Source organism: Oryza glaberrima, chromosome 6 (genome assembly GCF_000147395.1).
Source record: "Oryza glaberrima chromosome 6, OglaRS2, whole genome shotgun sequence".
NCBI lineage: Eukaryota > Viridiplantae > Streptophyta > Magnoliopsida > Poales > Poaceae > Oryza > Oryza glaberrima.
The window spans coordinates 24,874,901-25,016,204 of record NC_068331.1 but is presented as its reverse complement, the minus strand read 5'-3'; the positions used below and the strand labels follow the sequence as shown (position 1 = coordinate 25,016,204).

Genomic DNA, 141,304 nt, shown 5'->3' with positions numbered 1-141,304 from the left:
TAAAATAAAATTGCAAATATCAGGTTAGCCACTGTTATTACAAATTTAGGAATGGATTATTATGTGAAATTTCGTAAACTTTGACATGAGTGCTTTTATTTATACTTATATATTATTTATGTGGTGTACCGGTAAATGGCAAAGATATGGCTAATATGATGTACATTTGTGTGTTTATAATGATAAGTGTGTATATGTACATACGAGCGTATGTTTTTATGCTACGGTTCAGGGGGGAAAAAGAAGTGGAATGGCATGTACTATGAATTTCCATACAGCATATGCACCTCCATTTTTCCTAACCATGCGTAGGGAAAGCGCTAGTTTTATGTGCATAATGTACACGGAGAAAAACAAAAGGGGGTCAAATCAATTGCAGAAAGATGAAAGAACACATGCTTCGGCGCTGATCCGATCGATCGATTGATCGATCGGTCTGGGGGATTGGGATGGATCATGGATATATGCATGAACAAGGGACCCCGATGGGTGTTTGCGGCGGTTTAGCTGGACAGGATCTCGGCTTGCCGGGAAGATCGATAAAATACAAGAGGGAGAGGATTGCAACTAGTGCAACAACCAACGTAGATCAATTGGACGACTGCTTCGTTGCGAGTCGCGAGACTGGATCTCGGCCTCTCCATTCGTTCCCGACCCTACTGATCTACTCACTGCTAGTACTACTACTATGGCGTCGTCGAGATTGGAGGGCAAAGTGTACGACCCACGTCGCCGTGGAGATCAGTGAGCAAAGTGTAGAGACCTATTTGGTTTGTTGTGTTCTAGAGGGGTCACATGTTTTCCCTACAGCGTATATGTCCATGCTAAAATTTAGGAATAGATCTTTAAAACTTGAATTTAAAATCGATTTTAAGGTTTTAATCATAGTTCTTTTTCAATATTGATATTGAAACCATTAAGAACAAATATATAAAAATCATTTTATCGTTAATAGATCGTTTGTGGTATTATCGGCAATTAGCCCACTGATCGATGACAGCCGGAGATTCTTTTCGGCTAACTGTTGTGCGTGATGGCGCACGCGTCGTGCACATACGCGTTCCATGCCCGATTCGGGGAGCGAAATCGACCGCCGCTTCAGTCACGACGGGCGCGCCGCGTCCACCGAATTTGCCATCACGCGTCGCCGTCAGTCACCACATGGCCAATCCGTCATCTACACCCTCTGTACGTGCCGCGCCAACAGAGAGATGAAGTCCACAGCGCAAACAGTATCCAGATGATCCACAAGACGACAACCATGGCAGATTCAGGTAACGAATAAATCGCAACCATGAATCCAGAAACAACCATGGCGGATTCTAGGTAACGAGAGATTGTTGCCACGAATCCAAAACCAGCTCTTTCTTCTAATATTTCTAATATTTTGACGTGCAATCTTTTCGCGTGTTCGCGAAAGGAAATATCCAAAACCAGCTCATTTCAAGCATAGAAGCAGCGGCAAAACTCTGGCAAGAGAGCAATAAATCTCTGCAACAATAGTCTTATAACTATCTTCAGCAAAACTGCAACACATCATACATGATGACTTGTGACTGTTACAAGAGTACTTAACAAATCGGTATATCTCACAAACCACAAAAAAGAAAAACAGACATCTTATTACAAGCAAGGACCTCACTCTGTGTTCCAAGACTTGCAAAGACCAACCAAGCTTAATTACCCTTCAACATCAGTTTACATTCAGACCGACCGACCGATTGACTCTCAAATAACTCAATTATTACCCAGGAAAAGGGGGAGAAAAAGAAAAAAGGAAAACATATTGGGCTCCCTATAACTGACTCTAGACTAATAACTTATTAAACGCACCTCTAAGCAAAAGGTATAAATGAAAGAATATGGATCTGAGACCGTCCATTGCGATGCTTCTAGACACACGGCTGGTAACTTTTTTTGATTACAAGATATGAAACAATGAAGAGGTATGAACAGATAGATCCTAGGGACATAAATGAAGGCATATTTATATCAGTGCTGAATTCCTAAATACGCGATCTGGCAGTAGAGAACTTGTCCACCGATGCCCCAGAAGTTTGTTGCCGGCCATTCTGTTACAATATCCCATCCCAGGTTGTTCACCTCAGGGTTGCACCTTATGGGATGCAGCCATGGAGCGTAACCTACCAGCAATCTCCGTAAAGGTTGGCCGTTCTGATGGTTCTGTCGACCAACATTGCTCCATTAGTGATCTCCACTCTGGATCACAAGAGTCAGGTACTGCTGGTCGTAGAGTGTTGCTCACAATGCCACCTGCCAAGAGTAGAAAATTTTACATCAAGCTTGGCAATCAAATCATCTTTGTCCATCTATATTGCACGTATAATTCCTACGACAGTATCAGATAAGGATCATGTAAAATCTGAAATGGGAAATCAAGACCAACCTATAATAACACCATAATGCAGATCTGCGTATGGTTCTTCTCCTGTTAAGAGTTCCCAGAGAACAATCCCAAAGGAGAACACATCAACCTGAGGCACCAAGGCAACGTTAATGTTAGTTTAATATGGACATGAATGTAGCAGGTCAAATGATAATATGACACAATCAATATGTAGACCTTTTCGGAGACCAAGCTGCTACTTCCATTCAGAAGTTCTGGAGCCATCCATGGAAGAGTCCCCCTCACACCACCAGAGATGAGGGTCTGACATTTTACTTTTGAAAGTCCAAGATCACCAACCTACATCATCGAAGAAAATTATTACAAAATAGCTAAATATATAGGGGAAAGGACACCAGTCACCTAATTATATTTTCAAAAGGTCACTTTGTTGGCACAAGTAAAATGAAATTTGCTGGAAGTTTGCATCAGCAATATATCAGTCCAGCCACATTTACAAATGCCTGGTGACATTTCAAGGTGTTAAAAGCAAATGCTGCTAAGTGTTTCATAGAAAATTCAACAAAGAACGCTAGTCGATCAACTAAAAGAATACTCCCTCCGTCCCAATATAAGTGCAAACCTAGTACTGATGTGACATATCCTAGGGCTAGGAATCTGGATAGACAATGATGTGACATATCCTACGATTACGAATCTGGACAGTTGCCTATCCAGATTCCTAGTCATAGGGTATGTCGCATCCGTACTAGGTTGCACTTATATTGGGACGGAGGGAGTACAAACTAAGATGACAAACAAGCAGGCTCAAGAATTTGTACAGAGAGGTCTTTGCTAGAAAGCAGATGTTTATAATCTCAAGTTATATCAAGTAGTTAAACTTTTAGAAACTTCCTCTTATCAGATCGTGTACCCATGCCACCATTTGTGTCTTACTAACATATAATAAAACAAATATCAGAGCTGCTCCATCATCCTATCATACATATGTCATGCTCCATGAAGCTGCAGCGGAAGATGCCCAAGCGGCAGCAGGTTCCAACCAAGCAGATATAATCATTCAGTACTAACAGCAATTCTGTACCAGGCAAACTAGATATCTATCTGGATCAGAACAGCGGACACCATATGCTCCTAAGAAGTAAATTTACAAGAATGTGGGATAATAATGCTAAAAATTACCATGAGTACCCAGTTTAAAAGGACAATATAGGACATACTGCCTAAATTACCTAATATCAAGTACCACAAATATTACAGATAAGGGAAATCATAATAATTTAGCAACACGATGTAGCAATCTAATAAAAACAAATGGAGCCTGCTGCTTACCTTGCATATTGGACGCTGAGGATCCCTTAAATTAACAAGCAAATTGTCACTTTTCAGGTCAAAGTGCACTATGTTTTTGTTATGCAAATACTCCATTCCGAAAGCAGTATCCATGGCAATTATCAATCTCTTACGCTTATCCAGGGTCCTGCACAGATAATTTGATTCAATCAACACCATGCAAGACCACCAATTTTATGTGCATTAGACATTAGGATGTAACAGATCAAAGCAGAAGATAACTCTGGGTGTAAAGGGACATACTTGGCATTCTTCAGCAAAGCTGTTCTGAGTGAACCATTAACCATGTATTCAGTAACAGTGGCAATTGATCCCCCAGGTCCATCAAGAACAACACCATAAAAGGCCACGACATTTGGGTGGTGTAGATCAGCAAGTTTAGATGCTTCATTCCAAAAGTCATTCCGCTGCAGTAATCCAGGATATATCAATGCAAAGACAGCATAGCCAAACATAACAATCCGAAGTGTGAGAACTAACCATCTTGTCTTGCTCTGATGGCTTCCCAGCAAAACATCTGTCATTGATTCTTTTAATAGCAACATCAGATCCCCTCCATTTACCATGATATACGGTTCCAAAAGTTCCGGAACCAAGTTCTTGGAGCTCTTCAAGGTCATTATTCTTTATAATCTGCAACATAAACATTTGATTGGTAACAGAACTAACTATCAAAGATTTGCACGATTAAAAAGCTATAGTTCACGAAAGTAACCTGCAGACGTCCAAGATCATCAGTAGCTGGAAAACCTGAAATCCAATCTGCTGGTCTGCTCTTGTTAACCTGCATGATTCTCTAGCTTAGCATTAAGGATGACATGAATAAGGACACATCTGAGAAAGTAAGAAATTATATATTAACCTCATTGGCGTGTGCTTCAGCATCTACTTTACCAGTGACAGCACCAACTCCATCATTCACCACAGGAGGCTGAGGCTCTGATGACTTTGTATTAGATGTAGGTAAACTGTCCTCGACACTTACCAAATCTGGGCTGGTCATATCATCACCTGGATTGATGCGATATGCAGAAATAAGATTCACAACTTACAAGTACATATATTGACAAGGTTTTATCAGGAAATATGGTTAAGCAGACAACCTTTGATGAATCGACCATGCTCTGTATGGGCGTCCTTGTGATCTGATTGTTGGTGGAGAGCAACATCTTCAGCCGGAATATTCAGATCTGGCCCTTTGCAATTTAATAAAGAGTTGTGAGAATGTGGATCCTTCGGGCTGATGTTTTCCCTGCTTGCTACCCTCTTAGGTCTCGGTGGCAAAGCATGTGTATTTGTTACTACTTTCCAGGGGTCGTCATTGCCAAATTGCTGGCCTTGTAAGCCAGACTCTTGGATTTGGTCCACATTGGGAGCATGATTTACCAATGCTGCTGCAGGTACCTGAGCATTAGCATTTGGAGCTACTTCATGTGGAACATCCTTGCGCTCACTTAATGGATTTACAGCAGAATTTGCATAGACAAGATCAACACCATAAGCCGATGGAGGCACTCCACCAGGCCCAACCGTAGCTACAACATAACTCGAGTAGGGACCCCCGATGCTCATCATATGTGGCATATGGCTCACATTGGTGTGCTGAACATTGTGCAAATAAGAGCTGGCAATGGAAGGTGATGGTGCTGGTTCAGTTGGAAGGACTACCTTAGGTTCACTGACATCAAAAAAGGTGTTGGTGTTGCTCTGACTAACTTCTCTTGCTCGAGTATCTGGGAACCCCTGAGAGTGTTCTGGTATGGCATTCTGGGGTACACCATTCTCAGGAGGCATCACTGGCTTTCTTTGTTCAGTAGAGGCAGAACTGGCCTCACTAGGGCTCAAGCGGAGCGAATCCATCATCCTGTCCACATTAGCCATATAAGTCGGCACAGCAGCAGGTGCCACTGGGGACACATTATCACGGCGCGTCAGTCCATCCTCACGATGCCTTGCATTGCCACTTAGGCTACCCTCACCTGTAAGCTGATTGTTTGGACTATTTTGCTTGACGGGATATTGTGCCATTCCTTGGCCTGAAGGCAATTGCTGCTGCTGCGGTGGCGGCGGCTGCTGCATAATGTGTTGATGAGAGCTTGAGATATCAGAATGAGCCGAACCTGGAGAAACTACTCTGTCCTTCTCATTTGGAATCACAGGGATCTGGTTAAATCCATAGGTTGAAGGCAACTGCTGTGGTGGAACTTGCTGCTGCTGATGAACATACACATGCTGATGCAAGCCAGATGGGTCAATGAGCACTGTGTTCGGAATCCCTTCAACCTGCTGTGCATACATCATCTCCCTCTCATGCGGCACGGGATGCATATGGGTGTACCCATAAGCCCCCATCGGAACTGGCACCGCCCTCTCCGGCATCATAATCCTTGCCACGTCTTCTGGCCGCAGGCTCATGTATACCGGAACCGTCTCGGGGCCAGGCCCTCCATGCATATCGCTACCGTAGTCATTCACCACTGGATCTGAGTGAGCATGAGGAAGTGCCTTCAAGCACATATTGCAGTCTTCCAGCCTTCCCCCATTTCCTGGCATCGCCTGATTCAGACCCTGCATGGCCTCCCTATGATCGTTCATGAACACAGGCGGCAACGGTGGTAGCTGCGACAGCGGCTGCCGGTACCTCGCTGCTTCCGGCTGTGGATTCGCCTGCGGTGGAGCCCTCACTTCAGCAGCAATCTCCTGTGGCTTCACAGGGACAGGAGCCGGGGCAGCGGCATTGCTGAACACATCGACAAGCGGTGGCGGCGCCGCCACACCAAACGCCGATCTCGCGGCATCATTCGAGCAAGTAGAGGTGGGGGAGAGCGCGGTCGGAGAACCGCCGCCGCCGCCGCCACCACCCGAAGTCGGCGCCGGCGGAGGCGGCCCGCCATCGGAGTTCTGCGTCGACGAGAGGCTCGCGACGCTGTCCTTGCGCACAATACCGTTCACCGCCTCCAGATACCGGAGCCCGGCATCGAATCCCCCGCCCTCCGCCTCCTCCCCGCCGCCACCGCCCGCCGCGTCGGAGATGGGGAAGATGAACACCCTCAGCTTGGGGCTCGCGCCGGCCAGCTTGTCATACTCCTCGATCATGTTGTCGAGATCCTCCGGCGAGGACACGGAGATGAGCGCGTCGAGGCCCTCGTCGGGGAGCTGGTACTTCACCGCGAAGCTCGCCCCCGTGGCGCCCCCGTACGCCTCGGCGAGCCTCCCGAACAGCTCCCCGAGCGCCACCCCGCGCGGCACCGACACGATCCGGGTGTCGCCGCCGGCGTACCGCAGCGTCCCGTCGCCCGGGCGCGGGAGGATGCGGCCGCCGAGGCTGCACAGCAGCTTCATCCTCTCCCCCGCGCCGCCGCCCGCGTCCTCGGCGGCCATCGGCGGCGGGCGCGGGGCCGTCCAGTCCGTCCCACCACCACCACCTCCTCCCCCTCCTCCTCCTCCTCCTCGGGCTGGATCTAGCCTAGGGTTTTGGAGGGGGCGAATCGGGGGAGGGAGAAGCCCACGCGATTGCGGGCGCGCGGATCCGAGAGGGGGGAGGGGAGCGAGCTGCTCGATGCTCTCCTCCTCCTCCTCGGCGGAGTCGCTGCTGCTGCTTGCGAGGTTAGGGAATTTTTTTGCGTAGTAGTATTTGTGTTGCGGAGGTGGAGGGGAAGGGGGGAGAGGAGCGGAGGGAGGGAGGGAAGGGGGAAGGGGAGGGGAGGAGTAGACTAGACTGGGGGACGGTGCGTTTGTACTCAAAAACCCTTGGCTCGCTTCGGTTGCTCGTTTTCTTTGTTATATTATTTTATTATTTTTGGAAAAAAAAAGGGTTGTCACTTATCGGCGTCGGTTTTTCTTAGGTTAATTTGGAGGTTTCTATTTGGTTGTTTGGGGGTTTTCTTAGCTTGGTTTTTTGCTTTTGGATGGCTGGAGAAGATTGGTTTTTCGTTTAAAAGTTGGGAAAATTTTGTGTGTATGGGTTATGGGTTATTGTAGAAGAAGGTATGGGTTACGGTTGGTATTTGGGTTAAAACAGATATGTGCTACAACAGAGAGCTTTATGTTTCCGGTCAAAAAAACAGAGAGCTTTATGTGGTAAGATAGTAATAGAGATCTTTATCTGGCAAGATGTTATTGTATATCGTCAATGCCTCAATAGCGATTTAATGTTATGCAATATCTTAGTAATGGCGTAATAAACATATCTACAAGATATGGTTTATGTGTGTACTCGAAAAGATAAGCATCCAATGCATATCGTAGAGATAGAATCGACGGATACGGCCAAGACTATAAGTCAATGTTTCTACGCACTAAACCATGATATGAGCGTCAAAGATACCTGACGTCAACAAGATTGTTGTGAGATAATAGCTCTTCTCGGGAATATCGAAAGATATAGCATCATGATCTGTGTATTCTATACTTTCGGTTGGTTTTTACATGCTAATGATTTGAATCTATTCTTCATTAATATTTAAGATCAGTGACAGACAATTAGGCATTCATGGGTAAGAAAAATATTTTTACTACCATAAAGAGAGACCTAAGATGAGCCACTTCGTCGCCTCTTTTGAAGTCTTGAAATTATTGTGTTTGTCATATAAGAAAAAAAAGTACACCATCTATTTTGGTGGGATGAAATTTTAATGGCCTAGCTTACTGCAAATACATATGGACAACAGTTGTATATTTATAAATAGACATAGAGTTGTATGGTGAATATAACTCAATTTCAAATAACTTGTTGAATTGCATGTGATATTTGATCTATTTATTTGGGGGAAAAAAACTGTACCCTTGAGGGAAGAAGTCCATCATAATCATGAATGCGTCTATCTAAACCTATTATGGCCAGAGTATTTAGCATCGTCATGTAAAGATAAAATTGATAACAACTTATAAGTCTTCCTTTTAGGCAACTTTGCTTGTCTCAATGTGTTTCCAACTTGTACATTTTTATTGTTTCCTTTTCCACAATATATTTCAGTGGAGTGCATGGACAACCCATCACCACTTCCATGCTGGTAGTATTATCAGATTCTTGCATTGCTTATGCATTTGCTCAAACACAGTCCCATGCATTCTTACACACAAAGCCACTACTTAATAGTTTGGCACCACTACACCCAACATTTACCAAGGTTGAAAGTTAAAAACTCTAGAAAATCAGAGTGGTGTTGCTAAAAACACAAAGAGAGGAACTATACATGATTATACATATATTATTGTTTTTTACTGGCATACAGGTATTATTTTACTCAGCCATAGTGGTGGCTGCCTGTCTATAACAAAAACCACAGATCTACTCCAGTCACACAAGAACAAAATTGAAGAGCCTTGACCTGACCTTAGGTGGCATACATTTACTGGCACCCCCTCATTAAAAGGACAACTGGGCCTACAGGAATGCACCCCAGCAGAATCTTAAAGTAGTTCAGTTCATTAATAGGATGCTTTAGGTTGTAATTGGAGCACCTGATCCCTCCTAGTACCATGACAGAAGGGGGAGTGCTTTGCTTTAGCCTTTAGCATCATCCTCCTGCAGAAGTAGCATCCTAGGAGAGTATGCCATCCTCTTTTCATCCATAGAACACATGATTCTCCAAGCTTTCCATAGAAGTGGAACTATTTCTTACTAACATTTATGCATTTTGCGACTAAAATGAAAAAGGAAAACGAACATGAAATACTTATAAGTTCATTATAAAAATGACCGCGTCTTCGCTCTTATAGGTATTTCTTTTATATGCTAAAACTAAGTGTTTTTTTTATGTGAAAAAAAGGCAGTTCCAAGCATGATGGTGGATTAATCTTGCTGGTCCCGACAGAAGAAGGATGAAACCTAAGAAACTGTCCAACTAGGACGGCAAAGCGAGTGTTAAACAAAATGGAAGAAGATGGGAGAAGGACGTCGCCATGGGTGGCACAGCGTGGGGCCTCCGGAGCTCGTGTCCCCAATCAGGGGTGTTGGTGTCCGCCCCAACATCTCCATTGGGCAAGAGGATACTCCACTTTATCAAGTCCTTTGCCAGCTTCCTCACAGGTGGTGTAATCATCAGCATTGATCATCTTTAACCACCACCTAGTAGCCAATACTCAAATACAGTACCTGCTATCTATGTGGAGAGATGGGTGAGTGGTAGTAGGAGAAATTTGAGCAAGCTGCAGTTAGATGTAGGACAGAGTACAGTAGCTATCTACTATGTGGACAGATGAATGAGAGTAGTAGGAGAAATTTGAGGAATAAGCGGTTATCTATAGTATTTGTCATGAATTTCCTTTGATTAACATGTAATACGAAAAAAATCAGCTGAAAATGACGGAGGCAGTAAAATTTTAGAGTTCAAATAAATCTAACTATGGTGATGATTTAATATGAAAATTCTATTTTGAATCTCCATGATTTCAATAAAATTGTACCGTAGGTTTTCCAAAGAACCTGAACAATTGCCCGGGTTGCTGTACTATAAATCCCATGCTGGTCATTTTAATCTATCCATAGTTTATAACAAGATGATTGAGTTAAGCTCCGATGGAATCTCCTTTGTTTTAGAGTTGTTTGCATACATATCTCGATTAATTAGAAATGAATCTTGTAACTTAACGTAAGGTAAGGTCATTCTACGTACAGGGAAGATTGTCACCGGGTGATTCCAAGTAATCTACTCCCTCCGTCCCATAATATAAGGGATTTTAAGTTTTTTTGCATTGCTTGACCACTCGTCTTATTTAAAAATTTTTAGAATTATTATTTTTTTACTTACTTTATTATCCAAAGTACTTTAAATATAACTTTTCGTATTTTATATTAGCACAAATTTTTTGAATAAGACGAGTGGTCAAACAATGCAGACCGGTCATCTTACATGTCGTGAACTGTGATCTGACATCTATTTCAAAGAGGACAATAATTTCCATGTTCTAGGTATGGGCCAAGAAAAAAAACACGCACACTTTTGATTACTGAATAATTAAACCACCTCGCAAGTGAGATATTTTAGCTTTATGAGATACTAGTTTGCTGTCGTGCATGGAATAAAGAGGGATGTGATTGTGAAAGAGTGAAGCGAGGATTTCGTCCCCACGTTGAACCCTTAATCAAAGGCAAGAGGGTGTCCAAATTAGTTGATGATCTGATCCCGGGGAAAAGTTCATCCTTAAACCGTGATTATTTTAGCATGGTTTAAGACTTTAAGCTAATTGGAGACGAATGCTGATGAAAAGAAAAGAAATACTATACCTAAGCGTCTTGATGCATTCAGTTTTGGATGCACCCTGTACTTCTTTTTTTTTTTTTTACTCGTCTCCGACGCACACGGCAAGCTGTTTCTGCGTATTCTTCTTGTCACATAGCCTGGGATTTGCGGTGACCAGGAGGGAGCATAGTCACCACCAGCCAGCCTCACTGTCACACACTGTTTTGCTTAAGATTCCTTGTACCCTGCACTTTATTGGAATCCAGGTCCAGTTAAGTGACAGTCAAAATGGTAACAGTGTTGAGCTGCCTGACCACCTGCCAGCAAACACACCTTGATCCTGTCACGCAGCAAAACGGCTTCCGAAGAGGCATCCTTTGTAGGATTCCAATCGTACATAAAACAAATTATTTGACATTTCGAAACAGAGGATTGGAGCTTTCTACATTTCGAAACAGAAAATTCTTTAGAAATGGCTTAATGCATGTATATCTTAGAAAAAAAATCAGTAGAAAACATATCCTATGTAGAGTGTATCGTGCATATCAGTAACAAATATCACCAAAACTTTTAGACAAAAAATTCCAATAATATTTTACCTACATGTATGTAAAGTTTTAACTTTAAATTCATTATATTTTAGTAGCACCTCAAAATTTACAGTTGTAATAGTATAAATCTATTAGAATTTTATTTTTTATCTCTCTATGTATAAATTTGAAGGCGAGACTTTATACATAGACATAACATGATTTGAAGTACATGTTCACTTTTTCTTTACTATTTCGGTAATATTTGTTAGTTAGTTTGAACGGTATGCATACGAAAGCTTATGTGCATGACATAAGTTCCTAAGTTAGTAAGAGCTAGCTCTAACCTCTAAAGAGTTTCTCTAACTCTATCTCTCCTCTCATACAAATTTTTATGTTTCTTCTATTGTCTGTCTAAATGATTATTTTCGTGTTTTAAGATATTTTATGTTACACAAGTACTTTTATTAAAATCCTATAATTTTTTTTTCATTTTTCTGTGTTTTTCACCATTCCATTATTTAAAAGGGATCTCAGTGTGCTCTTCGATTCTTCGAGAAACGTCCATGGGTCTTCCGGCTAGCTCCACAAGGTGGTGGGCTAGACGACCTGGTTTCGAAGCCTCATCCCTTCTAATTATTGATTAGGTCCTTCCGTGATGTACGTGTTTTCTGTGCTCTTCGATTCTTCTGTTATCCCATTTACCACTTTCGGTCGTCTGAATTTACACCCTCAATTGTTTTCAGTGGGTATGTCGTCGTAAAAGATCGTGTTAATCTAGGGGAAAAAACATCTTTCACGCATAATGTCACACCCTAAAAATTTCAAATATATAAATTGTTGTTTAATTGGAATTATTAGAATTGATTTTAAAAGCCTAGAAGAGAAGATCTAATTTTAAATAATAAATTCCAATATAAAATGGGGCTAGATAAAATTTTATTAAATATTTTGCTTAATTCTATAATTCCTAGATTTTTCTGGGATTTATTTGAGCTAAGGAAGTATTTTTAATAAATGGAATTGCATTTCATGAATAATTTAAATGGAAAAAGGTTTTTAAAAGTCTCTTTTGGCTTTGGGCCGAAAGTCGGCCCAAAACCTTCTCTCTCTCCTCCTCGGCCCAAGTCGGCCCAGTCCGCAGCCGCAGCTGTCGCTCGCGCGCGCGTCCGCCCGCTGACAGGTGGGGCCCGCCTGTCAGGGTCGTCGTCTTCCTCGCGCCGCCGCCGCCCGAAACCCTAGCGCCGCGCCGCCGCCGTCTCTTTCCAAATCCGGCCGATCCTTTCCGTTTCCGGTGAAATCAATAGAGGGGAAATGATCTTCTCGATCTCCTCTACCTTTTCCCTTTTGGAACTTCGGCTAAAATCGTTTGGAAAGCGGAGGATTCGATCTCGAATCGGATCGGTCTCTCTCCTCCGAACCCTAGACTTTCCTTCTCGTCGCCGGCCACCGTGGGCCTTCGCCGCCGTGTTCTCGCCCCTATAAAAGGATCCCCGGTGTCTCCGCTACCCGTCGCCACCCTCGCCTTCGCCTCTCGTCGTCCGTAGAGCCCTAGCGCCGTGAGTCCTCGCGCCGCCGTCGTCGCCGCCGCTCCAGCCGTGCGCCGCCGTCGCTCCAGTCGTCGCCGTCGCTCGGGAAGGCCGCCGTCGTGGTCGCCGTCGCGTCGCCGTCCTCGTCCGCCCCTTCGCCGTCGCTGTCGACCGCCGGAACATCGTCGCCGTCGTCAAGCCGGAGGTCGCCGCCGTTTCTTCCTCGTCGCCGACGTCGTCCGGTCATCGTCCGCCGTCGCTTTGGTCGTCGGTGAGTTCGCCGTGCCGTCCGCTACCCGTAGGTGCTCTCCGTTCGCGCCGCCACGCCGTCGTTCGCCGGCGAGCTCGCGCGGTTCGGTCGCCGCCGGAGATGACGTCATCGCCGACGTCATTGATGCCGTCCGCCGTGGTCCGGCCGTGGACCGGTCGATCTCGGCCGTTCGTTTTGGATGGATCGATCTCGGCCGTCCAATCTTGTGAACCGTCGTCGTGCACCCGGTCCACCGCTAACCCTAGCCGCTGACGCAATAAATCCTCTTTTCCTTTTCAAAAATAATTCATTATTGCGTCATAATTCAATTAAAATCCATATAAGTGTTTTAATCCGATTTAATCTTTAAAAATTCATAACTAATTCATCTTAGCTCGGATTTAGTTGGTTCAAGTCTCTAAATTTTTCTAAAATTGAGATCTACATGTTAAAAATATCCACATGTACTGTTCATGCTTGTTTATGTGCTGTTTTGGTGTTTTGCTCTTTTCTGTTTAGATTCCGACGTTTCCGGAGAGTCCGTTTTCGCAGGAGAAGAATTTGAAGAGTTCCAAGGCCAGCAAGGCAAGTCACACAGATCCCAAATAACCCTTTGAACATGTTGATCCCGTTTAAAGCTATTGTTTCTATTCAACTATTGCATTTATTTTCGAATGTCATTGGGTGGAATTAACCTATTGTTTGTTATAGCCCTTTTGTTCTTGATTACTTTATTCCTTGATACCTTGGGTTCTTATAAATTGACTAGTTGAGCTTTATATATTGGTTCAGCTAGATATTAGATGTGATTGCTTAGCCATGCTTAGAAACATTAGCACACTATTGGGATAACTTATGACTCCCTATTATTTAATGATGGCTTAATGATAACTCATGATGGTTAATCATGATTGGTTAATTAATTAATTTGCCAACTAAAACCTGTTAATGGTGGGTTGTGAGCACATGGTTTTGATGGTCGTGCTCATGACAATTAAGGACCGGTTCACGAGTTTCGGTTGTGAAACATTAACCGTGCCAACCACAAGCCAGCATGGGCAACGGCTTTACCTTTTGTATAGCATAGTTCATTGCGGGGCACCAGACTGAGAAGTGGCGGAGATAAGCCCACGGGGGTCGCTGGGGACTCCATGCCTTGTTTATAAGGGGGTGATTATGATCCAGGAACGGTGCGCTGTGGTGGATTGTGTTGTGCGAGGGGTACTGTCACAGCTCCTTTCTGAGGTACCGTGGTGGTATCAAGGCGCATGGTGACATGTCGTGGGGCTGTGTCTTGTGGGTACAGTGGTACACCTCTGGTCAGAGTAAAACTATTCGAATAGCCGTGCCCGCGGTTATGGGCGGGTTTAACAATGTCTTTCGTGATTAGTCTCATACCTCTCATCATAATAAAAGATACTATGACTGGTAATAATTTGATTAGCTCCTGGTTTGGAATGGTATATTCCTGGTTTGGAGATAGAACTGTGCAGCCGGGATTGGTTGTTCAGAATGGTTGGGCCTATGCAACAGGGTACGTTGTATAGCGTTGGAATAATATTGTTTAATTATTACTCAACTGTTTTACTAAATTCTGAAATGTTTATTAAATGCTGTTTATGCAAATGAAACCCTATTATGCCATCCTTTGTTATCCTGTGCACTTGCATATTTGCTGCGTGGCTTGCTGAGTATGTCATATACTCACCTTGCAATCATTCATCAGAGGAGGAGTTCTACAGTGATGCTGATGGTGTGGAGGATTAGGTGTAGCCCTGGTCAAGCTGCCTGTGGAGTGGAATCGTCTGCGCCGTTTATCTTATTTTCCGCTGCTTAGATCTTTATTGATTGAGAGGAACTATCTACCTCTGTAATGACATTTTATTCGCTTATTAATTAGAGTAATAATTGTACTCTATTATCAATTTGTTATTGTGTGCCTCGGCTGATTCCTGGACGAGGGTTCGCGCACATGTAAGCGTTTGGAATTTTGGATAGAAATTCCGGGCGTGACACGTAACCTACTAATAAAGAAGATTAGTAGTAGTAAAGAAGATTACTGGTTCACTCCCAAAGCACATGGCCCCAAATCCCCAGCCTGTGGCGAAGCAAGAGGGCACAGATCTCCTCAAGCTCAGTCACAGGATCACAGACAGACTCACAGTGTTAGCCTCCTCTCCGTAGCAGGACGATAGGACTAGCAGTAGCTAGTGCAGGTGGTGTTTGGTTCTCGGAGAAGGTGGGTGGGATGCAGGGGGCGAGACCACTCCCTAGTTTGATTCATGGGTGGGATGATCCTAGTTTTTATTTGGTGCAAGGGATAAGGAAGAAAAGGGTTGGATGTTGCCTGCAGCCATCGTCAACCCATCGTCAAAGTGCTTGACACACCCCATACATCGAACAAAATAATGATATAACCGTGAATTCATAACTGGTAGTAGGTTATTATATTTAGGATAATATGAGTATTTTAGCGGTAAAAATCACCTTTTATAAGTACTAGTATTAGATTAGTATATTTAGGATAACTTATTCTATTTTGGAACAAATGCTTAAGAGCTTACGATGCATGCCCATTATAATAACATACTATCTTCGTCTCAAAATAAGTTTATTTTTCACGCATCTCATACATACTAATACAAAACCAGAATACTAGAATACTGTCACGCCCTGAAGTTCCCCTCTTTGCTTTAAAATTCATAAAATAAATCGTCCAAAGAAATTATTTAATTTAACCTAGAGATAAATCCCTAAATTAATAAATGCAAATAATAATCGGAATCGGTATGTGGAATTTTTCTTGAGTTCTACATGTCGAAATATGCTAACAAGATTTTTAGTGGAATTTTCAGAGCTCTAGAAATAATTTTAACCAATTAAAATCGAGCACAAGCAATATTTAAATCCCTAGAAAATCCCCTTTTTCCTTTTCTCTTCTTTTTCTTCCTTTTCCCTTCCTTTTTTTCTTCCTCTTATTGGGCTGTCGGCCCACTTCCTCCCGCGCCCTTCCTCCTTGCTGGGCCGGCCCACTCCCTCCCTCCTCTCTCCGGGTCACCGACAGGTGGGGCCCACCTGTCGGCCCCTTCTTCCACCTCCAGCCGACGGTGGCAACCACCGCCGAAACCGCCGCGCCACCGCCGCTTTCCCCGCTCCTCCTGCGCCCACTCCGTGCCCCACGCCCCTCCCCACGTCGTCGCGACGCCGCCCTCGCCTTTCCGCCCGCGCCGCGCGCCCACAAGGGGCGGATTCAAATTTTGAATCCCCCCCAGCTCTCTCTCCCCACTCCCCCACGTCGGTGAGAAATCTGGCCGCCTCCCGGCCTCGTCCGCCCCTCCCGAGCCCATATAAACCATCCTCGCATTCTCCTTCTCATTTTTCCTTTTTCCATCGGCCGCTCCCGAGCTCTCCACCGCGCCCTCACCGTGCGCCCACCCGCCGCCGCCATCTCCACTGCTCCGGCCGCCTCTAGCAGCCGCTAGGGCGCCGCCGCACCACACCGCCGCTGTCGTCGGGTTCGCGCGGCCGAGGTCCGCCTCGTCCACCCCTCATCCGTTGCAATCCGTCGCCGGAGATCGCCGTCCACCTCGCGCCGGTGAGCACCACCACTACCGCCGCCTTCGTCCAAGGTTTCCGCTCGCCGTGGACTCCCTCTCTCCCTCTAACCTCTCTCTTTTCCTCTCTTAGGGTGTCCCGGAGCTCGGCCGCCGTTCGCCGTCGCCCTCCGGTCACTCGCCGTTGCCGTTCGTCGTCGCCTCCTCCTGCGCCGGCCGAACCCCGGTGAGGCACCCCTCCCCCGTTTTTCCCCTTCCTTTCCCTCCTAGCGCCGAGCCGCGCCGCCGTCGCTGTCCGGCGCTTCGCCGTCGCGCCGCCGCGTCGCCGGTCGCCGCCGTCGGTGGTCGCTTGCCGCCGCCAGCTCCGCGCGTGCCGCCGCCCCTCCATGGCCAGCCGGCTTGGAGCCAAGCCGAGCCCGGCAGACGCCACCCCCCCTTTGGAGCCGCTGCCGGTGGGGTCCGCCTGCCAGCCACCCCCTCTCTCGCTCTCCCATTGAGTCACTGACCCGTGGGTCCCGCTTGTCGGCGCCGCCCCACCCCCTTCGATGATGTCAGCAGGGACCTTTATTGCGCAATAAAATCCATTAAGGCCTTTTCTTTTATAGTAAAAACACATTTAATCTTTTAAAATTCATATCTAATTCATCCGAGCTCCGTTTAAGTCCATTCAAGTCTCAGTAAATTCATAAAAATGCATAGTAGAATCCATTAAAAATAGTTTTGTTTCCTGTTTTAGTAGTCTTATAGCATGTTTTGCTTGTGTGCTTTGTTTGTCGCGTAGATCTCGGCCGTTTCGTCGCTCTGCGGTTTCTCGAAGACGTTGTTGTGGTCTCATCAGTGCGAGAACAAGGCAAGTCATGCATTACAATTGATCATATTGTACCCAATTTACAAATGTCCCGCATTTCTATTAAATGTTGCATTCTTTTACAATATCATGTGGGATGGGTCCTACTACTCAGCCATATATTATTTACTTCCTCCGGTTCCATATTAATTGATGTTTTGGAGAAGGTTGAGGTCAAACTTTTATAAATTTGACCATCAATAACTTTAAAAATATTTAGTTTGAAGGAACTAGAACAACATATATAGATTTGTCTTTTAAAGTACTATAATAAAATAAAACATGCATTTATTTATTATATATATTATAATAGAAAAATAAGATCAAAGATGTATCTTGTAGACCGTGTCATTGTCCAAAACGTCAATTAAAATGGAACCGAGGGAGTATCATCTATTTTCATCAACTCCGATGTAATAAGTGTGCGTGTATTATGAGTGTGTATTTTGATTGTGTTTTAAAATAATTCTTAAAAATAAATTTATTTTAAATAAACAAGAGGAGAAAATGATTTTATTATTGTGAGACGGAGGGAATAACCGCGAGAAATTCAGGTGTTTAATCCAGTTGGAAGCGAGAGGGAGAGAGAGGCCACATGGGCCACATGCCCAGGAATCCAGCTAGCCGGACACCCAGGTGGCTTGCACCCTCTTGCAGTCGCGCGGCCTTCTGCTTCTTGACAGGTTTTGCCGGTAGTCGCGCGCGCCCCGGAACTCGCGTCGCGTCGCGTCGCCCACCACTTCTTCCCCCCGTCTCGCCTCGCGGCGCGTCACCACCTCGCCACCACCACCGCGTCGGGTCGCGTACTACTCGCGTGGCGCGCCTCTTATTCTATGCGTATAAGAGCAAGTATTAGTACAGTGGACTACTCGTAGCAAGTTTAATAGTATAGCCCACTACTAACTCTAAATCATTTATAGACAATATAATAGTTAATTCATGCAATAGTTGCTTATTATACTATTAATATCTAGTCCCACCTGTCATACGCACATTACGTCTTGCAGCCCGTGCTACAGATGGCTACAGATATGTAAATTGCTGCTTTTCTCTCTTCCTTTATCTCTTTAAAATATGTTTATAGTTGGCTTATAGCCTGCTATTGTACCTGCTCTAACTTCAAATCATCTATAGCCAAGTTAATAGTTGATTCATATAATATATAATAGTTACATATAAATATATATTACACTATTAATATATAGTCCCACCTTTTTATACACATAAAACATTTTGAAATCCATGTTGCAGTTAGCTACAAATTTGTAACCTAATTTCCTTCTTACTCTTCTCTAAGGCCCTGTTATTGTACTCGCTCTTATCACATTCACTTGTATTTATAGCTAACTTGTAGTCTGTTATTGTACTCGTTCTAAGGCCATGTTTAGATCCCACTCTAAATTTTTTCACCCTGTCACATCGAACATTTAAACACCTGCATGAAGTATTAATTATAGGCTAAAAAAATAATTGCACATATTGCGACTAATTTGCGAGACGGATCTTTTAAACCTAATTGCTCCATCATTTGACAATATGGTGCTACAGTAAACATTTGCTAATGACAGATTAATTAGACTTAATAAATTCGTCTCGCGGTTTACTGACGGATTATATAGAATTAGTTTTTTTATTAGTGTCCGAACACCCCATACGATACGCTATATAATATCTAATATGACACGTTAAAACTTTTACACCTGATCTAAACACCCCCTAAATCACCTCACCTATGTACCACTGTACTATCCACCGCTCCCATGTCGGCATTCCGTTCTTTCAGCTGCGATTTCCTCTCTCTCTTTTTGTTATCTTCTCCGTGGGTTTCTCCGCTCTTCTCACATGGATCTTTGACCGGGGAAAAGTGATGGATGGATGCTGTGCATTTTGTTTGGTCACTTGTCCATTCAGGTTTTGTTTGGATCTAGTCTTAGATCGTGGAGATCATCCAGTGGCAGTACTAGTACTTTGTTACTGTATGTATTATTCAGGATGGATTGCACATTTGATTAGTATTTGCATGGGCAGAAGGAATCAGGCAACAGTTTAAGAACACAGGATGCAATCACATTTGGCAAAGGCTTTTTAGCTGAAGATTGGATACTCCTCTCAATCTGTCGCCTCAAACAAGCAGCAATGTATGCATCGCACGTGAGGTCAATGGGAGGGGAGATTGATGTCACGTGGCAAGCCAGAAAAGAAAGGGGCATGTTCACTTTGATTCCATTTTCAACCTTATCAAATTTTAATAAAGTTGCTAAAAAAGTGACTACATTTAGTTTGCTGCCAAATTTTAGTAACTATATAAGAAATTTTGGCAAACTATGTTAAAATTTTGGTAATGCCAAAATTTAGTAAGTTTTTTTTTTTTTTGCAACAAATTGAACAGGTCCAAAGAAAACGTCATGTTAGGGTTCGTACATTTCGCTTGGTCGACATGGCGAGCACAGGAGCGAAACTTCAGTAAATTCATTATCCATCATAGCACAAGTATCAATAAAAAAATAACTAAAATAACTTTTTTTTATCAAATTCCAGTGTAGATATTACTTATTTTTTCTACTTTTAATGTACTTGTTTCATACTGCCACAAACTTCAATATAATAATTATTTAAAAATAAATTTACTTTAGAACAAATCAGAGAAGAAAAATGGTGTTATTTTAGGACCAAGTACGTCCGATGTGGTTAGGCAGCTGTGACACATACGGATGTTTCTAGCTGCAACCATGACTGTATTTAATTGGACCAGTGGCTCAGTACTCCTCCCATACCTGCCACACCAGACATTTCCGCACCTAATTTGCTTTTGGTTACTAGGGCTACATTTGCTGCAACCTTTTCTTCAATCTTGTCTCTTTGCTTGCCTTGCGTACTTGGCTAGTAGTTGGTCGTCTTCTGTTTTTTTATGGGAGAAAAGAGGCCCATGAATGTTCTTGGATCACGATAGGCCGTTCTAAGTCTACAAGCCTGGTAGTGAGGCTGGTAGGCCCAATAAATTCGGCCCATTGAATGGCCCAATCCTGACATGAAGGCGAGAATCAGTGGGCTCCGTGTGCAGGTAATCAGATTCTAGAAGTGAGCCTCACTATCAAAGGCCGTGTGTCTGTGGCCCTTTTAAGCTGTTGCTGGTTTGCGACGGGAAAAAGTCCACTTAGACTCCCTTAACTGTTCACCGAATCTAATTCATGAGCCTTAACTGAAAAAACGGGTAGAACTACTCCCCGAATTATAGAAACGAGTGTATTTTCACTACTCCAGAGGTTTTGGAGGGCGGTTTTTACTGATGTGGTGGTGCTAACCTGGTTTGACGTGGTGGTGCTAACCCGGTTTTTATTACGTGTGGCGCTTATGTGGCATTAGAATTTAAAAAATATCCGTGGGACCCATATATCATTCAAACACAAAATATATTGTGGGACCCACCGACATGTGGGGCCCACATGTAATCCTTTCTCCTTCCTTTCTTCCTCCTCCCTTCCTCTCCCTTCTCTCTCTTTTCTCTCCCCCTTTTTTTCTTCCCCCTTCGAATGAGCAGCAGCAGGTTCAGCCCACCACCACCCACCACATTACCCGCAATGTCTCCTGCCGCGCCCGCCCCAGCGAGCTCCTCGCCATCGTCGACCCCAGCGGCGCCGCCAAAGTCCACCCTTCTCGAGATCCTCACCGGCCGCCTCCACCCCTCCCCGCCTCCCGACCTGCTCCTCCTCAACGGCGTCCCCGCCACCACCGCCAACCACCGCCCCCGTCACCCGGCGCGACGTCCTCTTCCCGCTCCTCACCATCCGCGACACGCTCTGCTTCAGCTCCAGCACCCGCCTCTCCCCCAAGCACATCGACGCCTGCGTCGACACTGGAGCTGACATGGGTGGAGGCGGAGGAGAAAGAGGCGCACTCGCCTCGACACCGTGCCGCCTCGGCGTCGTCCGCCGTGCGCCGCCGCTCGGTCGTGCTGCCCCTTCCGCCGCCGCTGCACGCAGTCGTGTGCCGTCGTCGGCCTTTCTCCCTCAAATCCCGTCGCCGTCGCCCTTCCCGTGTCCCTAGCGACCGCCCCGAGTCGCCGCCCTAGCCGCTCGTGCCTTCTTCCCCCCTTTCACCGCACCGCTTCTTCCGCCGCGCTACCGTCGCCGGTGACTCTCGGTCTTCACGCCGTCGCGTGTGCGTCGCAGTGGTGGAGTGGCTCGACCAAACCAACCGTGCGAGCCGCGTATCGCTCCTTGCGCGCAGCCATGTCGGCACTCCGGCGAGCTTCGCCGCCGCCGCCGGTCGCCATCGTGTCTCCTCTCCCCAATCCAAGCCGGTGAATGGATTGCCCATCTTCTCCTCTACCCTCCAGTGCCAGCACTTTCCCCCGGATCGCCGCCGTGAGCCGTCCGATCCGGCGCCCCCTCCTTCTCTCCTCTCGTCTTGCCACCGTGGCTGCCCACGTGGCGTTGACCGACCCCGCCCATGCCCAGTCAGCCGGTCAGCCCTCCTCTCTCTCTCTCCCGTGCTTGTGGGCTCTCCACGTAAGCGGCACGTCGACGACACATGGGACGAAAATCGGGTCAACACCACCACGTAACTGTCACGTCAGCCAAAACCGCTTGCAAAACCACCCAGTAAGTTAAATTGCACCCGTTTTAATAGTTCAGGGAATCATCTTATCTGGTTTTCTGGTTAAGGGTACAAATTAGATTCGCTCGATATTTAAGGGAGTCAATTGGACTTTTTTCCTTTGCGACGCTACTAGGCCCGTAAGGCTATACGACATCAAAAGTTACAGTACGCATTGCGCTTTAGGACTTTCTTTCTTCATCTTAAAAATCGAATTATTGACATATATTATATGTTTCATGCTTCGAAACATATATTTTCTTAAAGAAAATTTTTCTACTACATTACCACATTAACTATCACTATTGCCTCTTTCTCCTAGTAGTTGTAAGTAGTAGTGCTAGTTATTTTTGGCTATTATCTAAAAAAAAGTTATTTTTGGCTGCCCCTGGCGGCCTGTTTTTTCTTTCCTGTTTTGTTCCAGAACATGAACAATGTTAGTTAGATCATGTTTTGTCAGTTGAAAGCTTCCGATAGCTGGAGTTATATATTACTTCCTCCATTTCACAATGTAAAACTTTCTAGCGTTGCTTATATTAATATAGATATTAATGAATCTAGATATATATAGTGTTTAGATTTATTAATATCTATATAAATATAGACAATGCTAGAAAGTCTTACATTATGAAATGGAGGGAGTATATCAGAAGCTTTTCAAATATAACTAGTGTCTACGTACCCACAAATCCATTGGTCATACTCGTGACAAAATGCAGAATGCAATCTTTTATTGATCGGTGGAGCTGAAGAAGCAAAGCAAACACCTTGTGACGAGTTAGATGGGATCAAATTACACACGGACCGCACCGGGTACTTCGGGTACTTCTATAGTTAGGACTTGTTCTTTCCTCCAATAAAAGTTGGACACAAATTTAGATATCCGTGACACGTTTCATGTGAAACTTTCTATATAAAAATTACTCTAAAATATCAGATAAATATATGTTTCAAGTTTGTAATAGTTAAAACTCAATTAACTCTATGCTAATAGCATATCGTTTTATGTAAAATACTTAATCTCCATCTACATGAGTTTCAAAAACCACCTTAGTCCAATGTAGCAGCAGCAGCTCGCGCACACGTGCACGCGCCAATTCGAGTGGCGAGTACTGCGCATTTGACCGTCCAAAAGCGTCCGCTAGCTTGATCCACGCACAACAGTCACGTTACAAAAGGGGTGGCACTCGTAGACTGGACAGTGCAAGTGTGGACCAGACCGTGTGGTGGCAATGGCATATTGGCATCTGCAACGGGCAAGACGGCGAGGCAAACGGCTACCTCCACTCAACTCGCCTCCTCGCCTTCCCCATCGCATCGGATCCACCAAATCCTTCTCGGTTTGACCCAGCACGCGCATCCGGTCCAAGTCCAACCAACTGGCTGCGCAGCCTGCAACGCAGCAACGTCCATTTCTTTCTCTTTTTTTCTCATAAATCCCCTTAATTTTTCCCCTTTCTCCAAAGGCGCCAAATTTTGCAGAAAAATCCAAACCCCGGCTCTATCCCCAAATTTCGTCGTCATATCCTCCGGCGAAAAAGACCAATGCGCACGCGGGAATGGGAGTACACTCCTACTGCGCCACCAAACTCGCCTCGCACACGCGCGGGCCCACATGTCATTCACCGATTCACGAGTCCAAAACTACCGCGGTAAAAGGAGGGAGAGATTTTTTTTCAAGACTAAAATCGCCCCAATTCTGGGATACATCACCAATTTTTCACAAACATCTCGATATGTATCGAATTACATAGGAAACCATGTGTCGAAACCATGGGAACATTTCCTCTAAGCTAATAGTGTAGTAATAATCTCACAATTTTTGATGCTGTATTTTAATCATGAGTACACAGTTTAATCTCTCTATAGTGAAGAAGAGTTAGGGCGTGGAGGAGGAGACAGGTGGGGTACAGTTCATGAGATGGCGATGGCCGTCGACCGCCGCGCCGGCGCCGCCACCGGCGAGGGCGGGAGCCGGGAGGAGAAGTTCTTGTACCGGAAGGCCGCGGCGGCGTCGTCTGCGGCATCGTCGTCGCCGTCGCCATCGTCGAAGTTGAGCGCGTAGCTGAGCGGGTCGTACCCGAACTCCCCCGCGGCCACCCGCCGCCTCCACCTCAGCTTCTCCCCGCTCCGCCGGTCCCCCGGCGAGCCGAAGCAGCAGCACACCGTCGTCCTCAGTCTGTGCCTTAGCGACGACGGCGACGTCGGCGGCGATGCCTCCATCGAGCTAGCTCTCGCCGTAGTAGTGGATTGGGATCACTGGTGATTTTTTGAGATGAATTTTCCGACGATGAGATGGTGGTTTTGGTTTGGGTGGAGAGACGAAGGGTGCGGCTAAATAGGGACGGGCCTCTGACGGCGTGAACGGGGAAGTGACGGCGGCTAGCTACTACTCCTCCGTCCTAAAATAAGTGTAGTTTTATACTATTCACGTTTAACATTTGACCGTTCGTCTTATTTGAAAATTTTTTATGATTAATATTTTTGTTGCTATTAAATGATAAACATGAATAGTACTTTATGCGTGACTAAATATTTTTAATTTTTTTATAAATGTTTTAAATAAGACAGATGGTCAAATGTTAGGCACGGATATCTACAGCTACACTTGGTTTGGGACGGAGGTAGTACGGAGTACGCGGTGGGGGAAGCGCCGTTACGCGTGCGGTTAGACGTGGGGGCCGTTTGGGGATTTTGCTTAGCGTAGGCGGGTTGCGGATGACGACGTGGGGCCCACGGCTCAGCGGGACCAGCAACGGATCAATGATGATTGATGATAACGGTCGGTCGTGCAGGCAGCCTGTCGCGGATGACAGGTCAGGGCTGATACGATCATTATGCTGTTGCAGATTAGCATGAGCACATATGTGATGGACTATTAGGGCACCCAGAATGGTTATCTATAGACTCTCTATAATATATCTATGTCAGTATATTTTCCTAATTGGAAGAGATTAAATGAAGAGGGAGAGTAAAGCTATCTACTAATCTGTAGATAGTCTATAGAAAAAACAAGGCAATGGATTAGAGAGCACATTATTATCCATGTAGACATACCATTGAAGTGGTTTACTATTAATCTAGTCTATTGCTGAGATGTACATGTTTTATAGATAGCACATTATTTAACTGTTGCGGGTGCTCTTAACGATTCTACAAATCTGCAAATACAGTGAACTGATTGTGAAAATTCAGGCTACTTCTAAGATGTGGAGAAGATTGTACTAGCCAACTGCTATTAATTACTCTCTCCATTTCAAAAGAAATTAATCTAAGATGAGCCACATTTTTATATAGGTTGATTTTGATTTTTTTTTGAACGAAACAAGTAAACTTCTTTTTTCCATTGGCAGTCACACCAGTTTGCAATCTTGGTCTCCTCCTGGGCTACGCAGTCGCGTCAAACGTATTAGACTCCGTACCACCTTAATTAAGACCCCTTCCCCAAGTAGGAGTATAATAATACCCCAACTAATCATCGCCATATCTCCATGCAAAACCGGATAAGAATTCCACACAGCCGAAAGAGCAAAAAAAGCTCACATGGCGGCCGATGGCGTGCGTTCGTCCAGCTCCTCCAAAGACCCACAGATACGCATAGAACGCGACAGCCGACTGATTAAGATTCTTTTCAGTCAAATGCACAAATGCACAGTAACTTTGTCATGTGAACTTAAAAATTATCGGGATTATATATCAATAATAAAGTCGCGTGACTTCGATCGTAGAGGATCCTCATCCTAAGCGACACCCCGAAAGCAGCCCCCTCCGTCCGGGCCGCGTTAAGGCGAAAAAAAAGCAAGCAAAAAAGAGATTAGAAAAACGTTTATGAACGCGAGGCGAACCCGATACTAGCCCGAAGATATCGGCGGGCGGCGGCAGCACGGGCGGACGAGAAGGCGAGGGGATCAAAGGGGAAAAGCCTGGATAGCCTCTCCACGTCTGCTTTTCGCGACGGCGACCGCCGCCAGCTCGAGTGGTAGCTAGTGGTCGGCTCGGACGAAAGGATCGGAATCAGCTGCTGCTTTGTTGGCTGTTTGCTCGTCAAGTGGCCTCGCTGAGGTGCGGGGTGCAGTGGATCGGAGTGGATAGGGCGAAATGTCCTGCGGTTACTGTCGGTTTTGGTCCCCGCGATGCAGGGATGCAGGCTGTTTCGAGCGCACGTAGCACACCGGATTTGTATGGCTGCAACGGATGGTCTTTGGATTAGGTAGAGGGAAAAAAGCAAACCGAGTCCCTTTGTAGTGTTTTGTGTAATTAAATTTCTCGATCGATATGTTCATGATTGTAACATTGTTGACGAGTAATCCAATAGAGCTCGTTTATATGCTTATATGTTAAATTTTATAAATTTTAATTTTATAGTTGATTTTGTGGATTTTCATTATGGTTTATTTTACAATAATCGCTAATAACATGTATATACTAATTTTACTAAATTAATTTTAACTTACTAATAAACGGTGGTTTATGTAAGCATAAATATAAGGGAAACAATAAAGCCGATATTTTTATTTGGGTGCAGCCGTGGAGGCATCTTTGATAATCGGACCGATGAATGGCCAAATGAACAATTGAAGATACCTCTGAGAACGACCAAATAGGTTATGATCCCGTCAGCTCTCCATGAAATGAGAGCTCTGACTGCAGAGTCTTAACGAAAATAATAATGCTACTAATTCGCAGATGGAGTAAAGCCTGACGCCTAAGGGGGAGTTTGGATGGGTTAATCCGTGTTTGATATTAATTATAAGTATTAAACGTAAACTAATGATAAAATCTATTTTATAACCCTGAACTAATTCGCAAGATAGATCTATTGAGCCTAATTAATTCATGATTAGTCTATGTGATGCTACAGTAAACATTATCTAATTATAGATTAATTAGACTTAAAACATTTGTCTCGTGGATTAGCTCTTATTTATTATGCAATTAGTTTTGTAAGTAGTTTATGTTTAATAATCTAAATTAGTGTCCAAACATTCAATGTGACATAGACTAAAGTTTGGTCCGTGAATCAAAACACCCCTCTAAGATAGTGTCATAGTGCACTAGTGCTACATGACCGAATTATCTACTACGAAGTACAAGCGAGAGATAAAGATCAAATTCACAATCAATCACTTTTCTCCTGCGAGATAAGCTACTATAAGTTGCGCCACATCTCGATGCCAAAACGAACGGTGGATGATGTCGTAGCTACGCATGCTATATGAATGGATAGATATATACCTTCCCTTCCTCCCGCAGGAAAGAACTAGCATCACTGGTTCACTGTCTCACTCATCAAAAGCTTAATTATGTAACACTCAAAAGTGCCCATTCGAGAAATACACGTAATCAAACGATTTGTTTAACCTGACGATTTTCTCCTTGACCCATGAGGACATGAGTCACGTCGCACCATTAAGCTCCAAAAAATATGAGACAAAATTGCTGACAGGATCACAGGATTGGGTTCAGTCTCGATTTGCCGATCGAACCCTTGGAAGCTGTGGGCTAATCACAGGTGCATGTGGCACACAGTAAATTGCACTAAAACAGAGGGCTAACTTGTCACGTATCGCAACTTGCAACGTACAATACCCTTTTGTCGCAAAAAGTTAACCTAAATTTAGATGCGATGTAAACTAATACAATAATCTAAATATATATTTTTAAAAATTCATTTACTCTAATGTGTCATAACAAATTCTAGTTTATTTGTTTTTCCTTTTTGCGCAGGAAGTAAGTTCTCAGAGCAAGTTTAACGGATGAACTCACTATCACTTATCAGTCTATCTTAGAGATTATATATATATATATATATATATATATATATATATATATATATATAATAGATTAAGTTACCTTTAAATTTTCTTCTCTTCACTATTTCTCTTACTTATGCATTCAATGTATTTATCCTAAAACACACGTATAGAGTTAACTCTTACTATACGAGAGCTAACGCATTTTTTATCTTTTTTAAGATAAGTTTATAGCTGATTTATCCTTGTTCTCATGGGACGCCATATGGTTGTCAGACTATCACACAGTAACCGATACGATTAGGCATCTCCCTTTCACGAGAAAAAGGCATTCGCCCATTTCACGAGTAGCACTAGCAGTACAGTGACTGCAAAGTATCAACGGCCAGGCGATAATTACGATAAGTTGATGGCTGCAAGCAGTTGGCCTGCTGCCGGATTGCTTTCGATCAATGTCGCTAGACGCTGCACCTAATTAAGGGCATTCCTAACTCAATTACTAAGATAATGTCTATAGCATTAAATAAGTTATCACCTAGAAAAAAAAATGATGTGGCAAGTGAATAAATGAGGAAAGAACAGGAAACCATGTCTTACATAAGACATGGTTTCTACATAACATCCAAGATATCACGTGAGATAAGTAGCATTAAATTGAAGTATGGAATAGTGGTGTTTGCATTGGAAGGTAGTGTCTAGTACTAGTTTCTTTATGATGTGGAGTTTATAGAAACCATGTCTAATGTTATGGGTTGGGACTGCTCTAATGACGTGTATAAACGAAATCTCCGAAAGCAAATGTATCATGACAGTTATAAATATGAGAGTTTTCTTGCAAAATCATGTAAAGTTATAAATCCTGCGAAATTTTCCTCAACTATTAACAACTGCCATACGTTGCAACAAACTTATCATCTTCGTTTCAAAATAAACTTACAGTACTAATAAAAATGTGACACAATCTAGTACAACGAATCTGAACAACTCTCTATCCCCATACAATGTTAGCTATAACTATAAGAGGAGGACCAAGACAACGAAGAGAGATCCCATATCAAAACTTCAACTCCATATCCAGTTGAATTAGCCAGAGAAAAGCTTTCCCAAATCTTGTAACTTTGCAAATAAGAGATCCAAAGATGAACACGACAGGAGTAGAATGTTACATTTCCGAGCGATCGATCTAAACCTATATGAACCACATGTTTCATTATTTTTCTTCCAACCACGGACTCACATCTGTACACATGCTCCCTGGCTGAATCCAGAAAGGGGTTGGACATTTCTATGCTATTGGAAGTTTGGAACTCAGGCTCCGATTGCTCGATCTCATCGTCGTGGGCAATCAACGATGTTTCTCTGTCAGACATATAGAAGAGAAAGCTCTCATTTTTGCATGCACATTTCTCAAGCGACCAGACATCATGTTTTTTTAAAAAATATAAAAAACATTTTAAAATACATCAATTTATATTAAAATTTAAAATAGTAAAATACTTCACTAATCATATGTTACACTGTAAACTTAGCCAGGTATCGTAAGCGCATGGTAATTGGAGTTGAGACCTGAGATGTGGCATCTGGCACACGAATGAGTCACGTAAATAGGACTTGTTTAGTTGGGGAAAATTTTTAGGTTTGGTTATCACATCGGATATACGGACATATATTTGAAGTATTAAATGTAGTCTAATAACAAAACAAATTACAGATTCCGCTAGAAAACCGTGAGATGAATTTATTAAGCCTAATCATTTCGGTCATTAGCAAATGTTTACTGTGGCATCACATTGTCAAATCATGACACAATTAGATTTAAAAGATTCGTCTTGCAATTTACACGTAATTTATATATTTTTTTCCTATATTTAATCCTCTATGCATTTGTTCAAACGTTCGATGTTGCAGCGTGAAATTTTTTATTTTGGAAACTTAAACAGGGCCATACGAGAAGGAAAAGAAAAATCCGCGACCCATCGGAGCAAAAACCGCACCGGCACCGGCACCGCGCGAACGGCCGCGGCTCGCGCCACGCCGACGCTCTCCCGCCACAACCGCGGGATTCCCCCCCACCGAACTTACCTAAGCGTCGCCTCTCGTCTTTTTTCCCGTGCAACGTTGCAAGTGAAATCATCAATCGTGCGTGCGCTGCGCCCGACCATGGAGCTCGCGGTCAGAGCAGCCGCCGCGGCCTCCTGCTCCTCCGGCGCCTCGCTCCAGCTCCCGCGGGCCCGAGCCCCGCTCCGCCTCCTCGGCCACCGCCGCCTCCCCGCTCGCCGGGTGGCTGTCGAGGCCGCCGCGATCGCCGTCGAGCCGGTGAGTTTTAAGTCATTTGATGTTGCCGCCCCTTTGCCTGACAGGTGTTCGGCGTTATGCGGACCTGGCAGCAGGTCAGCTACTAGGTGGTCTGGAGCTAGTGGAAATCTCGCAGCGATTCTTTTTTTTTTCTTGCGCACTGAGGCGATTTCTTGCCTCTGCTGTAAATGGTTAGCTGTTTCTATCTCTTCTTTGCTACAAGTGCATAGGAGGCCATATATCTGCAAAGAAGCTTCGTAGAATACTGACAAGATACATTATCTGTGGATGATCAGCTGAGAAGTTACATGGACTTATGGACCTATAAGTTTTTTGAGACTTGAGACTAGTGACCACTTGGGTAAATTGGGTTTCGGGTACATGCTGATGATGACTAGCAGTAACGGGGCACCTACATATACCATGGTGGTTTTGACTTCTGCTTATTCAAGGTGCCCATGTATGCTGGGGCAGAGATGGGCTTGTCAATAATCACATTGCGTCTGAATGTCTGATGTTTCTCATTAGACCCTGCCCTGCTGTTTGTGTGTTATATCTTGGACTTTTGGAGTTCCAACCTGACAATAACGATAGCCTTTTTCGTTCTGTGTGAAACTAAAGAATTTGGCTGTAGCTTCTTTGAAGCAAAGGCTGGAATGAATTCCATTATTAAAAAAAAAACTGAAGAATTGATTGTCTCTGTGTTTTACACTTAATAGGAAAACAAAGTACCGCAGAGTAACAATTCAGAAGCCGAGGTGTTTGCATGCCCTGTTTGCTATGAGCCATTGATAAGGAAAGGCCCATCGGGCATAAACTTGTACGTACAATTTCATTTCTACATTATGTTTTGCATGTTTTGTTAGATTGGCATTTATGATATGTTCCTTTTATGCATGCTCCAGGCCATCAATTTATAGGTCTGGGTTCAAATGTTCAAAGTGCAACAAGTCATTCACCAGCAAAGATATCTTCTTGGATCTCACTGTCACTTCTGGAACAAAAGAATATAGTGAATTGAAGCCAGCTAGAACTGAGCTGTTCAGGAGCCCACTCGTCTCATTTCTTTATGAAAGAGGGTGGCGTCAAAATTTCAATCGAAGTGGATTCCCTGGACTTGACGAAGAGGTTCATTTCTAGGACATTCCCTTCGTTGTTTGATATCTCGGCGTTACTAAATAACAAAGTCTAGCCAACATGACCTGTGGTGTAATATATTTCTGTTTCAATAAGTAAAGAAGCAATGTTAATTCACCAAGTGTTTACTATAGAACATAATCATTTCTTATGTATGTTTTTCTGATCTGTTGTTGGTTTCATCAGTTTCAAATGGCTCAAGATTATTTCCAATCAGTTGCTGGTGGTGTACTTCTTGATGTAAGCTGTGGCAGTGGCTTGTTCACAAGAAAATTTGCAAAATCTGGATCGTACTCAGCTGTGATTGCTTTGGACTTCTCCGAGAATATGCTTTGCCAGTGTTATGAATTTATTCAGCAAGATGATACTCTTGTAAACACGTGAGCTCTCTTCTTCATGTCTCTGAATTTCGTTAATATCCTTTCTGCTTTTCGTGTGAGTACAAAAAATTACAGCATATGTCACACAAATGAAACAAGACATAACCTTAACCACTTCTAACATAAATATATTATCAATTAAGCATTTTGCAGAGCATCACTCTGTCTGTTTGAAGCTACTAGTTTATGTAGTTTAATTTAATCTATGCATCAATTACCAGGCAATACAAAAATTACGTGATTAACATCCAAATGAACTGCAATTGACACAGAATTCTATTTTCTCCATCTGGTGCTTTTTAAGACAAATACTCCAATCTTTATTTAGTTCATGCCAGGTGCACAACTAACTGTTTTCCTCTTATGCTTACACAGAAATCTTGCTCTTGTAAGGGCAGATATTTCGAGACTCCCTTTTGCTTCATCTTCAATTGATGCCATTCATGCTGGAGCTGCTATCCACTGCTGGCCCTCCCCTTCGAATGCGGTTAGTATCTGTCCAATTTGCTCTCATGATTAAGGTGACTAATTTGATCTGTATAGCAGTATTGGAGTCTCCAGATTTATGATAATGAATTGTTCTGTAAAACTGTCATCACTTTAAACTGCTTTCACCTGAATCTCTGTTCTTCTGCTCCTGTTTAATTATCAGGTGGCTGAAATAAGTCGAGTCCTGAGGCCTGGTGGTGTCTTTGTAGCAACAACCTTCTTGTCTTCTCCCAGGAACAATCCCTTCTCTGTTGAAGCGTTGCGGCCACTGAGACAGGTAACTTTTTCTACTTATTTTCTGCTTATCTAACCCTATGAGCTTATGCAGTCATACTCACATTGCTGCTTTATATACTGCAGATTGTTGGACCAGTTAACACCAGCTACAATTACTTCACCGAAGGAGAGCTCGAAGACTTGTGCAAATCCTGCGGTCTTGTTAATTACAGCAGCAAGGTCCAGAGGTCGTTCATCATGTTTTCTGGGCAGAAGCCGTAGCCTAAAATTACATCAAAACCTTTGTAGCCAAAGTATAGCTGTCAATTCTACAAAAGTCTTTGTAAAATGCCATTCACCGATACCTGCATAGATTAGACCCAGCAGAAGTTTTTGCTGGGAATTCCTCTCCCTGTTATGAAGATATAGTTGTCACATGTATACTGTGCTTCAGTACAGTGATGTACCACAGCCAGGGTGTATTTCACACCTGGAAGAAAAAAAAAAACGTTCTAGTACTATTTTCCCAACTTGTATAGGGCCTCTTTTGGAATGGAGGATTTTTTCAGGAATTGAACTATAATTCCTGTGGAATTCCTATAAGATTCCTACGTTCGAAAGGGCCTTAAATGATTTATTTAGGCCCATAAACTTTCAATCTAGGGTTTATAAGTTTGCAAAATTTATATTAGTACTACCTCCGTCCCAAAATAAGTGCAGCCATGAGTTTCCGCGTCCAACTTTGATCGTCTGTCTTATTTGAAATTTTTTTATAATTAACAATTTTGTTGTTATAAGATGCTAAAATATGAATAGTACTTTACTCGTGACTTATGTTTTTATTTTTTTTTCAAAATTTTTTCAAATAAGACGAATGGTCAAAGTTGGACGCTGAAAATTATGGCTACACTTATTTTGGGACGGAGGGAGTAGTTCACTACAAGTCCAATCTGCCAAAAGGTTACATCAACATGTTATGTGTGAATAGCGACCGGAGTTGAGTTGTGGGACTGGGGGCAATCAGAAAACGGGGCGTCTAAGTGTCTACTCCCTCCGTTCCTACAATATAAGGGATTTTGAGTTTTTGCTTGTAACGTTTGACCATTCATCTTATTCTATTTTTTTTTCAAATATAAAAAACGAAAAGTTGTGCTTAAAGTACTGTGGATAATAAAGTAAGTCACAAATAAAATAAATAATAATTTCAAAAATTTTTGAATAAAACGAATGGTCAAACGTTACAAGCAAAAAAAAACTTAAAATCCCTTATATTATGGGACGGAGGGAGTAACTATTAGCCATGTTTAGATTTGGTGTTTAACTATTAGTCACTCATATGTAAATAACAGCTCTCATGTGTCTTTGACATAGGGGTCTAGTGACAAGTGACAGATAGTTAATTATCACAAAGTGGTAAATATTTAAATCTCTCCCAGAAAAGGGCTGGAGAGAGGTGATCCGTCCGCCCATGGGCTGTTATAAAAAGAGTGACGGCCCATCTAGTGGGAAGATTGGGCCCACCAATCTAACGTCGGTTCCCACCGCGTAAACGGCCCAGATCTCGCGCCAGCCCGGCCCGCCTGCGCCCGCACCCCCCACCCGCGCCGCCCCCGATCCGCACCCCGCATTCGGCAACCGAGCCCTCTCCTCTCACCGATACCTCCGCCGCTCTCGCGATCCCCCTCCCCCCCCCCCACCCTTCCTCCCCGCCCCTCCGCCGCCACCCTCCTCGCCGCCGCCGCCGCCTTCGTGCAGGACCCCGGCGCCGCCGTCGACGCGGACGACGCTGTCCCCGCCGCCATCGCGCTTTGAGATTCGTGCGACTGACGTTGGAGGCCCATACGTGGCGCGGATCGAGGGGAATCGCCCCCCCCCCCCCCCCCCCGGGTCCCTGGCTGGACTCCACCTCTCCGCGACGCGCTCCTCTCCTGGCGAATTTTTTGTTTATTTATATTTGGGAGTAATTCGCTGCGCTCAGCTCCGGTCCAGCGCCCGGCGAATTCCACCGGAAGCGTCGCTAGGGTTTCGGTGGCCTGCGCGCCCGGCGGTGGGGGGGTCTGGCGGTCTAGGGTTTGCGGCCGCGGCTTGCGCCGTCGCGGCGCGGAGGCGTCATCGTCGTTGTTGTTGGTGGGGCGGTGGCGGAAGCCATGGGCGACGGCGAGCGCCGCGAGGACGAGAACCCGACCACCAGTGCCGCAGGTGAGCTCGATTCCACGGAGCTTGTTGCCTTTTGGTTTGGTTTCTGTGGTCCCGCGACGCGAGCTTCGATCCCCGGGTGGGACTGTCTAGGATTGTGAATTGCTGCGACGAGGAGGCAGGGTTTTGATGCGATTCGGTCCGCGCGCTTGTGTACTTTTATGTTTTTTCTGTGGCCAGGCTTACACATTACGCTGTAAATTCGGTGCCTGGTAATGAAGGTTGGATTTGATGAGCTGCAGATATGCTGTCTGGTGTCCTATATATATATGATTAGATAATCATTTTTTTTGAAAGTTTAGGAGGGGTTTGGACAAAAGCTGTTTCTTTCAGCAAGCTCCCCGTGCTGTCTTATCAATTGTCATGAACTTTCTAAGCCCTGAAGGAATACCAGCATGCTAGTATCTTTTACTATATAAATAGTTATGTATTCTTTCCGTTTTGAATTGTGACTGGATAGCCAACCAATCTGGGTAAAACGAGATGCCCAAGATCATGCAACTATTGCCACAACTGATTACTATATATATATATATATATATATTCATTTTAGAGAGCAGAATTCCATGTCCAGTTGTACTCCAGTTTCCTCATCTAAATATGGAATTCATAATACATATAGTAATGATGAATTAAAAAAGATCCTTTAGCTGGATAAGGGCATACTTTAGCCAAGTGAATTTTCAATGCAGCATGCATGGTGCTCATTCCTGCGTCTGCTAGGGAAGTGAAGCTGTAGAATGAAACAACGGACTGTCTAAGATTCTCAATTGCCAAAAGATCACATGAACCTCTGAGAATCGTTTATGGCTGCAAAGCAACATTCTTCTGTTTATACATGTTGCATTACAAGAGTTTAGCATCATTCTGCGAGCCTTTTTTATCAGTCTTTCTAAGTTCCGAATTTGACTTTGTTGATGAGATGTCAATTCTTTAAAATCTGAATTCATAATAACACCATCTGTTTTTGTGGACAATAATTTTAGGATGTGAGTTGCAGTGTGGGGATGGACAAAATTGCTTTTAAGTTTTAATTGTTTTGTGCTTTTCTTCTACAATCTGGATTATTGATTTGCCATAATAATTGATGAGTGTTGATTAGACTTGATCAATTAGTACTGAGTTAATTGATCCAACCAGTTATGCTGTTGCTATTTTTGTTATCCTTTGCAGATGACGATGATGATGAGGATTATGATGAACCTGGTGGAGGGAATCACTTCTTGGGCTTCATGTTCGGCAATGTTGATGATTCTGGTGACTTGGATGCTGACTATCTCGACGAGGTAGTTGAACAATTTTTGAAATGGTGGAATATCCTTTTTTTGTTACATGTTTTTTTAATAAGAAAATATCATGCTGCCTCTAGCAGATATACTGCAGAATATGCATGTTAGTTAGCATTTCTGTGTGGATACCCTGTGATTTCTCCTAGATGATATAGTCCAGTAAAGAACTTGTTAGGTGGGAGGCAATTTTTTATTTGCCACTGAATGATTCACACAATTCCTTTACACTGAGATGTGGACAGAGTGTGCAAATTAAAGGATTGGGTAAATTTACAGCAGTGTAGGAGGAATATATGCAAAATAAAAAGTTTGCTCAATGTAATATTGATGTACTCCCTCCGTCCCAAATTATAAGGCCTATATTTTTTTACACGGTCTACAATGACATACTCTGACCATTAATTTATTTCATATTATGTTATCAAACAACTATAAAATAAGTATCACAATAAAGTATTTTAAAATACAAATATAATGATATAACATGCATAATACTTAGCATAGATATTGCTAGTGTAATTATTAGTCAAAATTTATTGAGTTTGATTTTCCTTGATACAAGGACGCCCTATAATTTGGGACGTAGGGATTATTGTTTTGGCAGTATGGATGTAGTCCTTTCATCTCACCACTCACCATCATAAGTTAATTTCTTGGCACTACAGCAGCATGGACCTACCTCTAATGGCGGTCCATTCACTACATTTTATTTAACACGAGTCCTTTATTTTTTTCCCTGAACATTTAACTTTTATATATTTTTCTAATTAGAGTTACCAATTTCTTGATAGGATCCAACATAAGCACTGAGCATCTTATACCCCACAAACTAATAATGTGTCAGTATTGATTTTGTTACCACACGTCCACACCATTGGATAGAGTTAGTATTGTATACAATGAAATAAGTTATAGCCGCATTCTGTTGTATCACTTCTATTTTCCTTGATTTACCAGGATGCAAAGGAGCACCTTTTTGCACTGGCGGACAAGCTTGGCCCATCTTTGAAAGACATTGATGTATGCTATCTTATAATCATTGTTAAGTTAATTTGACTTATCTTTTCCTTGTCAAACAAGTTAATACTGTCGTTTGCTTATATAGCTGATCAAGCCTTCTGCAGCACCAACTGATCCTTCTGAGCAAGGTAAATCGCAAGTTCGTAACTCTATAATGCATATTTTTATTGTTTCTTCGCCTAACCCTGTTTATAACAATTCATTATTTTCTGCCCTTTCTGTCAGCTCCAGTTTCTGTTCTATACCAAATCATATAAAATAATTGATGCCTGATCCTTTTACTGTCCTGTAGACTATGATGCAAAAGCAGAAGATGCTGTTGATTATGAAGATATTGATGAAGAATATGATGGACCTGAAGTTGAAGCAGCTACAGAGGAGGACCATTTGCTATCCAAAAAAGATTACTTCTCTTCAAATGCAGTTTATGCTTCGGTCAATAGTAAAGTTTCAGTGTTTGATGAGGAGAACTACGATGAGGATGAAGAACCACCAAATGATAATGATTTGCCTAGTGATAATATTGTGCAAAACTGCACTTCAGGTAATAATGGAGTGCATCCCTAACTGTACTTTACCTTCATTGTTCTGGTATTAGAACTTGTTCCACTTCTTCTCTCTCCTTTCACTGACACTTCTCTCCCTTTATCTATTTAATTGTAGCTTCAGCTGAGCAACTGGATATGGCACCGTCAAATGACAACCTTGCTGTTGAAAAGATGTCTAGTTCGTTATCAGAACCAGAAGAAAGTTTTGAAAGTGAAGCTTTTCAGGTATTTTTGCTGTTTTTTCTTTTTGTAGAACTGTTTCCATCCCTCTTGAACAAAACTGGATAGCCGCATGGCATGTATAGTTGGAATTATTGTCAAACCAGAATTTAGTTCATGGTTAATTGTTTTGGAGTATCTCTCCTCCTGTCACATAAAAAAATCAGTTTAGGTTTGGGAAATGTTTGATGAGACAGGAGTTTTCTGTGGACCTTGATTACACTCATTTTGGGAAAATTATCATGGGTTCTGTAAAATATTTTTATTGCTAGAAGACATTGGAAGTGTGCTGATGGATGGGGCTGAGTTTAAATTTTCAGTCATACACCAGTCCCTTGCATTTGCAAATTACTCACACTTATTTCTATTCATAATCCTATAGTTGTTTCAAATGATCTCTTAGCCTTATCTGCCTACTTTTCTATTGAAGCAGAAAGAAATGGTTGCTGAAGAGCAACTTGAGTCTAAAACTGCAACTTCCCTCCCAGTTTTATGCATAGAGGATGGGAGTGTTATATTGAAGTTCTCTGAAATTTTTGGAGCCCAGGAGCCTGTAAGAAAAGCCAAAATGGACCGCCATAAGCGCCCAGTGAATAAAGGTATTCTTCATACTGATCATGAGATAAATAATCTACAGAAGACCCTCATGAATATCAAGGCCCATCGTAAGATGTGGCAGTCGTATCTTGTGGGTGATTTGAGGGACATCACCTAACAATCTAAAATTACTTAATTTGCCCAGTGAATAAAGGTATTCTTTGTACTGATCATGAGATAAAAAATCTACAGAAGATCCCCATGAATACCAAGGCCCATCATACGATGTGGCAGTCGTATCTTGTGGGTGATTTGAGGGACATCACCTGACAATCTAAAATTACTTAATGTTCAACCTATTTCTATTGTTTGATATGAAATTAATTTAGTTTTTACCAACCATATGGATTGTATATATCTGTCTGTATGGTCTATAATCTAGATAATTTTATGTGACATAGAGTCTCTAATTTAATGATAAGCTAGTTCTGAAACAATGGCATTTCTGACCAGTTATAGGGCTTAATAGCTTTTGTGGCCATTGCTCCTGGACAATACATTTCAGAGCTCCAGATTACTAATATATCTATAGTCTTATCATGCTTCTTTTGTTTGTTGATAATTACTTTCAGAGCTCCAGATTACAAATTTCACAGATATTGTTGAAGAAGACGAGGAGGTATTTCTACGCAGCACTATTCAAAATTTGTCAGCTTTGAAGCATATCAAGACGAACGATAATTTTGTTGAGAGTGACAGTGATGAGTCAACTTCAGATGTTGCCTTAAGACTGAAAGACTCGTGCCTTTCCGAACAACCGATGAAAGATAAAGATATTCCTACTGCTGTACAATCTCCAGTTTTCCCTGATTTTTATCCACTCGAGCATGAAAATTGGGAAAATGATATTGTTTGGGGCAATTCACCAACAACCGCAATTCAGCCTTGCTTAACAAGCTGTGCAATATCCAAAGAAAGCTTGGATGACCACAATGAAGACCAGGCCGAGGGTTATGTCTCTGGGTGTTGGGATGTACAGAATAAATTTCATAGTTCTTCAGTAATGGCAGATCCTTTTGGGCATACAGAAATACCTGATTCAACTAGTTACCATTCCCCTGAGAACAGCTATTCTCCATTAAGAAAGGAGACTGCTCAGGAGAATAACAGCTTAGATGAACCAAATAACATAACTCAACCGGTTAAAATCGACACCACACGGCATTTAAACAAGTTCTCTTTACTGAACAAGGAGTTGTTAGAAGGATCTTGGTTGGATAACATAGTTTGGGATCCCAGTGAGGATGTACCAAAGCCCAAGCTAATCTTTGACCTTAAAGATGATCACATGCTTTTTGAAATATTAGATGAAAAGAATGGGGATCACCTCCGCTCTCATGCTCGTGCCATGATTGTTACTCGGCCAATGAAAACTTCAGCAGTGGAAAATGTTGACCATAACAATCAAGCAATTGCATTGAGTGGGAGATTCAACATTTCCAACGACAAATTTTATTCTAACAGGAAAATGTCACAGCAAGCTAGATCTCATGCTAAAAAGCGTGCTACAATGGGCTTAAAGTTGGTACATTCTGTTCCTGCTCAGAAGCTCCAGACCATGAAGCCAAAGTTGAGCATGTAAGTTTTTCTTCCTCTGCATGACTCTATGAATCTTGCATTCATTTTCAGTTATTTTATTGAAGTGATAATATTGTAAATCTGAGCGTTATTCAGGTGCCTGCATAGCCAAAATATTTTTTTCACGTATTATTCTTCAATAACAGAACTGTGGTAATCTGTCTTTGATTAAACATACTTGCTTGAGAGAACAACTGCCAGTCCTGTTGTCTTGAGGAAATGTTTTCGTAGACATGGAACTGGCATCTGGCTATGTTCGTGAAGATAACCTTTTTTGCCTTGGATTTTCGGTTATTGTAATTGGCGCAGCTGTACACTGTCATGATCGATCATCAGAGAGCATAAGATACATTTTCTTGATTATAGTTGAATATATGTTCCTTTTAGGACCAATTGTTGGATACTATTGGGGAAAAAAGATTGCTTTAGAACTTCAAAGTTCAGCCAGGTTATAGTTCTGGGAACATGCATTTTTTACCAAAGAAAATGCACAAGTTTTCCAGTGGAAAGCTTTGTGTTCAATATTGATTGACTTTGTCTACATTTACTGCACTGCAGATTTCTATGCTCTGGTAGCATCAGCTATTCAAAGCTTTTTGGTCTTAATCGTATTCAACTAGTTGTATTTGGGGTTTTTAGTTGTCGTGTACTTCAACTACTGAACTTTGTTTTTGTTCTGTTCTTTGTTGACTTTAAGTCGTTAAATTTTGTCTTTTGATCAACTTTTGTGCAGCAAAGAAATCGCAAACTTCCATAGACCAAAAGCTAAGTGGTATCCACATGAAAATAAACTTACTGCTAGATTTCAAGGAGATGAGTGCAGTCATGGGCCAATGACTGCTATTGTGATGACTTTGGGAGGAAAAGGAGTCAAATTTCTGGTCAATGCAGAGGAAACTCCACTTTCTGTAAAATCAAAAGCTTCCAAAAAGCTTGGTGCGTCATGGTCCCACTGTTCATTACTTTCCTTTAATGTGAACATCCTTGCTATACTTATATTTACTTGCAGATCAGTTGCCTGCCAATACCGCTGGGCAATTTGAAGTCCCAGAAGAGATGAACAAATGATGAACGCTTCTTTTAATAGTTACTTATAATGGTATAACTGTTCTATGCAGAATTTAAACCTTCTGAGAAGATCAAATTGTTCTGTTCTGGAAAAGAGCTTCAGGATGACATCTCCTTGGCTATGCAAAATGTGCGACCAAACTCTATTCTGCATGTTGTTCGCACTGAAATACATTTATGGCCAAAAGCACAGAGATTGCCTGGTGAGAATAAGCCTCTACGTCCTCCTGGTGCATTCAGGAAAAAATCTGACTTGTCTGTTAAGGATGGACATGTATTTTTGATGGAGTAAGTACTTTTACTTTTTCTCATATCATGGGAGTATAATAGTTATCGTAAACTTATCCACATGCAAATTCTAAATGTTGCAGTTTTCTTTAAAAAGCACTGCTAGTTTAGCCAAGTAGTGAATACTGTGTTTCTTTGTTAGCACGTGCAACTTTGCTATTGATTATATGAAGTTGGTTTATAATCTACTTTTAATTATTTGGATAATTTATTTCTTTTGTTCATTAGTGGTACCACATGCATTATTATTTATTCCTTCCAATGCAGATACTGTGAGGAGAGGCCTTTGCTTCTTGCAAATGCAGGAATGGCTGCACGACTGTGCACGTATTACCAGAAGACTTCACCTTCTGACCAAACAGCTACATCCCTGCGAAGCAACAGTGATGGACTGGGTACAATGCTTGCTATTGATCCCGCTGACAAATCTCCTTTTCTGGGGAACATTCGTTCTGGCTCCCACCAATCATGTCTTGAGACAAATATGTACAGAGCACCTGTATTTCCTCATAAGGTTGCGACGACAGATTATCTTTTAGTTCGTTCACCCAAAGGGATGCTTTCTCTTCGTCGCATTGACAAGTTGTATGCTGTTGGCCAACAGGTAAGGTCTGATGGTGAAGCATTGCAATCTATATATGTACTTGCAATGTTACTTTTTTCTTAACCAGTGTTTGCCCTAAGATATTCTATGGAAAATCTTTCAAGATGCATTTGCTGGAAGCGCTGTTATTCTTAAATATTTGTTGTATTACCTTGAATTTAATGTAGGTGAAAAAGTCAGTCTCCTGGATTTATCACAGATTGACTAGAAGGGCAACTAATTTCAAAGTACTTTAGTGGGGTAATTATGTTCATTTATTGGGTTGGACATGTAAAATGCTGGAAACTTTCTCCACCATTAGTTTTATTTTATTTTAGTTTATTCATTTAATTTTTTGGTGAATTGCATTTGTGCAAAGAGAGGACTGTAGTTTATGTAGGTATTGAAGAGAGGAGCCTGTTTGTACTTCCTTTTGGAAAATAGCTGTGCAGATTATGTTATGTTGGTAGGAACATGTGCTGATAAATATTATTTTTAGTTTTTGTATGGATATTCATCTTATTATTTGAAATCTTATCTAAAGTTCAGTCTTTATACTGTTGTTTTACTCTTCTTTTTTTTAATAGATTGTTTCAGTTCTTGGATTAGCATATTTTAGCTTTAGCTTCACTGTCATGTGTTGCACTTTCTGAAAATATTGCAATTCTTGCAGTGTTGCATTATCTTCATTTGTTTCTTTAATTCTTCTCTTTCTTGCTAGTTTGTACGATCTATTATTTCTATGTAACATGACTTGAAAAATCACATTTTGTTTTTTTGCAGAATATAATTTGAAAATAAGCTGTTTTCTATTGTATTTACTTTCTCAATGACTGGAATGTGAATCACAATTTTCATTGCCCCTTTATATCTGTCATAGCTATAGTATTACACTAAAAAAACATATTCGCACGTTTTCTCTTGCATGGCATCATTTCAGCATATCTGTTTGTAGTGACTTTTAACTTGTCATCCATAAAATAACAGATTTTATTCTCCTGGCAGGAACCTCATATGGAAGTATTTTCACCTGGGACAAAAAATATGCAGAATTATATTCTGAATCGGATTCTTGTGTATGTATATCGTGAGTTCCGTGCTAGGGAGAAGCCTGGTATTATTCCTCAGATTCGAGCTGATGAATTACCTATTCAGCCTCCTATAACAGAGGCTATTGTGAGGAAACGGTTAAAGCATTGCGCGGATTTAAGGGTTAAAATCTATCACTCATGTTATTATTACTCTTGTAGCTCCTTCTGTTTCTCTGGTGCTTTGACTTTCGATGTTGGGTGTTTGGTTTAACCAAAATTAATGCTGTCCTTCATTGATTTTTACAGAAAGGACCAAAGGGACATTTGTTCTATATTCAGAGACCTGATTTTCGGATTCCATCGGAGGAAGAACTGAGAAGATTATTGACACCTGAAAATGTGAGTTTCCCAAAATTACTTCCATCACTTGTATCGATAATGCCTTGTATGTTACATTTGTGACTTTTGATGCATTAATCAGTCATCACATTGCATTGGCCGTATGACAGTTGCCAGCATGTGAAATACTTGCTTCAAATTTTAATATCATGCTATACCACTGTGCAAATTGTTTGTGCATGTAGGTTATTAAATTTTGTTCATTTTTAGTTTAATAATTGTTTAATAGTCATAATGTTGCAATCTTAGACTACTGCCATGGCTTCCTACCGAGTTTATTTTGTCTTGAACCCTTCACCAGGTCTGCTGTTATGAGAGTATGCAAGCTGGCCAGTATCGTCTCAAGCACTTAGGAATTGAGAAGCTTACTCAGCCTGTGGGACTTGCATCTGCCATGAATCAGCTTCCTGATGAAGCTATTGAGCTTGCTGCTGCAGCTCATATTGAGAGGGAATTGCAAATCACTAGCTGGAATCTTACCAGCAATTTTGTTGCTTGTACAAACCAGGTACTGACCTATATTCTTTCAATGATCACATTGATCCATCATGTCTTGTTTTCTCTGTGACAATTTATATACCTAAAACCAGCTATTGTCGATGTGAACTAAAGAGTAAAAATTGATGTATTCTAGACAGACTTAGGATAACCTTCATCATCACTCTTTACTGAATTAACATTGTAGAGAAAGGGACTCAGGGTACCATCTTGTAGTACCTGTGGGATATATATTCTATCTTTGTGGAAATTAATTAAATTTGTATGTGTATTTCACATTCTCTGATTTTGACTGTGTAAGATTGATAAAGTGGTTTGACTGGTTTCTAAATTTGATGTACATCGCTCTATTTGAGTTGCATTTGGGTGCTGAGAATTGGACTGCCACTGTTGGGTGTAACACATACTGCATGGAAATCCACACAAACCATAATTTAAACATTCATTATTCTTACATATGAAAATTGTTCATGTCAGCTAGACTAGGTGGGAAAAAAAATGAGTGAGCGGAGAGAAATCAAGGGAGGGTACAAAGATTTAGATTCACCGAGGGAGTAGAGAGACCCTTGGAGTAAGGAGCACAAAGAACAGAGAGGGAGGAAGGGGATGATGGGAGATAGGTCCAGTAGGGAAAGTGAGAGGAGAGGGTTGAGAAAACAGATAAATCAGGTGATACCCTTCCTTGCCAAATTTAAATTTATTGCCTGTGCCCATGTTATTGGATAGCCTATTGTTTTGATAGAGGATACCCAGTTGCAACTCTGGCTAGGTGGGTAATGTATGTTGAACACGTGCATTTGTATCATCTCTTTTGTATATAGAACTTAAATGCACAGGCATATGGTTCCTTGTGTGTTGATTATGTTTTTCCTTGACTTGCTCAAATCTAATGCCATCGGGTGTATGCAGGACAAGGAAAATATAGAGAGATTAGAAATTACTGGTGTTGGTGATCCATCTGGCCGTGGGCTAGGATTTAGCTATGTACGAGTAACTCCAAAAGCACCTGTATCCAATTCAACACATAAGAAGAAGTCAGCTGCTGCAAAAGGCACCACTGTGACTGGAACAGATGCTGATCTCCGCAGGTTGAGCATGGATGCAGCTCGAGAGGTACCATCAGCCCTCACAATCTTAGCAGTATGATGCACAAAAATACATTTCCTGGGGTTCCAGGCACTGAGATGCCTTAGTATCATCATGGAACATGCTTTAGTGTGAACATATAATTATCTCAGATGTTTATTTTATTAACTGGGGTATGATGAAGAATCACATGGATCCCTGTAATAACAAAATATTAATTGCCTTCATACCATGTAAAACAAACACATTTTGTCAAAATACCAACTGCCGTGAGAATTACAAGTGGGACCTACTGCGAGTCTGCACATGCCATTGACACACTCGGTCATAATTTAGATACCTGTATTTTTTTTTTCTGTTGGCATGGAAGAATATACCCCATGCTTGCATTTCAGCCATGCTGTTTTTATGTTCTTTTACACTTTATTTCACTGAGATTTGACACTGGTATTGTTGTAAATAGTTGCTACTCAAATTTGGCGTTCCAGAAGAGCAAATTGACAAGTTAACAAGGTGGCATCGGATCGCGATGGTGAGGAAGCTTTCAAGTGAACAAGCTGCATCGGGTGTTACAATGGATGAAATTCCAGTTAGTAAGTTTGCACGGGGACAAAGGATGTCTTTTCTGCAGCTTCAGCAGCAAACTAAAGAGAAATGTCAGGAAATTTGGGACAGACAAATTCAGTCACTTTCAGCTATGGACGGCAATGAAAATGGCAGTGACACAGAAGCTAACAGTGATCTTGACTCATTTGCTGGGGATCTTGAAAATTTGCTAGACGCAGAAGAATTTGATGATGAAGATGTTGGTAATACAGACATAAGAAGCGATAAAATGGATGGAATGAGAGGGCTTAAAATGAGAAGGTGTCATACTCAAGCCCAAATTAATGAGGAAATTCAAGATGATGTAGCAGAGGCTGCTCTAGTAGAAAAACTGCTTGAAGGTGATTAACTACCAATTTAGTCATATATGTTGCTTTTCAGATACTAAATTTGGTAACTAGTATTTATAATTGATTGCCTACTGTGTTGCAGAGAGTGATAGTGATATGAAGAGGAAGAAGCAGCCTGTGGAAACTACAAATTATAGCACTCCTATGTATAATCAGGGCAATAAAATGAAGCAGGGTAAGGCTGGCCAAATGATTAAATCGTCTGCATATGCCGGTGCATTAACCCCAAAAGAGAGCACACCAAGAGAAGCCAAGGAGGTACAAGAAATTCTGTCCTAAACTCTAAACCTACTCATTGTTTTTCCGTACTAGAAGAAACAATCTCTAAAATAACAGAGTGAGCCATGCCATTGCGTGCAGGTTGAAAATTTTGCTGAAGGAAGTTTACCCTCAAAACTAAGAACAAAGACAGGATTTGATGCAAATGATGATATTATTCTAGTAAAAAGGAAAAATATCCCAGGAAAGGATGGGTTCAAGGTAAGCCAGATAACTGTGATTTCTATAATAGCTTTCTTTAACTATTGGAGGTTACTGAATTTTATCTTCGTATTGAATACTGGGGGTTTACCGGAAGCTGTATTACACCTTTTTTTTTTGTTTACTTGAATTTTGCGATATACTGTAACTATTTTAAGGTTGGGTGAAATAAATATTACTTACAAATAAAAAAGGGTATAGGGTGGTCTTGCCTACTAACACCCTGAATTCGAAACCCTCTCAGAGGTTTTGTACATGTGGCATGCTGACCCAAGCTGTCGTATGATCTAGAAGTGTATAACTTAGTTTGTATACAAATGTATAAAAAGTTGACACAGTAAGTTAAATAGAATGACCAAAGTCCAAATTTGTACTCTTGTGAAAGATTATGTTGTTGCACAGTTTATTTTTTGCTACCATGCCTGCAAAGGATTATTAAATGTTAACGCTGCTGTTGAGGAATTTATGGTTCATATGTTGAATTTCTCAACTTCTTTTAATAGGAGTAGCTTTAATATAATGCTGATTCTATCTTGCTACTGTGATTCTTATTTGGCATCTTATTTTAAGGAAAAGAGACAGGGTGCAAGGGGAGACACTCTTGTATGTGGAGCTTGTGGTCAGGTACAGATAGTAGAATGTGTTCTTGCATAAATTGTTACAAGTACATGGTTATGTTTCCTGACTTTGTATGCCACTCTTTTTTTTTATAGCTCGGGCACATGCGGACCAACAAACTGTGCCCCAAGTACGGGGAGGACCCTGAAACATCCGAAATGGATGTCAATTCCATCAGGTCTCATCCTCCTGATATTGTGAGTAATGCTCTAAAAACATCAAACAAGAGGTTGGTAGCAAAAGTTTCGTCTGAAGCTTTTGAAACTGAAGGACCTGAAAGTATTGAAAAGGCTAAACCTGTCCCTGTAAAATTCAAATGTGGAGCACCTGAGAAGTCATTGGATAGGAACATGTCAATCTCAGCTTCTTTGGTTTCTGATAAACGTATGATGGATGCTACAGATTCGAAATCAACTGGAAAGGTTAATAAGATTAAAATATCTAACAAGATAAAATATGATGATTATCCTCCTGATACTCCTAAGCCATCTGTTGTAATAAGGCCTCCTGCTGAAGTGGAGAAGGATCTACCTCGTAAGAAAATTATTATCAAGCAGCCCAAGGTGCTTGGAGATCAGCAAAGACCTACTGAACTTAGGAGTGGTCAGGAGCCCAGAAAGACAAGGAAAATTGTTGAATTGTCAAGCTTTGAGAAGAGAGACAGAGAGGATGATAATGGTTTTTCTGGACAACCTATTCAGATCAATTCCTCACATGATAGGGGGTGGGGTCTGGTGGGAAAAAGAAGCAAAGGAATAATGGAAAGTGGTGAATCCTGGAGAGCTTTTGAGGAGCAACGAGAGAGACAAGAACAGAGACTAATTGAAGCTAGGATATATGATGCAAGGAGAGAGGATGAGCTCCAGAAGGCAAAGAAGAAAAACAAGAAAAAGAAAAAACATGAATTTCGAGATGATGACCTACTTGATCCTAGGCCATACAAAAATGACAGAAGGGTACCTGAAAGAGGTCGAGCGGCAAAGAGACGTACCCCAGCTGATATGACAGAATACACACCACCAGCTAAGCGGCACAGAGGAGGAGAGGTACTTGTTCTCAACCCTGTTTTAATAGGATTATGCATTGTTTTAGCAATGTTGGTATGTTAGACCTTTTTGTAATTCCGCCACCAGAGATACCTGTTTCTGCAACTTATTGTTTGTAGAAATTGAGAAAGGGCAAAATAATTGTATGATAGCCTTTCAACCAGCGTCGTGCTTGGTTTTGTTATTCACCTTTAGAGAGTTGGGACTAGTTTTTCTCAACTAAACTGTCCCATTGTGTTGTGCGTTCTCAACAAAATAGTTTGTTTTGATCAATATTCAGTTTGATCATCCCCGTCAACATCATCATCTTTATTAATTCTCTTTTGGCACGTTCATCTTTAGTTTTTGAACATATAGACACCTGCATTTTGCTACAAGGGATGTGATACCCATTTGTGAGATATAGGTCGGATAATGCAGATGATCCATTGTTGTTTTTTTTGCAAGACTATGAATTTAAACTTAATTTATTTGTTTGCATACTGATGCAGGTTGAGCTCTCCAACATATTGGAAAAAATAGTTGACCACTTGCGGACAATGAGCTGTTCATTCCTTTTCCGTAAACCGGTGACGAAGAAAGAGGCTCCTGATTACTTTGACATAATTGAGCGTCCAATGGATCTTGGTACTATAAGGGACAAGGTGCGAAAGATGGAGTATAAAAATAGGGAGGATTTTAGGCATGATGTGGCTCAGATAGCACTGAATGCACATACATACAATCTTAACCGCCATCCCCACATCCCTCCGCTTGCTGATGAGCTCTTGGAGTTGTGTGATTATCTTCTTGAGGAAAGCGCGGATGTGCTAGATGATGCGGAATACGCGATCGAGGACTAGTGCACACTAACCAGATATGGCATTTAGATCTTGCTATATTCTAACTTAGATGCTGTAATGCTGACCTGTAGGAGGGGGGAAGAGCACCTGTAGAATTTTTCATTTTAGGCTCTGGCTATGGTATACCTGGGATCCCCAATTCCAACTATTTTGCCTCTTGTTGGTATTGGGAGTTGGGAGTTGGAATGTACACAAACTCTAGGTTAGACATTGAGGGCCCACTGTAACTATTGGCCTCTTGCTGTAAAAATGTAGCGATGTAATTTTTTGTCCATATCCATGGCCTTGGGTGTCTCAAATTCTGATGTTGTAGCATTACATCCTATGTGAATGGCATCTAACCATATGAGTCAAAGGTGCAACACGTCAAAGCATGTGCTAAAGGTTGTACCCGGTCTAACCTGATTGGTGAAGGTCCCTTTAAATCCTGCATGATTAGAGGCTTACCATACAACTATGCGAAGTCAAAACCTGTAATTGTAACTGTAACGTGAGAGATGGTGTACCGGCAGTACAAGTTGTTTGAGTTGCTGCCAGATGATGATGTATTTGATGTTGCATGCTTTGAATGAGTATTCACCGCTCAAAGATATCATTGGATGGTGCAGTTCATAGTTTCATACCTTTGGTTTTTGGTTTGTGATGTTGTAGCAACAGAACAACAAGTAATCATCCATTAAACAATCAAGTCCCTTTCTCCTACTTGCTGAATGTACTGATGGCTCAAGAGGAGTTGAGTTTAGAGTATAGAATTTTTAAGATGCTGACCTGCCAAGTAAACTATACAACAATTCCCTAGCTCAGAAGCACCTGCTCCAGATGCTCTTAGCTGAATGAAAATCTTTGAAGTGTACGAGGGCTGTCTGGACCGTCCGATCATGACAACGAACGACGGCTTAGTCCAAGCCAATTTCATAATGGCCCAGATACTCAATTTTTGCATGGTCAGATCACATCTAATATAATAGTACAAAAAACAACTAAAACGTGTACTAGCATCTAGCAGTACGAACCAGCAAACTGGCATGCATTTGTCTACTCCAAAAGAGCACCGCTTAACGCGGGACGCGGCTGCTCACGACTAAACCATTTTTATAATTTTATTCTCTTGCTTTTAGTAAAAAAATAATGGCAGTAGTAGACGAAGACCTGGCAAGTCCTTGGGCTTAAATCTCACGAGCATATGACCAATTGACCATATCTATGCACGCGACAACCAAAACATTACAATTCCACGAGTCCGCGACCTGTTCTACTCACGTCACCCCGCATCCCTGATCAAACAAAGCATTTGCTCGGGAGCTTGAGCTCGAGCTCCGTAGGCCGGAGCAGCCATGGTGTCGTCGTCGTCGTCGTCGCCTCGCTGGCGAGCTCTCCTCCTGCTGTTCGTCTTCGCGTCGTCGTTCTTTGCCAGCGCTGCAGGTGAGAGGGTTCTTGAGTAGTTTTGTTTCTTTGATGAAATGGAAGGTGGAGATTGATCGATCGATCGATGGTGGCGTGCCGTGTTTGCAGCGGCGGTGTCGCGGACGAACTCGTCGTCGGCGTTCGTGCTGGCGGCGGCGCAGACGCGGCGGAAGGATCCACTCCGCGGGCTGAGGTATTACACCGGCGGCTGGAACATCAGCGACAAGCACTACCTCGCCGTGAGCTCCTCATTTCCGTGATAAATTTCAGCTCGCAATGCGATCACCTTGGTGTTCTACTGTTCTTCCTGCCTGGTTCTTGATGCTGACGCCGTCGAGTTTTGCTATGCTTGTCGCCGCGCGCGCGCAGTCGGTCGGGTTCAGCGCGGCGCCGGTGTTCGTTGTCGCGGCCGTCTGGTTCGCCTCCCTCGCGCTCGCCGCGTTCGTCGCCTGCTGCTGCTGCTCTGGCGCCGGCGGCGGCAACGGCAACGGCGGTTACTCCTACTCCCGCGCCATCTTCGCCGTCTCCCTCGCGCTCCTCCTCGTCTTCACCGCCGTCGCCATGTAAAACCATTTCTCCTCTCCAAGCCATTTCATATTACAAAGTACAAAACTGTTCAGATTTTTTTCTAGTATAAGTTTGATCAAATTTATAAAAAAAGTTTAGCAACATCTGCTTCATTAAAACTAGCATTAAATATATTTGTTTTGCATTAGAAATGATACTATATCTCTTTATAAATTTAGTCAAATTTAAATATATTTTGATAATATATTTGTTTGTGGAAATGCTACTATATCTTTTTATAAATTTAGTTAAATTTAAATAAGTTTGATAAATAAAATCAAAACGACTTATAATACGAAACGAACGGAGTAATTTCTAATTTTGGACGCCGCCGCCGTCGCCGTGGGTGCAGAATCGGGTGCATCGTGCTGTACGACGGGCAGGGGAAGTTCCACGGGAGCACGACGGCGACGCTGCGGTTCGTCGTCAACCAGTCGGACGGCGCGGTGGCGAGCCTGCGCGGCTTCACCGGCTTCATCGAGGCGGCGAAGGCGGCCGCCGTGGAGAAGACCACCCTCCCCGCCGACCTCCAGGGGAAGGTCGACGACGTCGTGCGCCGGGTGGACGCCTCCGCCGACGACCTCACCGCGCGCACCACCACCAACTCCCGCAAGATCCGCACCGCGCTGGAGACCATGTATGTGTGAGATTTTCTTGGTGGACGCCATGAACTCGTCACTTCCATCATCAAGAAGATCTCGTTTGACATTCTGTTTGCCTTCTTCTCGTGATCGCAGAAGGACAATCCTCATCGTTGTTGCCGCCGTGATGCTGGCCTTGGCGTTTCTTGGGCTTGGTGAGCATAAAGATTTCTTTGCTGGTTTTGGTGAATTTTGTCAAATTCGTTTGTTTCTGTATTCGAGTGAATAATTGACAAATTCTTGTTCGATTTTGGTGCAGTGTTCTCCCTGTGCGGGCTGAAATCACTAGTATACACGTAAGTACAACATCACAGAACGTACATAGACTTGTATATAGTACAAAATTCTTTTTTACTGCAAGTTTATAACCTTCAGTTCTTCTGCAGCCTGGTGATTTTTGGATGGATTCTAGTTACTGCAACATTCATACTGTCCGGCACTTTTCTTCTCTTGCACAAGTAAGTTGTTCTCCCTTGTTACTGTCTTGTTAAATATATTGCTTGATTAAATATAATTTGAAAAAAAGGGTGAGATTTTGATATTCTAAAATGGATTGAGTAAATTTAATCGGCCAAAAAAAAAACAAATTTACCAAAGTGGAATATTCTGCTTCTGAAAAGTTAAAAAAATTTTGTATGAACCAGACGTACTGGAATACTTTGCATCTCAGTCTTTAGATTGACTAGTTGCATGCCTGTATGTTATAATGGGTCAACCCCATATAATTAGGGGTAGATTAGGAGTCGGTCTGTCGGTATGTTAATAGGCTACGTCTATATAATTAGAGATAAATGATACTCTTTCGGTCCTAAAATATAGCAACTTTTAGTTTTTAGAATTCGTTTCAAAATATAACAGCTTCTTCATCAACATTCTCTTCTCAACTAATCACAATACTCCACCATTCAATTTTTCCACATACCTTCATTTCTCCTCTGATTACAACACTTCTCCATTTAGTTCTATCAACTTTCTTAATAACTACGTCTAACTTTTAAAATATTTATATTCTGAAACGTAGGGAGTATTACTTTTCACGGACGCACTGAACACGTTAGGACGGTGGGATGAGAGGAGAACGACTATATTTTAAGATAGCAGATATCAGTTAAATCTGAATCATTAAGACACTAACACGAGCTCTGCTCTGCTTCGTCGTGCTCGCAGCGCGGTGGGCGACACGTGCGTGGCCATGGACGAGTGGGTGCTCCACCCGCAGGGCCACACGGCGCTCGACGACATCCTCCCCTGCGTCGACGCCGCCGCGACGTCGGACGCGCTCCGCCGGAGCAAGGAGGTCAACTACCAGATCGTCTCCGTGCTCAACAACCTCCTCGCCACCGTCGCCAACGCCAACGTCCCCGCGTCGTCGCCGCCGTCGCCGCCGGCCAGCTACCGCCAGTCCGGGCCCCCCGTGCCGCTCCTCTGCAACCCCTACAACGGCGACCTCTCCGACCGCGCCTGCGCCGCCGGCGAGGTCGCCGCCGCCGACGCGCCGCGGGCGTGGCGGGGCTACGTGTGCCGCGCCACGGGGGCGGCGCCGTCGTCGGAGGTGTGCGCCACCACCGGCCGCCTCACGCCGACGATGTACGACCAGATGGTCGCCGCCGCCAACGCCAGCGCCGGGCTGACCCAGTACGGCCCCGTCCTCGCCGACCTCGCCGACTGCTCGTACGTGCGCCGCGCGTTCCAGGCGGTGACGGCGGCGCACTGCCCGGGGCTGCGGCGGCACAGCGGCAGGATGTACCAGGCGCTGCTCGCCGTGTCCGTCGCCGTGGCGGCCGCCGTGGCCGCGTGGGTGGCGCACTCACGGGAGCGGCGGCGGCGGAGCGAGACGAGGCGGTTCCAGGTGTCGCCGTACAGGTTCCCCATCGAGGAGAAGTCGCTGCTCAAGAGCCCCCGGCGGCCGTACCGGCGAGGCGACAGCGGCAGGATGGCGAGGTAGAAGAAGACATCGCCATGGATGGATGGATGGATGGTACAGTGTCGAACACCTTGGGACGCTGCCACGCGTGTTGAGCAGTTTAGGATGTGTTTAGTGCTTCGATGATTATTATATTGTACTGATTAATGATCTCCATCGACCATACAGGTTATACATTGTACAGCTTGAAATGATTTCGTGAAAGAAGTGTGTAGTTTGAGAAAATGCAATATCGTGCTCGCCCACGTCGAGAAGCACTGCCTCTTTGGTTTCTAACATTTCGCCGATCCTATTCATTAGCCCTAGACAACAAAACACAACAGGGTATCCGATTGATCTGGCGCCCATTGCGATGATCGGAAAGCAGCACACCATGGATCACAAGTAGAATTGAATCATTAGCCCAAAACATCGCAAAAACTACGGGAATCAGCAAAAAAAAAAAGAAGAAAGAATGCAGACGTGAACTATGGATAGTGGCAAATGATCTCCACCTAAAAAATAAAAAATAAAAAATAAAGGCGTCCTCTCCTCACAGTCGTGCCGCGGAAGATTGGACCGGATCATGGCGGCGGTGGCCGCTAGAGACGGCCTCAGATCCAGGAACTGCAGGACCCGCACATCAAAACCCTATCACCGGCAGCAGGGGACACCACGTGTCGAGATCGATCGAGACAACTCGCACCCGAAAAATGGCGAAAGAGAATCAAACAGAAGCAGAGAGCTCAAAATCGAACGCACATGGCGATGGCACTTCGCCGATCGCCACCGCCGCGCGGTCCTATACGGAGAGCCCGCTCGATCGGCCGCCGGAAACCTAACCCCGCCCCCGTTCGCGCGCTCCCATGGAGATGGCGGAGGAGAAGGGGAAAGCTTCTCCAGATCGAGGACGGCGGCGGTGGAGGCGCGGAAATTTGGACTCGACTGACTTGTGGGCCTCGAGCTTTTCGGCGCTCTCGCCAAATGGCGTGGGCTCTATTGCTTTGGATCAATCTAGACGTGGGCCGTAGCTAGCAGGACTGGGCCCTTTTCGCGTCCGTGTGATCACGGGACAACGCTGGGCTCGTTGACGAGAGATGGGAAACCCGTGACATTAGGGCCTGTTTTTTAAGAGCTCCAACTCCTAAATTTTGTTTCAGGAGAGTTGGGTTTTGGAGTGAAATTGTGTAGCACGTCTATACTCTACTCTATCTCTCTAGCTTATTTTATGATAGCACTCTACCCAGTTTCGCTTAGAAAAGGTGGGAGCTAGAGCTGGAGTTGTGCTAAATAGACCCTTCCCATGTCAGACTCTTAGCAACTCCTCTCTGTCTTCAAATATAACAACATAATTTGTCCCAAAATATAACAATATAATTTGTCCCAAAATATAATAACTTCTCCGTCAACATTTTTTTCTCAACCAATTATAACACTTCACCATTCAATTTTTCACATACATCCACTTCTTAATCAATCATAATCTTTTATCATTTAACTCTAACTACTTTCTTAATGACCGTTTCGAACTTTAAAAATTCTTACATTCTTTTATCATTCTTGAACTGTTTTTTTTTTTCAGTAGCTTTCTCTTTACATAATATAATAATGATAGATATAACGATTTCTTTATCCTTTTAATTAATGGTATGCCTGAGAATGCGTAGCAACCGTAGCAGTTTATAAGAAGAAAAAAATGCATTGCTTTTTAGGGGGAAAGGAAACGAACATTCGTGGTAACGTACGCTCAACACGCATGTAAACTGGACGGCAGGATGCATCATAGCGGCAAAGGCGGCATGCAGCAGCAGCTAGGGCCCTTTGTGGATGAAAGAAATGAGAACCCCAACCCCCACCCATATCCAGGAGATGTAGCGAGCATGGATAATCTGATAATGCTAGAGGCCAGGTTAGGGACCTTAATTAGGGACGGGCCTTCCACCATAAATTAATACATGTGTCGTTCAATAGTTGACGGAAATGCAGCTGTACGTTAGGAGTATATATAACATATCCGCAACCACAGACACCATAACACTCCATATTTCTCCATCTCATGAAACAAGACCGGCTACTTGTACTAGTAACCAGGTTCCATAATTCTTCTTGACGCTTTAATTAGTAACACGATCTTCGAAATATGTGTTTAAATATATTTTTCTATTATAATATATATATGATAAATTAATACGTTTTTATTTTTATTATAATACTCATAAGATAAAGAGTGAATTGCACTTTAAGCCACTTTTGCTTACCTAAGTTTCATTTAATTTGGATCACCCTCTATCTAATCTTCTCAGTTTGAACTAGTTTTATTTTTTTTTACCATTTTTCATTTTGGACTGTGCAAACTCTCTTCACGAGCACAACAACACAATCAAGCACATTGACACTCTCATGGCAACAATATTCCCTATTTACGTGCAATTCACATCTTTATTAAATGAGAGGTTTGATATTGCTATACAAAAGTGTTAGGGTGGTCTACCGTAAAAAAAATAACCATTCAAAAAAAAATGGTGGTCTAAAGCACAACAAAGGTAAAATAACCAAACCTAATGTGAAAAGATTGGATAGAGGGTAATCCAAAATAAAACTTAGGTAATAAAAGGTGATTCAAAATGCAGTTTACCCTAAGATGATAAATCTATATATGATGTTGGTTTAGTGCCTTTAATAAACTAAACTAGTTGGGTGGCCCGCGCAATTGCGCGGCTAGCACCTAAACAAAATCATATATTTTTAGTATGATTTTATTTAAAATTTATTAAATAGCTAGCTCATTGTCTTAAGAGTTTAAAAGACCAAACCTTATCATCCCCGTGTTTCTAATTATATAGTTTTTTAAAAGTCACACCAGTTGCTACCCCTTATGTCATCTCCTTCTTTATTTGCTTGTTCGATCTACCACTATTTCTATTCATTCTTCTTGGAACCTTTAAAAATTGGATCTTATAGTTTTTAGAGTTTTTTTTGTCACGTTGGGTTTCGTTTTTATAATTTCTAGGCGTCCCATCAAACGTTGCCATTATACTCCTCTATGGTCCGTCCACTATCTCTTCTCTTCATTGTCATTGAGATTTAAAAAATCGAACACAATTATCATTTAGGTTCATTTTTACTTTCTAGAAGTCCCGCCAAACCATCAGCGGCTTTGCCATTGTACTTCTCTACGGCTCGCCCGCTGTCTCCCTTCTTTATTATCATTGAGATTTTAAAATCAAACATGATTATCATTGTTTTTGTTTTACTTTTTAGAAGTTCCGAACCTTTAAAAATTGAACATTGTAGTTTTTAGAGTTTATTATCTTGTTGGGTTTTATTTTTTATAATTTTTAGAAGCCTCGTCACACGATGCCACTATGCTCCTCTATGGCCCGTATGCCGCCTACTCTTTATTGTCATTGTGATTTTAAAAATTGAACATAACTATAGTTGGAATTCATTTTTTATTTCCTAAAAGTCCCGTCAACCGTTGGTGGCTCCGCAACTATACTCCTATACACCCCGCCCGCTGCTTCTCCTTTTTATTATCATTGAGATTTTAAAAATTGAATATGATTATCATTGGGGTTTTTTTTTTTACTTTTTAGAAGTCCCAGCAATCACCTTGTTCGTTTGCTTCACGGCCTTCCTACCGTCCCTCCTTTTAATCGTTATTAGGATTCTATTTGGTGTTTTATTAACAGTTTTTATATGTTGTATCAACCGCCACCACTCTACTCTATTATAGGCCTGTTACATAATTTATCTCGTCATGTCTTTTAGATGGTCTTTTCTTTCAATAGTCTTTATTTTTTATCACAAATTTTAGCTATTTATAAATTGTATTCCAAATTAAAAACTTATTTTTCATTTTGTAATTTTAGAATTTTTTTTTCAAATTTTAATTAATATCGTATTGTGTTCTTTTAATATTTTTATTTTTTATTTTCAAGAGAAAAGCCCGTGCGCTGCAACGGGTGACAACTATTTTAGTCTTAATTAACCGTGAGAATTCGCTTGGATCTATATATTTTTATAAAATCATAAGTTGCGGTTAGGAGTCTGTTCGTCTAAAGTCAGCATGCGAATTTTTTTATACGACTCCTATATTTCCAAAAGCGGACGAACTTAAAAATCAACTCAAAGGATATATATTTTTTCAAAAGTGAACAAATTTATAAACCGACTCATACACGGATGACATACCAAAATACCGACAAAAGAACATCTTAAATTTTTCATAATAGTACAGGTTTCTTTTAAGAAATAGTAGAAGTAGAAGAGAAGAGAAGATTACGGACAAAAAGTCCTTTTTCGAGGCAATCGTACTTTTTTTTAAGGATTCGGACATTTTTATTTTTTTTATACGGTAGAAGTTTTTTTTTCTCTTTTTTTTATTTTTTCTTGCCTTTTTTTCTCCACAGATAGTCGGACTTTTTTATGGAGTCGGACGTTTTTTTTACATAGAAATTCTTTTTCTCCTTTTTTTTTCTTTTTTTATACCTGCAAAAACATCTTCAATTTTTAATAGTACAGATTTCAGTTGTTTCAAAATTGTATTCCTACTTGAACTCTCTTTTAATTTTTCTAATTTTGGATATTATTTTATTTTTTATTCTGAATTTTAATTAATCACATATTGGGTTGTTATGTGGATTCTTCTTTCAATATTGTTTTTTTTAATTCTGAATTTCAGCTAATTTTAAATTGTACTCCTATTTGAACTCTTTTTTTTTGCTAATTTCGGTTTTTATTTTTATTTTTATTCCTAATTTTAATTAATCTCGTATTATGATTCTTATATGGACTCTTCTTTTAATATTCCCTATTTTTAATTCCGAATTTTAGCTATTTTAAAATTGTATTCCTACTTGGACTATCCCCTTTTTTAATTTTGGATTTTATTTTATTTTTATTTTGAATTTTGATTAATCTCTCGTATTGGGTTCTTATATGAAAACTTCTTATAATAAGTTAAGCTAGTAAATTCCTTCCCTCACTTCACTACGACATTGCTTATTTTTAATTCCGAATTTCAGCTATTTTTAAACTGTATTTCTACTTGGACTCTTTTTTTTCTAATTTTGGATTTTATTTTATTTTTTATTTCGAATTTTGATTAATCTCGTATTGGGTTCTTATATGCACTCTTATTTAAATATTGCTTATTTTTAATTCTGAATTTCAGCTATTTTTAGATTGTATTTCTACTTGGTCTCTCCTTTTCTTTTTTTTTTCTTTTTCTCCGATTAATGTGGGAATTTATAGCCCCTACAGTGAACGTGGTGCCTCCTTTCAAAGCTGTTTTAATCTATAACTAATATAAATATTCATATTTTTCCGGTCGTCACCTCATAGGTCTGGTGATTTTTTCGTCCCCCTCGCCTCCCCCTAAATCCCACTCGGAATTCCATCACCCCCACCCAAAAAAAATTCCTAATCGGAATTCAATCAATCACACAAATAAAATAAAATCGGAGGAAACATTATACACACAAATATATCCCAAAAAAAAGATCAAAGGGGAGGTCGCCGTCGAGCCGCCGCTGCCGCAGGGACGTCAGGCCGCCACAGCTCCCCTCCCGCTAGATCCAGCGGAGGGGAAGGGCGTCGCCGCCGCTGGGACGCCGGCGGGCCGCCGACGCCTCCCCGGGCACCGCCGGTGGTGGGGGATGACGCGGCCGCGCTGCCGGTGGTGTGGGAGGACGCGGCCGCGCCGCGGGTGGTGGGGGAGCCGCCGTCGCCGCTCGCGGGGGGAGGGCGCCGCCGCCGCTGCTGCTCAAGGAGAGGGCGCCACCGCTGCCGCTTGTGCTCGGCAAGAGAGGAGCCGCCCCTGCCGCTGCTCGGGGGGAGGGCGCTGCCACCGCCGTCGCTGCTCGGGGGGAGGGCGCCACGCCGTCGCCGCTCGCGGGAGGAGGGGCGCCGTCGCCTCCGCCGCCGCTCGCGGGGCGCCGCCGCTCGGGGGGCGCGGAGGGGAGGGCGGCGAAGAGAGAGATGGGAGGGAAGGAAATGGGCTAGGGTTTCGGCGGCTGAGGAGAGGGAGGGGGTTTTGTTTCCCTGATATAGACGCTCGGCCGTCCGATCAAAACCCTAGAGATCGGACGGCCGACGTCGGCTAGGCCGAAATCGGCCCAAGAGGGATTGAGAGTGAGGCCACTTTTCCGGCCCAAGCCCAGGTTGCGGCCTGGGGAGGGGAAGTGCGCCCGTGCGTGCGCAAAAGCCCGTGGGCCTACCGGCAAGGGCCGAAAATAAGTCTATTTTTGGTCCCTCGGGCCGAAAAAAAAAGAGAATAAGTTCATTTTTAGTGCTTCATTTTTTCAAAAGCATTTAAATGCATTTATTTCGAAGCAAACCTAAAAGGAAGTATTTTCTTTCTTTTTCCAATTAAATAATTGTTAAATGATGTTTGTATTAATAAAATTAGCAATTAAGCTCTGAAAATTCCAATAAAATTTCAAAGAGCGTAACTAATCATGGAGAATTTAATAAAATTAAATTTAACCATGTCATTTTATTTCTCACACTTGCTTTACTTATAAATTTATTTAATTATACACTTACCTACTTAAAAATACCAAATATTTCAACGAATTTGTATTTTAATTAATTACATATTTTTCTAATATGTACGCTTCCCATTGCAACGCACGGGTACTTTTGCTAAACCAAACAACACTTTTGGTCAATATACACACTCCGTAATCACCCGGTGCAACGCACGGACACTTTTGCTAGTAATATAATAGATAGATAGATAGATAGATAGATAGATATAGATATAGATATAGATATAGATAGATAGATAGATAGATAGATAGATAGATAGATAGTTGAAATTATAAAAAGGTATCTTAACTTTATTTAAATAGTAAACAATTATGGAACCGGAGGAAGTACGTCCGGTGGGCTAGCCGTGTGGGCCGGGGCCGGGCCGCCGGCCAGCGTTCGCGACAGCAAGTGCGCGGGCGCAATGATCCTCTGGGAGGCCACCGCGCGCGACGCCCCCGCCTTAATTTTGACGCGCCTACGCACAATACAACACGTACGCCGCCGAAGCCGTACGTCGCGCGACTCTCGCGGCACGCAAGTCTCGCTCGCGCGCGGGTTGTTGGTAGATGCGCATGGGTGGCAGGGTTTGGCGCTGATCGATCACTCTAAACACGGGGGCTCACGGTGCGCGACGCGTACCTGCAGCTATAAGCTAGCCACGGGCACGGACCTTGGGTGTGTGGGTGGGAGACGACAGGACAGGCACGCGAGTAGGCTTAATTCATCTCACGCGTCATCGCTTGACTGCATGCGCCAAGTGAGGGGCCTTCATAGCTTGTACTACTATCATGAAAAATTCAAAGGAAAAATTAGACCGTCTTTAGTTCACCCCCAACTACCTAAAACTTTCAACTTTTCATCACATCACATCACATCCAAAACTTTCCTACACACATAAATTTTTAACTTTTTTTTTAAACTTTCAACTTTCCCCAAACTTCCAACTTTTTTCAGAAACTAAACACAGCCTTAATAACATTCATACAAAATGTACATATCAGTTCGTAGCATTTTAGTACAAACTCAACTCACACGTTGAGATACACAGATTTTTTTATTTCTTAATGTGTAGGTCAAATTTAAACTTGATTTTTGGTGGAGTGCTAAATACAACTATACTCTATATTATCTTCTTTTAAAAAAATTAAGTTTGTAACATTATTTACATTGGATTTAAAAGAAGAAAAATACATGAATGACGGAATCCACTACTTTTTTTTTTAGGGAAAAGGGAATATATTACTCCTCACAATCAATGTGTGAGATGAAATTACAACTATTCACCAAAATTCAGACATAGACTCACATCGTGCCTTATTTGCTAAGGTATGGCTTACACAATTTTGGTTACGATGGCCCTTGACAATTCTAATCTCCCTATTTCCAGCTAACAAGTCTTTCACCTCTCGGCAAGAAAAGCCAGGTCTGATTTATCCTTTTCCTGTGATTTGATCATGTGGATAGCCACCAGGCAATAAGTTTCTACGATCAACGGCCAAAGAGTCCATTGCAAAGCCAGAGCTATTCCACTACCCTTTAATATACGATCATACAAAAGTCGCAACCTATATGTGTTGTTAACATTTACTAACACTAGTACGTAGCACTAGGGTGCTGTTTGACTCTCGAATTCTACTAGTATCTTTTATTCTGTTTAGAGTATGTAGCCTCGAGAAAATAGTACAAAGTACTACGCAGTTTTCGGAATTATGAAACTCAGAAAGGTAAGATCTTTTTCAGACATCGCGCATACAAAAACAAGCTTGCAGTAGAGCGGTAGTAGCATTTGTTTGACGCAGCTAGGATCACCCTAAGATTCCAACCACTCCCTGTTTACCACCACACACAAACTTTGTTTACTGCACACTTAATTGCCCTTTTACCCATGCCTAATGACCTAATCTTGTGACCTTTTTGAACGCTCATAGCCGAGCTATAGCTACAAGACAGACAAGAAAAAGGTCCACATGGAGAGATTCCAAAGACTTGCTCAGTTTAAATTTCTCCCCCTATACATGCTACTCCATAAATCCCAAAATATAAAAAAATTAAGTTGAATTTGACAAATCCTAAAACCACGAGTCTATACAATCTCTTGAGATATACTCCCTCCAGGCTGATAATACTTGTCGTTTTAAATAAGGGTGAGGTCAAACTTTAGAATATTTGATTATCAATCATTTTTAAAATATTTGTCTTTCAAATATGGTGACTACATGTATAGATTAGTCTTAAAATGTATTTTAATAAGATCATATATTTGTTAACACTTTTATACATATTATAATAGAAAATAATGGCCAAAAGTTGTTTTTTTTGGAGACTATGCCATTGTCCAAAACGACAAGTATTATCAACCCGGAGGGAGTAGTACTAGGATGGTATAATAATACTGTAGTAGTATCAGCAAATAATACTACATCCTTTCATGTAATTTATGGCCTCTCTCTGATTTTATTACTGCCAATCCGACGTGAACGTGTAGTAACAGCAACAGTAGTAACAAACATGCAGTCCCTACCATCTTCTGAACCTGCCACACTTTGTCACCGCTTTACTCGCGTCCTTTCAGCATTTACGTATGCTACCTGACCATACCATGCCATGCGTGGTCCACATAACACATCGGCCATCATCCTGCCTCCATATCGACTCTCAAGTAGTGACATTATTACAACCAAAAAGAAAAGAAAAGAAAATCTCAACTGAATAGATGAGATTAATTTAGGTCTTAAATGAAACCATCACGAACTTGAACCATAAAGGCCAATGCAACTAATGCAAGTGCTCATTTAATTAACAAATACTCCTACTAACAAACATCTCTGCAATGATGCGCGGTAGAAGCGAAAGCCATCAGAGATGGTAGTCGTATAGTACTCCCCTTTTTGCAGGGGCATGCATGTGATGAGCGATTTGCATCGGATCAGGCTGACAGCTTTGGCGTTTTTGTGTCTCCTTTTGGCTTAAGATCTACTACTTCTACACCTCGATCGATCGCTGCTGTCCAGTGTACCAGAGTTCAAATGGCCTATTTACAGTGTAACAAAGTTTAAATGACCTATTTAAGATAGTCTAAAATTCTAAGAAGTTGCTTGTTAGTAACTAGTCCCTCCGTTTTACAATGTAAGTCATTCTAGCATTTCCCACATTCATATTAATGTTAGTGAATCTATATAGATTTATACGTCTAGATTCATTAACGTCAATATGAATGTGGAAAATGCTAGAATAACTTACATTGTGAAACGGAGGAAATAGTTTCTAACAATATGAAAAGGCTGAGCTTCCCAACATCTAACTTTTAAGTTCATATTCTAGATTCAACGACTTTTTGTCAAAATCTGCATGAAAAGTTAGATTGTTTGGTGAAGTTTCTGATTATGGAAGAAGCCGCAGGCCTGCACCTAACAGAGGCTCCCCGAAACCGGTCCGAAGACCCAAACGGTTGTGTTGGATCTTGTAGTCTTGCCAAGAAACCGGCCAAGCCCCATGAAACTCCAAATAGTATAAAAAAAAGTCAAGATTTGCCTTCAAGATATAAATACGAGCCCAATTTATTTAGTAGCTGCCATTGCAACGATGTGCAGTAATAAACTAGTAATAGTAGTATAGCTGTGAGCCGAGCCGTGCAGCTGCAGCTGCATGCTTCTTCCTCCTCCGCTATATATGCAGCTGAGCTGCACACACGATGAGCAGTAGTAGTAGTATAATTTGGTAGTAGTGAGCAAGTGAAACTGCAAGTGAGCTAAGGTGCAAGAAGAGAGAGGTGGAGATGGATTGGTACGCGTGGCTGGCGAAGACCGGGTTGGCGCCGGCGCTGGCGTACGAGTACGGCCGCCTCTTCAACCAGAACGAGCTGGAGCGCGGCGACGCCGCGCACTTCGACCACGACCTCCTCAAGAGCATGGGCATCGCCGTCGCCAAGCACCGCCTCGAGATCCTCAAGCTCGCCAAGAAGGACTCCTCCTCCGCCGCCGACGCAGGCGGTGGCGACTCCTCGTCGTCGTCGTACGCGCAGCTGATCGCGCGCAAGGCCGGGAGGTGCATCGCGCGGTGCGCGCGGCGGCTGGCGCGACCGCGGGGTGTCGGTGGAGGGAGGGGGTCGTCGGTGACCGTGGTGCCGAGGATATGCAGCGGCGACGACGCCGTCCGCGTGGGGGCAGTGCAGGCGGCGGCGGCGGCGGCGGCGACGAGGAGGAGGAGGAGCGTCAAGAAGATGGTGCTCATGATCACCGACGGCGGCGCCACCGCCGCGAGGGGCGGCGTCGGCTTCGCCGCCGGCCGGTTCTCGGGGTCGCAGAAGGCGAGCCTGATGTTCCACGACTGCTACGAGGAGGAGGACGACGACTACGACCACGAGGAGGAAGCGCGGTGCGGCGACGGAGCCGAGGGCGGCGACGAGGATGCCGAGGAGGAACGGTGCTCCGACGGCGGCGGCGGCGGCGGCGGCACCGACGTCGAGATCAAGTGGGACTCCATGTTCCAGGACCTGAAGCCGACGTGATTGAGTTGAGGCAATTTGATTAATTCGCGAGTTTGTGTGTAGCTTTTTGTGAGAGAATTTTTACATCTCTCTTTGTGGTGCGAGAGCTTAATTAGGATGGTAATGTGTACGTGTCTATTTGCTATGAGTTTAGACGATAATAATATCGAGCGCAAATGTTTTGAGTGAGATTAATTGAAGGTCAAAGGAATTTAGTATACGCGATTGATCGAATACCCACTGCATAACTATGAATTATTTTTTCAATTTTTTTTTAGCACAAGGCAGGATCTCTGTCGATCAAGCAAAGTTAACTGATGAATTCTCTCTCGTTCCCGGCAATTGGCTGCAAGCCTGCAATGTGCTACATGCATGATTTATTACGTTACATATTCATGGCTGTTAACGTTTGTTCATCGCAAGATTATGCGAAAAGTAACCGCTGAATTACAAGGACTTGTCTAACAAACATTCGCATGATTTGTGTTCCTCGTGAGCTTAAATAGAACTTCAGGATGACCGACAAAGGCATAAGCTTGTCCCCTCTTAACCAGTTAACATTGCACAGCAGACATCGTTAGTACTCCTATATAATGATGTCCGTCGATGTAAAGGCGCTATTATTTTAGACTAAAAAGGGAAAATGCCATGGCATGGACTTGGATGACACTGATCTGTTGGAAGAAAATAGTATAGCTCGAAATATAGCAGCAGTTGGGGGTACAATCGTTGGGTGACCACTGACCATTGCCTACTTGGTCAGGCTCTCTAGCCAGCGCATGTTCAAATGGCAGGCCAGTATCACTGGCAAAGCTACTGAAAATGACGGTTATGAATTATGATGCTGTCCAACAGAACGGCCAGTCACGTCAATGTTTGACAGAGAGAAGGGCCCCACGAGGGTACGAGGATATATCCAGCTTGGTAACAACAGACAGGCATAGACGGCACAGGATTCCCTTCAAAGAATGACATAAAACGGAGGTGAAATAGTTTGGACAAGTTCGGTGAATTTCTCCAAAATATTCCCACTTCACACACGTCAACTCATATTGGTGTAGTAAAGACAATTAACTGAATGCTTTAACCGCTATTGGCACAATTAAATAATCGGTGTGTAGCCACATGAACACGGGTGTATCAGTATTCAGTACAGCATACACGAGTTTTCGATTAGACCATTCAATATGATAGTATCCCTTTCATTCTTTCATGGCAGATGAAACCACATACATTGCTTTGTGGGCACAAATAGAATAGGGCCCGGGGTAAAATGATTGCAGTAAAAAAAAAGATAAATCACTCAAAATTGGGATGCTTGAAAGAAAAATCAAGAACGAGTAGCCAGGTAGAAATCTCCTGTACTAAGAAAAACATGTTTTCCCAGCTGGAGATCAATTGGTGGGAAGCCTTCAATGAAATCCACCGTAATCTGTAAGAACAAAGGCAATTTAAGGCATGAAGAACAAGTATTCTGAAAAAAGTTCAGTAGAAGTTGTAGATTTACCTTGCCATTCCCAGCCTGGAATTCATTCTTCAATCTGGAAATAGACCTTGACAGTAAATATACTTTTAATGCATCAAAATGCTCACGGTTGCCTGTTCCATCAAAGTAGACACTTATGTTACCATGCAGAATATAACAAAGAGAATGCCAAGACATTAACAACGAAAATAGACAAGTACACCCTATCAGATAAGGTTGTATTTACCAGCGGCATGGACAAGGAGATCATTTGTGACCACTGGAGAAACCCTTGCAATGTAAATGACAAACGACATGTCTTGTACATTGTGAGACTCCTCACAGATCATTACCTGCCAAACCAGACAAATGACAATGAGATTAAATGTTTTATATCCATTTCAACTCGTGTCAACACCAATTGGTGGTGATGATAGTGCATATAACTTGGTGTTCATGTAGGAAAAATCAAATCCTCCAATTGATAGAGATAAAAGTCAGTTAACAGTAAACTGAAACAGGGAGAATATCCAAACTCACTGCATCTGGTGGCGCCGCCATCTTTGGAATTAGTGGATTGCCAAGAGCATCCCTTATATACTGATCCTGTACAGAATTACAGTAGCTTTCATTAAGGATGTTCTGATTTATGAAACAAGAACCAATTACTTATGCCAATTTAGCTGACCTGTGACTGCACAATCTCTACTAGAGTATTCTTGCCATCGTCCATAGGTTTGTAATATACATCAACTAAGTCTGTCGGCTCAAGTTGCGCTGTCTTTCGTAACTTCTGGATTCTGTTCACAACCTGGACAGAAATGCTCAAGAATTATTAGCCCAGATCATGAACATCAAACTTATGACTGACAACAGAGAAAACGTATGCAATCAAACAGCCGCTGGAAGTTCATAGCAACATGAAGTCAGACATGACGTAGGTTAGGTAAAGATTACCAAATTCAGGCATCAACCAGTGCAAAAATACTACTAACACATAATTCTCAGTACTCCAGGGTGTCATACCCAGGAGTACACAAATCATATAGTTAATTACCTCTCGAGCAACTCCAGCTTCAAACAATGATTGATCAGCTCGAAGATCCAAAACGACTAACACATCACCTACATGAAAAAAAAAAGTAATGATAATATGACAAAATAGACAGATAGCATACAAACTACTCATATGGAAACATATTTGACATACCATCTCCCGCAGCATCAATTTCATTCTCTGCCACATTTGCAGGACGTTTAAATTGCCGGATCACCTAGAGGGTAAAATGTTTCAGAGAATTAAAGATGCAGCAGGTTGGAAAAATAAGTCCACTAAATGCAAACCTGTGCAAACTAAAGTGTAGCATCATGTCATTCATCATGATGATCAGAAATAATGCCCCCAAAATAAAACAAATGTCAAATCTAATTTTTAGAATAGGTGTGCTTGCAAACCATTTGCTAGACAGATATGATCTGGAAATGCCAAAGCAGAACTTGGAAATGATGTGTTTGTATTTTACAATATATGTAAAAAGCAAATCAATATAATCTTACTAACATATCATTCTGAGAACATATACTAGCACAATTACCAAATATTAATCTTCAAAACTGACATGCAAGCAATCATTTAAACCTTTAAATTAACATCCATCAGAAGCATGGAATGTTACCTTAATATCGTCTAACTTCAAGCAATGACCAAAGAATGAAATTTCTCCACTTTGTTCAAAGGCTAAGATCTGTTCCTGTGTCATTTTCTTCACTTCATTTGACACTTTGCCCATGTCCTTTCCCAGTCTTTTTCCTAGCACACTATGAAAATAACACAAGTGCTGAGCAGTAGATAAAAAAAAATGCAAAGTTTCTCACGCTATTAGGTACACATACCTAAAATTGGGTTCTGCCCGGAGAGAAGCATACAACATGGGATCATTACATGGAGTGACCGTCTTAACATTCATTTCTTCCATGACATACTGTATATTGGAAAGTAAAGTATGTCAAGACTCAACACTGAAGAAACATGTCCATTTATAAAATAAACACTAAGTGGCAAATATTGAAGATGAATTGATCAATCTCGTATTCTCATTGCTCAATAATCAAGATTATCAACTCCTAGAAATATGGACAAGCAGATTCCTTGGCAAATATTGATCTCAGGAAGGGACATGCCAACAGTGAGAAAGCAATGAATATGGAACATAAAAGTGTACAGGAGACTTTGGTTACAACTAATTGCAAATGCAGTCATATAATTCCATAACAGATGACTTATAGGCACTGCTGACAAGTACTTATAAACAAACCTCTTTTAGCTTTCCCGTTATGTCTTCAAGAAATTCATTGTCAGGATGAACAATCACCATCTCCCTGAAACTCAGATTGGTTAAGCCATATGGCAAAATTGAAGATAATATACAGAACAAGCTTTTATATCATGAAGCAAAAGGAATACCAGAAACAACACATATAAAAATATAAAGACCATCTGGTTTTCAACTTCAACCATCTTAAAAACATAATTATTGAAAATAGCATACGTACTTTTACGCCCATATACACAAAAAGATGAAGAAAGAATGTAAAACCGAACTAAACACCTAAAACACTTCGATGTTATGACAACCAAAAAGATTCCTAAAATTTCATGGCCATCGATTATCATTTCATTACAACAAAATGTGTATCACATGTCAATATATTATACAACGTGAAATTTTCAATTTCCTAAACGAAATATCTCTAGATTAAATCATTAGGAAACAAATCATGAGACTATGAACATACTTCAGTGGTGTTTTCAAGGCTTTGTTATGCCGTTCACGAATATTGCGGGCAAGATCAATGATGGTCATCATTCTGTTTACACTTTGCTCAACACGCTCATCTCTCTGATCATGAAGCAAAAAAAATCAACATGAAGTCACAAGTAATACGGGTGGAATAAAGCATAGTACAGGCTTAGATAAGAATTACCTCCCCAGTTGTGGAAGGGAAACTGCAGAAATGAATACTATCCTCTGGTTTAGTTGACACCTTTCGTAGGTTTTGATAGAGAGTTTCAGTAAAGAAGGGTGTAAATGGAGCCATCGCCACACAAGTTGTTACAAGTGCCTGCATTCATGATTAACAAAATGTCTTTGTGAAATACTACAAAGTACCAGCAAAACATACAGTCTAATTAGGATTTTTTTAATGCATAGAGTACCCCCAAAATATTACGTAATAGATGCTAAGGAGCAAGAAAAGATCATTTCGGGAGGAGTTGGGAACTTCTCCGCCCCGCGTGGATACCAAGGCGACTCATTAGCGCATGATTAATTAGGTATTAGCTAAAAAACTTGAAAAATAGACTTATATGATTTTTTTAAAAGCAACTTCCCTATAAAAAATATTTGAAAAAAACGCACCGTTTAACAGTTCGGGAATTGTGCACGTGAAAAAAAAGGGAGTAGAAGTTGGGAAAGGGTAGCGTCCAACTCAACCTGAAGCTATTTCACTTATCAAAATTAAGAAAAAAAAAGAGAAGTTTAATAGCAACAAGATTATCTGCCAACTGGATAAGCATTATACGTCCCGAAATAAAGGGGAGGTACATAAAAGATGATGAAGACTCCTTTTGGAGTTCTCAGCGGCAGGAAGACATGAAAATGTGAACATGAGATATTGAGATACATACAGCATTGATATTTTTATTCTCATCAATCCATAAAACAAACTTAAGTAGAAACAGTGCACTGCACAATATATACTTACGTGGTAGAGCGTCGAAAGAGATACTCTGCAGTCTTCTTCCCCAGTACGTCCTTTTAACCGTTTACGGTTGAAACGCACATATATATTAGTAAGATTGTCGATGTATTTAACCAAATATGGCACAACCTGCAGAGGTAAATAAGATAAAACTTTACATCAAGTAACCATAACATGAAAATAAAAATTGATACGTCTAGCAAACAAATATTCTAAGAGATCTGTTAAACATTCAACCGTGTAAAGCCGATAAGCGTCCATCTCCTGGTGAACAAAACTGACTAGACTTTCAGTTGCAGAGTTTATCCAGTGATCTAGAACATTTGATGACTTCAGAAGTGAGGCTTGATCTATTGGAGAAAATGCTGAGAACCCCTCAATTTCAAGTCTCTTGGCATTTTGTACAAGAAATCTATACGCATTATACCACGGCAGGAAGACATCTTTCACCTGTTCAATTTTAAACCACACAAATTTGAAGCAATGTTATTTTCCTCGGAAAGACAGATAGTATCCAATATACTGAGAAAGGACACTTACAACACCAAAAACACCACTCCTTTTGAACCGTAGAGACTCCGCTCGTACAACTGGAGAATTTATCAAATACAGTCTCAAAGCATCCTGGAAATAAAAGAAAACAATAAATTAAATTGCAAATTCTAACTCAGACATACCATGCAATTGCAAGCCTCAAGTCATTGCATGTGTCTTCAGACAGAAAATGATACAGAATATACAATAAAGCATTCATATCTTTAAAAATATGCCACATACCGCTCCGTATTCATCGATGACTTCTACAGGTGAAGGGTAATTCTTTTTACTCTTGCTCATTTTCTTACCATCCTCAGCTAATACAAGACCATTGCATATCAGATTTTTAAATGCAGGTTTCCCAAATAAAGCTGTTGATAACACCATCAAAGTATAGAACCTGCAGGATGACATCAAACCATAAATATGATAGATATAATTAATGAATATGCATATAACAAAGCATCATACACATTTTAGAACACAATACACAAGGATTCCACTAATATCATTAGCAGGAACTGAATTTAGTTTTTGCCCACCAAAATCTCATAAAGTAAACGTGATAAAAGCACAAGCATTACAGAATTCTTTTAATCAACACCAGATCATTGCTACCAGTTCACCCAGATAAAACATAAAATAGCATAGGATACTGTTTTTTCTCCCAAAAAGTGTAAAATATTATTGAAGAAAGAAAAAACTGCTATCAAAACTACTACAGACAATCCATGGTCAACCATAATAATTCATGAATAACATCACATGCCTTCTGAACAAGCAAAAATGAATTCAAGGTAAGTGTAACTAATTGTTCCACTTTCATCATTCATGATCTGTATAGGTATGTTACAAGAATACATGGTACATAATCATGAAATATCATCCAAGGTCATAAATGAACTGCAAAAGAAGAAAACGCACCCTAAAATTATTAGTAACAGACACAAGTATAAAACAGCTGTGAAATTTCATGAAGTGAAACAAACCATCCGCGTGTTTGATCCAATCCCTCTGCCACAAAGTTGCCAGGAAAGTTCTTCTCAAACAATTCACGGTTCTCAAATGGATAATGAATGTAGGCATATGGCATGGAACCACTCTCAAACCAGCAGTCAAAAACCTGAAGACATCACAGCAGTGTTAAGTAAGAAACATTTAAAAGAACTGATATACACAAGCATTCATATCTATAGCAGTTCAGACTTCAGAGGCAAAAACGTTCACATACATCACATGTATAACAATGCAACTAAACAAGCAGAAATAGCGAGTGACCTTATGGCATTCAGCAGTTAGCTACTCCCTTTGTTTCCATTTACTTGGTCATTATAGCATTCTTTTTTTTTTGTCAAAATACTTGTCGTTCTCACATTCCAAAGCATTTTTAGATACATCTTTCCCTTCCTACCTTTCATCAATGCAGTCATACTAGTACTAGCACTCCTCACAAGGAATTTTAATGCTTGCTTTGGGAAAGATGATTAGGATGTAAGAATTAACGATGGTAGCAATGTAATATGCTACACCTTCTAGTTTAGTGTGAGATTTGCTAGAGCGACAAGTAAATTGAAATGGAGGGACTATTTGTACATAAACTCAAAGACTTCTAAATGAACTTGAGTCCTACAGAGTAGAAACAACCTAAGCAAAAACAAGGTACTATTTAATGCTACATCAATTTATTAGCCAATAATAAGACAAATTGGTGCAATCAGACACAAGGATTTCTCACCAAAACAGTTTCACTGATCCTAAAAAGAAAAGGTAATTCAAGGAATTAACTGGTACAAACATAACTAAAGAATATTGGTGACAAAAACTGTGATATATTTCAAATTTCACTCATATTAGAGATCACTAACAGTGACGCAGGAGTAGCACTCACATGCCATCAGGTCTATTATCTCAAATGGGCAACAATTAGACAAATGTGTGCACTGCCACAAGCCCTAAAAAATATTTCAAGGACTTCGACCAATATGGTTTAATCCTATTTCATAAGAAAAATCAAGAATAGTAGTAAAACATAACTGCCAAATTGCATCCATATTTAGAGGTCACTAGAAACGATATTTACTGCAATAGTAGGAATCCTAGTTGTAGGTATAAAATACAAAGCAATGACTTACATCCTCAACTCGTTTGAGCACCCCATACTCCGGACCTCTGCTAGAGGGAATCGTGATACCATCAACATGGTGTCGGTGAAGATCATTAACCTGGTCATATAATTTCAGAAAATAATTTGTTCAGGACATGCAGAAATAGCAATTGATTATTGAAGGGACCAAAAGCAATGTTGACCAAGCAAAAGAGAACCATATGAGAATATAATTACTGTTTTGTAAAAAAAAAATATTTGCAAGAGTGGATCATAGCATAGTAGAGATATCAACCTTGACACCAGATAACCGTTCAAGTTTCTCAATGGAATCCATAACAACAATTTCTTCACCATCTTGGCTGATCCACAGCGGTAGTGGAGTCCCCCAGAATCTACTTCTGCTAACAGCCCAATCCCGAGCACCTTCTAGCCAATTATGGAACCGCTTTTCCTGCATACATTTGTTGTTAACAAATATATCAAGTTAAATATACCAGCTGATAACGTAAACTCAACGCTCGCAACAGCTGCTAACGTAAACTCTGCAAGTTTCATATTACCAGTTCAATTATAGACATTCGATGCAAATATTGCAAACAAGAAATGGTAAGACATGAAGCAGAACTATCATAGAAAATAAGCTATCAATGTCATTGATGGCAAATCTAGGTGATATGCAACAAAAACCAGTGCAAACCTTATCCAATTTTGTAATAGAGCATTGGCTAATTACTTTGTGTGACAAACAAGAAAAGATAGAGTACCTTAACATAATCTGGAACCCAATAGGTCTGCTTGTTACATTCCAGCAACTGGTCCCTAATCTTTTCAACCTTCACAAACCTACAGAAAAGCTCTTTCAGGCATACATTTCTCAAATAAAAACAGGTAATGGAACAGGAAAACAACAATGACCATAAAAGACAGATGAACAAAACCAACAAATAGGAACCACAAAGATTCAAAAGAAAGCCACATTCGTTCATCTAGATGGAATTAAAACATGATGAAGTTAAATTGAAGTAACTTCTACTATCTCCGTCCCAAAATATGAGTTTTGGGGTTGTACACGGGTATTAAGAAAGCAGGTGAAATTAAATGGAGAGAAGGTTGTGATTGGTTGAAAAAAAGGAAGTAGGTGGAGAAATTAAAAGGTGGAAGGTTGTGATTGATTTAAAAAGATAATGTAGGTGCAAAAGTTGTTATATTTTGGGACAAATTTTGAATGTTAGAAGTTGTTATATGTTGGGGCGGAGGGTACATCATGTACATGTGTTACAAGTATAAGATGGACTGCATTACCATTTGTGCTAAACAACCAGATGGATAGAGAATTATATATAACTCAAAGGGTAAAGAAGGCACCGACTAACAAATTTGCATGGTAGCAGCAGTAGATGCTTACCAGCTTGGGACAGCCCGGTAAATAAGAGGAGTGCCCGAGCGCCAGCAAAATGGATAAGAGTGTTCAATGCTCCCTTTACTGACAAGTCTTCCTTTATCCTGTTCACAAAGTTAATAATCTTCAGAATGACATCCTCAGGGATATAAAACTATCCAACGTATGCAATAAATATGCTGCTATAATATCAACCAAAACTGCTTATGAGTTATGATTTACGAAGGTGCAATCCACAGAGTGCAGACATACATTGAGAAACTTTATGCTATACATCTGATTTCCTTTTGTGTGCACCCACTTCAAGGTCATCCAGACAATTAACATGATAATGCATAAAATGCACATACAGGTCCTGACATTATTCCGGTACATACTAGCATGAGAATCTATATAATGCAATGTCCTACGGCACTAATTTATTAATCAAATCCAAAATCTATAGATAATAGTCCACATAAACAAGTAGGCAACTAAAATGTAAATGTGTTACATACAGTAAATGGTCCAAGGAATACTGAAACAACAGCTTACCTTAACAGAGTTGATGATATCCCTGTCAGCCTCTTTGACATATCGCCCACTGAACTCAGATATCTTTTCAATGAAGCAGCCATCATCATCAACGGCGACAACAAGCCCACTGGCCTGGATATGAAACAGACATCAGGAAAAAAACTGGAGTAAATAAAAACAAATCTGCATGACTAACCCACCATAAACTCCCTCCTCTAAACTCACACTCCCTTTCCCAATTGTTGCCAAAAAAGCCCTTAGATAATTTAATAAAGCTTGACACAGAAAATATATAAAAGTACATATTCTAGACTACAACACAAAGTAATGGAAATATGGAGAATATGCATATTTAGTAGATTGATAGGTCAACTGTCTCAACCTCCAAGGTCTTGGCAGCATGATAGTTAGTTTAAATACCCAAACAGTAAAGGAGAATTTTTCCAACCTCAATGATACCAGCAGCAAGACAAACACGGTGGTCATCTTCACCAAAAGCAGGAGCACAATGGACAACACCAGTTCCACTATCATCAGTTACGTAGTTATCCGCAATCACCCTAAAGGCAGTCTCTTGGAGCTCCAAGAAAAAATCGAACAGAGGTTTGTATCTGCAAGTAGGAAAAGTAACAGTTAAAAACAGGAAGCGCCCCAGATATATACTCCAAATTTGGCTATGGCAGTATGGCATGTTCCGTATTGTTCTATTAACATCTAGAAAACAAGTATCAGGAGTAATCAACTAAGCTTTTTTTTAAAACTGAAAAACAGCAGGGGAGGGCCCGTGGTTAAGATTTTATTAATATAACAACAGACAAAAGCCAAAAAAAAAAAGAAGGAAAATTGCAGATTTTGGATCCAATCCTCTAGTGTATACCAACTAAGCATTACTGATATTACCGCACAAAACAAAGTTCACCAATTATAAAACTAAACTACAAGTGGTACACATTGTTTGAGTAGCAACCAAAATGATCTCTCCAAAAGCATAGAGATATATAAACGTTGCATGAAAAATTCAAATAACAAGTGATGTGGATTATTCAGCCCTGCCCAGAAAAAAGCAAGTCCAACAAAACCAAACATGGTTAACAACTTAAGGAAAAGCGTCATCTCACACACATAACTCCGATATCTACTTTCAGAAACTGTTCACTAGTTCAGAGAAATGCTTCCTAGCACAGATAGTGTTAACATGCATTTAACTTTCATAATGTCATGGGAAACTAATAATAAACTATGAAAGTATTATATGATTAGGAAGACAGAGCACTCACTTTAGGCCTACTAAGGATGATCCTGGAAACTTTGCCAATAATTCATATGCTTCAGTATCCAATCCACCCTGAACAACTTCAGCAGTGCCTCCCTTAGAAGGTGCTTGCTTCTTTCCAGATGATTTAGCCTTGGCTGGCAATTGCCCAAGCCTAGATTCAGCAACAACATACACTGCTCCAGTTGACTTGTCCTTAACCTGTTCGCAACACAGTACACATCCTCAACAGAAGAAAACATCAACTTACAAGCAGAGAAGGGTGACAGTTGTATAGTTTTTTTCTGACTAAATGAATGGGGTGGTCTAGACATGGAGCAGAATAGGAAACAATAGTCGATAATGTCTTTCTTCTACAATCAATTTGATCGATTTATCACAAAAAAAGAAATAAGTAATGCAAGAATGCATCATAAAGTTAAACAAAAAGGGTCTAAAATGTTTTTTCGCAAACAGTAAGAACAGGGCAGTTGCAGCTGCTAGATTGACTGGTACATGGTTCTCTATACTGATAAATATGGATTAACCGGATGCAGCAATTAAATTATTCGCGGGAACTAGGAAACTACTATAAGATCCCAGGAGATATCCACTAAAATAAGGACAAGCATCATGTATGTGCAGCAAAATGATTATAGGATAAACAAGACAAAGCCACTTAATGCAATATAACACAGAAACCAATGATCTATTGTGTATAGCATTATGTATGCATTAGTTTACATAACATCCAGAGTTCAAAACTTCTGCACGTTTTGGATTTACTAGCGAGAAGATTCCTCAGAGTATTTCACTGGTTTTTTTGCTTAATATATCATCAGTGAAAGTTCTGTTCCTTGTAAAATCAAGTTTTGTATGTATGATGTTAACAGTGGGTAAACTTGACAGCTATAGTCTAAAGTTAAAGAATGGAAAAATAGCCCAAGGAAAAAAAGGAGAAGTACTAACCTTGACATACACAAGATTGGCATTGACACACAAGGCTAAGTTGCTTGGAAGTGTCCAGGGAGTTGTAGTCCATGCAACAAGTGCTGCATTGTCCGCATCACCGATAATAGGGAAAGACACCATGATTGCTGGATCTGGGACAGTCTATGGCATCATAAAAAGAAGTTACTACAAATTGCATAGCAAATTTATGAGCTACGACATGAACAAAGTCAATAACCAACCCTATAGTCAAGTGCGGCCTCAAAGTTTGATAGTGCAGTCTTGCATCCTGTACTGTAAGGCATCACCTGGGACAAGAACAAGAGCCCAGGACACATTAACTTTCAAGAAATTCCTCATAAAAATAAATCCATTAACAGAAACAACAGATAAAAACCAATCAATTATTTCATGTAATCACAATAGCATTATCTATAAAATGAAAAGCCACTTCCATGTAACCTAAACTCTGCTATTCATTCTTCTCATTGAGACATACCAGAACAATTCCATTCTCCACACATATAAATTCCAAATTCTAATAAAAAATACAGTTAACCATTGCATACTTCTGAATACCATAAAATTTCAGGTTCCCTACCGCCTCAGCTTGTCCACTTTGTAGCAACTAAATCATAATAAATATGCAAAGCAAACCCCGAGACTCAAAACCTAATCAGGCGTGAGATCAGAAATTTAACCTTGAAACCCTTGTAGACGAGGTCTTTCTCCCAGAGCTGCGAGAAAACCCACCAAACGGACTCCATGAAATTTATGTCCATGGTTTTGTAGTCGTCCTTGAAGTCGATCCACCTCCCCGTGCGCGTGACGACGGCCTCCCATTCGGCGACATACTTGGTGACGATGCCGCGGCAGGTCTCGTTGTACTTGCCGATACCGAGGTCGAACACCTGCTGCCGGTTGGTGATGCCGAGCTGCTTGTCGATCTCGAACTCGACGGGGAGGCCATGGCAGTCCCACCCGAAGCGGCGGGAGACGTGGCGGCCGCGCATCGACTGGTGGCGGGTGACCACGTCCTTGATTGTGCCCGCGAGGATGTGGCCATAGTGCGGGAGGCCGGTGGCGAAAGGGGGCCCGTCGTAGAAGATGAACTCCTCGCCGCCCTTCGTGCGGCGGAGCTGCTCGTGGAAGGCGTCGAGCTCCGACCACAGCTTGAGCACGCGCTCCTCCTCCGCGGGGAAGGAGAAGTCCTTCCCCTCACAGACGTCCTCCATGGCCTCCGCTCCTGAGGCCGCGACCCCGGCGGCGAATGGGGCTAGGGTTTCGGGTGAGGCGGCGACCGCGGCGGCCGCGGCGAATGGGGCTAGGGTTTCGGGTGAGGCGGCGGCGGCGGCGGGGGGGTAAGGGGAGGAGGGGCTTGGAACAAGAGAGGGGGAAGGGTTTAGAGCTGGAAGTTCACGTGCTGCGTGCGTGCTTCTCCTTCTCTTCGCTGGAAGGGAAATTTTCATTTCGACACCTCTATTTGTCGCATTTGTACAAATTGCTCTATTTTTATCGTGTTCAGTTTTTGCTAACTCAAACATGCCGTGGCATCGACGAGAAAATGGATATTTGGCCACGTTTAAAAAGCGGCTTCGTTGGAATGCCATCCTAAAAACGCGTTTCACTAAAATGCCAATATGAAACGCACAATCATAGCCACTTTGTCATTTTCTCTATTTTCGTCATTTTCAATTCCATTTTCGCTGGAATTCAGCTTGATGAGACCAAATTGCCCCTGCTCGTCGGCTGAAAGGGGATCAAGATCGAGCGCGGCGAGGTGGTCTTCGTTGCTGACAAGGACGTCGACGATGGTGTGGGACGGGGCGAGGCCAAGCTTGGCGGCGAGTGCGTGCAGCTGGCGGCCCTCGAGGAGAGCCGAGAGGAAGGCCGCTGCAGGAGCGCCCGGTGTGCGAGGTCCGCGCGGCGGGATTGCACGAGTGAGCGTTGGAGGCGGACGAACGAGGAGTGCGAGGCGGCGTCCCGATGGTGGGTCCACGTGGCCGGAGCAGAGGAGGCGGCGAGCGAGAGCATGGCGGCAGCGGCGGCGGCGACGACGCGCAGCATAGGCATGGCAAGGTCCACCGCCACTTGCAACTCACCGGAGCTCGACAAGATTGGGGCCGCGGGCGGTGGCAGCGGGCAACGTAACGGTGGCGCCGCATGGTGGAGGCGGTCGGCGGGGACGGCTTGGAGGGAGCGGAGGAGGTGGAGGTGGTGGGAGATTGGGGCGGTGGTGACGACTTCGTCGGTGGAGCCAGTGAGGAGGGCCGCCGCTGAGAGCCACCACGGCCTTGGGCAGCCGCATCCACAGCCGGACGGCGGCGCCCTCTGCCGACCACTTCTTCGACGATGGGCACGGGCAACGGCGCAACCTCCGGTGCCCACTGCCGCCACCTTCCCCGACAATGACGAGCTTCGACTGAGCTGATAAGGGGCAATTTTATCTCATCACCTAGTAGAAGAGAAAAAATCTTTTCGAAAATGAATAAAATGGCAAAAATGCCAAAGTGGCGGTAGACGCACGCTTCATATTGGCATTTTATCGAATCGCGTTTTCGGGATGGCATTCTAGCGAAACCGTGTCTTGAACATGGCTAAATGTCCATTTTCTCTGGCATTGACAATCCCAAATTTTCGTAAGTAACAACATAAACATGTCTCAAATACTGTAACACGTCATATGATACCAAAATTTACCAGAATTCGGTAATACCAAGTTTTAGCATATTTTGCTGGTACCAAATTATACAGTAGCATTAGATGTATTTAGGTTGATCTCTTCTCAAACTTTTATTATGATAGAAGTTTCTGAGTTACAATGTAGCATTGGTAAAATAATCTTTAGTTTATCATGTTGTATAGTTATATCTTATCAATTGTTGGCATTAAAAAAAATGGCGGGGTTAGTTTTTGCATCAAACTGAACACACCCTATATTAGCAAAAGGGTGCCCTTTCACTTGGATATTTTACTAACAGCCCATATCACTACAGAATCGTGCATATCGAACTCCTCAAAATTGCAAGAAATAACGGCACAGTGATGCGCGATACCATCATCTCAAGTCCACAGGATATGAGGATGGACGATTTTTAGACCATGTTGGATTTGGATTAAGTATGGTGACGTATATCACGATAAAACAATGGTTAACGGTGAACAAATAGTACTGTGCTAGCTGCTTTAGAAAATGGCATTTTGGGCGATGTGTCAGTACTATAATCCAGCTCGACTTTTTATGAGTTTTTGTTTTTCCAAGTCATTTTCATTCGTGTTGTCACCTTGAAACGAGACAGAATGGCTAATCTTGTTTGAACTCTCCGTATATACATTGCAAATACAATAGGAGCAGTGCATGGTGTTTCGTTTCATCCATGCACCATTTCACACACTGTATTTGATATTTGCATCAGATTGCTACGAAGCTAAGAACAATCGCTGCATTCCTACATCTACGCGCGGTTAGCTCGCCGGCGTCGCCCGCGGCGGCTTCTTGATGGTCTTATCGCTATTGTGTACCATCAGCATCTCCTGCACCGCCGCGGAGAGCAGCGACTAGGGCCGGCTCAACATTTTAAAGGGCCCTAGGCGAACTTCACATTATAGACTCTTTAGAAGTTAAGAAGTTAAAGGCTATTTGTTAACTTGTAATATCTATAAAGCACCAGTATAGTAACAGAAATAAACATTTCTAACATGGTAAATAATAAATTAAGCAGTTTGCAAGTTGCAATATAACAATTTGTTCTCAATAAATAATATCGATAGTATGATTGACAACTTAAAAAACACACAGTAGAAACAAAGTACTATGACCTAAAATCAGTGAGGGAAAAATGCATATAATCAAGGGCCTAGGCCTAATGAAAACTGATCCACCATATACCTTAATTTAATTAGCTTATGTACTTATGGTGCACTGAATGGTTGTATAATCTCTTGAACGGTTGAACCCAGAACGGTAGAACCCTAAGTCCCTAATCTTGGTAATTTAACGGGGAACAAAAAATAAATTAGAAGAACCGATCAATTCTAATCAGTGAGAAGGATCGATGGATTGGATCATCAATTCTAATAAGTGAGAAGGATCAATTCTAGCCTATTGGGCTAAATACCTATACAGGATCCCCCCATTTTAGCTTGGCCCTAGGCCATCGTCCTTATGGCCCTACTCCAGAGCTGGCCCTGGCCAGCGACGCCGCGCTCGGCGGCTGCTGCTGCAAGCCGTGAATAGCACCCGCCGCCGCCGCGTGCTCCACCTCCATGCCGAGCCGAGCAACCGATCACGTTCCTCCTCCTATCTCGCCCAAAATCTCACCTCGCTTCGCTGCTCTGAGCACGTCTGCGCTGCAATGGCGGCGACGGAAACATATACGTAGGCGCGCGCGCGGCCATCGGCTGCCGCACGCGGCGCCGCGCCCAGATACGGCGGTTCAACGGTGGATTATCCGTTTTCGCGGGCGGATGGATCAGGGCGCGCGGCGTTGCGGCCGGTGGCGCGCGCGCGCGCTCACGCGGAGGCGTGCCGGAAGTTGGCTGCGGACGAACACTCTGCACGCGGCGCGGCGCGTCGCCCGAACAGCAAAACCGCATTCACGTTAATTACCGTTCTTTCATCACCGAGCTAATCCATCCGCTCCACGTTAATTAAGTTGGGTTTCAAACACGTGACGCGTCCCTGAAGTGAAAACGGGTTTACCCTGGGTTGAGAAGGCCAAATTGCAGGGAAAAAACAACAGCCGCGATTAACAGGTTAAAGGAGCTCTAAAGCAGTTAATGTGGCACTGTATGCGTGTCGCCGACCGCCGCTGACAACATGTAACCTCCTTGTAACCTTTTCACCCCCTCTGCTCGACCAACGACTTGATAGCCACGAAACTTTGAAAATAAGAACAGCCCTTGCCTTGAGACGGTCACGTACGTCACGCAGCCCACGCTCTTCTTGGAAGCATCTCGCCGTGAGTGCCATCGCCGCCGGCCGCCGTCGCGTCACCATGCCGTACTACGCGCTGTTCGGCGAGGTGGTCATGGATGGGATCGTCCGTGTGGAACCCATGGGAGGGTTCGACGGTACAGCCACTGCCTACTATCTTCAGGTACATACGAATAATAATCGATCCCTTTCTTTCCGTTCCAGGATGAACTCCCTGTGTGCCATGTCGTCGTTGGTAGTGGTACTGATTCGTGGTAGTTTTGGGGCTGATCAAAGTGTTAGTTTGTTTTAAAAAAAGATTTGGTGTTTGATCTGTCTTAGGAGCTGTTTGGTTGGGCTGATTTTGGCCCGTTGCATCTCTTTCTTTCCACAGGCCTAGTAGAAAAAAAAAAACGAAGCGCGTGTTAAAAAAAAAGTTGCGAAGAACACCCTGGCCAGCTGCTTGGATTCGCCGCGTTTTTCTGATGGATTACTTATCTTTAGCAGAAAAAAAAAATTTGTTCACTTGTTCATATGAATGGTAGTAGTAGTTTAATGTATTGTGTGCTGTGGGACGTAGGATTCTGGTGGATTCCGTTACTTATATTTAGTACCAAAAATTTAGCAGTTTAACAAAAAAAAAATCAACACACTCACATATGCAACCTTCTTTGATCTAGCTGTTAAGCTAATTAACTGGAACCATTTCTATTTTGCATTCTCCAATAAAACACCCTCCTTATAGGTTAACAGTTAATTAGGTGGTAATATTTGTTTCATTTGATCTGCAGTTGACATGCGACGTCTGCCGTGGGGAGACTGCCAAGGAGATCTGTCTGTTCCCAGATCACCCCTGCCCTCACCATCTAGGTCAGATGGCATTCGTGATGTGCTATCCGACCTGTGACATACTGTATGGATGCATTTTCTTCTTTCATTTCCATCTGTTAGTTGTGGTTTCTAAATTTTTGCTTCCATCTGTTTGTTTGAATGTAGTGCAAGGACTGTGGCTCCCTGGGCTCAGTCTCCCTCATACCCGGCAAGGGGAAAGCCCTCACCCCTGATTCCAAGAACATGGTGATGTTAATCCATTGCGATGGATACATCCCTATCGCTTTCAGCCCGGCACCCTACTGGATTGCCACCAAGGTGAAGTTCAGCACTTTAGCTCCAGAAATTTTGGTTTGGCTGTGTGCGTCCGATTAGACATAGAGGCCGGGTTTATCTCATTTTCTTAAAAAAAAAAAGCTCCAGAAATTTTGATGAAATCCATTGTTCACTGATGTTTCTCTGTTGACAGGTCAACGGGGATCAGCATGAGTTGCACTTCTCCGAGGATGGGTTCGAGGGCTACGGCGACAATGACGAGCTGATTCTCACCAGTGCCAAGTTCACCGTCGAGAGGCTGAAGAAGGCCGAGGTGCCTTAAGTACATCTGAGGTAAGTACATATTCAGCGGATGGTTTCCCCAAATGTGCAATTTCTTTTGCATTTTTCCTAATTCATCTCCTTTTTTGTCATTGGTGCAGAAAATGTCATTCAAATGGCATATCAAGGCTAAAGACAGGGCAAATCATAGACTATCACAAGTGGTCATTGAGAATAATTTTTTGTGCTTCCACTGAGCATTTGTGAGAGGCTGGAAAGCGATGTTATCTGGATGATGAATGATATTTGTCTATGTTATCTGGATGATGAATGATATCTGTCCTTTCTTTTGGTGTTTGTCATATGCTTTCAGATCTAAAAACTCCGTCTAAAAAAATAACTTCTAAAGATAAATCTAAACAAATGCTTGTCCAGATTCATCTCTAAAAATTAGTTTTTTTTAAGGACGGAGGGATACTCCACATGCCTTTGTTTCTCGGTTTCTGTACACATATAAACCACTACCATCACACTCCCCTCGTTTCGCAGCCGTCTGGTAAGGCCGACAGAAAAGGCCCATCCTTCCATCTCGACTTCGGTTTGGTGTAGTTTTCAACTTTTTCTTCAAACTTCCACTTTTCTATTACATTAAAACTTTCCTACACACATAAACTTTCAACTTTTCCATCACATCGTTCCAATATCAATCAAACTTTCAATTTTTGTGTGAACTAAACACACCCTTCGATTATAGATTTGACCTGGTAGAATCCTCAAACAAAAGGCAGGTATTAGCAAGATACTAGTATAACTGAATAAACGTTCTCCATTCTACTATCCTGCATAGTAACTGACTATATGACAATTGACAGTCGAAATTGGAAGCCACACGATCAAAAACGAAGGATGAAAGGTAGAGCCAGGTATCTTGCAAATTTGATAGGTGTTGTCTACTGTATTGAATACATTAGGCTTGTTGTTTGTTCATATGTGCCAATTTCTCATAATCTTCATAAATTCCGGCCGGCATCGCCCAGTGGAAAAGAAAAAAAAACAATCCAGTCCATCTCCTTGTACTATGGCCCGTTTGGCAATTGCTAGACCCAAGTGCCTTCTTGAACGCCACAGCTAGCCTACACAGACGCAAAGAAGAATATACACAAATAATACATAGAAACAAATTACAGCTTAAAGCTGTTAAACTGAAAACCACTAAGGAGACCATAAATTTTATTATGAGAAATTTTACCGTCCTTAAGAAAATATTTGAGGTATCTAAATTCTACTTAAAATTTTTGGTAATACCTAGTATGTAAAGGTACTAAATTTTACACTAGACAATACAATATGGTACCTCTGGTATCTTCTCAAGAATGATAAAATTACTCTTTTATTATAGGTACCGTAAAATTTTGCAACTCCTGTTGTTAGTACTCCTGGTTAACTTCAACGTAGAACAACAATCACGTAAATACTGGAGATTAACTATATAATCTTAAAGATGAAAAAGCCTTAGAAATAACAAGTTTATATGTTATATAGTTCCAATAGAAATTCGGCAGAATATTTGAACAATTTAGACATGAACATAAATGTTAATAACAAAGACAATACAGTTACATCGCGGGAATGGAAAAACATAGGAATAGGAAAAACATAGCATTTTGATAGGAATACAAGTATAAAATAGAGTATTGCAAAATACAGGAAAAATATAGGAACGGCCATTTGATTAGGCCGCAGGAAAAAGACAGGAATTCGAGGAGAGATAAAAACTCAAAGGACTCACAAAAGATCATCAAAGCAGTCGAGTCTGAAGAGGAAGCGGGGAGGGTGCTGTCGGTCGGGAGCAGGAAGGGCGCGAGGGAGAGCGGGCAGTCGGGACTGGGGCAGATTGGCAGGAGGAAAGCGTGGCCGGCGACGGCGTAGTTGCTCAAGAGGGGGGCGGGAACGTGGCACGGGGGAGGGGGGGGATTCAGTGCTTGCTGGCAAAATTTAATAATAGTTTGATCTTATCAGATTTTTGATAGCCGTTCAAGAAATTTAGTTCAAAGCCTTTCAAAAATTGGTAGCAGTCTTTATGAAAAAAAAAACTTTCAAAACTACCCGACTTGGGTACCATAGCATTGGTATTTTGGTAACATTATGTTTAATTGGTTATCCTATCAAAACTTAATAACATTAAAATTTAATAGAGTTTAAAGTGGCAATAAAATGAACAAAGTCTTAACTATTTATCACAAATATGCCAGTCATTATTTATGTGACATGTCATGCAGGTAAGATCACGATCAAACAATACTTTAGACCGGATGATGTGGAAAACCAAGTTTAATAAACTCGATGCACGCCTAGTTTGTAAATTAGGTAAAACCCTGTTATAAATTTAAGAACTGATAACGCAATTTACTCTGTTCACTTTTTACGGTAACCGTACCTACATCTAATCATACGTGCTAATTACATGGCACCATGCTATCTCTCATCGTTTGCCTTATATAAAATCAACATTAACTAAAAATTAAATTTTAAAACTTAATTTTAAAGTTGATGTTGATTTTTTTATCGAAATTTATTTTTCAGCATTGGTTTTTAAATCGCTAAGAACATACGTAGAAAACTTTTACTCACAAATTATTACAATTTTGCTTGTATGGCGTATCATCCGTACATGCCCAAACGATAAGGGGGCTAATTGTACCTGCGGCTAATGTGTGCATTCAGCCTAGCTACCTCTCCTGTCGAATACTCGAATCACGTTCGTGCATCATTGTAACACGCGAAAATTCAGTATCCGACCTCTTTGGGACTGTTTGATAAGTCACTCGTAACTCATTTCATCCGATCCTAAACATCGTCCTATTTCCATTTTCCCTTTCCTAATCATTATTTTTCCGGTTCTAAAAAAACTCTCGGAGTATGATGTTTTATTTATAGAGTGGACTGAAATACTATTTTTCTTCTTACTATTTTGTTTTGCATAAGACTATGTTGGGAAGTGAGTTCTGATTTTGCTATATTCTGAGCATACTTCTCGAACTATTAAACAATACGTTTTTTCTAAAAAAATACATGTAGGTGTTTATTAAAAAACCAAATATTTTTTTTAAAAATATAATAATTGTTATTTAGTTAATCAACATATTTGTCCTCAGCTCTATCGAACTGAGCTTGGATTTGGAGAGAGAATAATAATCGGAGTGAGGTGCGGGAGCGAGAGTCTTTCCATGATGACATGCGTGTAACAACTTGGGTCAACGTGGCTTTCTTCTGGCTCACTCGTACTCCCTCCGTTTTTAAAAAGATGATATCATTAACTTTTAACTACATATTTAATTATTTATCTTTTTCCAAAACTTTATAATTACATAAATTTTTTTAATAATACGAACGTCAAATGTGTGATAAAAACGTCATCTATCTAACAACGAAACGTATCATGCATCCCATGACCCCGCCGCGGGCGCCTGTGCTGGCCGTCGATGGTCCGTACTAGCATCGTATCCACCGGCAGTCAAGACATGATCTATTGATCTCCGAGTCCAGTTTGGTTTGGAGAAAATTGATAGAGAGTATATATGGGTTTGGGAGCTTTGGATGTTCATATTCCAGTACCTGACGAGTTGAATTTTGAGTCCGAGTCGGAATTGGGAACACATCTGTCCAGCCAATAAATACAATCGTGCAGTCTCATTGGTACGTGTACCCAACCAAGTCACACCAATCGTTGATCTTAAGAGCAAGTTTAATAGTATAGCCCACTATTCTCCAATTTATCTATAGTCAATCTAATAGCTAATTCATACAATAGTTGCTTACTATACTACTAATATATGGTCTCACCTATCATATATACATTATGTCTTGGAGTCCGTGCTGCAGCTGGCTACAGATCTGTAGTCTGCTGCTCTTCTCTCTCATCTTTTATCTCATTAAAATATGTTTACAGCTGGCTAATAGCCTGCTATTGTACCTTCTATAATTTGTCTGCTGCTGCCATCTCATCATGGCTGGAAAAAAGAGGCAGAACATAAAGAGAGGAGACGTGTCGAAGCCATCACAACGACGGCAAGCAGATCAGCGCAGTAACGCCCTACCCGCGGAACAGAAACCCAAAGAGGACCTGATCAGCAAGCTCCCCGATGACATCCTCGTGCACATCCTGTCCATGTGCCCCTACGCCGACGCCGTGCGAGCCGCCGCGGTTTCACGGCGGTGGCAGCATCTCCACACCCGGCTCCACAACGTTCGGTTCAGCATGTCCGTGCAGGGGCTTCTCGCGCCTCTTGGCGAGTCGAGCAAACCGCGCGTGCAGAGCATGGCGCTGCTGCTGCGGCGGCGACACCGTGAAAACGCTTCACATCGGTTACCGGAAGGACGTCCCGTTCGAGTGCAGGTACGCGGAGGAGTTCGTCGCGCTGGCCAACGCGACGAGGCTGGAGCTGGGCGTGCAGTGCGCGAGGGGGCTCCCCGACGAGGACGCCGGCGAGTGGTCGCTCGAGCTGCCGCCGGCGACCGCCGAGCTGCAGCTGCGGCTGTACTGGTACGCGGTGCGGCCGCCCCGCCTGCACGGCCCCGGCGTCGCCTCCCTCCGGTGGCTCGCGCTGAACGGCCTGGCGGTGCTACGCCCGGAGTCGTTCCTCTCCGGCGGCGGCGTCGTCTTCCCGGCGCTGGAGGAGCTGCACATTGTCAAGTGCACGCTTCCGGCCGGCGGCGGCATCGACATCACGTCCGCCGCCATGCCGCGGCTGAGGCGCCTCATCGTCACCGACGTCGCCGTGATGAGCGCCGCCACCAAGGCCGGGATCGCCGTGCTCGCCGACGAGCTGGCGGAGCTCCGCGTCTCGTGTCGCTGCGCCACCGAGCCCATGGCGACGTCCGACCCCGCCGCCTACCACCTGAAGCCGCGGTTCCGCGCCCTCTTCACCCGCTACTCGTGCGTCCGCGTGCGCGCGCCCAGGCTGCGCGTGTTCGAGTGGCGCTGCTGCTTCGCCGACGAGGTGCGCGTGGAGAGCGTCGGCCGCCTCTCGGACGTCGCGGTGGAGCTCGCCGCCGGCCGGCTGCCGAGGCTGTGGGACGAGGAGAGCAAGTCTCTGTCGGTAGAAGACTGCGACAAGCTGATGAAAGGCATCCTACGTGGGCTCCTGCCTGGACTGCGGCCGCGCAGCTGGGATTGGGTTCAGAGGAAATGCGTCAAGCGCGATGAAAGGTGGCTTAGCTTTGAGATCTCAAGTGCCCCAAAGTATGATACTTAACTGATTACTGATGATAAATAATATATATTACTCCAACCGTCCATAAATATTTAACGCCATTTCGTCTTAATAAAAAACTTTTGTGAAATATATAAAACTATATGTATACATAAAAGTATATTTAGCAATGAATCAAATTATAGGAAAGGAACTAATAATTATTTAAATTTTTTTAATAAGACAAACTGTCTAACATGTTTAAGAAAGTCAACGGTGCTAAATATTTAGATACGAAGAGGATATTATTATTGTGTAGAGTGTTTGTGCCGAGTCAGCCTTCAATCTAACCTTGTTTTTCATGTACCACACGTTGCTTATGATACAGGTGGGCAGAATTTAAACGTAAATATTCGTAGAATGATACAATTATCACCACATATTGATCTATTTTATCAATTTTTTACATGACTAATTAGATGATATGAAAAACGAAAAACAATCCAATGCTTGTAAACTTTTTTCGTGACTAGGCTCTCTTCGGCAGTGGAAGAAGGAAAGAAAGTTTGTTTTGTTTTCCACGAGTATGTTTCCCGAACTACTAAACGGTGTGTGTTTTGAAAAAAAATTATATAGGAAAGTTGCTTTTAAAAAATCATATGAATCTATTTTCAAAATTTAAAATAATTAATACTAAATTAATCATACGCTAATGACCCACCTCGTTTTGCGTAATTTCTCAATCTTGCAATCTTCTCATCTCTCGATTAAATCATCACATGTTAGAGCCCACAAGATCGAAGAGCTAATCTCCTTATGGCCCCTAACATTTTAGGCCACAAGCCCGCCATACGGGCTGCTATTTTAATTGAGTGATCGATGATAGAGGTTGAAAACCCTTCATCCCTTCACGCAAAAATGAGTGGCGGATTAGCGCATGCCTAATTAAGTACAAGCTAAAAAACTTTAAAATAGATTAATATATATTTTTTAAAAATAACTTTCCTATATAAAAGTTTTACTAAAACACATAATTTAATAGTTTGAAAAGTGTGCGCATGGAAAATGAGGGAGTGAAAGTTGTCAGTCTAAACAATAATTGTCATCAAACTTAACATATACTACTCCGTCCTCTAAAAAAAACGAATTCCTAGTTGTCCAGGTTCGTAGGTAGGATTAGTCTATTTATTGGGACAGATAGGGTATTGGCTAGTAGAGGGTCCAATTTGACTACTCCAAACTATCAATTGTCGTCGAAAATCCAATCGGATCAAACTGCCTACCGCGTTGCTACGAATCATGGATAGGGTCATCAACCATTGTTGTACAACATCAATACATACAACTCTATCGTCACCCGGTATCTCCACTGCCTGGTCGCCAATGCCTCGAATACCATGACGTTTGCCGGCATCAGGTTGAACGTGGTCACCCCGTCCGCCGCTATCGCCATGCGGGCCGACATCACCACGGCGCACGCCGAGTCACGTTGGAGGCGGGCCAGCACGAGGGACCTATAGCTATGGTGTTGTCCCTGCTCCTTCGGCAAGAAGTCCTGGGAGTAGAGTCACAGAGCTAGCCCCTCCTCATGCTCCCCCACAACCTCTGTGGACACGACGGCGGATTGGTGGACCGACAGAGCAGTACAAATTGTGTCGACGGGTGGTACCGCAACTAGGGTATTTGGATGGTATTGGGATCGTTGGTACCAGGGTATATGTGATTGAGGTAAAAGAGATGGAGACATGGATTTTTATACAGGTTCGAGCCCCTTATCTTACAGGTAATAGCCCTACATCCTGTTGGCCGGAGCCGGCGTTGCTCTTATTCATCTGAATCACACAAGTACAATATTTGGGATAACCTATCTAACTATCGTCAACCTGGCGGCTAGATAACCAACTCGTAGACGATAACAGGGTAGTCTTCCTCCTCGAATCCGTACTCGGTGAGATCAGAGATGGCGCTAGATCCCTCTTGCCGGCTTCTGTAGGCACCGGATTGGGTTTGTCTAGGCTAATCTCTGGTGTCGAGATCTGACAGCGTATTGGTTTGTATTGGCTTGTGGCTTTGTGGCGTGTCCCCTTTCCTCCTAGGGGGACTTGTATTTATACCCAGCCCCTTTGTCCAAGTAGAACTAAGTAGATAAATATGGATACGATCTAAGTAGTCCTTGTCGTTTTCATATAGAACTCTACTCGTCATTCCTTATTCGGAACTCCTTCTATATACGAGGTTTGTTTCCGTATAAGATATGGTAAGTGATAGGCCCTGCCGAGTTTAGTCGACTACTTATTAGGTATGTGATATCCATAACCAAGACACATTGTACATGGGAAAGTGATTTCATCCCTCGAGGGGATATCCCTCGTTTCATTTATGCCACCTAAATAGTTATAAAAAAATTTGACAAAAATGGTAAGATAGATTAATATGAAATATATCACTCCACAAATATGTAAGACTAAATTCAACTTCTACAAATTGTAAAAAAATAACAAATATAGCTGCGAATGTACTATAACTATTTTCAACTTATTTTGTTCTTTTTGTTGCAAATACAATAGGAGCAGTGCACGGTGTTTCATTTCATCCATGCACCATTTCACATACTGTATTTGATATATATTTGCATCAGATTGCTACGAAGCTAAGAACAATTGCTACATTCCTACACATCTACGCGCGGTTAGCTCGCCGGCGGCCGGCGGCCGGCGGCCGGCGTCGAGCTCGCCGGGCGGCGGACGGGGTTGCCCGTCGACGCGCTCCAGGTAGAACCGGCTCGGCATCCACACGCTCCTGCGCCACCGGGCGTACTCGCTGAACAGCCACCCGCCGCGCCCGCACGCCCGGGGCGCCACGGCCTCGCTGGTGGCGGCAATGGCGCCGCCGCCGCAATGCGACCGCATCCACGATTGGCCGGGAGCGCACTGGTGCAGCGCGCAGCGTAGCCCCGGCGGGAGGCGCGCGCAGCAGCAGGTCAGGACCTTCCTCTTCTCCTCCGGCGACGGTGGCGCGCCCCGCCTCAGCATGCTCCTGGCGACCCTCTTCGCCGGCGGCTGCCACGCCCGCGCCGCGCGCTTCGGCGCTGGCGCCGTGGCCTCCCCCCTGTCCACGCTTCTGCCGCTTCCGCCGCGGCGCTCGCCGGTGACGGGCGGGAGGCGCGGCGTCGCCCGCGGCGGCTTCTTGATGGCCTTATTGCTCTTCTGCACCATCAGCATCTCCTGCACCGCCGCGGAGAGCAGCGACGACGTCCCGCCACCCATCGCACCGGGCGCGCGCTGCAAGCCGTGAACACCACCCGCCGCCGCCGCCACGCGCTCGACCTCCATGGCGAACTGGCAAGCGATCAAGCTCCTCCTCCTCCTCCTCCTCCTCCTATCTCGCGCAAAACCTTTCCTCGCTGCTGCTCTGAGCCTCTCCGAGCGTCTGCAATGGCGGTGACAGAAGCGGGCGCCGCACTAAACATATAGGCGCTCCCTCCGCCCGCGCGCGCGCGCCCGCGGCCATCGGCTGTCGCACGCGGCGCCGCGCCCGCCCGCCAGCCCGCTTGGCGCCACGGATGGATGAGGACGCGCGGCGTTGCGGCCGGTGGCGCGCGCGCGCGGCGTGGCGCGTCGCGTCGCGTCGCCCGAACAACAAAACCGTCGCATTCCGCCACGGGCAGAATTAGCGCGGCGCGGGCGGGGTGGTTAGTTTGCGCGCTAATTACCGTTTTTTTCATCGAACTAATCCATCCGCGTTAATTAAGTTGGGCTTCCATCGTGTAGCGCTTCCCTGTAGGGAAAACGGCTTTTCTATACGGCGTGTATACGGGTGAGAAGGCGGAAACAGAGAATACGTCTTCGAGGTCTAAGACTGAAAAACGCCACCACCAACAACACGCGAACGCTGAAGAGAGAAGTCGAGAGAACCCTGCGCCGTCGCCGACGATGGGGCTCACCGGCGGGGCGCGCGTGGTGCTCTTCGTCGTGGCGGCGGCGGCTGCGGCTCTGACCGACGCCGCCGATCAGATCTTCACCAGTTCAGGTAATCGCGTCGGAGTCTCGGCAAGAAATCAAGATCCGTCGTGCGCCCCCCATGGACTGTCCCTCTCTTCATGTCATTCTCGATCCAAATTCACCACTTGCTCGATGCGATTTCTCGGCGTATATTGATGGAATACTTGTCGATTTCATTATTCATTTTGTTCGATTATGATTGCCTGCTGCTTACTTCACGGTGGCCATGTTCATTTACTGCCTAGATCTAGAATTCTGTAGTTGAAGGCTGTTCTTTGTGTGCTTGTGTGATCTGAAATTGCTAATAACTGATGATTTGCTGGACCTAACTCCATTTGGCCATGATCTATTTATTTTCTTACTTTTCGATCTCTAATTGCTGCAAGAGGAAAAACAAAGCAGAATTGCACTGAATTGTTGCCGATGTCAGGTGCGCCGTTTGGGCGGAATTCGCGTGAGCCGAGGTACCATGTTGAGTTCCATCCTGTCGATGCACCATTTAATCCAGTAAGTCTTTGCTAAATTTTCCTCTGTTTTACAGTTACAGGAATAATCAGCTTTATTTAGTTGTCACAAATTCTGCACACTCGGTGATCATGTGTACATCTTTTAGAACCGAAGCTAGCAAGATCTGAACAATCCTCATACCTGCTAATGTAGCCTACTAGCATTGGTGTTGGTAATATAAAGGCATTGTCTAAACTGTAGTGAGATTTAGTGATTAGCTGTGATAAATAAACGATTCCGATCTAAGCAATGTTGATTATGTTTGTTGTAAACAATGTGTTTTTCATTCCATTCTCATCAAAAATTTCAGTTATTTTCAGCAATTGTCGCTCTTTACTTTATTCCAAGAACACTTCCTGTTATCACAATCAAAGACTTCTATGGTGTACTATGCAGGAGAATGGCCAGGAATCTGTACCAATGACTAGCCACGTGGGGAAACATTATACATGCTTCCTACCTGTTGAGGAAACAAAAACCATGAAGTCGATAATCCCACAAAACGCAACCAATGTTATCATAGAAAGTGAACGGAGAGTTAAGCCAAAGGATCCAGATGAATTGCTGGAAATTCTCAAGGATCAGTGCTTCTACAGGGTGAGATAGAACTCTTTCTTTATGCGGTCAGTAGCACTGCATGTGTTCCACTGCCTGATTTTATATTGACTGAACAAAAACTGATTATTGCTATTACTATTTTGACACAGCATGAAGGTTGGTGGTCTTATGAATTTTGCTACTACGGGAAAATCCGACAAGTCCACGTAGAGGGCGAGAAGGTAAGCTGCCCCATCCTGTTTATTTTCTTTGCTCAGTTCAGTCATTGTATTTTATCCTCTTTATGCACTATCTAAAAAATATCTGAGATGCGTCAATCCAAGAGTTGCTAGTTTTTACAGGAGAGACAAGTTCTGGCCACAGTTACACACTACATTATGCAGCCGACAGCTTCTAGAGCACTTGAATTGCCACGTAAAGTTTGTGTTGTTTGCAGGTTATTCAAGAATATGTTCTGGGTGAATATGATGCTGATGCAACTGATGCTTACTATGAAAATCAAACATCTGACTCTGCTGATGAAGATGATAACCTGATAGACACCTCTAAGAGGTAATATACGAATATAAGGATATATAAAGCAAATTATATCTGTAAGCTAAACCCACTTGAATGAATCTCTTTTCTTCATGTTTCAGGTATCATGTCCACCTGTACACAAATGGGACTGTCTGCGATCTCACTGATATGCCCCGGGAAACAGAGGTATGAAAAAAAAAAACGTTTTGTTTCTATGTCATATTAAGTTGTATGTTTGACTGCACTTGCTACTTTCTTTCTACAGGTTAGATTTGTATGTTCAGAACCCACTGTAGTGATTAGTTCAATTAAGGAGATCTCTTCCTGCAAATATGTTTTAACAGTTCAAAGCCCAATGCTTTGCAAGAATCCGTAAGTTTCAATATTCTTTTCTCTCAATTGTCTTTACGCCATTTCATGTTTTGAGCTCATTTTCCTGTTCTGCTTGCAGGCTATTTCAGCAAGAAAAACGTACCCTCTCCATTCACTGCAACGAGTTGCTAGCTGAAGCTGAAGCCACTGTGGATGATGAATCTCTTCCAAAAGAAGCTCAGATCATCATCCCAGATCCAGATGGATTACATAATTATGCAGCTTATGCTACTTGATTATGCATCATTGTTATAGCATCAGACAGTGAAGAAAATCATCTTCCGGGTGCAACGGCAATTTGGCAATGCTAACAATGGTATAGGTTGTTCGCGGAGCATATTATCCATTCATGTGAAGCAGGTTTGAGATCATCAGACTAACATTGATCATGAGGAACATTACGGGCGATGAGTGCTTCTGTACTAGTGCAAACGAAGTACTAAATTTCAGTGTCAAACTGTAGACAGTAACATTTTCTTGATATATGTTTATAGAAGAAAATCTTGTGATGCGGAAAAGTGCATGTGCAAACATCGTTTCATTGCGAGATTATGGTATTGCTCTGAAGTGAAGAAATATCATGTGCATTGAGAGCAAAGGTGTTCCCTTTTTTCTTGAGTGCAGATGACGGCAAGTCGGCAACACAAGACAGGGGATTTGCTTAATGTAAGATGTTCATACTAAGTCAAGGGATTTGCTTTAATGTTAAGTTGTCACACTAAGCCAAAAAGCATGTACTCCAATTTCAATGCTATGATAAAGAGCAAATTTGCTTTTGCGATTATGTTATTTGAGAATAGTACAATTTGCAAAATAAAGGTGATAAGAGGACTTCAAAATGCCATTAGAAAGCATACAGAACTAAACAAACTATTCTCCAAGAAACTTCGATCTGTACTTTAGTCAACTGTAGAATGGTTCAATGAATTGACTTGGCCTACTATACATTTTCTAGTCAAACCAAACATCGATAAGATCTTCGGTGAACACCATTAGTCAACACAGGATTTGGTTAAGAGTTGTACAAGTGGCGAAATTGCCTATGCTTACCAAAATGGCATGATCCAATTATCCTAAATTGAATTACTCCATCTACCCTAAAATATAACAACCCATATAGATTCGTTGTAATGTAGATGAAGATTAAGTACCAACATAAAAATCATTAGCACATGATTAATTGAGTTTTAATTATTTTAAATTAAAAATAGTTTTATATGATATTCTAAAGCAAATTTTCACATTAAATGTACTAAAGTACTTAGCATTTTGAAAATCATGCTAACAAAAACCGAGCTAAAACTTGCATCTTAATCAGAACTGAACGAGCCTGATGTGTCCCATTTTATATTAATTGTTATATTTTGGGATGGAGGAAATAATAAAATTATTTTGTGTGATATATATAAAATCCATCTAAATTTGAGGACGTGCAGTTCAGGGCTAGTAGTGAATATTCCACGCTGACAGACAGGTGGGCCACGCGGTAGGCAGTACTAGCCACTGAGTGGGACCCACCAGCAACCGCTGGCCAATCAGATCGAAGGGATGTATCCACGCCTCCCATGTGGCCGGACCGCGCGAGTTGCAGATCCCCAAATGTTACTCAAGTACATACCCACAACCACTGATTGCGTGGACCCCACGATCCTATGGGCCCACATGTCATTGGCTAATCTAGTGGGTACATTGAATCGCTGGGTTGGTGGATCTAACCGTACTCGGAATTAACGTAAATTGACTATCCTCTTTAGTTTATCGGATACTTTTATGAGAGAGAAGGAAGAACAGAGAGAGAGAGAGAGGAGGGAGAAGAAAAAAAATAATCGAAAAAAAAATAAAATAAAGAGAGAGATAGAACCCCAGATCTCTCCACAGTTTCAACGCCTCAAATCTCTCAACTCTCGTCCCAATCCTTAGGTACACGCCTCCCTCTCTTTCCTCCAATTTTTGTTCGGAGGGAGGACGAATTTCAGTTCTTGTTTCTGTTTCGATCTCCAACCAAATCTGGCCCAAGAAAATTTGAGTTTCTTGTGCGGTAGATGCCACCAATGTGTGCCAAGCCCCTCTGAGATCTCACCGGCTGATCAGCTGATGTAGTTTGCAGTCGAATTTTGTTCCGTTTTTTGGGGCAAGATTGTGTTCTTGGAGCTGTAGATTGGTTATACATTTTTTTTTCCATTTCTTGGCTCAGTTTTGTCCATTCGACGAGGAATTTCTCGTCGTGTTTGTTGTTGATTGATTGATCCAATCTTTGATGCGCCAAGAAGAAAGATGAACACGAATTACTCGTCCCTCCCATTGACCTCCATCGAGCTCCAATCCAACCAGCGCACATCCGAGGTCGCCAATGGCGTCGGCTACAACGGCCACGCCAAGATCTCCAAGCAAGATTCGTTCCTGGTCGACGGGGAAGACGTCGACGGCGATGCCGCCGGCGGCGGCGGCGGCGAGAACGACGACCTGCCGCTCATCGGCGACGGCCCCGCCGGGCCACCCGAGGGCTCCGGCGTGCCCGCCGCGGTGTTCAACCTCGCCACCTCCATCATCGGCGCCGGCATTATGGCCCTCCCGGCCACCATGAAGGTTCTCGGCGTCGCCGTCGGCCTCGTCTCCATCCTGGTCATGGGGATCCTCTCCGAGGTCACCATTGAGCTGCTCGTGAGGTTCGCCGTGTACTGCCGCGCGCTGTCCTACGGCGAGGTGGTGCACAAGGCGCTCGGCCGTCCGGCGAGCATCGTGGCGCAGATGTGCGTCATCATCAACAATGCCGGCGTGCTCATCGTGTACCTCATCATCATCGGAGATGTGATGTCAGGGTCACTGAAGCACATTGGTGTCATGGATCAGTTGATCGGGCATGGCGAGTGGGATAACCGGAGGCTGCTGATCTTGGTGGTTCTTGTGATCTTTCTCTCCCCGTTGTGCGCGCTCGAGAAGATCGATTCGTTGAGCTTGTCGTCTGCTGCATCGGTCGCGCTTGCTGTCATGTTTGTGGTTGTGTCATGCATCATTGCGCTGGTGAAGGTTGTTGAGGGTAAGATCAGTATGCCGAGGATGGGGCCGGATTTTAGCTCGAGGGCAGCAATGCTGGATTTGCTCGTCGTGATACCGATCATGACGAACGCCTACATCTGCCATTTCAATGTTCAGCCAATCTACAATGAGCTCAAGGAGAAGACACCTCACAACATGTACAAGATTGGGAGGATCACCACTGTGCTATGTGTTGTGGTATATGCACTGACTGCGGTCTCAGGGTACCTCTTGTTCGGCGAAGACACTGAATCTGATGTGCTCACCAACTTTGACAAGGATCTCGGGATCAGATTCAGCTCAATCCTTAACTTCATTGTCAGGATTGGGTATGTCATCCATCTGGTTCTCGTCTTCCCGGTTGTCCACTTCTCGCTTAGGCAGACGGTGGACTCGTTGATCTTTGGCGAGTTAGCGCCCCATAGCAGGAAAAAGATGCTCACCTTGACAGTGGTGCTCTTGGCACTCATCTATCTTGGCTCGACGATGATACCAAACATCTGGGTGGCCTTCAAGTTCACCGGTGCGACGACGGGGTTGGCACTGGGGTTCATTTTCCCGGCCCTTATTGCATTGAGATTGGACAAGGAAGGCAAGTCTTTAGGTAAGGGTGAGAGGCTCCTGTCAATTGTGATGCTTGGTTTGGCCATGGTTGTTAGCATTATTGGAGTAATTGGAAATGTATACAGCCTGAGGAGCAAGTCTGCATGATCTATCATGATGAACAATTTAGTAGGGTTAGTGCATTGCCATGGCAGTCATACAGACTGTATTAGCATGGTCAGATACAGAACAATTTAGAGGTACTACTTGAGCAAAGCTCAGATACATTTTGTTTACCTTTAGAGGTGCAGGAGCATTTCTTGAAGGTTTTTGTTTTTGGGAGCTTGGACTAGATTGACAGATTCTTTGATGTATTTGCATTTATTGGTAAGGCAGCACAAGATGATAAGAAGCTGGTTGTGTTGTACTGCGAGGTTGTTGCCTGTCTACTACATGAAAAGAAAAGAAATGATATGTTTGGCACTTGAGTTTTCAGGCGTTTTTCATAAATGTTCGGGAGTAGTGGAGTATAGAGCCTGGAGATCATTTTCACCGTTGAAACCGTAGGCCAGAAAATTACTGGTTTAATTTGCAGTCGCTTGAATGTAATGAAATTCTCCCCCATAACCTAAGATAAATGCTGAGTTGCACACATTCTTATGTTTTTTTTGGAAGTACAAGCCCTCTTAATAACCAAAGTAAACAACGAAGCGTCGACCGAAATGTCCGAAATATTGTACTCTTGAGATCTCTCCAAATTAGTTGTATGCATACGAAAACTGAGCATCATGTAGGTTAGAGAATAGAGAGATCCTATCAGGGCCATCGCCATTGTTCTCGAGAAATCAAAAGTCTGTCACGATAGTTTTGCTGAATGCTATAGCACCCACCAAAAATTAAAATATCAATCATGACATTCCTTTTCTTTTTTGTTGCAAAACGGTGTCGATACATCAGTAATTCAGTATGTTACAAAAGAATGCAACAATAAATAACAGAACTACAAAATTGTTGTCTCATGATCCTGAAGTACTGCTGGTGCATATCGTTGTCAACAGCACGCAGACGCCTTGTAGCTTTACCCTGAATCCCTGAGTCCATGACAGACGGTATGGTAAGACAGAAGAGAATGGTACAACAGCCACAAAGAAGCCCCACACCAACCTGCGAGTGACAAGGAAATAATCGAGTTATGGAAGATAAACTGCAGAAGAAACCACCTTTCGCTACTACTAGATAAACATAATGCTGGCAGGCCGGTATCTGAAAATATTTTAGCACCAACTAATTAATACAAAATAGTAAATCTTTTGGCAAAAGCAAAGATCAAAACAAGCAGTATCGGTGAAAGAGACGAAACCATTTGGCATATCAAATGACAAAGAAATCACCTGCTACTAAAACTGTGAGTTGCTGAGGAATGTAACCATGCATCGTGCACTCTGAAACACTTTGTCTATCTTCTGCCAAACTAAGCTCTGGACATCTAGAAGCTTCTTCACTTTGTCCTGAAGCATTGAGTGACGCCGTATCGTTTCACCATGTATCTGCTTCCAGGAAAGGCAAAAATCAAGTTTAGGAAAAAAAATACATACCATATATACCCTGTGAGAAATTTTCATAACAGAGTTTTTTTATTCTTTTACAAAAATAACAGAACAGAGTGAACAATATATAACAGTGTATACCTTCAAAAACAATTTGAGAACAGCCTGAACAAACTCAAAGTTATTCCTGCAGGAAAGCTCATGTGTGAAGTAGTCCAACAGCAATGAAATGGATTGAAGTTCAGGTCTCTGCTCCAAATTTTGTGGCTCATCATCGATTAACTGTAGCACTCGTAGTTCCATATCTAAAGATGATGGTGATAAGCCTTTTAGGTAGTCAGTAAATGCCGAATCTGTAAAACAGATCAAGAGTCAGCATCTCAACCATGACAAGCATCAGCAGCACAGGCCACAACACTAACAAATATCTCCCGGTTTTGACCATGCTTCTGTCGGCAAAATATGGCACTACATAACGACTTAATAGAAGCAGCAAGTGAAGTATGTGAAGCAACGGTATGGACAGCATCTCCTTGTAGTCTAATCAATGAGCTAAACCATGAAATAAGGTAAACTTGAGCAAATATGCCTATAAACACTCACAATTCTTTGTATCTCCACAGGATTGTAACAGCCGACTAAAGTGAGAGGAGAGGTCAGCCATTTTTTTGTGACTTGTGTCCTCAGTACTGCTGTCTGTTTCTTTACTGTTCGCCGCAGGCTCAAATAATATCTCCCCCGAAAGGGATGGAACTGTGGGCAAGAAAAAAGGCGCCTTCTCAGGTTTCTTTGGTGGCTCAATTGGTTTATTCCGAACCTGAAGACGCAGAAATATGATGAGAACTTATTTAGTTGTTCCTTTAAACAAAAAAAAACATTATAATTCAAAGTAGCATAGTGATGCAGGTCACACAATTGTCACTTGCAATGTAAAAAAGTATACCTTTATAATGTCAAGATTCGCCAGACTTTGCCATTGACTCTTGGGAAGCAAAGAGAGGGTGATCATATTTGGTATTTGGTGATCCATTATAACATAAGGTTTAACTTTACTTTCTTTTGAATCTTCTGAAATATGAATGGGCTCTTCCTCAGATTTTTCTGTTGATGAAACAGTGGGCAAATGCACATTTCTGACATGTTTACCACTTGAATAATTATCAACATTTGTTGACGGTGAGAACAAAGCTTGATTAACCCTGTCAAAATTAGAAAGAAACACAGCGGATTGTATATCAGAAAGAATAAAATACAGAACACTGCATACTATATCTGTTATTCATAATAGTATAATATTCTGGAGTAGAAGGGAACAGCTACAAGCTACCACATTCAAGTGGTTCTAACCACAGCGCCGACATTCAAGCAGGCCAACGTATTTTCAAGTGAATATTACGAGAAATTATGCCACTAAGAGAAGTCCAGTTATCAACTGTGCCACTTTTTTCCATTGGTCCATTTGGGAACTTCTCGCTTTGCCATTTTCACCCCACCCCATCTGGACAAGGGGTTTTGACCAGCTATGGCATGCTAGCTGCTGAGGACCGGAGGTGACAGGAAGGGGCTGCCACTAGAGGCACAATGGTTGGTACTTGAGGAAGGGAATAAGACAAGGGGTAGAATGGCACTTTGGAGGCTCTGAACAGACAGAACTTGATGGGGATGGTAGAATGGTACTTGAAGGCTCTGAACAGACACGCAGACAGAATTTGATGGGATGTCAATACTGAGGTGGTTTGTTAGTGGCAAAAACAAGAATGGGAAGACACCATTGGGAAGAAAGTACTTTGTTGGAAAACAATGTGCAATTGGTTAAGTTGGCCCCACATGATGTGCTAAAAAACCAGCACACTGGAGACTGACTTACGAGAGCAAATTTTCTCAACGCTGTGCTGATAATATTTCAAAAACAAAGGTAGATCTTCCAGGATGAACCTCATCCTCTTTTGTACTCTGAGGTGGTTTGATTGTTTACTTGCAACTGATGGTACATAATTTCAGTACCATGTCATCAACTACAGGATGGACAGATAAAATTGTTTATTTGCCAAATGAGCCATGTCATGATTTTGCGGGAGTAATAACAGATGGAAAGCTTATCTAATATTTTGCTAAATGATATCTCCAAAATTAACTTAGATCTGCATAAAAGGTCTACAAAACGAACATGGTGAGCACAAGTAAATGCTAAAGAAGCTTACCAAAGATAGACACCATTTTGATCAACATGGGTGGTTGCCAACACATCCATATTAGGAGACATAGAGAGAGATGTTATAGATACATCGACATGCATTGCATCAATCTGCCTTGCTAAACTGATATCCCATATTCTAAGAGTCCCATCCATACTCGATGAGATGAGCCATTTTCCATCCTCACTGAAACACAAATCAGTAACACGGTCCGTATGGCCTTCGAATCTACGGACCATTTTCATTGCTACTGTATCAAACAATATAAGCACCATATCATCTGCTACAGTAGCAAGAAGACCTGACATAAAATAGCATAAGACTGTTAATTGGGCATAGAATTCTACACGAGAATAATCAAATATGTTAAATACTACCATTTGCCCGGTGGTATGCAATCTTGGTGACAGATTTACCAATATCCAGTCTGGATTTTAGCTTGCAACTTTTAAAATCCCAAACCTGCAAGAGGGGACAATCCTATAGGTAAGTAATATTGTCATGGATAAAAGTTCACATTATACTTGTAAAGATAAGTTCAAACATATGCAGACAAATAGCTGGTATTTGCAGCAATATGCAATTCCTTATTGTAGGACTAGAAGATCAGCATTAAGAATCAAATTACCCAGCTGAGGACATAAAGATGAAACAAAGTGCACAACACCACTCTGTAAAATGTGCAGTAAAAGGCTGTTTGTAGTTTGTATAATTACAGCATGCCACAGGATTTACAATAGAATTAAAAAGCAAGAGAGCATGGAACCTTAATATCACCACCGTATCCAGCACTAATAAGAGAGCCATTTGTAGCATCACACGCTAATCCAACAACTTCTCCGTCATGTGCACGCTTAATTGCCAACGATGTATCAATATAACTGCCACGACTAATCCCCGATTGCAGGTTAAATTTTTCGATCCAGCCACCTTCAGTGCCCAAGAAAGTAAAATTTCCACATGCACTTATTGCACAAGCCTGTCAGAAAAAGATTAAAAAACAAAATAATGGAACACTTGTAAACTCCAACTTGTGAAAGCTAATTCAAAGAAAGGTCACATTGATCTAGTCTAAAATGAAAATTCCATACATGCAATTTAAGAAAACATGCATTACCTTAATTGGTGACTTGCTGCCTGATGACGGTGTCAGAATATGCTCCCCAATGACAAAGTTCTGTAGACGCCATACATACGCTTGTGGAGTATCCGTATGGCAGGTAACAACGTTACACCAATCACGTGAGCGTATCTCAGCTGATAACAGAAGCAGAAGGTTTCTCAGCTTAAGTTATAGTTTTTTTTTTCATACAGGCAAAAATATAAAAAGAAAAGGGTGCAAATCAGCAACCAGTTTACAATGCACAGCTGCCAAACATAATGAAACACTTTGTTACACAAGCGCTAAGCAAATGACCAGATCAAAGATGTTGGAGGACATAGTTTCTGGGTGCCATTTTCATTCCACAAACATAAAAAGCATTTATTAAAATATTCACATTGCAATGTCCTAATAGATTATGAATACTGACAGGCAATATTAAAAGGCCCCAATTGGAAAATCTTCAGAGGTCACACTTTCATTGACTTTGACAAAGGTCATAGCAGCAGTAAAATCAGATAGTTCTGAAGAACTAAAAGAAACTGCACTATGAAATGGGGGTCGTCTGTTGTACAATAGGCATCCTACATCTTACTACAAAAGTTTATCCACTTCTTCAACTCTTATTTCTGTTGCCGCTGCTCTCCACATGTGCTCCTTTGTAATGGCATGTTTATAATTTCCAGAATGTAGTTGTTTCCATTGGAATACAAGCAATTTCTCTACCAAGGAGAAAAAAGGGTGCACTTCCCTGTCTGATGCTACTTTCAATGGACATAGTACTGGTAGAATATTTATTGGTAGCATAAAAATAGAAAACAGTATCATTACTGCCAGTGACTTGTATTTATTCAGAAAAACAGAAGTGGAAGAACAGTATCCCTATATATGTCATTAGTAAAAGCAACAGAAGTATTGCAAAGACCAAAAGAGTACCACAATCAAATGCAATAACTGGTTTCAGCTTGATCTCTTCCTCCTGCATGACAGAGAAGTTTTAACATCTTAGAGAAGGAAAAACAAATAGGTAGGGAATAAATGTAGTAATCAAATCCATACCTTTAATCCAAGCTTTTTTGCCCTTTTTGACACATGTCTTTGAGAAAGTTCTCTGCTTTGTTGATCCTGTCAACAAATAGTTGTGTCAATAGAATTAAATAGTGAGCTAAGCTAACGTTTCCTTTTTCTCAAAGAGGCAAGGCATCCTGATAAGAACGTAAACATGCAGGATTCAGCGAAAACCAAACGCATCTGATGAATAGTATTTCCATAGTTCACTCAACACCTCAACAGAAAGAAAAACAAGGAAGAATGTCGGAAGTGATAGGAATTGAAGTTTCATTTCTGCTCTCACTGCTATGCTCATATTGTTGTCACACAGAAATATCCACCTTACTAATGAAGGCTAGGATAGATTCAATTTTTTTAGAAGAAAATGGGAGCAGACCAGTTAATAATAAAATAATAGTTATAAAGGTGTAAGTCCGCTGAAACAATAGTATGCCTAAAACATGAATAAACTTATAAAAGGTCACATGCCTTAGCATGGTTGATCAGAATAGAACCATTATACAGTTTTATTAGACCAGAGAGTATTGAAGAAATGACAAATAACAGACTCAGCATCCTAATTGATGTAAAAACATACACCTAGAATGTTAATCATGATGTATCACCGCCATGTTCCTAATAAGTTCCTCGAAAGTAGGAGATGTGCTTCATATAAAAGTTAAAGACAGTGAGTTACCTGGACAACTGAAAAAAGGCGAAAGGCACGATCTTGACCAGCAGATAAGATGCATTTTCCATTGCCGTAGAATCTATCGACAGAAGTATGGTTACTACTAATAAAATATCCAACTGATTTTTTTTTCAAAAAAAGCAAGACATGATTGAAACATTTATCACCTAATGCACCGTGGTGGAGCACTATGGCCACTTCGAAATCGTAACAAACGAGCATCTCCATCATTAGTATCAAATATCCACATCTGGTAAACAGCATATTAGATTACTGGACTATCAAGATAAACTGATGTAACGTTTTGCAGCTGATAAAACTTTATTTGACATGGTAATGCCAATTCCAGACCAGTATAAATTTCATCTTTCCTGGCTAGTTTGTTTCTAGTGAGGATCCTGGAATACCTCACTAATAAAAGGCTAACACTGAAATACCATAGACATTCAGGAGAGTACAACTGGTTGGTGCAGCACAAAGGCACGATTTTAATGTGCTGAATCATTCTCACCGCTACTAAGTGTACAGTTGATGCCTCACATCTGGTTAAGTACTAGCTGCATGCAGCTTTGGACCTTTGCATGTTTCTGTACAACAGCTTTTAAGCTTGACACTTACCTTTATTGAATTATCAGAAGCCGAGCTCATCAAAATAGGCTCATTCGCGAAAAAATGAAGTGAAACTATAGAAGCATCATGGGCCTCCCGGATAACAGAATGAAGGCGCCTTTTCTCAAGATTCCATATACTAATAACACCTGACGATCCTCCAGAGGCCAGAAGAGGTTGCCCATCTGGTAAAAGAATATATGAAACACTTCAGCTCATGTATGAAATCTGTATCATAGAAAAAAAATGCAACAGCAGCATTTCCTGAACTGAATCTAACATATAATTATTAGGTGGTGCCAAAACTGCCAGTTCCATCTTAATATGACAAGCTTTCTAACAAGTCATTTGAGTATTCACAGTCAAGAACAGATTACAGGACTAAACCGACAGGCAAGGAAAAATGAATATATCAGGATTTTGATTGGACATTTCCATTCTTGTAATAATCTGGTGAAAAATGTTAATAAAGGTTCTAATTTACAACAAGTCGATCAAAACACCTGTTCGAAATGACAATGCAGTCACAGCACCACGAATTTGATGATTGAAAGACATCAACTCTTCATCATATCGTATATTATGAACATGAATTGTTCCATCAGAACATCCGACTGCAACAACATCAAGGGCAGGTGAAGAAACACAACAACATACTGATGAGTTCCAACCCTTAAACTCGTAAAGTTTCTTCTTAGTGCTGATATTCCAAAGCTGCAAGGGACCCTCTTCGCTTCCAATGATGACCTAACGTAAGACCAGATTAGATTTATTACCAGAAATGGAATTGAATGCACAATAAATTTGACCTCTAAACTATCTCCAAAGCAAAGGAAACTCCACTTGCCTTATTTAGATAAGTATCAGGATGCATAATGCAAGTTGGTGTAAACTTGTCTCCCAATGATATGTTCCCAACAGGCTCACTATTTGGCTCTGATCCTCTGAAGGACCATATAAATACATTCCCCTTAATATCTGCACTTAGAATGTATTCTCCAAATGGGTATAATATATTGATCTTTTCTTCATGTTTGCTCCAAGTAACCACCTGATTGAAAGAGATCCAGTTAGAACATAAAAAAGAATTGTCTGATTGAGAGGAATCCTGTAGCAGTTGATGGGCATAAAATGTAGCATTTGGATATCCTTTTTGGGAGTTTGAAAGAACCATTTCATTCAGAAACTATTCAAATTTCCAGTTTCAAATATTATAGGAGCACATTATCTGACTATCTCCAAAATGTAGCAACCTCAAGTGAACCAGTAATAATATTTAGATAAGAACACCAAGCCCCTGCTTTTACCAGTAATAATATGAATGGTTGCCTCAATCACCTAAACAAGTAACTAGTACTAGTAGTAACTAACACGATAATGCAAGATCTGCTATTGCAAGCACAGTAACGCCCTCACCTGATCAGTTCGTTTGAAAACAGCGATATCACTTCCATACGCAGCAAATGTATAATCCTTGTACGATGCAAGAGCACGGATCTTCTTGGGCAATTGAGGTCCTTCGATCACATAAAACCATAAGGAAAAAAGCTATACATGAAGAATCTTCACATAGCCCCAAAAAAAATAACAGACTTACCAGAAAGGACCAAATTCAGTTTAGCACACTGCAAAACAAGAAATAAGTCCAGTTAGTTTCTAAAAATGAGTTAGCTACATCAGAAAACTATGCAAGGTGAGAGAGGCTAGCGTTAAAGCTCATATGTACAATGAAGCAGCTCGATTGAATCGAGGTAGTAGTGAGCAAATCGCATTGAGCTAATACCACAATCAGTAACTAGCCCCTGAGCTCGAACCATGACTTAAATACACAATCACCGCTCCAAAGCATCTCAAATCACGCGTTCTAACTTGTACCAGATCAACTCGCTCCACCAAGCTCCCCGTAAGCTACTCCGATTTGAGACGCGAGCACACAAGGCCAAGGGTGGACGGTGGTAGGGCGGCGTGGGGGTGGGAGACGAGCGGGGAGAAAGCAGCTCACGTTGTAGACGTGGAAGGCCTTGCCGACGCTGACGGCGACGAAGGTCTCGGTGCCGAGGCGCTGCACGGAGAAGGGCACGCCGCCGGCCGTGATGTACCCGATGGCGCGGAACGGCTCGAAGATCCCCATCTCCCTCTCTCTCTCTCTCCCACCGCGGCGGCGGCGGTTACTTCTCCGGCGGCTGCTGCTGCTGACGATGCGTGTCGAGGGTTTGGCCGCTCAGCTTGGGTGGGGGTGCGCCGCCGGCGAGGGTTTTAGAGGTGGGGGTTTTGGAGCGGCGGCGGGAGAAGGAAGGGGGTACGCTGTCTGGGTAGGTCAGTGTTGTTGCGTTGCGTGATGATGAGGTAGGATGGGCCGGGCCGGGTGATCTGGACCACGAGGGCATCTGGGTCCTGGAGGCTGGAGCTGGACCGAGCCCAAGTTGCGAGTTCTAAAGTTTCTTTCTTTTTATTTGTTTTTCAGTTTTAGATTAGATAGGCAGAGATGTTTCAGTTTTCAATACAGGGAAAATTCTGCATGAACTTGAAATTCTTGTGTATTTTAAATTTAAGAATTTATTTATAAGTGTCGGTAACATGGAAGCAGGGAAGAGTTGCAAACTTCTTTGGTCCTCTCCGGCCACAGCCAGCCATCCACTGGTGGGGACAAGCCGACAAGGCCATCCTTCTCTTAAAAATCATGAGGTACCATACTCCTCACTCCTGAACTGAATGTTCATGGGCTAAAAAGTGATTAACTCGAGATACTCAGATACAAGCTGCAAGCAATGTCGTACTGCCAGTGCTAGATACGTTAAATGGGGAATAACTGGAAAAAAAAAACTATTACTCTCTCTGTTCCAAAAATATGCATATCGTCCGTATACATTTAAAAACCATGCACAAGTACCTATATTTTCGAACGGATGCATCATCCATTCGTAGGTCCTACGAGAGTTCATAACACGTCAAGAGTTCAGATATTTGTTTGTTATTACAACTTTCTGGACTGTCAGTACAGCTATAGATCACAACAAGAGTATCTAAATTCTTAAATCACTACAAAACAATGTACTCGGCACAGAAAACAGCAATATATCCTCGCAAAAAAAGAGAACACCAGTATACAACAGTTAGCAATTGGGTATCACACTATAGTACTGAACAGAACCTTCTCATCTGAAGAATATCCTAAAGCAAGAACATGAATGAATTACAGAAAGCACCTTATGCCACACTGAATTTGCTAATAAATTTACAATTATCTTAGTTTACAACTACATTTTCCCACAGATGTAAGATCCAGAAGCTAAAATGCTGGAGTTCTATTGACACCAAGGGACACAGCAATGAAGATGTTTCATGCTGCTGCATCTGCACAAAATTGTTGCCCTCTTTTCAGGAGCTACAAGACATTTCTGAACTGCGGATCAGCGGATATTCATGAGCACCTTGCTACCTTCATCTCCTATGTATTCACCACAAAAAATACTGGATCTAATAGATCTGAATTTTCACACAGCTAGCACCCCAACAATATTAACGTAAGCTAGCGAAATCTATGTGGTATGTTACAAGCAGCTAAATAAATAATGGAGCCTCAGCATGAACACATACAATCTACAGAGAGCACACACATGATCTGCATATAACAAATCACAATGGGAGAAGAGACCGGACATACTGCCGGGAAGCACTGTTTCGTCCAAGGCCCAACCCTAGGCCCAATGGTGTTCTATCGGTCTTCTTACTGTGGTCACAACACTGAGATGAACTTACTTGACTCTGAGATTTTGAGTGAGCATGTGATTCAGCACAAGAATGGCCAGTGCCGTTACCATGGTGGGAAGGGCCCTCGCCATTCTGCGAGACTGCGTTTGTCATCTGTATCATTCCCATTTCCTCATCAGTGTGTGACGTATGATCAAGACGTTCAATGTCCTCATTGTATCCATTTAACAAGAATTCTGAGCAGTTCTTGCGCGCTCCATGGTCAAATGGGTTTCTGAATCTTCCACCTGGACCTCTTAGATAACTGTATCTCATGGAATTTGCCATCTCGTTTGTTGTAATGTTCTTCGCTATCTGCATGGGAGATGGAAGTAAGGCATGAACACGTCATAAAACAGAACAGAAAAAATGCTCCTCAAGTCCTCGTGTCCATTCTGAAAAAGTTATAGCTACCAGATGGAAAGATCTGTCGTATATAGAAACATCACAGAAAACTAATTAATAGATCAAATAAGCCAGATAATACCTGGCATCTACTGACTTCAACTCTATCTCGTAATTGGAATATCAGTTTTGCTACTGAATTATGTATCACAGCAATTTCATTGCCTAAAATTCAATGTTACTTCTACTGTATCCAAACTTTATAGGGGATACACACATGAACTATATAATTATGACATGTTCATTTGACAAATCCAGCAAGGCTTCACAAATTTCTGGGGCAAACCCTCATAAAATCAGCAGAGAAGTTTCTATATGAAACTTTGTATTACAGAACATTTACTGATGGTTGTAAAGACAATAAACATGCTTCCTGGTTTTTTCCATTATCAGGTCAAAAATAGGTTGGTTTCTCATGAGAAAAAAAAAGATCAAGTAGCAAGCTAAATTCAACCTTTACATACCTGAGATGCCTGGACTACTGCTAGAACTGCAACACCGAAGAAAAGGAAGAGGTCCATTATGAAAAAGGAAAGTGCCCCAGTATGGTTAAAAGCAGAATAGCTGAGCCAAGGAATAAAGGATGCTGGAGAAGCCGGATCTCTTACCATCCCTGTGACAAAAACAGCATTGAGGCTTATGGAAATTTTTTTTCACTCCAAATTATTAAGGACAGAACCACAAAGGACTTAGCAGACAATACTTATAATGGCAGCAGAACCAGTAATGATCATTGCAAAAACTTCTAGAGTGATGAACATGAAGAATTCCCATTTGTTCTTCTGCAGTTACAGTGCACTATAGATCAGACCAAAGGACAAGAAGGTATCCGGCAGGGAAAAACATTCAAACGAAAAGCTACCAAAAAAGAGAGATTGTATTGTAGAGCACAGAGCTCTTCATAATGTTATAGCAACTTTCTTAAGATATACATAGCAACATAATCTTCTGCATTAAAAGTTCAGCATTTTAAGACATAAGTTATCCATTTCATCTCCAGAAGAGATGACAACCATGTTTGATCACTACTCAACACAGTGATACCCAAAAGAACGTAAGTACCTTGCCAATGCAATTAGATACCCAAGGGCAGTGATGGTCAAACTGCTCAACACAGCGATCACATGTAGAACAATGCTTCGAACGAACAGGTCTCACAATCTGTAGAATAACCCTTGGAATCAGAGGCCCAAATATCAACCTAGCAAAGAGAAAACTAATCGACAATGCTGTACTTACTTTGCATGTTATACAAAGCTGTGACCAGTTACCAGACAGAAGTGCGGGATTGTCTAACTCCAACTTCAACAAAGGTTCCTAAAGGAATAAATTCTCATGATTAGGATTGTGAAATTTTGGATATATTGTTTGGCTTTAAGTCTGGAAATGAATCAAACAAGATTCACACGAGTCCAAAGAGAAGATAAATGTGCCTGTAGAAAGCTATATTAACTAAGCTAATATTTCAAACTTACATCATCCCTTTGATTTTGTGAATCTCGTATATTTGCTTTAATGTAGCCAGGATCTTTCCTGCAGATAGCATAGGCCAATGTCATGATGCAGCTAAAGGATAATCAATAAATGCTGCATATCTCATCTGGCGATCATGGGGGTAGGTAACAGAAGAATAGCAGGCTATTTACACACAGTAAAATGCTCAACAGATAAAGAATGCAAGAACAGAAGGGCATAACCATATAAGTAAAACATCTACCACATTTCTGATAAGCAGGTCAGCTGATGTAAAATGCGTCAACATGAAAAAATATATAATGAATTGTGTTACTATATTGAAATTTGTGAAGGCAGTATCTGACAAGAATCAACATGCTGGCAATATGTCCCCATGCTATCTTGAGTTTTCAACTTTTAATACTAACTGCCAACTAATTTTCATTTTCGTAAGTACCTGCTACATTTATAGAACATGACTAGGCCAGCAGTTGCAAGGAAAACTCCTGACCATGCAAACAGCCCAAATGGTGCTGTCATATCCATGATATATTGACCTGAAAGAATGAAATGTAGTAAATACTGCATCGTGGGAGATCAAATGGAGTGAGCGACATTGGAAATGGTACTTACCTGATATAACAGAGTGTATATATGTAGCAAGCAAGCCAACAATGATACACCAAAGTACAGGAGCTAGCCCCAGTTTCGATAGCTTTCCAAAATTGGTATTCCCATCACATCCTCTATCATATACCCTTTTAGCATTGTCCTGCAAGCAATCATCAAATCAAGTCTTGTTTCTGTCTAAATAAACAAGTATCATCAAAAGGATCATCTTCCAGTAGATTCTCTCTTGAAATACCAGTAATATTCTTTCACCTCAAGGTCAATATGACCACTCTTATGACATTAGCTAGATTAACAATAATGAATTAGTGAAAAGGATATTAATCTACATGTGCAATCACAAAAAGTCAGGAAATCATTTCGGTTCCCAAACTCACAACGAATCTATAATAAAAATATATAAGAGCATATAAGCATCAGCAAAGTCACAACAAAGAGTAGCATTTTGCCTCCTTGGTTACATAGTTTTATGTCTTATGCTAGTTTATGACATTTCTGGTCAATAATATCATTTCCATGTGTAGAAGTCATAGAATTTTGCAGCTTCTTGTACTGAATCTACAGGGAAACTACAAAGTTCAGAAAGCTTATGTATGCAATTATGCATAATCAGTGAATTACACCAATAACACCTCATCATGGAGACATGAAACTCAGCTCTAAAGAATTTATAAGTCAGAAGGAATATAAAACCTAAAATGATGAAGAAAAATGTTTCCTATTAGTAAACATCATTACGCAAATCATATTAAGTAACTTGGCAGAATCTCTAGTAGATGAACTGTTAATGGCTTAATGCATTGGGCTCTACAAAAGAATGGCTATAATACAAAAACAGAAATGCCATGGTTCATGTTACTTACAAGAAAAAATGCAACTTGCAGATGACTCTTATCAGCAGCAAGCTGTGCTGGAGTTAGACCAGTCTTATCCTTCACCATCAAGTCATCCTTTTTGCCAGCCTGAACTAGCACAGTGCATGCCTCCAGGTTCCCCCTAATAGCAGCCCAATGTAAAGGGGTACAACCTAGGGGCAGCATTGTAGTAAAGAAGTAAATCTCATGCTCTGAAGTGTACTGATATAATTGGAGATATGGCTAAGCCATTGGTTTACACTGTTATGTGCACAGCAGTACAGGTAATAATGGAAATAGATATTTAGCACATGCCTTCTTTATCCTGCCGCCCCCTATAAGCATCCAAATACAAAAGGAGACGTATAGAATCCGCAAATCCCTTGTAAGCAGCCCTACAAGGTAATATGCCAAAAAAAACAGAGAGAGAGAGAGAAAGAAATATAAGGGGCACTGAAGGTTTATGGGGACATGCATTACTAAGTGCACTGGTAGAAACTACTACTCCAGTGCAACATAAGATAATGATAAATGTAGAGAACAAGGTACAAACCAGTGCAGTGGGCTTCTTCCATCATTATCAGGGACATCTGGATCAGCATTCCACTTCGCAACAATATGATAAATAAATGCTGTCTGGCCATACTGCGCTGCAACATGTGTTGCCTGCAAACAGCAGTATAGAGTTTTTAACAAATTCACTGCCATAGACAAAAGTTGTTGATTCTTGCTTTTCATTTTACCTAGAGAATTCATAGGTTAAATTTATTTATTTATTTATTTATTTATATACTGGAAATCCCTGATCCCCTAGTGTGGATACAACAGTTAACTTGGCAAACAAATATCCAACAATACTTAGTTGTCTTTCAGAATCATGAACCAACATTGGACAACCAAAGCAACAAACCAGGAAAACAGGGACCAAAATACAGAAGGGAAGTCAAATTCAGACCTGATAACCGTATAAATCAGCAACATCCACCTTAGCTCCTTCTTTCAGAAGAAGCTCAGCAACTTGGATGTGTCCCCGTACAGCACTCCAGTGAAGTGCTGTTTGCCCAGTGTGGTCCACAGCATTTACATCTGCTCCATGCTGTTCAAAGACCAAGCACAAAATCATAGTCCGGTCAAACAAAATTATATGTGCAGAATGCGCTCACTGAATAGCATAGTGATACTTCGTCTACATGCAGAGAATAACATACTCTGACTACATACCACAATCAAGATAAATTCCTGGTACCATCAAAGTATGCATGTTATGTGCGAGTTTATTCATGCACTTAGTAGGCACACAATTAGTAACCTTTCTTATTCAGACTATACTGAGCCTACCATACACTCATGATCTTAAGATTAAAAGGAAAAGAAGACTTAAACGGAAACACCTCAAGGGCGCTGCACAGGCCAGCTGAATTCTCATCTGCTTTATCCAGCAGTAAGCATGTCCACATTCTCAATGATCCAATGGAAAAAATAAACATACATCCATATGAAAATTCAGGGATAAACCAAAGCACAGTCTCACTAGTTCCATTTCTATTCAAGCCTACAACATACAAAATGAGATACTGAAAAACTGGCATCATCTCCAGGTCATATAAACATCCGAAACCTACTAAAAGCACATCAATTTCCAGCTATAACAGCTTGCAGCAGTCCCAAACCCTCCATATTCACCTAATGCAGTTGGCCACCAACAAAATTGTTCACAAACCTGGAGTAATTCAACCACAGGCACTGGTAATTTGGTATCCAAAACACCAGCCAATGAGCTAAAAGTGAATACACCTAGCCAACTCAGTATAACAACAAGCAGCCCACGGTTCAAAAACATATAAAATTGCGGCTCATAAAGTGCATTGGTTGATGACGCATCCTACCAAACCCCTACCCAAATCCCTCGCTAGCTAGCAAACAACGACTACACGAAGGCCAGCCAAATCGCGAGACGCTCGGGCGGGAAGCAGGAGGGGGGAAAACCTCGAGGATGTACTGCGCGGCGGCGACGCGGTTGTTGAGGGCGGCCCACTGGAGCGCGTGGTAGCCGAGGCCGTCGGGCTCCGTGACCGGGTGGCCCTCCCCCTCCACCAGCCGCTGCAGCTTCTCCAGATCGCCGTACGCCGCCGCCGTGTACACGTCGTTCTTCAGCGAGTCGTCCTCCGCCGCAGGGGCCGGCCCCTCCCCCTCCTCGCCGTCGGCAGCGGCGGCGGGGGATGGGGATGGGGACGCGGGCGCCACGGGGGCGGCGGAGGCGGCCATCGTGGTGGTGGTGTCCTCGAGCACCTCGATCTCCGACGCCATGGGGGTGGGGATCGGAGTTGGGGAGTGTTTGACTGGGTGGGTGTTTTGGGGGGGATTCGTTGGGGTTTCGCAAGTTGGGTTTGGGTTTGGTTTGGGTGGAAGCGGACAACGAGGGGGAAGGAGAGAGGCGGAGGCGGCGGAGACGAAGGTTGGTGGTGAAACGGGAAACTCCACTGTGATTGGCTGAAAAAAAGAAGGAAAATCCCCACAGTGACTGCAAGTTTAGCACATCACCGTTGGATGCATAATGGAAAGGGTGGAACAGGGTGGGTATTCGGTGTCGGTTTTTCGGTCATTTTGGTTCAATGTAAAAATATCAGGACTGACAAATTCAATCTCGGTCTCGGTTCTGTCTGAAATTTAACAACTTTTTTATATATGCAAAGAAATAATGAAAATTTTTAACACAAAAATAAAAATAAAAAAACCATAAGCACGTATGAGTAAAGACTTTTATTATGTTGCATGCCTAGAAGAAGTATGGATATGAAAATTAGAGTTTAATCCTATTGAACTTAGTGGATTGTAGGTTGCATTTAGACATATTTTGTTAATTCGGTTTTTTCGTCTATTCAGTTAAGGAGACTAACCAAATTGACTGAACAAAATTTGGTATTTCACCCAATTTCTTGGTCTCAATCTCAGTCTTTTCAGTTCGGTCTTTTTCTGTACAACTCTAGAGTAGATAATGAGCGACTCTCCTTGTCCTAACCTTAACAGCAGTAAAAGTCTTACTTGGCTAGGAGTTAACGAGCTACTCCCTCCTCTGGTTTCATAATTTTTAATGATTTAGATAAGGTTTAATTTAAATTTTTATAACTTAAAAATATTCAGTTTAAAGACAAATACAGTATTATAATAAAAATAAACACACATTTAGGTATAGTGAAAGACATATTTTGAAAACTATATCTTTGTCTAAAACATTAATAATTATTGTCGATGTTTGAGATCGTAACTATGATATTTTGCATACTGTAGGGATCGTTGTTACCAGGGTATATACGAGATTGAAGTAAAAGAGACGGAGACAATGATTTTTATACAGATTCAGACCCCTTATCTGATAGGTAATAGCGTTACTCCTGTTGGCTGAAGCCGGTGTTGCTCTTATTCATCATAATCACACCAGTACAATATTTGGGATAACACATCTAACCGTTGTCGACTTGGAGACCTGAAATGAAACTTCTATATATGTGTTCTTATCAAAACTTCTATATATGTGTTCTTATCAATCTATAAGTAAAGGCTGAAAAATAAACTTTAATAAAAAAACTCTTAAAATCAACTTTAAATTTAAGGTTAAAAATTTTAAATTTGGCTGGCGAGTATAGGCATAAGCCAAAAGATGCAGTGATCACCTCATGCACGGCTGCACGATGGATCCATCGCCTTGGAGTCCACCATTCCACGGTGACAAAACACGGCAAGTCCGCAGCAGGCTGGCTTGGATGGATCGGATGGCATTCCGTTCCATCGATTACGCGTTCAACAGCTCCGATGAAACCATGAACGACAACCAGCGAGAGAAAAAAAATATATCAGGAAATCGATTTCGCACCTGGAATCGGGACAAGTCATTCTTCGTTCGCGTGATCGCGTCTCTTTAGCGGTACACGATAGTATTATACACGATTATTGTGGACTGACCCAGTCGGCCGCCTCGGAATCAAACCAGTACGACCGACGTCGTGGACTTGGCAGTCAATACGCTGCCGATTCCACACCCAGTTTCCTATCTAAGGGCAATGACAGTGTGTCACCGATTTTTGCCATTGCTCGTATGCCACGTACACGAAGAACCACGTAAGTTTCATACTTCACAGTGCAAATACTAGTAGTGGGTCCCACCGGTGACAAACTTTTTACACATGACAAATTTATTATGAAAATATATTCAATTATTGACTTGATGAAACTAACTTAGTACTATATTTGTCTATAAACTTAATTAAACTTGAAACAGTTTGACTTTGATTAAAGTTAAAACGTCTTATAACCTAAAACGGAGGGAGTAATTGACAGCCTGAAAGGAAGGGAGTAATTGACAAGAAATTATACGAACCAATTAAAAGCTGCTCCGACAGAAAACTTGTTGTAGTATCGACAGACATGTACTCCCTCCCTCTCATAAAAAACCATTCTAGTACTGGATATGACATATTCTAGTGCTACGAATCTGATTCTGGATAAATGTATGTCCAGATTCGTAGCAATAGAATGTGTCACGTCCAGTCATAGATTCGTTTTTTCTGGAACTGAGGGAGTATGTATGGATCATTAGCCATTACAGCGATTCGCACCGATGATGTTGTTTTGCGGATTCTCTTTTACTCCCTCCGTCCCAAAATGTAAGAATATTTTGGGTGAATGTGACATATTCTAGTACTATAAATCTGTACATAAAAATTGTTTAGATTCGTAATATTAGAATATGTCACATCATCCAAAATCTTTTATATTTTAGCACGGTGGAGTAGCTTGATGGTCTCGGTCAAGGCATGGAAAATGGGCTTCGTATCTTGCTCTTCGGCCTTGTTTAGTTTGCGAAAAAGAAATTTTTTGGTGTCACATCAGATATTTGACCTGATGCCGGAAGGAGTTTTTTTGATACGAATGAAAAAACTAATTTCATAACTTGCCTGGAAACCACGAGACGAATTTATTAAGCTTAATTAATCCGTCATTAGCATACGTGGGTTACTATAATACTTATGGCTAATCATGGAATAATTAGGCTCAAAAAGATTCGTCTCGCGATTTCTATGCAAATTGTGCAATTAGCTTTTTTAATCTATATTTAATGTTCCATGCATGTGTCCAAAGATTCGATGTGACGTTTTTAAGAAAAAAATTTGGGAACTAAACAAGTCCTTCATCTCATCCTCTGTTGCCATACGTACGTTAGGCCTTTGACATTTTGTCCTCAGGTTAAATCATGCTTGGCCACAAAAAAGGAAATAATGCTGTGGAGCCTCCATGTTCATTATTAAGGCCTCGAAATCACCACGCTAATCAGAGTAAGGCATTAATCTAGAACAAAGCATGACGACCAGATTACAACCATGTACTGCTGATAGATGAAAATGTTCGAGTACGTTGTCCATCAGAAAATAATTCCACAGCAGCTACAATTACTTTCAAATGGTTCGTGTAATTATACGGGAAAACCAGCTAGTTAACATTTGGTATATGTATTCAGCATACAACCTAACACAAGTCCTCAGCATACTACGGAACAGCAAGGCTTCGTTTGTACAATATGCAGCAGAAAGGCTTGCACGCACAGAGATAAACAATCTATTCATCATAGAGCCTTGACAGTACCATGTAGACATGTAGTTAAGATCCTTGATCGGCAACTGAAGAAAACAGAGCACCATTGTCACGCATGATCACTAATTTATATGTGTACATGACATTAATGGCAAAAGATTATTCCATTAACTTACACACTGGGCTGATGGGCTGTCCGGTTAATATCTTCCTGCTATATACTGTCCCAGCAACTGATCAGCTAGCTCCTCAATTTTCTTCTCTTTCTCTCTGTCAAAAATAATGCTGCATGAGATTATCAAACAATTGGTGTGTGGCTATTGATAGTGAGTAACTGCAACGTAGTATAGCAATTAATTTCTTCGTTCCAAACATGCACAAGAACTGCAGGTTGTCACATTGTCAATAGAAAAAACACAGGTAATCTTCAGTAAAAGCTTACGAACTCAATAATTCAATATTATGGATGTTAATACAGGAGATCAAAATTCATCTATTTTTTATTATAACAAAATTCATCTATGATTGAACAAAGAAAACACAAGGCATATTAGCATATAGTATCAAGTATTAAAATGGGTACAAATAATGTCCTAGTCCAAAAGAGATGTTGCTGCCTCGTAAAGCCGTCATAAAAAATAAACAATGGTACGCAGATATTTTGCATTGTCTTATACACAAAAAAAAAACTTCCTGATGCTGTTGTTTTCTTATACAAAATTCTTAGCTTGAGCTATTGCATGGCCTACAGTGGAAGCATGAGGTATAAAAACAGCAGAGTATCCGGTGTACCTTTGTTTTCAAAGGATGTTTGAAGTTAAGTACAACTTGGTGAAATGATCTCCGTACGCCCATTTCTATCTGTAATTTGTATATGCGGAATGTGCTTGATATTGATCCAGTCATCTCCTGACTTGCATCTTTCTTTAAACCTATTCAAGCATGTTATAAGTGTCAGGCTCTGCAAATTTGTGAGCCGCCGGATGCATGGATGCAAAGCTTCCATCCAGTAGGTCTCCACTATGAGCTCAGTGAGACAGGACATCTCTCCCAACCATTCTGGAAGCGATTCAATATCCTCGCATCTCCGTATCTCAAGCTTCTGGAGGGACTTCCAGCCCAGGATGCACTTTGGCACTGGACAACTATCAACACATTTGTCTATTGTTAGTTCTGTGATGTTTAGAAGCTCGAGGTGCGGAATGCTCTTCCATCTTTCGGAAGATAGACCACTGGTGTTCTTGATTTCCATCCTGGATGTTGATCCAGGGATTGATGTCCCCATTACTTGCTTGAACGATGGGAACAGGAACGAACCCAATATTCTACGGTAATTAAATTTATCGAAATATATTTCCCCTGATATGATGTAATGGGTGCTCCTCGGGATGGATGGTTGGAATCTTAAATTCTCACATAATTCCATTTCCAAATGCTGAAGACCCGGGAATAAATTTTTGTCACCCTCTCCTCCTTGCACGGATATTTGTAACCCTTTGTTTATTATTTTGGTCATGACAATCTTTTGGAGCTTCCTGAGTGGTTGGCTACACTCGATGAAAACCGGTTTGTTAGACTTTTGGCTTTCTATCTGTGAAAGATGCAGCTCCTCAAGGTTCTGTAACTGATGCAAAACGACACACTCAAATTTCACGGTGAAGAGATACAACTGTCGGAGGTTCTCTAACTGAACAAGGTGGAGATGTTCAAATTGTTTTTTACAGAGTTCCAGCTTTGTGATGCTCTGTAACCGCTCAAGATGGAGATGTCCAAATTCCACACTGGAGAATTTCAGCTCTTTGAGGTTCTGTAACTGATCAATATGGAGCCGTTCAAATCGCTCTTCAGAGAGTTTCAACTCTGTAATGTTCTGTAACCGTTCAAGGTGGAGATGTTGAAATTCCACACCGGAGACTTTCAGCTCTCTGAGGTTCTGTAACTGATCGATGTGGAGATGTCCAAATTTTAGGCCAGAGAGAGACAATTCTATGAGGTTCTGCAGACCATTCAGGTGGAGATGCGCAAATTGCACTCTGGAGAGAAACAGCTCTTTGAGGTTCTGAAACTGATCAAGGTGTAGATATTCAAATGGCATGCCAACTATCTTCAATTGCACAAGATTTGGGAGTAAAGACATCCAACGAGGGAAATCAACACCAGCATAGTTCTTTATGCAAAGTATTTCAAGGCTATCATGAGGCTGGAGCTTTTCAAAAACAGCCCTATTCTGCATCCCTCTCTCAGAAGAGGCGTATTTATCACTGGAATCAGCATAGGCATATGACCACTCCAAACTCAACGAGGATAACTCCTTTTTTGTCTGTAATTCTAAGTTCTCCATCTCCCTCAAGCCAATCATACATTCCAGACCACCAATATGCAGATCGATAAATTGAGAACTAGTAACTTGCTGAAGAAGCATTATATAGCTTGGAGTCAAGTACATCAAAGGGACCTACAATTAGGAAAAAAAGAAGATATAAATGATGGTGAACTTGCCGTAATGATGTAAGCTTGACCTGCATCTAAGTTAGTTTATACATACTCTCTCCGTTTCAAATTACATGTTGTTTTTCTTTGTCTTAAAGTCAAATATTCCTAACTTTAGCCATCAATTTCTAGAAATTTACATAGTTTAATTAACAACATGCGAAATATGCATTACTCATATGAGAGTTTTTCTCATAGTGAATCTTAAACTATATATCTTTCTAGAACTTGATGGTTAACATTAAGAATGTTTTGACTATGGATAGAACTAAAACGAAAAGTAATTTAAAATGAAGGGAGTAGGTGTAAATGACCACCAATGGTTAATGTTAACATACACACAGAATGGTTGGAAACATTATTAATCAATAAATGAGTTGAAGTTAAATCACCATAGACATATATCATGGTAGTTTGCATATAAATAGTTTGTACATCTAGCATAGGATACCCAATGTATGCTAGTCACTCCAATCACAAATTAAATACTTTACCATTTTGGTTATATGATTGGTCAAATCTTATAAGACTCCAAGTATCTAAACCAAAAAACTAAAGCAGATGTGTGCCATCGGGAACTGGACCACACGTTGGGGTTGACACCATGATTATATACATAGTTAATCATAGTTGTGATGAAATAAAGTCCTAAGGTGTAAATAAGAACAATGGTTGTGAACAAGTGTTTGAGTGGGCGTAGTGCAGAGCAACCACGATCTAACACCAAGGAGGCGTAGTTAGACTGGAGGTAGCTTGAGGTTGGCTTAGGCCGGTGCAACCGGTCATGTAATGATGTTTTTACTATGCCATTGAGTTTGCACTGATTCATGGTTTGTCATCAACTTTGTCCCTTCTATAATATACTACCAAGTTTATCCATAGTTTCTTTAATATGCCATATACCAAATACCTTCTAAAAGAAAGCCTAAAATGCCCTAATATACGTGTAAGAGTTGACAATTGGTTGACCACTGGAAGATTCAAAAAGCTGTGAATTTTTTTTATCTAGCCTACTAGCACATAATAGAAGTTTGTGCACACGTTTTAAAATTTTTGCATTACTATTTTTTTATAAGGCAAATTTTGATACAAGGTGTTGTAACTTCGTAGTTTTAGCTGAAGGACACCGTAAGTGAAGTTTTGGGGGAAGACGCTCTCAAGTTGGATATTTGATGGTGGACACTGCCCCTATTAAAATAATCATTTCTGGTTGGATAGGAAAAAAATCATGTGAATTGTTAGAAATACCCTTGGTCCCACATGTCAACTCTCCCATATCTCTTCTCTCTATCCCCTCCATCCACAGTTCCACACTGCTCCACCGATGGAATTGCACCTCTACAAAACAATTTACCGATCCAGAGTCGGAGTTACCTCATTCATATCAATTGTTTTGATATGTTTAATCTTTTCTTTATCCTCTCCAGATGTGCACCGTTCACGCAGTTTGTAGTTGCACTTGTTGAGCACCAACCGTTCCAAGGCAGTCAGGCGTTGGATGGATTGTGGCAAATATTCCAGTTTGCTTGCTTGAATATCTAGCTTCTGCAGGAAAGTTAGTTCTCCCAACCACTCCGGTAATACAGAAAAGTTCCAGCAGTTCGTTATCTCAAGTTTCCTGAGGCAGTGGCAGTTTTTGATAGGTTCTGGCAAGGTGATTAGATCGATGCAGGAGTCAATAGTCAAATGCTCCAGATTTACACAGCCTTGAAGAAATTTCACGATATCAGATGATGAGCCAGAGTCATTTATTTTCAGTGCGATCAAGGCCAAGTTCGAGCTTCCGATGAACTGTTCAAATGATAATAGTATGCTGCAGCTTTTCTTGAGGGTACACTCCCGACTTCTAGGAAAACCTGGAACAAATCTCATCCTGGGACAATTTGCAATGAGAAGAACCTGGAGATTAGGGAAAACTTCTTCGCTTTGTGAAAGCTGATGGTCATTGTGATCTGTCAGTAGTAGTGTAGTGGTTGACCATTCCTCCAGGTTCTTCATAGTACTAAGTTCAAGTTCTCTCAATTTCCTGAATGGTTTCTCAGTGCCGTAAATGTGACCGTCCACTTTTCTGACGCTAGGCATATCTGAGATGTGCAATACTTCCAGATTTGCTAATTGGCCAAGTGGAGGAAGACATTGACAGTTTGCGATGTTAGACAGTTTAACAGTCACAAGATTTGGAAGGGAAGAATTTATATTCATCATCCAATAGCAAAATTCATCACCCCGATAGCCTTCTAATTCAATTGTTTCCAGGTCGTGGTGGGGTCGGAGTTTTTGGAGAATTGCCTTGTCCTCAGCCATGCTTGAATCCTCAATGAAATCGCTTCTGGACCACACCAAACGAACTTGCTGATACTTCACCAACTCTTGGACTTCACCCAGTGATCCCTTCAAATTCTCAAGATTTTTAATGACCAGGCTGCTACTTTGTCCGTCATAGTGTTTATACAGTAATGGAATGTTACTCGAGCAGAATATTCCTCCTTCCTCAATTGGTTTTACGGAAAAAGTGTCCACCTGCATTTTTAGACATAGGCATAATCTGTAAACACAACTACCATTTTTTTAAATCCCAAACGAACATTGCTAGTAAGTATAATAGCAGCCACAGCTATCTGCTGTAAAAAGAGCATCGATTTGATAGCTTATGCACCTGCGCAGGCATTTACGTTATATGTTTCTTTTTATGTGACCACCCGCATGGAAGGCTGGAAGCTTGCGCGTATTTGTAATACGTGTGCATCCTCAAAGCAGCACGCTTGAGCTTTAGCCGGGTTATATAGATCGATTATGCATGAGACCAGTATCAACGCTTCAACTATCCTCCAATCTACGGAGCAGTGATGGCCGAGCCATCTTTGTGTTTGTTATTGGGTAATTTAAATCCATTGTTTTTAATACCTATACTAATTATACACTCTGAGAAGGCTCCCCTGTCAAGTAGAAAGACGGAGCACTAATTACTTTTTAAATCCTATTATCATAGCTGAAGATTGTAGGGATAATTCATATTTAAATAATAATATGCCATCAAAAATACCATGATGCAATGGACTTGGTAGACAGGATGGAAACTATTGGACATTGCAACATACTAGCAAAAGACACAAGTAAACTAGTAGAGATGCATTGCACTTGGATGGATTCAGTAGATTGTAATTGACTTGAAATAGCAAATAACACTAGCAGCATGCTCAATTACACTAACATATTAGCAAAGAAGGGATACTAGTAGATATGTTTGTAGCAGAATGCCATACTTAGTGGGATGTAACAGCCAACAGATTGCATCAGCCTTGAAGAACTAGATATGCATGATAGGATGTCCAAAGAAGCTACCGACTAGAATAATAGCCAAGCTGGCCCAAATAGCAGTGGCATAACAACTCCACTAGTCTAGAAGTAGTGACATGATAAACAATAAGCTGCCTGCTGGAGAGCAGCAGCAGCATGCAGTGCAGCGAGTAAACAAGAATGAAGATGATGGACTTAGGACTTGTGTTCTGTTTACATGGTGGAAAAAATAATGGGCCTTCACGCCTAGGCCTCGGGTCACGGTCCAGGTGGCCCAAGGCCTAGGTCTGCCCCTGCCTCGCGGGGAGTTCTCCTAGCATGTGTTTGGTTTCATGACTAAGTGGGATGGGATGAAGCCATCCCTAGTTTTGGGGTTGGAATCATCCACTCATCTGTTTGGTTCACAGGATGGGCTTATCCTAGTTTTTTGTTTGGTTGAACGGATGAGAGAGGGATGGGATGGACACCGTTTGCAGCCACCGTCAACAATTGCCAAGTGGGCGTAGGAGTGACGAGCAGGTAGAGAAGCGTGTGCGGCGTGGGCTCACGCGACAGCGGGTGGGCGGACGGCTCATGAGCAAGCCTGCGGCGAGCAGGTGGAGGAGTGGCCGACGCTGGCTCACAAGCAAGCAGGCGGAGGTGCAACGCGGGATCCTACGCAGGCGGGCGGCGAGCGCGGCCGAGGAGCGCAAGCATGCGGGCGATAAGCAAGCGGAGGAGTGCTCGCGGGTTGGCGACGAGCAGGCGAAGGAGCGAGCGCGTGCAGGCGGCGAGCAGGCAAAGGAGCGACAGCCAGCGGCCGGGTACGCGAGCCACAGAGGAACTCGGCAATGGTCGGAGAAGTGGGCGAGCAGGCGGACGACTAGCGACGACCGGCGGTCAAGAGAAGCTGCGGCGGCGACTGACAAGCATGCAACGATGATTAGCCTGCGGGTAGGCGGACGCCGGGCGGGCGAGTGAAATAGCGGCATGGCTCACACCATGCGCCCCTCGAAGTGGGTCGAGATGATCTGCTCGATTTTGCCGGGCGCTTTAGACCTGGATCTAACAGGAATATTCCTCTAAGAGGTCCATCCTATCCCACCCATCCCAAAACCAAACCTAAAAAAGGTCCAACCTACCCTGACCCATCCCGCCCTTGCAACCAAATATACCCCTATATTAGGGGGAAGGATAGAATTAGTTCATGGGAATTAAATGGTAGGAATCATGTCCTGTTAGGTTTCGCGGGGATGGGGTGATCCTCCATTCCCCGTCCCCGTGCCCTGCAAAGACCCACATAGGGGTTCAAGTTTAATTTTGGGTCCAAGTTTTTTTTTTTTTACTTATCTTATGTGATTATATTACTTGTGATCTTTGATAAATGATAATATTGTGTTTTTATCATATGTATTAGTGGGTATAAGTTGCTATATTAATATAAAGTGTGAATATATGTGTTGCATTGCATATAGAATTTGATATCTATATATTGTTTTAAGCAGGGATGTAAATCCTACATACGGGGATTAATTCCTGCGGAGATAGGAACAAGTTTTCCCCCATTGTATTTCGCGGGAGCGGGGATGGGGATGCATTCCCCGACGGGGGAATTCCTATTTGCCATGTCTGGCCTGAATAAAGAAACCCGGTGCTCTCATACCATGTTAATTTTAGTGAATTGGGGATTTTCAACAGTGCATTGATTTAGCCCTAAATAACATATATATTATGTACACAAGAGAAGGGAAAGTACTCTAATACCCTTGACATCCACTAGACTTAACAGTAAATTTGCTTGGTACTGCTAGAAACAAAGAAACTACATACCTTTCCAATATTGATATACGGAACCTGAGAATCAATTCTACCTATAAATTCCAAAGTATTATCATAGTTATAACATTCTCCTAGTCCATATTGATGAGATGGCGGTAAATTTATTTTCTCCAATTTGGCAATGCATGACTGTGACAGACCATAGATGCTCTCCAGGGAATCATGCTCACTAACTGTGCTCTCTTCCTCTAAATACTTCGAATCGTAAAAAAATGGGTCAGTGATAGTCAACTCGTCCAAGTGGGTGCTTAGAAGTTCTGTCCATTGGCGAAGTTGATCTCGTGAGCCCTCGATATGCAGTTTTGATTTCAATCTAGGGATCGACTTCTGCATAGCATGTTCGTGTGGAGGGATCGAAGTACCTTGTCCTGAATGTGAGCATCCTTCAGTATACTGATCATATGGACGTGATGGAAAACTTGAAGTATCTTCCTTGTCTACAGGCAGACTGAGACTGCTATTTTTGACGAAGTACTCTTTGCTCTTTGGGGGAGTGGGATGCAGTTTCAGGTCATGGCAACTTCCAATTTGTAGGTAATCAAGTTCGGGGATCGCTGCACTTGCGACCTCCGAACAACCATGAGACAGTTTTGGTGACAACTGGGACTCTTCTGGCACTAGTGAAATGTGGGACAATGCTGAGGCCAATGTTTTCTTTGCCCTTGCTCCTCCAATAGATAATAATAGAGCGTCAAACCAATTCTTTACCTTGCCCTTTTCAGTGGATGGGCCTCTAGAAATTTCCTCACTTCTTCTCACTTCGTTTTTACGAAAAGAACAGCCAGGTAATGTGTTGAACTCTTGTCCTGTTTCTGTCATCTCTTCATCGCAGCCATGACTTGATTCCACCATCTGTACTTCTGTGTGTGTACAGATATCATAAAATAAATGTACCGTGGCCTCATTTGGTAGTCCTACCAGTGTCAGTCTTCTTAACTTATTGCACGGCCCAATTCGTGCATCATGAAGCTGGGGCATATTATAGATTTCTAGCTCTTGTAGATTTGGTAAATTACCAAGTACAGGGATATGGTCGCATCTCTCGATATGAGACAATATAAGTTTCACCAGGTTTGGGAGCGTACCATATATCTTGTTAAGCCGGGGCATATTATTAATTTCTAGCTCTTGTAATTTTGGTAATTGACTAATTGGGATATAGTGACAACCATTGATATCAGAGAATACAAGTTTCACCAAGTCTGGGAGTGTATCATTTATCTTGTTAATCCAATCAGGAAATTCGGTGCAAATGTAACCTTTTATAGAGAGGGACTGTAAATTCCTATGAGGCCTCAAATTACCCAGCACTGCTCGTTGTTTAACAGAAGATACCATACCAGATAAAGACCATTCGAAACCCAACGAATGAAACTGTCGCATCCTGTCCAGTTCAAGCTGCTTCGCTTCCTCTGAAAACACCACATTCTCTAGGCACTTGATATTGAGTTGACGATGTGTAACATCAAGGATTTGCTGGAGGATCAAAATATTGCTGCACCTCCCATCATCTTGCAGGCGTACATTAAAATTGGGCAGTGTCAGAAGGTCCACCATTCTTGCAATACCTTGCTCCGAGTAGAGAGTGAATCCTCCAATGGACAGGTACTTCAGACGAAACAAGCCTTGGGTGATGATATCTTCCTGCAGCATACCCAACTCTAACTCTTTAATGGGATCTTGTGAACTTTGGTCTTCTGCAGAGGTACCTGGTGCCTCAGAATCACTTTTTGCGCCAACCCCCGAGATGTTGAGGTACTCTAATGTACCAAACTTCCATCGTGGAATCAACTTCAAAAAGTTTTGAAGTTTAGAACAGCCTGAAAGATTCAAACACCGGAGTTCACGGAGTTCAGTTGAAGACTCAGGGAGGGCAGGCAGTTTAGCACAACCCGATAAATCCAAAACCTCCAACATCGAGCAGCCAGTGTCGTGCTCTACAAATTCAGGAAGATCCTCAAGAGAGGTACAACCAGAGAAATTCAAAAAAAGAAGCTTCCTCATGTGCTTAAATAATCCAGTAGGCAGTTCTTGCAGCTTGGGGCAAAAGGACATATTTAGATGTACCATGTTTGGCAGATAATGATCAGGCTGCTTCTCAAGTTTTTCTTCGAGGAACGACAGCTTTACAAGTTGAGAACAATGTGATACATTAAGGAATGAAGTTTTTGAAGCCCACCAGACTGTGAACTGAATAAAGGAAGTGATTCTAGACTTGTACAGTCTGATAGGTTCAGGTGTTGGAGCTCTTTATGTTTGTGAATGCCATCTGGTAGGTTTTTCAGTTTTGAGCAGCCATGTAGATCCAAATACTGTAGCTTGAGAAACTCACAAATGTAGGAAGGGAGCTCAACGAGGTCAATGTTTGTTGACAGGGTCAATGCTTGCAGGTGATGTAGTTTACTCAACGATTTAGGTAATGTGCCACTTAGGCCTGAAACATTCAAGTACTTCAATAGACTCAAATGACTGATCGAGTCTGGTAGTTCATTGATGGTGCATGCACTGAAATCTAAGATGCGCAAGAATTTAGTTTCTGAATAATTCTTGGGAGATTTCCTGCAATCCTTGAAATGAAGCGCTCTTGCTGTATTGGGCAATATGGGATCTTGGGAAAATTCACTCAAATTCAAGAGGTACATGTAGCGGCAGCAATTTTTAGTGTTGGAGCTACTGCAGTCACTGGCATGAAAGATACATACTTCATCAGCTGCAATTACACTTGCAAGATCGTGAACTATATCATGCATCTTGAGTACATTTTGAGGCTCAGTATATCGTGCAGACATCTGAAAAATTAAGTTTAGTCACTTGACAGAGTAGGATAAATAAAACAGCAAGACAGACACATTCTTTCTATGCATGATAACGAATGCATTTTATGGTGTGAAACTAACCAAACTCAGCACATAAAATGGTTAGAAGCTTATCCAGAGTTCAAATTCAATTTGGCCGTCGTTTCTTAATACTAGATGCGTACGACCAAGGTGCAGCCGTCTACAACAGGCATTTCTTCTTCTTCTTTTTCATTACATTTTCATTACACGGGCACACACCACTCCACCAGCACACCACACTCACGGACACAAACCACATCTGACACCTCCATGAATACACCCCTTAACACATACTCAAAGAGACAAAGACTAGCGTCAACTCCCTAGCCTCAATAAAATCCTATTGAATGTGCGCCCACATGTACGTAATACTTAACCTGATGGGTGGTGTTACTCATGACTCCATCACCAAACCACTGCTGCTTGCATTTGATGCATCAAATTTATGTGCTACTCATTTAATCTCAATACAAATAGCTATGAAAAAACTGAAAAAAAATAGTAACATTGGTACAATATTCATCTAACATTTCGCAAGATTTTTAAATCCAAATATCATAGCATGTCAACAAAAAGACAATATTCCAATTATCCAATTAGTTTCAGGATTAAATTTGGATTGAACTTGTTGGTGCATGCATATGTTTTATTCTGATTTCAAGCTTTAGGCTTTTTTCATGACTTTGGGCCCAAAATTTTAGCCCAATGGTGGAAGATCTGGCTAGGCTGCCCATGAATTAGTCTATTCAACAGAAGTAGGCTGCCAAAGCTAAGCATTTTTTGTGTCCTGTGTGCATCCACCACCATGTTGTGGACACCTCCACAGCAGCCAAAGTGAAAGGAGGGAGCGTCAAGCTTATCAATTTCATTTCAATATTAGGCAGAGTAGTTGGTATTTATCATTCCACTAACAAAAATAGTATGCAACAAGTGATGCGTCTTTCCATTCTAAATATTGGTCAAATTTCAATTGGGTATTGACCATTAACATACCACTAGTTTCGGTACCATTCCGAGCAAAAGTGATCCTTCCATTGAATTCCGCTTACTCGATTCCTTCAAATTACGTTTATCTATAAACTCATTTTTCTCTATCATATTTGCTCCGATTACCACCATTTTTACATATAATATCATGTGAAATTTTGATAAAATATTGTATAATAATACTATTTGGAAATCAATCGAATGGGAAAAAAAGAGAGAAAAAGAGTTGCGGCTGAGGAAGCATACCGCAGTTGCCGCGTTCACATTCTGCAAAAAAGACATTTCAATGAGTTCTTGCAAGCAGTACTCTGCGTATTGTTCTGTCGGGATGGATTCTGGGGGCTGAATGAATCCAAGAGCAATCCATTGCTGAATCAAACTGCTCTTCTGTATGTGGGAGCCCTTGGGGAAGACTGACAAATATGCAAAGCACAACCTCAGAGAACAAGGCATGCTGTAATAACTAAGCTTCAAGTTGGCTATAACTCCGTTATCTGGAAAACGATCATCTTTTTCGGCCCATATATTACTATGTAGGTTTTGTTCCCACTCAGTCGGACGCATTCTTCCTAGAAAGTAACCAAGGGATTTTACAGCTAATGGCAAACCTTGGCATTTCTCCACTATTGTCTCCCGCATCGCTTCCACGTAGGGAGGCACTGGTGTCGGTACTCGTGCTTTTTTCCTGAACAAGGTCCAGCAGTCTTCGTTTGGTAGAAGACCCAATTCAATTTGCAAATCTTTGTTCATTCGGTCAGCAACCTTCTTGCTACGTGTAGTCACAATAACCTTGCTACCTTTCTTGCAGAGTCTAAGCATTGTCTCTAACTCATCCAGCTTAAAATTATTTTCTTCCCAGAGATCATCCAAAACAATAAGACATCGTTTTTCCGTGAGGATAGACTCCACAGCAACATTATGAATTCCAGAATCACCGCATTGGAGCGTATGGCTATTACATTGCTGTTTGATAGATAAACTGATTGCATTAAGATCAAATTTCTCAGACACATAAACCCATGCTAGCATCTCAAAAGCTATCTGTGTTGTGCAGTCACTGAAAGCCATTTGAGCAAGAGTGGTTTTACCTAATCCTCCAAGTCCATATATAGGAATAATGGAGTGTTCTTCATCTGATAGCAGCAGATCCATTATTCTCCCTTTCTCTGCGATCCTTCCGACAGTATCCTCACTGCTGTATCTTCTAGGCTCTAAATGCCGACTGATATAAGAATCCTGCTCCTCTGTGGCACCATCTACCTTAAAGCTGGTGAGATCCATTTCTTTCTTTATTCCTTCAAGTCTTCTCCTCATCTTCTTCATCTCCCTTGGCAAGTTATATCGTGACTTCAATTTTTCAGGAAAGCTCGACCATTCCTGTCAGTTAGCAAACACAAGTTAGACTGAAAAATCGCATTTAAACGAGAAATCATGATCAGGAAGGATGCTGACATGTCTGAGAGAACCATCATGGCCATCGTTGGAGCTCGATTCATAAACGGCCAGCCTGTCCTCTATGTCGTAGGCTACGGCCTTGAGCTTTTTCAGCAAGTCGCGAACGCTGCCATCCGTCTGCGATTTCCTCTCCGCATCGTTCAGCTTGGCTTGGAGGCTGCTCAGCATGCTCTTTGTGGCTTCTAGATCATCTCTGAAGGTCACCTGAGACATGATCGTGTTCCAAATCGGAGAGCCCAGCTTCCCCGATAGTTCCTTGATCACCGCGGAGGCGATCATCTCTCCGAACCCAACCATGGCGGCAAAACAGGAACAAGGAAAGCAAGTCAACGCGCACCGGAAGTCTTCTCCCCCCCGGCCCTTCTCCCTCAGGCTCCAAGCCCTTCTAAGCTAGCGTCTCGGATTCACCACGCACTGACCTCTCTCCGCCTTGCCCCCTCAAGCAGCCGCTCCTCTAGGCTTGTTCCGCGGCTGGGTGGGCTGCCGGGGAGACGGCGGCGGCGCCTCACCGGAGAAGATGGCCGGAGGGAAGGTGTGGGCGTGCGGCGGCGCTTGGGAGAATGGTGGCTGGGAAGGGATGCCCGGCACGATGAAGTTGTTTGATTTTGAGATGAATGGGGATCGATTTCTGATGGGAAGCTCTTCTTCATCAAGTGAAGAAGTTGTTTGATTTTGAGATGAATGGGGAGGAGTCGATTAGTTGCTGCGATTAATATCCGAGTCGCCGGCAGAAAATCACTACTCCAGTATGGACTATGGAGTACTACTATTTATTTTTATTGATGGTAGTGCTGATGATTGGCAATAGACTATGAATGATAGTGTAGATGTAATTCCTCGTTTCAAAATAAATTTCTAACAAACCTATCAAAAAATGTGACACTATCTATCATATCCAGAAATTTAGATTTATTTATTTAGGATAAAGAAAATATAAGATACTACATCTGTTTCAGGTTAAGACTTTCATTGTCCACATTCATATAGTTATTAATGAATCTAGACACACACACACATATATATATATATATATATATATATATATGAATGCGAGCAATGCTAGCAAGTCTTATAATATGAAGAGAGGAAGTAAGAAAGTAAGGAGGAAAATATAGTATACAAAATAATACTATAATTCTCTATCTTAAAACAAAAGCAAGCACACGCACTACTACGTCATTTTAGCTGAAGTATTTTACTTCAATAATTCAAGACAACTCAAACTTAGTTGGCACACATGTACCCCACCCCCTATCACTAGAGTTGTTTTCTTTTTTGTACACGATCATCCCAACATTCTCACAAGGACATAAAGAAACAGCAGAACCTTCCCGGGAAAATTTCACTGAGACAGGTGCATTCCGTGCACGTACAATAATCATCACCATCATCGTATCATCCAACCTACAGGAAAACGCAAATTCAAGGTACTCTTGTCCAAACCTGTAGGTGGTCAGTGATTTGCTCCCATCGGCTACAACTACCAGACTCAAAAAAACTAGACACAGGTATGATGCTAATAAGCTTAGCATGATATGATGGACAGAAAGTAACAACAAGTAGGAAACGGAGGGAACCATATGGGTCAACTCGATGAACTCTATAACATATGGATGATTTCCAGCTCCCTCCTGGCAAAAATAACGTCCTCGTAAATCTATCGTCACCATCTAAAACCACTTGAAGAGGATGCCTCCATGGGTGGCGAAGAACGGGGCAAACACGAGCGACTCGACAGCCATCAGCTTGATGAGGATGTTGAGCGAGGGGCCTGAGGTGTCCTTGAGAGGATCCCCAATGGTGTCGCCGATCACAGCAGCCTTGTGGCAGTCTGAGCCTTTCGGGCCCAGGGTCCTTGCATGCTCAGATGCACCAGCCTAAAACCAAAAACCAGGGAGAACAAGAGTTATAATGTTTGGCGAATATGGGAGGGGAAAAAACTGCTTGCCGTCAGGTGTTGCTGTGATGGAAGATGGCTGATAAGTTCTTACCTCAATGTACTTCTTTGCATTGTCCCAGGCACCACCAGTGTTTGATGCAGAGATGGCAATCTGAAAGGAAGCAACATGGTTATGAATGCAATATGGCAAGAGTAAGTGATGAGAGTGTGGCTGTGAAAAAGAATGTGCGAACCTGAACACCAGAAACGAGAGCACCAGCAAGTAGTCCTGAGAGGGTCTCGACACCAAAGAAGATCCCAACAATGAGAGGGCTGAGCATGACAAGAGCACCTGGGGGAATCATCTCCTTGATGGATGCGTCAGTGGAGATCTTCACACAGGTTGCGTAGTCAGGCTTGGTTGTGCCCTCCATGAGCCCAGGGATGGAGTTGAACTGCCTACGGACTTCCTCCACCATCTTGAGCGCTGCGCTGCCAACACTCTTCATGGTCATTGCAGAGAACCAGTATGGGAGCATAGCACCAACAATCAGTCCAATGAAAACTTTAGGTGTCAGAACATCGACAGTGGAGATGGCGGCACGGCTCACAAAGGCACCAAAGAGGGCAAGAGACACCAAGGCTGCCGAGCCAATGGCGAAACCCTACAAGTACAATCATGGAGATGGGAATTAACTTTAAAAATGTGACAATTGTAATAAAAGGAAAAATATTTACAGGTGCAAGCACAATTTTAAATTTTTAATTGACTGCAGAGTGGAAATGAAGCATAAAAACAACATAAGAAACACTTTCGACAAGATAAGCAGTTGTACCTTCCCGATGGCAGCAGTGGTGTTTCCTGCAGCATCCAGAGCATCAGTTCTCTCACGAATTCTGTGACTCATGCCAGCCATCTCAGCAATTCCTCCAGCATTGTCACTGATAGGCCCATAGGCATCAATGGCAAGACCAGTTGCAATTGTGCTAAGCATTCCAAGGGCAGCCACAGCTACACCGTACATTGCGGCAAGGCTGAAGCTGAGGAAAATACTAAAAGCAATAGCAAAAATAGGAATAATGACTGATTTGTATCCCAGAGCAAGGCCAAAGATGACATTAGTAGCAGCTCCGGTTCTGCAGGAATCAGCAACGTCTTGGACAGGGCTGGACAAGGGAAATTCAAGGTGTGAGGGACATGAGGGACTAGAAGCAAATATATAAGATTACAGACAACATTGAATATGATCAAACTTATAAGCACCTGTAGGCGTTGCTTGTGTAATACTCTGTCACAAATCCGATGATTAGTCCAGCCCAAAGACCAACCGCCACACACAAGAAAAGTTGCCTATCAAAATCAGGGAAATGAGGTCAATGATTTTAACAATGAAGTTCTAAGAAAAAGATGGGAATTCCAATTTAAATATGGGCATACCAGTTATACACAGTCTTCTGGGCACCAAAATTGAATATTGTGAAGGAATATGGGAGGCCTAACCAACTGACAAGTGCAATGCCAACCGTCATCACAACGGTGGAAATTATAAGTTGCTTCTTGAGGGCAGGCTCAATTTCATCAACAGCCTTGATCTCAAAAAAATCAGTGGCGAAAAGTGTGGTTATCAGACAAGCAATGATACCAACTGAGCTAATCAGGAGCGGGTACAGCATAGGAGTGAATTCATGGTTAATTCCAAAAGAAGAGATTGAGGCAACGACAAGAGCAGCACAAGATGACTCAGCATAGGAACCAAAGAGATCTGACCCCATTCCAGCAATATCTCCAACATTGTCACCAACATTATCTGCAATGACCTGCAAAAGGAGGAAGAAATGATCATTCTTGCATGCACATAAATTCCTATCGAGGTTTTAATGCTTTGCTCAATAACACAAATCATTATGAAAATAATAAAAAAAATATTTCAAGTAATATTAAGAAACAAGTTTTTAAAGCGTCAGGAAAGAATTCTTACAGCTGGGTTTCTTGGGTCATCTTCAGGGATGTTCCTTTCTACTTTCCCAACTAGGTCAGCACCAACATCAGCAGCTTTCGTGTAAATACCGCCACCTACACGGCCAAATAGGGCCATAGAAGAACCACCAAGACCATACCCAGTGATAGCCTCAAAAAGACCCTCCCAGTCATCACCATAATAAATTCCGAACAAGTTGATGGCAATGTAAAGAACAACAAGGCCACTTGCAGCAAGCAGGAAACCCATGACAGCACCAGAGCGGAAAGCAGTAATGAATGCCTTCCCAACACCCTTCCTTGCCTCAAGGGTTGTCCTTGCATTTGCATAAGTTGCAATCTTCATTCCAAGGAAACCAGATACAAGAGAGGTGACTGCTCCAAGCACGAAGGCAACAGTACTGAAGATAGCATTTGCAAGGGCAGGCTTGCACATCCTATCCTTGCTGTAGTGGCAAGGTTGACTTTTTGTGCTGAATCCCTCAACAGATCCAAGGAAGAGGAAGATCAGGACTGCGAAAATGCCCATGAATAGTCCGACATACTTGTATTCAGTGAAGAGGAAAGAAGTTGCTCCTGTTTACAGTTAAGAAAAACAGTATTTAGATCATAGACGCATACAAATATACAACAATTAGTCAATGGCAATAAAAGGTTAGCGATAACAATAATAATAGCCGAAACATCAAACACCAAAGCTAGCAACGCATAAATAGGTAATTAGAACTGAACTTGATTTTCTAGTTGTGGTGTTTGACTGGACTCCATAAACATATGAGCATCAAAATATGGTAACAAAAGATAAATTAAATAGTGAAATAGATGGGACTTTGGTCACTGGTCAGTAACCCAATATCTCAAATGTCCAACCAATAGAGACCAACAAAATGTATTCGAGTAGTTCCAATCCTAGAAAGTTCCCACAAAACCAGATTCACAAATTACAAACCATGCCAACTCTTAGCATATCTAGCATTTCCTGTGATCATATGCATAGCAGGACTCCACAAGTAAGGCACACTCATTGCAAGCCCTATAGTCTTCTAAGAAAGAAATGTTGACCAAACAAATATTTCCAAAATACGCTTGAACTTTACTAGAAAAGGACAGAACCTAACACTTCCACAATATTAAAAACTCACCCAAGCATTGCTAGAGATGAAACCTGCCAAGAAAGCAGGCGCCTAACGTAGGACAAACTACATAAATCACCACCTTTCAGCCTGCAACTGTCCTTGAATTATAACCTTACATGTAAGGTTTATGATTAATGAATGGACCACAAGATCGTCCCGTCCATGTGCGCCGCATCTAGGATTCCTTCCAAGCTAAGTGGATACAGTCAAAATGAAACTATTTTCTCCCTGCTTCAATAATGAAGGTGCGCAGAAAAATCGTTATCTTCTTATCCTCCTAAGAGCAACAGGTAGGACCACAGGCCCAATAACTTGTCCTCCTCCATCAGTAAATTCTCCTATCCCCACAGGATGGCCACCGCAGGGCTTGACGTGAGGGCCTCTAAGAACTGAGCAATTCAAGTTCTGATCTACCCCACTAAAAATATCTTCCAATAAAATATCTCAGTAGACGCAACAAACGAACTTAATTGACCCGCGATTAGCACGCACTGACTAAGAATTATTATAACATGTGCTGCGTAAAGTGGGAACATGATTGTTTAATGTTTCTGTAGATCCAACTAACAATGTAACAGTTCACATCTAGCATAGTTATAGTTTGGGCACACAGTAAATTCAATCAAACTCAGAGGAATCTCATGATTCCACACAATAGCATACTTTAACCACACAGTAAATTCGATAAAACCCAGAGGAATCTCATGATTCCACACAATAAATAAAGTAACAAAAGCTCGCAGGCACTACTGCTAGACACGCAAATCCGCTTGATTAAAAGCGGCGCCATCTTAACCTGAGCTTTATAATCTCTCCACAATATAAAAATATAAATCCTGTGCTGCAAATTCCCCACAATTGATGCTCGGATAAGCTACTTTTGAACATGTTCACGCCACAAGCAACAAAAAAAGAACGAAATTAGCAAAAATTAGCGCCAGTAACCGCTGAGACGGCACGAGATCTACAACTAATGCACGCGCTCAGATCCACCCAAAAAAGGCCAAAAAAAAATAAACACGAACAGCACACGGGGGTGAGTTCCCCCTCCCTCACCTTCGGAGATGGCGTGCTGGATCTCGGAGCACTTCTCGACGACGTTGTGCTCGTTGAGCCCCTCCTCCTCCTCGATGAGGTACTCGCTGGCGCCGTCCTTCCCGGCGGCCGCGCCGGGGGACCCCTCCCCGCCGCGCCGCTCCGCGGTCATCTTCACCTTGGACACCAGCACCCACTGCACCACCGCGAACGCGATGCCGACCACGGCCGCCGCCGGGACCAGCACCTGCGTCGCCAGGTCCGGCAGTATCGCCGCCATTGCTAGATCCTCGCGCTAGGATTCGTGTGCTCTCCTCTTCTCGGAGGAGGATTCGACGCGTAGAGGAGGAGAGGAGAGGATAGAAGGTGGGAGGAGGCGGGGTTTTATAAGGAGAGGAAGGGGGAGAAGAAGTGTACTGTAGTAGTACTACTCCTACGGTGGGGAAGGTGGAGGGTATTTTCGTAATTTTTCAGTCGTTCGGATTCTTGACTAATTTGACTGTATTTTTTAGTGGGTGATTTCTCGTGTTTATCCGGATGAAACGGAGCAATTTGGGGTTATAATTTAAGGGCATGTACAACGGTTTTTATTAGTGGTCTCTCTACTGTTATGCAAGTAAATTTGATGATATGAAAGAAAGAGAAAGGAGTATGGTTGTTATGCATGACAATGGCTCAGAGTCGACTCTTAGCATTTATTAGAGCAGATTTTGTTGCATGGTGATGAAAGAAAGTAAAGAATAGTAAGAAAAAGTATTTTGATACATTAATGATTAGAGACTATATTGTCTCTAACTGTTGTAGGATGCTAATCTCTAGATAATGTAGAGCTCATATCTGACTTTACCTTTGTATATGCCCTAAGGCCCTCTTTGATTCAAAGGAAATTCATAGAAATTTTAGAGGATTTTATTCCTATAGGAATTTTTCCTATAAAATCCTTTGAATCAAAGAAATGAACCCTATGAAATTCCTATGGAATGACTCTTCCCATACAAGTTTTGGAGGAATTTTAACAAGAGGTAGAACCTCATGAAAAAAAATCCTTTGAGTCTTTATCTCTCCTCAAATTCCTGTATTTATCATGTGGTCCAATCGAACAGTCATTCCTACGTTTTTCCTGTGTTTTGCAATCCTCTGTTTTACACTTACATTCCTATCAGAATCATATATTTTTTCTATTTCTCTGTTTTTTTATTTCTATAATTCAAAGAGGCCCTAAAACTGGGTACTTTTTATAAACAGTACTAGTACTAAGTGAGTATGGTTTTATCGTAGTGATACGTAGTGTTGTTTTGAGTTGAAGCACGTACGATAGGTTTGTGGGTTTATCGTATCAGCAATGAACATTTGTATGACCTTATTTTGGCATAAACGCGTAATAAGATCACTGGTCTCTCGTAAATAATTTAATTAATCGTATTGCATCAGAATTACTTTGTTTCTCAACTTCTTTAACTTTTCAATATCAATTGAGTTGGTTGGTTTGAACTCCTGCCGTTCAAACAAACCTTGTACTACGTCTCACCTAATCTGACGTGTATTAGTGTGTAGGAATACTATTTTTTTTACCGTGTTTTAGGATAAGGAAGTGGATAATGGATAAACACACCGGCAAAGCTCTTCCTTCTTTCCCGGAGATTTCTCCCTATTTTTTTTCTCTCGAATGACACTTAACGAAAATATTTTACTACGAGAGATTACGAGACGAAGACATCGGAGTACGTGCAAAAAGCTTGGTTAATTTCTCTCGTACACCAACTCGTTGAATAATTCGGCCTAATAGCCTAAAGAATGGGAGATAATCATCGTTGATCGAGGTGATCTTCTGGCCGGTGATGACTCATCACTGACTCGACTCGATCATGAGTTAGTTTAATGGTGAAATTGACCTGTTACAGACATCTGGTTTGGATAACGAACATCTTTATTTTTTCTCATCAACCTAAATCCGCACACGGGACACACGGCACGGTACAATTTTGACTCGCATTGTTCGTGCCGATTTCGCGTTAATTACAGTAGTAGCAGTACACCATCTCCGTTTTAAAATATAAAAGTTTCTAAAATTAGACGTGGATACTTAAAAAAATAAAATTAAATATGAGAAGAATGTAATTGTTAAGAGGAGAAAGTAGATGAGTATTTAAATGGTGAAATATTATAATTTGTTGAGACGAGAATTTAAGTGAAGAAGTTATTATATTTTAGAACAAATTTTGAATATTTTGGCATGAGGGAGTAGCTAGACAGTAGTAGAACTAGTGTAGGAGTATAGTCTTAAAGAAAACGATAGTACTAATATGTCGTGATATATTAAATGTAAAGATTAGTTCCGGGATCGACAGATAAAAAGAAGCATAAATGATGAACGAGGTGAGCCGGCAGAGCGAATTAATTCCACGTGGAACTTCACCCTTCAATAATAATTCCATCCATTATCCACTATAGTAGATATCGCTTTTGCAAAAGTTAGCTGATGCACGGCATGCACGCTGATGTAGCGGCACTTATCTGAGATGATTGAAATGTCAAAACCAGACCTTTGTTAAGTAGATTAAGCTATTGTAAAATCTAGTACAGGTAACTAGTAAATGTACTGCAGATGATGGTTATAAGTATTATATTCTTTTGACACCAGTGATTAACCATTCATCCCTATTATCTATAAGCAATGCCTCTAAGTTGATGCAATTTTCAGAGAGAGAAGAAGAACTGAAAGCTTTCACCACCTCCTATTGCAGCTTTAGTAAGAGTAAAAGGCATCTTTCAATTATAAAGAGTGGAAATTACTGTCACCACCACCAGTAGGAAGAGTAAAAGGCATTTTTCAAAAAAAAAAGTGGAACAATTACTGTCACCACCACCAATAGACTTTAGCAAGAGTAAAAAGAGCGTAATTAATATCTGATTTAATCTGTATGGACATGGAGCCCAAAAGATGATGCATGCATGGTCCCTGGTGATAGCTTGCCTAACAACTCTGCACACACCTACAATATGATTGCATTAGCATGCAGCCACCAGATGGATGCTTTCATGGAGCAATGTGCATGCATGCATATTTGGTTGTTGTTCTACTATACTACTCCTACTCAATTATTTGGACTCTTTGAAGCATCTCACAAATCAATGTCGGTGCTAGAGACGTGTAACACTCTGAATATATTTTGGAATCCACTTGGAGAGCTTTGCTGCAGTTCACACAACCATGGATCCATCAATTATAGCTGGATTTGGATTAACTATTCCTAGCTAGTTGAATAGTTAAATCAAAGAAGCTATGTATGCAAAATTAACAAAGGCCGGGTTTAGTTCTAAACTTTTTCTTCAAGCTTTTAACTTTTTCATTACATCAAAACTTTCCTACACACATAAATTTCCAACTTTTCTGTCACATTATTTCAATTTCAACCAAAATTTCAATTTAGCGTGAACTAAACACACCCAAAAGGTGTGAGAGATGTGCGAGATCAAGCTCAAATGGTATCCTATACAACAGAGCATGTGCTTAGCTTAATTTAATCGTGTCTTGTTATGTAACCACGCACACTAGTACTGTACTGTACTGTACTGTACTGGACAGCAATTTATTTGAGTATTAGTAGCTAGGAAGCAGGGGGATCAGTGGTTGTTAAGGGGAAGTAGTGAGGAGAGATGAAATTAAAGGATGTAATCACATGCTGCATGCTGCTGGTGAGGAGTAATTATTTTACAAAGGCTGTCATTGGTTTGGTTTGAAGGAAACATCACTTGCATAGCTGGAATTGAAGCAGTCGTCCTAATATTAGGTAGATCTAGGTCCAGATGGACCAGATTTATGACAATTTCTTTATACACATTAAGATACAAAATACATGCATGCTGCAATTATACATGACAAATAATAAGGCACCAAAATAGCAACCTTTACTTCTCTTATACAGAAAGATAATATGACACCCACATATATCCAAACCAAAATAAATGCCAATTAACCATCTCCAACCTTGCGAAAAAGAAACGCTTAACTCAAACTGCTCAATGAAATCGATCGGCACATGTTCAATAATATCAGTGATAGTTTTGTTGCTAATGACAGCAGGGGCGGATCTACAGTTCTAGGACCGATGTCAGGCGACACCAACAACTTTCGGCAAAATCTATAACAAAACTGTTTATTCATACATTATAATATAATTAGCATACTATGACACCGATAGACACGTTATGATACCAACGAATCGATTTTCTAGATCCGCCACTTAATGACAGGCAAAAACACTACAGATAAAACAAAGTACAATGAAGCTTTCAAACAACCTACTGGCGAGCAAAAAACGTTTTCTAAAATGATAACACAAAAATTTGTGATGCAGATGGCAGTGCCAATGAATTCAGAAATACAGTTGGCACTGAGTTGTAACTTGTAATGTTCGACAACAAACAACAATTCGAATGCGACTCGGTGGCGAATTTGAAACAATAGATCCAGCCAACAAACAACAATTCCTGTAGTATAGTGCAGCTAGCTGTGCAAAAGCTTTGCTCCATAAATGCATATTGGAACACTTCACATGTAGTTGGGTGCAAGGAAAATTGGATCAAGAAGAAGATCCCATTTCTCATGTGAGCATATGCCTTGTGACTTGTGAGATGCTAGTTAAGTAGTAACATGTACCATCTCATAGATTAACACAAAGTAAAGCATATGGTTCACACTTATGCATAGAGATAATCTCTCACACACATCAGCACACATCCATGGATGGTAGGCAGGTCTAAGATATTTTTTTCCTTGTTTATTGCATGGATTTATATACTAATCATAATTTAATCTTTTTGCAATGGTAGGTGAGACACTTGATGGTGATGTTCTGTCTATACTCTCTCTAGATTCATGGGAGCAACCCATTTTCCATCACGATGTTGCCGACACTTTCTTCTCTACAAGGAAGAATAAAGAAAGATACAGATGGTAAATACAGCACGGCATACAGATGGTCAGATTTGGAGGGAAGCCTAACTGCAATAATTCGGGTTCATGTAGAGCTGTATCAGTATGACTAAATCAGCAAGTCAGAAACTAAGCTGCTTGGGAGAAAATTTTAAATACGAGTACTTTCCTTGTCTTCTTTAGCGGTTATGAAAGAGATCAGCTGGCCAAAAAATTGACAA

The 141,304-nt window shown here is 42.0% G+C and overlaps 13 protein-coding genes, 1 long non-coding RNA gene and 1 pseudogene across 17 annotated transcripts; 8 read left to right on the top strand and 7 right to left on the bottom strand.

Annotated features, from left to right (window-relative positions):
- Positions 1-1,492: 1,492 nt before the first annotated feature.
- LOC127776295 (uncharacterized) lies at positions 1,493-7,427 on the bottom strand. Its single transcript, XM_052302655.1, has 9 exons — positions 4,825-7,427; positions 4,584-4,732; positions 4,437-4,505; positions 4,202-4,354; positions 3,965-4,128; positions 3,701-3,848; positions 2,585-2,707; positions 2,408-2,495; positions 1,493-2,274 (listed from the first exon to the last, which is right to left on the bottom strand). Exons 1-9 carry the CDS (start codon positions 7,100-7,102, stop codon positions 2,105-2,107), a joined length of 3,342 nt encoding a protein of 1,113 aa, XP_052158615.1. The 5' UTR covers positions 7,103-7,427; the 3' UTR covers positions 1,493-2,104.
- Positions 7,428-16,390: 8,963 nt separating this feature from the next.
- LOC127778107 (uncharacterized) lies at positions 16,391-20,561 on the top strand. Its single transcript, XR_008018405.1, has 3 exons — positions 16,391-16,809; positions 16,902-16,994; positions 17,550-20,561. It is a non-coding gene; the product is annotated as an uncharacterized LOC127778107 (long non-coding RNA).
- A 3,283-nt stretch (positions 20,562-23,844) lies between these two features.
- On the bottom strand, positions 23,845-24,512 carry LOC127778106 (uncharacterized). The gene has a single exon (XM_052304764.1). It carries the CDS (start codon positions 24,432-24,434, stop codon positions 24,126-24,128), a length of 309 nt encoding a protein of 102 aa, XP_052160724.1. The 5' UTR covers positions 24,435-24,512; the 3' UTR covers positions 23,845-24,125.
- A 5,450-nt stretch (positions 24,513-29,962) lies between these two features.
- On the top strand, positions 29,963-33,132 carry LOC127775690 (uncharacterized methyltransferase At2g41040, chloroplastic-like). The gene is made up of 7 exons (XM_052301975.1): positions 29,963-30,280; positions 30,979-31,079; positions 31,165-31,387; positions 31,583-31,776; positions 32,152-32,263; positions 32,429-32,542; positions 32,626-33,132. The coding sequence occupies exons 1-7, from the start codon at positions 30,125-30,127 to the stop codon at positions 32,761-32,763; spliced, it is 1,038 nt and encodes a 345-aa protein (XP_052157935.1). The 5' UTR covers positions 29,963-30,124; the 3' UTR covers positions 32,764-33,132.
- Positions 33,133-34,196: 1,064 nt separating this feature from the next.
- LOC127775554 (transcription initiation factor TFIID subunit 1) lies at positions 34,197-49,418 on the top strand. Of its 3 annotated transcripts, none has more exons than XM_052301812.1 (21): positions 34,197-34,680; positions 35,851-35,963; positions 36,924-36,986; positions 37,072-37,114; positions 37,279-37,530; positions 37,650-37,759; positions 38,187-38,352; positions 38,923-39,928; positions 40,662-40,864; positions 41,047-41,284; positions 41,552-41,888; positions 42,873-43,079; positions 43,205-43,297; positions 43,599-43,805; positions 44,705-44,908; positions 45,345-45,828; positions 45,920-46,095; positions 46,198-46,317; positions 46,888-46,941; positions 47,031-47,981; positions 48,473-49,418. In XM_052301812.1, the coding sequence occupies exons 1-21, from the start codon at positions 34,629-34,631 to the stop codon at positions 48,821-48,823; spliced, it is 5,430 nt and encodes a 1,809-aa protein (XP_052157772.1). In that variant the 5' UTR covers positions 34,197-34,628; the 3' UTR covers positions 48,824-49,418. The 3 variants fall into 3 exon arrangements, with proteins under 3 accessions (XP_052157772.1, XP_052157773.1, XP_052157770.1); XM_052301813.1 differs by having other exon boundaries at positions 38,184-38,352; positions 46,894-46,941; XM_052301810.1 differs by having other exon boundaries at positions 38,184-38,352.
- A 628-nt stretch (positions 49,419-50,046) lies between these two features.
- LOC127777497 (uncharacterized) lies at positions 50,047-53,583 on the top strand. The gene is made up of 8 exons (XM_052304098.1): positions 50,047-50,245; positions 50,336-50,466; positions 50,597-50,790; positions 51,147-51,431; positions 51,532-51,590; positions 51,695-51,731; positions 51,822-51,893; positions 52,603-53,583. The coding sequence occupies exons 1-8, from the start codon at positions 50,158-50,160 to the stop codon at positions 53,378-53,380; spliced, it is 1,644 nt and encodes a 547-aa protein (XP_052160058.1). The 5' UTR covers positions 50,047-50,157; the 3' UTR covers positions 53,381-53,583.
- A 9,882-nt stretch (positions 53,584-63,465) lies between these two features.
- LOC127776272 (uncharacterized) lies at positions 63,466-65,402 on the top strand. The gene has a single exon (XM_052302634.1). The coding sequence runs from the start codon at positions 63,651-63,653 to the stop codon at positions 64,380-64,382; it is 732 nt and encodes a 243-aa protein (XP_052158594.1). The 5' UTR covers positions 63,466-63,650; the 3' UTR covers positions 64,383-65,402.
- Positions 65,403-65,436: 34 nt separating this feature from the next.
- On the bottom strand, positions 65,437-77,739 carry LOC127776271 (isoleucine--tRNA ligase, cytoplasmic). Its single transcript, XM_052302633.1, has 27 exons — positions 77,052-77,739; positions 76,593-76,658; positions 76,369-76,512; positions 75,425-75,621; positions 74,596-74,758; positions 74,166-74,279; positions 73,638-73,735; positions 72,997-73,075; positions 72,525-72,683; positions 72,258-72,347; positions 71,115-71,248; positions 70,366-70,525; positions 70,129-70,212; positions 69,826-70,038; positions 69,592-69,717; positions 68,812-68,949; positions 68,623-68,726; positions 68,142-68,205; positions 67,720-67,808; positions 67,503-67,644; positions 67,037-67,100; positions 66,884-66,951; positions 66,515-66,637; positions 66,367-66,432; positions 66,074-66,179; positions 65,869-65,960; positions 65,437-65,793 (listed from the first exon to the last, which is right to left on the bottom strand). Exons 1-27 carry the CDS (start codon positions 77,583-77,585, stop codon positions 65,692-65,694), a joined length of 3,519 nt encoding a protein of 1,172 aa, XP_052158593.1. The 5' UTR covers positions 77,586-77,739; the 3' UTR covers positions 65,437-65,691.
- An 8,900-nt stretch (positions 77,740-86,639) lies between these two features.
- On the top strand, positions 86,640-87,888 carry LOC127775644 (putative F-box/LRR-repeat protein At5g54820; annotated as a pseudogene).
- A 3,793-nt stretch (positions 87,889-91,681) lies between these two features.
- On the top strand, positions 91,682-94,300 carry LOC127775475 (protein OS-9 homolog). Its single transcript, XM_052301721.1, has 8 exons — positions 91,682-91,854; positions 92,257-92,333; positions 92,730-92,930; positions 93,041-93,112; positions 93,328-93,443; positions 93,530-93,596; positions 93,676-93,782; positions 93,862-94,300. Exons 1-8 carry the CDS (start codon positions 91,758-91,760, stop codon positions 94,016-94,018), a joined length of 894 nt encoding a protein of 297 aa, XP_052157681.1. The 5' UTR covers positions 91,682-91,757; the 3' UTR covers positions 94,019-94,300.
- Positions 94,301-95,538: 1,238 nt separating this feature from the next.
- Positions 95,539-97,849, top strand: LOC127776262 (amino acid transporter AVT6E). The gene has a single exon (XM_052302627.1). The coding sequence runs from the start codon at positions 96,057-96,059 to the stop codon at positions 97,527-97,529; it is 1,473 nt and encodes a 490-aa protein (XP_052158587.1). The 5' UTR covers positions 95,539-96,056; the 3' UTR covers positions 97,530-97,849.
- A 285-nt stretch (positions 97,850-98,134) lies between these two features.
- LOC127776261 (U3 small nucleolar RNA-associated protein 21 homolog) lies at positions 98,135-106,863 on the bottom strand. Its single transcript, XM_052302626.1, has 19 exons — positions 106,558-106,863; positions 106,153-106,180; positions 105,972-106,072; positions 105,403-105,606; positions 105,059-105,302; positions 104,565-104,740; positions 104,114-104,196; positions 103,953-104,025; positions 103,265-103,330; positions 103,142-103,184; positions 102,221-102,360; positions 101,870-102,082; positions 101,481-101,565; positions 101,110-101,404; positions 99,852-100,107; positions 99,512-99,725; positions 99,050-99,261; positions 98,753-98,908; positions 98,135-98,525 (listed from the first exon to the last, which is right to left on the bottom strand). Exons 1-18 carry the CDS (start codon positions 106,684-106,686, stop codon positions 98,759-98,761), a joined length of 2,712 nt encoding a protein of 903 aa, XP_052158586.1. The 5' UTR covers positions 106,687-106,863; the 3' UTR covers positions 98,135-98,525; positions 98,753-98,758.
- A 770-nt stretch (positions 106,864-107,633) lies between these two features.
- LOC127777200 (protein S-acyltransferase 24-like) lies at positions 107,634-114,077 on the bottom strand. 2 transcript variants are annotated; one of them, XM_052303746.1, is made up of 13 exons: positions 113,636-114,073; positions 112,605-112,745; positions 112,203-112,315; positions 111,965-112,044; positions 111,659-111,822; positions 110,799-110,937; positions 110,623-110,722; positions 110,186-110,243; positions 109,950-110,027; positions 109,773-109,871; positions 109,414-109,492; positions 109,175-109,323; positions 107,634-108,620 (listed from the first exon to the last, which is right to left on the bottom strand). In XM_052303746.1, the coding sequence occupies exons 1-13, from the start codon at positions 113,954-113,956 to the stop codon at positions 108,192-108,194; spliced, it is 1,950 nt and encodes a 649-aa protein (XP_052159706.1). In that variant the 5' UTR covers positions 113,957-114,073; the 3' UTR covers positions 107,634-108,191. The 2 variants fall into 2 exon arrangements, with proteins under 2 accessions (XP_052159706.1, XP_052159707.1); XM_052303747.1 differs by lacking the exons at positions 107,634-108,620; positions 109,414-109,492 and having other exon boundaries at positions 109,188-109,323; positions 113,636-114,077.
- A 2,933-nt stretch (positions 114,078-117,010) lies between these two features.
- Positions 117,011-131,138, bottom strand: LOC127776467 (uncharacterized). Its single transcript, XM_052302848.1, is given in 8 exon segments — positions 117,011-117,321; positions 117,412-117,505; positions 118,028-119,690; positions 121,100-122,245; positions 124,832-126,959; positions 126,962-127,629; positions 128,911-130,041; positions 130,117-131,138. Coding segments are annotated over 6 exon segments (7,011 nt in total). The 5' UTR covers positions 130,417-131,138; the 3' UTR covers positions 117,011-117,321; positions 117,412-117,505; positions 118,028-118,052.
- A 71-nt stretch (positions 131,139-131,209) lies between these two features.
- Positions 131,210-136,514, bottom strand: LOC127776466 (pyrophosphate-energized vacuolar membrane proton pump-like). The gene is made up of 8 exons (XM_052302847.1): positions 136,169-136,514; positions 133,978-134,552; positions 133,437-133,816; positions 133,263-133,349; positions 132,835-133,165; positions 132,253-132,663; positions 132,111-132,170; positions 131,210-131,996 (listed from the first exon to the last, which is right to left on the bottom strand). Exons 1-8 carry the CDS (start codon positions 136,425-136,427, stop codon positions 131,790-131,792), a joined length of 2,310 nt encoding a protein of 769 aa, XP_052158807.1. The 5' UTR covers positions 136,428-136,514; the 3' UTR covers positions 131,210-131,789.
- Positions 136,515-141,304: the final 4,790 nt, after the last annotated feature.

Coding starts and splice junctions, on each gene's coding strand:
- LOC127775475 (XM_052301721.1), top strand. CDS start 91,758: ATGGGGCTCACCGGCGGGGCGCGCGTGGTGCTCTTCGTCGTGGCGGCG. Junction 93,113..93,327: donor TCCACGTAGAGGGCGAGAAG/GTAAGCTGCCCC, acceptor TGTTGTTTGCAG/GTTATTCAAGAATATGTTCT. Junction 93,783..93,861: donor CCAATGCTTTGCAAGAATCC/GTAAGTTTCAAT, acceptor TTCTGCTTGCAG/GCTATTTCAGCAAGAAAAAC.
- LOC127776272 (XM_052302634.1), top strand. CDS start 63,651: ATGGATTGGTACGCGTGGCTGGCGAAGACCGGGTTGGCGCCGGCGCTG.
- LOC127775690 (XM_052301975.1), top strand. CDS start 30,125: ATGGAGCTCGCGGTCAGAGCAGCCGCCGCGGCCTCCTGCTCCTCCGGC. Junction 31,777..32,151: donor GATGATACTCTTGTAAACAC/GTGAGCTCTCTT, acceptor ATGCTTACACAG/AAATCTTGCTCTTGTAAGGG. Junction 32,543..32,625: donor CGTTGCGGCCACTGAGACAG/GTAACTTTTTCT, acceptor TATATACTGCAG/ATTGTTGGACCAGTTAACAC.
- LOC127776271 (XM_052302633.1), bottom strand. CDS start 77,585: ATGGAGGACGTCTGTGAGGGGAAGGACTTCTCCTTCCCCGCGGAGGAG. Junction 73,736..74,165: donor ATATCATCAACTCTGTTAAG/GTAAGCTGTTGT, acceptor CTTTGTGAACAG/GATAAAGGAAGACTTGTCAG. Junction 69,718..69,825: donor ACGCTTATCGGCTTTACACG/GTTGAATGTTTA, acceptor TTACCTCTGCAG/GTTGTGCCATATTTGGTTAA.
- LOC127776262 (XM_052302627.1), top strand. CDS start 96,057: ATGAACACGAATTACTCGTCCCTCCCATTGACCTCCATCGAGCTCCAA.
- LOC127776466 (XM_052302847.1), bottom strand. CDS start 136,427: ATGGCGGCGATACTGCCGGACCTGGCGACGCAGGTGCTGGTCCCGGCG. Junction 133,817..133,977: donor ATGACCCAAGAAACCCAGCT/GTAAGAATTCTT, acceptor CTCCTTTTGCAG/GTCATTGCAGATAATGTTGG. Junction 132,171..132,252: donor CTCTCGTTTCTGGTGTTCAG/GTTCGCACATTC, acceptor GCTTCCTTTCAG/ATTGCCATCTCTGCATCAAA.
- LOC127775554 (XM_052301810.1), top strand. CDS start 34,629: ATGGGCGACGGCGAGCGCCGCGAGGACGAGAACCCGACCACCAGTGCC. Junction 34,681..35,850: donor CCCGACCACCAGTGCCGCAG/GTGAGCTCGATT, acceptor TATCCTTTGCAG/ATGACGATGATGATGAGGAT. Junction 44,909..45,344: donor GCATGGATGCAGCTCGAGAG/GTACCATCAGCC, acceptor TGTTGTAAATAG/TTGCTACTCAAATTTGGCGT.
- LOC127777200 (XM_052303746.1), bottom strand. CDS start 113,956: ATGGCGTCGGAGATCGAGGTGCTCGAGGACACCACCACCACGATGGCC. Junction 111,823..111,964: donor GGGGCGGCAGGATAAAGAAG/GCATGTGCTAAA, acceptor TGCTGCCCCTAG/GTTGTACCCCTTTACATTGG. Junction 108,621..109,174: donor CAGTAGTCCAGGCATCTCAG/GTATGTAAAGGT, acceptor TCTCCCATGCAG/ATAGCGAAGAACATTACAAC.
- LOC127776295 (XM_052302655.1), bottom strand. CDS start 7,102: ATGGCCGCCGAGGACGCGGGCGGCGGCGCGGGGGAGAGGATGAAGCTG. Junction 4,129..4,201: donor CATCAGAGCAAGACAAGATG/GTTAGTTCTCAC, acceptor GGATTACTGCAG/CGGAATGACTTTTGGAATGA. Junction 2,275..2,407: donor GCATTATGGTGTTATTATAG/GTTGGTCTTGAT, acceptor TACTCTTGGCAG/GTGGCATTGTGAGCAACACT.
- LOC127776261 (XM_052302626.1), bottom strand. CDS start 106,686: ATGGGGATCTTCGAGCCGTTCCGCGCCATCGGGTACATCACGGCCGGC. Junction 105,607..105,971: donor TTTTCAAACGAACTGATCAG/GTGAGGGCGTTA, acceptor TCTTTCAATCAG/GTGGTTACTTGGAGCAAACA. Junction 99,726..99,851: donor CGAATCTTGACATTATAAAG/GTATACTTTTTT, acceptor CTGCGTCTTCAG/GTTCGGAATAAACCAATTGA.
- LOC127778106 (XM_052304764.1), bottom strand. CDS start 24,434: ATGGAGGCATCGCCGCCGACGTCGCCGTCGTCGCTAAGGCACAGACTG.
- LOC127777497 (XM_052304098.1), top strand. CDS start 50,158: ATGGTGTCGTCGTCGTCGTCGTCGCCTCGCTGGCGAGCTCTCCTCCTG. Junction 50,467..50,596: donor GCGACAAGCACTACCTCGCC/GTGAGCTCCTCA, acceptor GCGCGCGCGCAG/TCGGTCGGGTTCAGCGCGGC. Junction 51,732..51,821: donor CTGAAATCACTAGTATACAC/GTAAGTACAACA, acceptor GTTCTTCTGCAG/CCTGGTGATTTTTGGATGGA.